At 41.4% G+C, this 124,815-nt stretch overlaps 7 protein-coding genes across 8 annotated transcripts in view; 5 read left to right on the top strand and 2 right to left on the bottom strand.

The window, feature by feature from the left end:
• Positions 1 to 7,152: 7,152 nt before the first annotated feature.
• CCDC127 (coiled-coil domain containing 127) lies at positions 7,153 to 11,881 on the bottom strand. The gene is made up of 2 exons (XM_082499352.1): positions 11,511 to 11,881; positions 7,153 to 10,860 (listed from the first exon to the last, which is right to left on the bottom strand). Exons 1-2 carry the CDS (start codon positions 11,629 to 11,631, stop codon positions 10,190 to 10,192), a joined length of 792 nt encoding a protein of 263 aa, XP_082355478.1. The 5' UTR covers positions 11,632 to 11,881; the 3' UTR covers positions 7,153 to 10,189.
• A 494-nt stretch (positions 11,882 to 12,375) lies between these two features.
• Positions 12,376 to 28,697, top strand: SDHA (succinate dehydrogenase complex flavoprotein subunit A). Its single transcript, XM_082498949.1, has 15 exons — positions 12,376 to 12,468; positions 15,731 to 15,817; positions 16,126 to 16,287; positions 16,683 to 16,826; positions 16,960 to 17,124; positions 18,320 to 18,468; positions 19,764 to 19,888; positions 21,141 to 21,309; positions 21,891 to 22,086; positions 22,860 to 23,031; positions 24,345 to 24,463; positions 24,849 to 24,960; positions 26,115 to 26,245; positions 26,766 to 26,879; positions 27,752 to 28,697. The coding sequence occupies exons 1-15, from the start codon at positions 12,403 to 12,405 to the stop codon at positions 27,836 to 27,838; spliced, it is 1,998 nt and encodes a 665-aa protein (XP_082355075.1). The 5' UTR covers positions 12,376 to 12,402; the 3' UTR covers positions 27,839 to 28,697.
• A 215-nt stretch (positions 28,698 to 28,912) lies between these two features.
• FH (fumarate hydratase) lies at positions 28,913 to 48,771 on the top strand. 2 transcript variants are annotated; one of them, XM_082479536.1, is made up of 10 exons: positions 28,913 to 29,077; positions 35,178 to 35,312; positions 36,068 to 36,178; positions 38,361 to 38,537; positions 39,483 to 39,665; positions 43,124 to 43,289; positions 45,113 to 45,316; positions 46,430 to 46,557; positions 47,836 to 47,989; positions 48,548 to 48,771. In XM_082479536.1, exons 1-10 carry the CDS (start codon positions 28,961 to 28,963, stop codon positions 48,688 to 48,690), a joined length of 1,518 nt encoding a protein of 505 aa, XP_082335662.1. In that variant the 5' UTR covers positions 28,913 to 28,960; the 3' UTR covers positions 48,691 to 48,771. The 2 variants fall into 2 exon arrangements, with proteins under 2 accessions (XP_082335662.1, XP_082335663.1); XM_082479537.1 differs by lacking the exon at positions 28,913 to 29,077 and adding an exon at positions 33,004 to 33,506.
• Positions 48,772 to 48,940: 169 nt separating this feature from the next.
• CHMP5 (charged multivesicular body protein 5) lies at positions 48,941 to 59,887 on the top strand. Its single transcript, XM_082479675.1, has 8 exons — positions 48,941 to 49,091; positions 54,284 to 54,388; positions 55,178 to 55,224; positions 56,801 to 56,894; positions 56,975 to 57,046; positions 58,191 to 58,299; positions 58,702 to 58,814; positions 59,297 to 59,887. The coding sequence occupies exons 1-8, from the start codon at positions 49,023 to 49,025 to the stop codon at positions 59,345 to 59,347; spliced, it is 660 nt and encodes a 219-aa protein (XP_082335801.1). The 5' UTR covers positions 48,941 to 49,022; the 3' UTR covers positions 59,348 to 59,887.
• A 249-nt stretch (positions 59,888 to 60,136) lies between these two features.
• Positions 60,137 to 80,782, top strand: BAG1 (BAG cochaperone 1). The gene is made up of 7 exons (XM_082499482.1): positions 60,137 to 60,194; positions 63,450 to 63,578; positions 63,729 to 63,811; positions 64,508 to 64,621; positions 65,130 to 65,237; positions 77,614 to 77,676; positions 80,098 to 80,782. The coding sequence occupies exons 1-7, from the start codon at positions 60,152 to 60,154 to the stop codon at positions 80,185 to 80,187; spliced, it is 630 nt and encodes a 209-aa protein (XP_082355608.1). The 5' UTR covers positions 60,137 to 60,151; the 3' UTR covers positions 80,188 to 80,782.
• Positions 80,783 to 84,231: 3,449 nt separating this feature from the next.
• ZNF830 (zinc finger protein 830) lies at positions 84,232 to 96,060 on the top strand (the record flags this gene model as incomplete). The annotated part of the gene is made up of 10 exons (XM_082498951.1): positions 84,232 to 84,353; positions 84,512 to 84,611; positions 85,730 to 85,850; positions 86,388 to 86,421; positions 87,792 to 88,027; positions 88,376 to 88,466; positions 89,108 to 89,171; positions 91,872 to 91,952; positions 93,321 to 93,397; positions 95,206 to 96,060. The coding sequence occupies 10 exons, from the start codon at positions 84,232 to 84,234 to the stop codon at positions 95,387 to 95,389; spliced, it is 1,110 nt and encodes a 369-aa protein (XP_082355077.1). The 3' UTR covers positions 95,390 to 96,060.
• Positions 96,061 to 105,215: 9,155 nt separating this feature from the next.
• LOC309686322 (poly(rC)-binding protein 3-like) overlaps positions 105,216 to 124,815 on the bottom strand; it is a gene marked incomplete at its 3' end in the record, with an annotated part of 136,880 nt that continues 117,280 nt past the window's right edge. Inside the window, exons 9-13 of the mRNA XM_082498950.1 lie at positions 123,623 to 123,664; positions 123,051 to 123,126; positions 121,189 to 121,241; positions 111,509 to 111,678; positions 105,216 to 105,564 (exon numbers count right to left, since the gene is read on the bottom strand). Of these exons, the coding sequence (XP_082355076.1) occupies positions 105,216 to 105,564; positions 111,509 to 111,678; positions 121,189 to 121,241; positions 123,051 to 123,126; positions 123,623 to 123,664 (690 nt within the window). The remainder of the gene's footprint in view (positions 105,565 to 111,508; positions 111,679 to 121,188; positions 121,242 to 123,050; positions 123,127 to 123,622; positions 123,665 to 124,815) is intronic.

Genomic DNA, 124,815 nt, shown 5'->3' with positions numbered 1-124,815 from the left:
GGTTGTTAAATATTTGCAGAAGCAAATATGCTGGTATAGCATCTAGCTCAAATTTCTTTATCAGTGTAATTGCACGGCTAATGATCTCGGGAGGCACAGCGCTTTTTGCTGAAGGACCTGCCGTAGCAATGACACCAGCTCCAACATGACCACAACTGGGCGGAGGGGTTGTCTACATTGCCACCCTGTGGACTCGAACAAACACGTTGGGGCTGCTCTGCGGTAGTCACAGTCACTTGCTTATTCGACAGAGCCCTTTTCTTTGCTCTAAGGTAAAATTCTCCTTCAATTAACACAAGGCTTAGGTTTGGCACGTCCCACGGGGGTTAGTTATGGCTAATAAACATCTAGGAACTCAATCCTTTCACCATATAGGCCGATAAACAAGATCTGTTTTGCAAATTGTTAATTATAAAGGCGGGAGTAAATGGGTCTTACATTTAGATTGGATTACTTGTGTTAAAACATTTCTAATGACATGTTTGTCTTTTTGTCTGCTACCCCCATATTTTTAATGTACCATTTTTTCAAAAGTATACAAAAATTAAGCCAACTTCTCTGTAAGTAACTCACAATTTTACAAAAACTTGAAATATCCGCTTTCTAAAAGTCATATATTTTACTGGAATATACACATATATACATTTGTGGAAGAATATAGGTGTACTCCTTTTATTAGATGAAAATGTCTTTCATCTCACAGAATGACGAAGATGTTAGGAAAGAGAAAGCATATGAGAGGGGGTAGCAGTAAAGAAAAGAAGTGGCAGTAGAAGGGTATCAGATGTGTAAATCAAGACAACAGCAAGGACAGCGCCACTTGTCTCCCTCTGCGAGGCGAGATCCGGGCATGGTGTGGTACCCGCCTGGGCAGAGGGGCTCCTGGCTATGGGCAGCCCCTGCTGTGTCTGCTGTAGCCTGGGCTCCACGAGGACTGCCCCTGGCTGGGAGACAAGCCCTCCACCCCTGAGGTGCAGGTGGGACCTGACACTCTCTCCCAGGCTGACCACCTAGCAGCTGCTCCTGCATATGACCTTGCAGTGGTCTCTTTCATGCTGGCATGGGTGCTTCTGGGCCAGTACAGCTCACTTGCCCTGCAGGAAGCCATGCCCACATGGAGAAGGACAGGCTCTTCTCTCCCGTGAATGAGTGGAGTTGACTGACTGAAGGACCTGGCTGAAGAACTCGTCTTCTTCTGCCCTCCATCATGGGCTGGAGGGGACTGCACTGGGGGTACCTCTTCTGGCTGGGTCCTGTGAAGGGGATAATGAGGAGCAACCAGCAAGACAGGGCTGGGGCCTGTTCTTTTAGAAACCGAATTCCTTTAATTTAAAGCAATTGAGAAAAGCAGAGAGTAGCGGCAATATATGTGGTTTGCATCCAGCCATAGGAATGAAATACAATATGGTCCTTTCCTTGTGTTCCCATTATCCCTGGTGTGACATGGGACAAGCCTGTAACTCAAAATAGTTTCAGAGTGACATTTACAGAGAGTTTCAACTAAAGGCAATTAATCATAAACACCTAGTTTTTCCTCTAATCTTGCTTTACAATATTCCATGCTATTAGTATTAGCTACATTATTTTCTGACCCTTTTTAGTACTGTAGCAGATACGGGTGTGAAACCTCTTACACTAGTGAAGCTGTAGCAATATCTCACCAGCATTAATCATATGTTTTTTCAGTCAGCTTCTACTTTGTAGTAAAAGCAACATACACAACAATCACAATTACTCTCAGTTGTGCGATGAGCCCAAAACAGGAAAAGATGGAAATGTAAAGAGAGTGGTAACTACACAGCTAAATGCCTAAAAACCACAGTATTCTCATTTGGAAGCAACAAGTGGTAAAGATATAATAAAAGTGAAGAAGAAGAAAATTCAGAGGTTAAATGAAATGCTCCCTCTGACAGCCTGTCCCTGGCAAATATCTGTTTGGATCATCTTTTAAAAAATGTGGAGAAAACACAAAATCCTTTTATGAGCTGCCAATGGCTAAGATCCTTAACCAGCCATACAAAGAAGGAGCACTGAAGCCTGGGTTCGGGAGGATACTCAAAATCCCCAGCCTAGGGGACACTAATGAACCTATTAGAACAGGAGATATGCAGGTAAAATGTTTCCAACTCACTTAGTTTTAAGGCTAATAATCAACAGCAGGTGGTTATGGAGTTTACCTTGCCAATAAATGTTCTGTAGATCTTTAACTTTATCCAAGTTTTATGCTCTGTTGTTCTCAAACTCTACCTGATAAGTAATTAAAAGACACAGCTCCTCAGCTGGCATGATTTGATTTCCCATGTGTGTGCTTCAAGGCTGCTGTCGTCAGCCCACAGCAGTTCAAGCAGGGATACCTTGAAGGCTTTGGGGAAGTCCAATAAGCTTTGGAGGATAAAATCTCTTTCCATGCGATTGTAAACTTCTCCAGATGGGAGAGAAGTCCTTTTGTGGCAGCAGGTATGACTGCAGAGGAGAAACTTCCACAAGCATCCTGTTCTTGAGTGTTCTTCTGGTGTTGGGGAATTTCCCTCAGCAATCTGACATGCCTAGAAATTGCCGGTCCATGTTTACTGTGGAAGTAGTGGTGTCCTTAGCCACAGAAGAATTAAAGAGAACAAGCTATGAACATCATGTCTCATGTAGTTCATCCAGAATCGAGCTGGCACTGATGCCCATGTGGCACTTTTCTCCTTATTATCTTCCAGAAATAGGCACGATCTTTATTTTTGTATATAGTGGTAGTTTGCAAAATACTGACTTCAGCTTTGTACATAAATATTTCACTGAAGTAATATCAGCTCCAGCAGCACCATCCTTCTTTGTTTTGTTCTTCTCGTTGACACCAGGGAGGGAGATGTGCCGTCCTTAGTGTTGCACTGCATACATTCAGAAGATCCCCAAAATATTGCTTTCATCTTTGAAGAATACATTTCACCTTTGGGATCTCTTTGGGGAAAACTAGGGGTAAGGTGGATAGGTGTAGAAATGCTTCTGTGGACAGCACCAAATTATCTGATCTCATGATGGCTAGCGTCACCCTAAATTTCTTAGCCAGTAAAGCGCTATTGCTTGGACCTTTCTCACCACATGCATCTCTAGCAGGCAGCAGAGTTTTTTGACAATTGTAGGTTGTTGCTTGCCGTGTTCATTAAGCAATGAACTGTGTACTTTAATCAAGGTTGTTACTGTTTTCTTTTCCGGTGCTGTAGTATACAATGAGATGCTAATTGGTTGCTGAACTACATCCAATCCCTGCGTGCCACCTATGCGTAGAGGTCTACTGCAATACCCACTTTAGTGGAGACAAGTTCGTTTTGTCTTGGCCACCAAACACCACGTTTTTTTCTCGTCTTTCTTGTTATTACGCTGCAGTCGTGTTTGGACCAGTGAGCTCTGACCTTGTAGCATGGGAGATGTGCTCCAGAGGGTGTCTCTGAGGCTGCTGGCTAGAAGAGCCATTAGCCACAAGGGGGAGGTAGTAGTTAATAATATGAAGCACCAACCACTTTAGCTGAGAATTTCGTTCTGATAGTGTAAATCGAGTTCAGAAGTGAAGTATCTCAGAAATACAAACCCGCAGAAGCAGTTATAAAGAGAAGGGTGAAGAGGTGTTTTTCCAGCAGCTGAATGGCTCAGGCTGGGATCAGCTTGGAGCACAGGGTTCTTGGGACAGCGAATGGCCATCACAGCAGCTCTCACAGTCCCTCTGCACTCTTCAAACTCTTTCCCAGACTCTGTTTCCAGCAGCACCATTTACTTTCAGTTGTTTGGTTCTTGCCATTAGTATTATACATAGTAGCTAGCACGTTCAGGGGTATTTTACTAATAATGTTTCATCTTTTTCACTTTCTCTGGTGACTATTCATAATGTGTAAACAGTCTTTTTGCACAACTCCTTCCACGGTAATTTCTCAGAGAGTGGTACCTTGTGAGCAGGATTATATGCTATGACTGCTCTTGTCCATTTGGAATAAAGTTTGCCACACAGGTGGCTTGTTGGCCACCACCCTTAGCACTGTTGTACAGTAGGAGATTACGTGTACAAGCTGGGAGGTGTGACCATTTTTTAACAGCCCTTCTGATGTTAAGCTCCAGACTTCGCATCCTTTGTGTCTGCGTGGTTCACCAATTATGGGAGTCTCGGTACTGTGTAGGTCTTCAAAGTTGTGAACTTTCTGTAAAGGTTTTGACAGAGCTTTTCCCATGTTAGAAAACCAAGAATCAAGTTTCAATATTCAGATTTAGATGTCCCTATCCAGAGGTGGATTTTCAACCCAGGGTATTTTTCAGAATCTCCTGGAGCAATTGTGTTTGGCTTATATTGAATACCTTCCAGTGGCTGCAGTCATCAGTCGTATGTGTCCTGGGTAGGTTTGATGAAAAAGCCATGACATTTGTCCCTCCTGGTTTTTTAGATCAATGCACTCACAGAAAGATTTCTACAAAGGAGACGTGTTTTGTATCTTCTCCCATGTGTTGCTTGGCAGGACCCAGACATCAGCAAAGGCCAAGATGCTAATCTGTTCTTGCCATATTGCAGCATCTGCTCTGGTGGAACCCATCGTCACCTTCTCCTAGGTTGCAGAGTAATGGATTGATTGGGTGACAGTGGATCCCCTTGTCTGACTCTGACCCTGATGGTAATTGGCTCAGCACAATCCTTTTTCAATTCCAGGTGAGTGGTGGCGCTTACAGACCAAATTTCCTCTGACCGCATGCTCAGATAGTTCTTTTTACTGCAGAACCAGAGGTTATAGTCACGTGTCACTGAGTAGGAGGCCTTGGCCAGTTCTGTGGATACTGCCCAGAAGGGTGATGTTTTTTCCTAGTATATTGAATGACAAGTTGGAGTGATAGTACACTCTCAGAGCTCCCAGGTTCAGCTATAAGTGCTCTTTGTCACCCATTAAGTGGCCAAGCTTTTTTCACTCTAGTTGTCAGAATCCATGGAAAGACTATTAAGATGGCTGATCAGACTGTGATAGGTCTCTCAGTTTTGCCACATAAGTTGAGTTCAGTATCAAAATAGTTATGTGTTCCTTGATGCTACCCAGCACATGTGCTGTCAGACAGTAGTTTGAGTTCTGCTGCTGCTGCCAATGTTGCAAACATCCCTCAATGTGTCATCAGCTAGATGGACTGAGACTCCCCAAACTGTTGTTCTGGTGAATTCTTACAATCCAGCCAGCCTGTGGACCTATGTGGCCACTACAGTGCATGCATGAACACCTTTTGTCGGTTATATGAAACCATAAGAAACACATTTTAACTACGAGCAAAAGACAGCCCCATGTACCCATTCTTGTGTAGGCAGGAACAATTTCTACTGCCTATAAAAATCATGGACTGTTTGGTCAATTCCTTACTTGACAAGAGGAACCACCTGGGGAAATCCCTGGTTGTGCCCTGCATCCTTCACCCCAGGTGGTTAAGCAATCTATCTAAACATACATCCAGCCTCTGTCAGCCTACACGCAGCAGGAGCTCCCTGGGGAAACCTCTGGCACGGCCCCAGCTGCTGGAAGAGCTCCTGCGGTGATGAGTTGTCATTTGGTTGCCAAGTGGCTGGCACATCAGTCGGTCTCCTCATTGCCAAGCTACCCTAAATTTCAGTGGGTTACTTCTTTGCAGGTCCGTCTGTTGCCACGGCTACACAGTCATTAGCTGGAAAGCTCCTGGACAATTAATGACTACGTGTCCTTGGCATGCACACAGGCAAAGCCTTCATATCCTGTACCACGACTGTAACTGTAATGTAAACTTGAATTTCATCCTTTAATCACAGCAATAACTTAAATTCCATTTATTTTGCCACAATACCTGAACCGTTGACCACTGTTTCTGCCTTGTAGAAGAAGAACTCTCACTGTTTTCTCACCCTCACGCAGGAGAGCTCGAAAGCATGAGCGAGAGGTAAAGGGGGGCTTGAACAGAGCTGTCACTTCCAGTGTGCAGCATCCCTTTGAGCAAGGCACCTCGTCGTGTCAGCGGTCTCCTGGCAGCTCCTATTTAGACAAAATGAGAGAGATGAGCAGGCCCTCTGGGCTGCTCCTCTGTACCCACTCCCCTCCTCTGGAGCATTTTCTAGGGAAGATTTCCCTTTTCTGGCACTCAGTCCAAGTTCCACGACGTCCGGAGTGCGTTTTGTGTTTCATGCACCCAGTAGAGCAGCTCTATCGCGCAACAGACACACCAAACAGAACATGTTTTTTGCTTTTATTGAAAGGACGAGATGTCTCAGGGCATTTTCTTGCCTGTGTCTAAATGGGGAAAGTCATATTAACACAGCTACTGCCCAGCAGGGTACGGACTGGGGACAATTAGCGGTGAAGCCCACATGCGTAGCTACTCTCAGTGTACACCCCACTAGGACACAGACAAGGCTGAAGACTTCCCTGAGGGACATTCCTTCTTGGACGCCGGTGAGGCAGACACCTGGAGCCCCATCCACCAAACCCAGCACCACTATCAGGACCTCCCAAGCACTGAGTTTTCTTCTGGAAAGGAACCCGCAGCCCTCTGTCCCATAGCAGCCCTGGGACGCTTCTTCCAACTTGCGTATTACTGACTTCCAGGAAAGGCTGTGACTCACAGATGCGTGACCCACCTGAACATTACACACATTAAAAAGATACCCCAAACTCCACGGCTTGAAGTGTGGCAATTTTAAACTGGAGTTATAATAACAAATCTAATACCAGCTTTTATTCTCAGTTTAATAACAAGCCTCTTTTCTTCGCTTCCAGTATTTCACAAGGATGGTGGACTCCATCTGAAGATGAGGAGTGGGTAAATTCAAAGGATTGTGTCAAATACAAAGAGATTAAGGATCTTTTAGGAAGGGAACAAGGACTCCCAGAGTGTCTGAACACTGTCCCAGAGCAGCTGGATTGTAGCTCTTCACAGAGAGCAGGAAAATAGGAAAACCCACACAGGGAAACGAAAAGGAGCTGATGTGCAGAATAAGACATGTGAGGGATTCTGAGGAAGGCAGAACACCCTACACAACAGACAGACAGAAGGAATTACCCCAGTTTTTCAGTGGGATGGTCACCTTTAATTGCTCATTAAAGCTGGTGCACTTATCTGTTTAACGATGCTGTTCTTTCCTAAGAAAGAAAAAAAAACCTTTCCAATATATTCTCTTCTCAGCACAAAGACCAAAACTTTTTACATGCCAACTTAAAAAATGGCCAATTTGTAAAGCCTTAAAATTGTGCCATTTGCTTAGAAAGTTGGAATCAAAAAGCAAATTCCATGCCTCTCACCCACCTTGCCCAAGTTACAAAACAATGCAGAAATATGTAAGGGTTTTTATTAATCGTTATTGATTGTTTAACAGGTGAGTGATCATTTTCATAACCAAAAAAAGTTCATTAAATATCTTGAAAACAAACGATTCTTGCATTCTACATATATATGGGCATTTCCAAACAAATAACCAACCCAGAACAACAGCTGTTGGGCAAGTTAAAGCTTACAGCAGGACTTTCAACATAACAACCTACAAAGGGGGAATGTTTCAAAAATACATAACACACCAACAAACATTGAGTTTTGGTAGAAACTAACAGGAACAGTGCTTCTAAACCAGTTACACACTTGTAAAAAGCCTCCTCCAATAACGCTTCAGTCTTAATATACTGATCTGCAAAGTGTCTATGAACAATAGTTCAACAATTAGTTGTACAAATAATTAGCACTTCTAAAGAAGTGAAAGCAAGTATCAAACATTACGTTGCATCCAACCCTGTACAATCGAGCATAAGATGCTTCAACTTACACATTTATACTGAAAAAAGTATTTTACCCTCTTAATTACATTTTCTTTAGTATTTTGAGTTATGTCAGTGACAAACTATGAAAAAAAAAAAAAAAAACAACCCGAAAAAGCGTAGGTGATAGGTGATCTTCTAATACCAAGAACTCCTGAATATGTACACAGTTAAGGCATGAGTCTGAAATACATTGGCATTGATTCACCAGCTACTGTTTGTCAGCTGAGTTGCTTAACTGCCTGTACATACATATGAAATGCGCCACAGCTGTGCGGTCAGACACCTTCCACATCCTGGAGGAATTACACAGAGGGTATTTAGATGTTCAAACTAATTTGTTCTACTGGGCAATTAGGGCATGTGTACATGGCCAGCTACAGCAGCTTGGCTCAGGCTGTCACACACGAGTCATAACTCAATTACATTCTCATCTCCCAACCTGCATACACTTGGCATCCAGATAAATTTTGGCCTTTCTGGTGGTATCTCTTTGTTTTTTTCAGGTCTGCCTGTCTACTACAATTTTATTTAAAAAAATAAAAAAGACACAATCAGTACGTAAGAGACTAATAAATCAATACAACAGTATAGTTAGCATCACCAAGGTGAGCAAAATCACAATTAGAAAACTGCGCAGTTGGGAAACATATATTCTGTTTAAGAATTTTCTTAGATATTTTTACTGAGTAACTGGATTAGGTTGCACACACTACTTCTGCTGTCTTCTGTGTCTAGACCGAAATGAAACCAGAAGGAAGTAACAAGAGAAAAAGCCACATCTGCTGGAATTCTCTGTTAAACTTGGATTGGCATTCATTTAGCTGGATTGCTTCTGAGTCATGCAGTAGCCAATTGCCTACAATAAACATGTTTGTCAAGTCTAGCCCTCAGTAAATAAAGAATTGTTAATTAAAGAACTGACAACCTACCAACACTAATCAAAGTCAAGTAACAGAGAAGACCAGATGTTATAAACAAAAGGGCAAACACTGCCCCTTTGAGGTCTAAGGCTGAATCAGAAAGGAGGAAGAAAGAAAGTTATTCTCCAAAATAAGTGGCACATTTGAAAAAGAAGGTGGTTCCTACTGCTACAAGGACCCAAAGAATACCGAAAGTTTTCAGGAACTTCAAGTATGGAAACGCACTGGGGTATTTTTTATTTTTTTAAAATATCTAAATCTGTTCATTTTACTGTACTAACTAAAGTAAAAAGCCCCTTTCTGACAAGTTTGCAAAGCTTGTATATCTGTAGGCTTTCATGGTCATGTGTATGTGGTGAACCACAAGCTCAAAATTTAAGAGCCGTGGAAAAGCATACTTCAGTTCTGGGAGAACTGAGACAGTCGAGGAGGGAGATAGCGGCTACCAGCTCAGGCTGCATTTAGGTTCCTATCTGTGAATAACAAACCGGTCCCATCCAAGGACCGGAGCCAGGTGCAATGGCTGTAACCCATGGAGGTTCCTGCAAGCTAACCAGGCAGTACGCTGGGATGCAGAGGCGGCAGCATGGTGACGTCTATAATGGAGGCACACTGTTGGGTTACAACGAAAACCCTGACTAAGGGAAAAACTTAAGTATTCTTAACATATCTCCAGTATGATGAGAATATAACTTTGAGTTCAAACACTCTCTGGTATTCAAACATGGATTCCTAGCTCCAATGAGACTTTCATCAATCTGCTTCTTTATGTTATTTTAATTAGCATCTTTTTGGATGTTTCCTTTATAAAGTACTATTCGTGTATTAAGCTGGAAGACAATGCAAGACCGATCAATTTGAAACACTATCATACTATCCCCCCCCTCGGAATACTAATACATATTTATACACATACACATTCACACATATATGTATTCATAGAAATGTACATAAATACATTTACTTGACATGCTCAAACACGGTCTCTTCCAAACATCTGCCTCAAAATCAGTCTTGCTTAAACAAACAAACAACGGAAGAAAAAAAGGAATAATAATTAAAAAGAGGATAGTGTTGAGACACTGTGTAAAACATCAGGGATAAGGAGCACAATGCGCTACCCCACTTAGGGGAGACAAATCACAGTTCTTGGTTGATGGACTATGACTGTCAACCAGATAACTCACTCTAAACGGAGTTCTGTTTTGCTGCTTCTGATACCTATGGAAGCTGGCATATCTCTATGCTACACTGCAGTCTGCAATACAAACACACTCACAGAGTTTAAGAGCATGCATAGCTCACTGGAGCATCTGTTGTTAGACAGTGAAAGGAAAAGTACCAACACTGCACATGTCCCATGCAAATACAAGTGCAACGAGGAGGAGAAATGGAAACACAGTAGGAGAATTTAACAGCTTCAGACTACAACTGTGATTGTCCCTACTATGCACGGTGGATCACGTGAAATCCTGCTAGTTCCCCTACTTATCATTTTCCTAACATGGCCTTTTCTGCCCTCTTGAACTTCTGTAGTTCAACAGCAAGTTCCCAATATCTCAGATACAGCCACATAAGTCTTCCATTTTGACTTTTGTTTCTGTTCAGCAGATTGCCACAGTAATTATCGTGTTTGAAAATATCTTTTAAGCCACTTTCCATGTGTAGAGCCATAGCAACAGGATCAGTTGCTGCTTTAACTAGCAGATTTTTCTCTATTTCTAGTCTCTGGCTTCTGGGTACAACAAGACTGCAGTAGATGTCCTGTCTTTCTTTAAGTCCCTCTTCAAATTCTTTTAGCAAAATATTGGCTCTTTTTTGCCACTCTTCTTCCTTTGCCAGACAACTTTGGTACAAGTTACCTGCTGCTCCTGAGTGCAAAAGGACTTGTTTTTCTCGCTCTAACTTCTCCTGTTCCTGTTCTAGGATCCTTCTTTCTTCTACTAGTTTGCGACTCTGGGACACGAGGGCTTCACGGTAACTCAGGGTTCTGTTGCGTTCCTTTTCCAGCTCCAACTCCAAGTGAGCAACCGTGCGACGATTTTCTGTGATTATATCTCGGTATTTGGCTTCCAGGTCTTTTTGTAAAGATGAATGTTTTTTGTAATATTCTTTTTTCTCTCTTTCTATTTCTTTTTGACATTCTCTGGTCCAGATCCAACCTATCATACACAAATGAGACTTCAGACATGAGTATAACACATATAACATCGATGGGTATGATTAATTAACTGTGTCTCCAAACAAGCTATCAGGTGGTAAAAAACTTTCTTTCCTGCCTCCCCAGTGATATTCACTCCTATCCACATGTCCCACAAAATCTAATTCTATGAGTCCACGTTTCACAGTAAGTTACTTTAAATGACATGTTTCCTTTGAAGTAAACCCTCCCCTAGTCTTTCATTGCTAATACATACATTTCTGTGATTAAAGAAGGAAAATAAAGTTATGGGGAAACAAACTGGTGGTTTCCAATGCAGGAACTGCACTGAGAAATTTTCAGGTCCAGTAAATAAATATACACCAGCAGCTCCTTGGGTTGTAACCTTTGGGCTCTCCAGCACATCGTACGTCCACTCTTCTGAGAGCGCTTTGCAAACTGGAGCTTAGTAAATATGGATTCAACTCCACGTGTGAAAAATGGCAGCTGCCTTGATGCTATAGGCAGTGTTTACCGTTTATAACATTATAAACGAGCAGACCAGAGGAAAACCCTAGTTGGGGCATCACTGCAGTGCTTCAGAGAGTCCCCTTTGGCTGGCGGGCCCGACGCCCGAGCGCAGCCACGCACTGTGGCCCCGGCACTACTTACGGAAGGCGGCCAAGCCCAGCATGGGGACCAGCAAGGCATAGTTCCATCTGCTGCCTTCATCCCCGGGCTCGCGCTGGTTTGGCAAGATGTTCCAGTTGGGAGGGTCATTTAAGTTATTCATGAAGGCACCTTAGACGTACAGGAGAGAAACCCGGCGTCACTTGCGTGGGAAGGGACCGGGCGGCTGCCACAGCCCCCTCTCACCCGCACCGCAGCGCGCCGCGGCACAGGTATCTCTGCCCCAGGCCCTCAAGCGGCGGCCCCGTCACTTGGGAACTACGCACGGACGCGCTCGGGCCCAGCGAGGGGCTCCCCGGCCTGGCTCCCTCACTGCCGGCCCGGGCGCGGCCGGGACCGCATCGCCGCAACGGCTCCCGGGCCTCGCCGCTGCCGCTGTCACCGCCCACCCCCTTCCCCGGGTCCGCGGCACGTTAGTTCGCATTGCCGCCTCCCCCAAGGCCTCCAGGTCCCTCCGCGCCGAAAGGCTCCGGCCCAACGCCGGTTCGGGGCCGTCACCCACCAGTCCGCAGCGCAGAGCCGCGACGGAGCGCTGTCGCTGTCACTTACCTGCCGGCCCCGCCCCCCTCGGGCAGGCCCATTAGCCTCTAGAAGGAGGGGGAGAGACCGGGAAACACACACGACAACAAACGGAGTCCCCGGAATCCTAAGAGCTCCCGGTCGTCTGGCTCCGTGTTACTCCTCTCAGATGGGAGGACGAGGAGGAGGTCGGGGGGGGGGGGAAACCTCGCATGCAAACACCTACGCACCCAGCCCGTAACTGCCCCCCCTCTTCCAGCAGAATTGGTCTCTCCCGCCGAGCCTTGCGGGTAGCGGCGCCGTTAGCGGTACTCTCGCGCATGCGCCCTCGTTCGCTGTCCGGGGTCCCTGTGAAATGGCGGCGACGGTAGCGGCTTCGCGGAGTTTGGCGAAGCGTTGGCTACGGCCGGTGGCGCGGGCAGTGAGTACCTGTTCTCGACCCGCTCTCCCCTGCCCTTCCGCCGGCGTGCCGGCGGAGGGGAAAGGCTCAGGCCGCCGGGCTGGGGCAGAGAGCCCCTTCGGGAGGGAGACGGGCCGGCAGGGCCCGAGGGCCCCGCGCGTCTCCCGCCCCCCCTCCCCGCAGCCACGGTGGGGGAGCGCGCCTGGCACCGGCTTGGCCCATCCTCACGGCCCGGTGCGCGGCAGCCTGCGGCGGCCCGTACTCGCTGTCTCCGCGGTGACCTTGGCGGGGGAGCGGCCGCCCCGGGGCGGGGAGCCGCGGCTGGGCTGCGGGAGCGGGGCAGGCAGGGCCGCGAGGGGCTGAGCGGCCCCTCGGCAGGCACGGTCCCTCCGGTTCTTTTTGCGGAGCGGGGCTGTCCTGATGGCTGGGCTGCTGGGGCGGGTTACTGGGAGGTAAGTGACGGTAGGCATGGCCGGGCCGAGCCGCTCCTCCCGGGCTGGGAAGCGAATGCCGTAGCCGTAGGCAGTGGGCACTTCCCTGAGGGAACAGAGGGAGGCAGTAGGTACGGGCTGTGCTGGGGAAAGGCTCTGAAGAGCCTGGCAGGTGTGCACCTTCTAGTCCCAGCACCCGGGTAGACAGCTTGCTGCTGGCTCCTTCATGGTCTGCATGGGTAGCTGGTGTTTATCTGTATGTTGTTTAATCTGTTTAAGTAGGTGTTTCCAGGGGGTGCTGCTTAAACACTCCACGGTTTTGTTTTTGCTGATCTGTAAGCAGTCCTGAGGGAAGGCTTGTTTTCCCTCTGTGGTGAAGTGGGAGTTTTTGGTTTCTTTCCGCTCTTCTCGCTCTGTGTGTCTATAACGAGCTTGGGATCACAAAGACAAATGCACAGAAGGACCCTGTAAATGCAGCTGTAGTTGTCCCTATCTTATAAAGCAGGTGCAGAAAAGTCAACTGCTGAGAAGGAGAAGAGCTTAAAGAGTGTCATTATGCTTTAGGTGGCAATGAACTGGCTCTGATTGGACCTTTAATTTCATAAGGGCCACAATGTTCGTGGTTGCATAACAATTCAGGATTCATGTGATCAGCGTTTCCTTCAAGTTTGGTGTAACATCATTTTCTGCTTTGTGGACTTCTGTTCAGACTCATTCTGAACAAAATTTAGCAGCAGCAGAAATTCTTATGTGTAGCTTTGACAAAAAACTGCGTGGATGAGAGTAGCAGTTCTGAAGACTGTTTTGCAGAAGCTTAGACATGAAAAGAAAAGCAATCTGCTAAACAGTTGTGTGGCTTTATTTTTTTATCACATATTTCTAGAGTCTTCTGATGCAAGATGTATTTGATAACTTCGTGGTGACTTCAGAAAATAAAAAAAAAATTTAAAAGGAAATTAGTTGCAAGGCATTGTGGCAGAATTCTGACTGGAGATTGGGGGAGGGTGGGGAAGGGGTCAATTTCTTTTGGGGCTTTAGGGTATAAACACAGTTTATATAAGCTCTTGGGGTTTTTTTTTTTGGTGTTGTTTTTTTCCTCTTGGTCATTTGTACTTTCTTTAAGCAATACGAAGTATGTACAAACCTGTTTGTTGTGTGTTGTCTTTACTTACAGGAAAGATTTTCTTTGAATTGCTTTATGCAATAACCAAATGTATTGTTTGCCTATGAGAAATAATTTATTGCAGTTAAAAGAGCTGTACTGTTGCTGGAACAGCATTTTGGAAACAAGCAGTAGTGGTATATGCTAGAGAATGCATGGCTGCCACGTTTGAAGTGTGCAGTGTAGCCTGCCATGTCAACTAGTGTTCTGCCAGTCTAACTTCAGTGGCACTCAGGCTTGTGAAAGCACTTTTGCTGCAGAGAGGATACCACATTTTAGCTTGAGCTGGGATTGTTGGGAGAGCCATTTTGGAGATAAATGACATCTAATACTTATGTTTCATCTGGCTGTCAGTGAACTAGTTGATCTGATTCTGTATGTGGAGTATTAATTAGGGTGATTAATACAGGAATTAAGATGGGCATGGAATTTCCCCAAAGCATGATAACACAAGCAGGGTGGAAGGGGGAGAGTAACTGCTTGGAGGAGGGTACTAGTAGAACTCCTTATGAATAGGTGTTAAGACTGATCTTATTTAAAGATGGCTGTAAAAAACAGAAGTGCGTTGGCAAATATGACACAGTAGATTCACTGTTACGCAAGAAGATAATTTGAAGAAACTGGTATAAGAGATGATAAAACTAGGTCGAGGAAAGTGTACTGTAGTTCACTTCAGGGATGGGGGAAGAGGTAGACATTTGGAAGTGGTAGGGAGAGAAGACCTGCTTGTTAGCATATTATAGGGTGATTGAACTATGACTATAACAGTTGCTGGAAAAGACAACTGTACCCTAAACACTTAAGATAAGTGCTGATGTCACTGCACAGGTCACTGGTATGGCATTTGTGTTGCAGTTCTCATCAATCATACATGCTGAGTTAAGGGTATTTTTCCAAATAGTGTAAAGAAGGAATACCAGGTTCCAAGAAATTGGAGATTTACACTGTGGAGATTAAAAATCTGATTGTTTTAACCTGTCAAAGTAAAGACTGGATAGTGGGTAGATTTGGGTGGTGGTGTTTTTGTTCTGTTTTTGAACGTGCCAGAGAGTAACATTACAGAAGGGGAAAACTGTGCCCTTGTGCTTCATTTAGCTATTAATAAATAGTTCTAAATTTGCCACTAATTAATAGAGAATGAGAACAAGAAAAAAATCTGTCTTTTGAAGCAATGATGAACTGGGATGGCTTTCCCTACCACCTGATTTTATCTTCATTGCTTTTGACCGCATGAAATCATTCAAATTCTGCGGGTTGCTTGACATGAGAGCTGTCTTCTGTTATTTCCCATAAAATTGTCTTCATCTTTGTTTACTTATGAAAAAGTGCAATAATACTACAGCATTAATTGCAAACATTCTTCTGTCAGTGCAGCCTCAGACAGGTCTGAGAGACTGGTTATTGTTACTGAAGTAAATAACGGATAAGTCTGTGACTCCCTGTTACTTGCAAGCTGTTCTCTCATCCAGTCAGAATTCTTTTCTTTTTTTTTTTTTTTTCTGGGTATGAATATAGGAAAGCCAGAACTTCATTGCATGTAGTTCTAAAATACATTGATACAATATTCTTGAATATGTGGCATAAGTGGTAAGTAAAGGTTTGTTATAAATGTAGGGTAGGCAAGAATGCTGAAAGTCTTCCTTGTGGAAACGTTTTTTTCCATAATAGTTGTTTTGACTTCTTTCCATAGTGGCCAGCAGCATGCCAGACTCTTGCACGCAACTTGCACTTCACAGTTTATGGAAAGAAGAATGCTTCTACAAAGGTTTCTGATTCGGTACGTTTGTATTTCTTTATGTCTTAAGTAACAGATTGGATAGTACACTTAATGCTTGAGAGACGTGAAACAACCAGATACTTGGCTTTTAGTGGAGTGTTGTGTTCAAGTACATAATGAGATTATGTTGCTGAAATGCATGGCTTTTTTAATGATAGTTTCTATCCAGTAGAGCATATAACAGATGTACCATTTGCTGCAAAAGTCTGTTAAGAACATTAAACCTATGCTGTTTATGTCTCCATAAAACTTAAGTTTGACCTGGCTTGAAATATTTGGGATCATAACAAACTGATTTGTTTTTCCAGATTTCTACACAATATCCAGTAGTGGACCATGAGTTCGATGCAGTTGTTGTGGGTGCAGGAGGAGCAGGGCTGCGGGCTGCATTTGGTTTGTCAGAAGCTGGATTTAATACAGCCTGTGTTACCAAGCTGTTTCCCACCAGGTCTCATACTGTTGCTGCACAGGTAAGAAACAAGGTAGAACAAATGTTTAAAAAAAGCCTGCTGTCAGAAAACTGATTTGGATGTGCACATGAACATCATGTTTTGAGGCCATGCTTCTTTTTATAAACATTGTGTATTTAGTTGAAACTATTTTGGAGGGTAATACATGTTTAGATTATATTCAGTGCTTTTTCACTGCATTCAATGTAACTTTGCAATTCATTATGTTACACAGAACAAGAGCCTTTGTAAAACTGAAATTGCATGTGTTTTTCACAGCCACGTTTAATCTGACTTCACTGTATTTCTTGTACACAGAGGCATAAGTGGTTTATGATTTTTAACAGAAATGATGAAAACCTACTAAAACTGTATTTCAGTAATATAATTCCAGGAAAATGGATTTTCATTTTCAGGGAGGGATCAATGCTGCTCTGGGAAACATGGAGGACGATAACTGGAGGTGGCATTTCTATGACACAGTGAAGGGGTCTGATTGGCTGGGTGACCAGGATGCCATACACTACATGACCGAGCAAGCCCCAGCTGCGGTGATAGAGGTGAGACTCAAGAGAGTTGATGTTAGCTCTAAGTATTTATAACACAGACTAACTCCTTACTAGGAACATAGTAAAATAACTTGTTTGATTGTTGTGCACACGAGTTTCTGATGCTTGTATTTGGGTTCAACAGCTGGAAAATTACGGTATGCCATTCAGCAGAACTGAAGAAGGAAAAATTTATCAGCGTGCATTTGGTGGACAGAGTCTTCAGTTTGGAAAAGGAGGACAGGCTCACAGATGCTGTTGTGTTGCGGACAGGACAGGACACTCACTCTTACATACTCTGTATGGCAGGGTAAGCAGCTGTGAAGTAAACTCGGTTTGGGGTTTTGTATTTCTGCAGTTAATGATTATTATTTTATCCTCCTCTGAGTTTGAAGAAAAGAAAAAACAAAACAAACAAAATGTGTAGCTGTTCACATACCAATAAGGAATCCAAGGGAATGACTGATAATAATTCTGGCTTTCTGTCTTTTCTGAGGCAATGTGGAAAGATGTAGCCTAGGGGATGCTTGTTTTTTGTCAGGAGTATACAGGAATAGAATAAATTAAAAGATCAAAATTATAATGACTGTCATGAAGACAACAGATGTTAATTAATGTACACTGTTAGCTCTGTCGTCTAGAGTAGTTCTTCACTGTTAATATTTCTGTGTCTGTTAACTAGACCCAAAGAGAATTTATGTAAACCTTCCTGAAAAACCTTTTTTCAAAAACTCTGACAAGCAGCATTGGGGAACTCTGAAAAAAGGTACAAGGCAGTGTTTTCTTTCACTCGTCTTCGAACAGGGAGCAGGGGGAAACAAGGTGTAAATGCATGAAGGCCTACTGTGCATTTTTGAGCTTGCTCTATGGCAAGTGTGTTCCAGCGTCTGTTCCTATCAATTGTACAAAACATAATTGAAGAAAGATTTGATTATTTTAAAAATGGTAGTAAGCGACTTGAAACCTGAAATTAAGTACCTAATAGCTAATGAGCTAATGTGTGTTTTTTTTTTATTTATTTACTTAGTAGCTAGCTAATTGCTCTCCTTCTGGGTAACACTATATATGCTGCTGCAATAGAAATACTCAGTGCTGCCAAACACTGGTCTGATCCTTGAGGGCATGAAAGAATGTTTGACTTGATGCCCGTGGCTTCTGCTGATATACTTGGCTCCCAGAAATGTATTCTGCTTCTCTGTGAGGGAAAGAAACGTGTGAGAGAGTAAAACGTGCTTGTACACGTATCAAGCACAACAGCTGACTGAAGCGTTGCCAAATATAGAGGGAAATAACAAGTCTTGCTGACTAGCAATGAATTCTCAAATTAAGTGGTTTGGTAACTATTTGTGTCTCTAAGCTAGAACAGATTCACTAGCAAATTTTATAAAAATTTGTGAGGAGACAGACTTCCTTCGGCGTTGGTGGGGTTGCATTGACCGTTTTGAAGAGAAGTTACTTTGGCTTCTGATTTTTCTTAAAGTTCCATTTTTTTTTATTTCCTCCAGTCTCTAAGATACGATACAAGCTACTTTGTTGAATATTTTGCTCTGGACCTACTTATGGAAAATGGAGAATGTCGTGGTGTTATTGCCCTTTGCATAGAAGATGGCACTATACATCGTTTTAGAGCAAAGAACACTGTCATTGCCACTGGGTAATGTAATGTTTATGATGGACAGCAACTTGAGAGTGCTACTAGTTGGAAGTCTGCATGTTTGTATGTGTATTTGAATCCACAGTGTGGAGATGACATGTTGACTTGAAAAACATAATTTATATGTTCATCTTCCCCCCACCACCACCTTGATCAAAAGCAATATAACTGAATTCAGTCATTTCATCTGAAAGAAGGCACATACTAATTTTGTGTCCAAGTATGAATTTAGGACGAGGTCTAACTTTGAATTCTACAACAATGACATAAATTGCGATGTGTGAGAAGCAGTGTGTGTGGTCCAAAAGGTCTTAAGTTTTTAAAACGTGCTGTTTAAAGCAGATGTTGTTGCAATGCTATCAGCATGTGTACATATATGTAGGGTTCTGAGTTTCCTATAGGAAACAGGTTTTTTCAAAATTCTGGAGAATCTATTACATTACGATATCAACATTGTAAGTCTAATTGTTGTAAGATGAAATGATCAGAAGGCGAGTGTAACTTAACATTACTTGGTTGCAAAAGTTTGTATATATTTATTAGAATACTATATGCATTAGCCTTGCTGCTTATGGCTGTCTCCTATCTGTTTCAGTATGCAAAATACTTATAAACGTGTCTGTCAAAGAAAAATATTTTGTTTGGTTGCCTACATAATTTGGCTTTAAATAAAGCTGGGGCTGTTTTCATATTGTGTGTACCTCAAAGTACACAAGTATGTAGATTAATGTTTCTTCTTACGGTTTGTCCTGAAATTGGGAGTACTGGCAGTTCTCAATAACATTGGAAGCTAATCTATTTGTCTTAGACATAAGAATTCATATTTCATGCCTAATTTTAGACAACTAAGTTTTGAAATGTAAGAATATAAACTCAGGGCCATATTGAGGATATAAACCATTGTTATATGCTTTTTTTGATAAAAGTGCTTGTAATAGTTTGAAGTCTAATGGTATTGGATTGAGAGAACTTTCTGAAATAACTTCTTTCTGGCAAAAAGGCTTCTGATACTAACCTGAATACCCTGCTTTGGAGTTGTTATTAATTTTCTTGGACCTTCTGTCTCTAGCTGTTTTTCAAATATGGTTGAGCATAACAGAGCAATACCAATTTTGTTTTCTTTCGGTTGAGCTTAGTACAGGACATGGCAAACTTCATGCATCTTGCTTGTTAACCCTCCGCTCTATTTCCACTATTATGCAAACAGCATAGTTGAGTAGTATGTTCTTAGTGATTTTTTTTTTTTTTTTTTTTTTTTCTCCCCTGCTAATTCTGTCAACTTTTGTGTTCTGTAGTGGGTATGGCCGCACTTACTTCAGTTGTACATCTGCTCATACTAGTACGGGTGATGGCACTGCTATGGTCACACGAGCTGGTCTTCCTTGCCAGGACTTAGAATTTGTACAGTTTCACCCTACAGGTACAGAATATGAAATAATACTTACAACATTATTTTTAATGAGGTAACAGATTTTGTTGTTGTTGTTCTAAATGTGCAAGTCAGTTTGCACTTTTCTGCAGCATTTCATTAGTTGCTCGTGACAGGTGTTCAGACTTGTCTGCAGCTGCTATTGAATATAAATCTGAGAGTAAGACTTATGAGAAAGGTCTCAGCTGGTCTAATTTAAAGACCAGTTTTAAATATTTGGAGGTGCTGTCTTTACAATACTAATAGGTTTTATGAATTCCAAGCTGAAACCACTTCACCTCTTAAACTTATGTTTCCTTTTGTCTTTAAAATATTAAAGGGTTTGGTATTAGATACAGGAGCAATGGGATAGATGCAAATGTTAGGGAATTGTATACTAGAATCTTTTGTGGAAGTGAGGTAGTTGAAGTAAAGGTAAATATTTAGGACTGCAGTTTTATAGCACGGGATCAGTATCTAGACTGTGGACAGCAATGGTCACAAACTAAAAAGTGGACATTTTTTTGTAGCTAATTAAATGCTTATTTTTAACTTGTGATAAGCGGTGAATTTTTTTAATTGTTCACTTAATTAATTTTACAATTTTATCATTGTTGTATCGTAGAGATCCAATGTCCGTTTTACTTAGCTGAGGTTTTTCTAGTCAAAGAAGCTTCATTGCTTGTGTGATAATTCTGTAGCTTTTAACATAGTTACCAAGTGCGTGAGTTGGTTAGCATTTTTGTTTTCTTATGACCAGTGCTGAAGGCTAACAGGTAAGCCTTCTTTCTCTAAAGGAAAACTGATTAAGCTTTGACATTCCGCATGATTTGAAGCCATCCTGTACTGCCTTAGCACAGGAGAACAGGGAACAAAGATGAGCAAACTGGCCTTGAGATATTTGACTGCTGGTTTACTTTAAAATCTTGAACAAAGTAATTGCTGAAGGTCTAAAAAATCTTTGTAAAATTCTCTTTACGTATTGATGGGTGCAGATCTCTTCCAGTTCTAATATTTTGGATACTGTGGGTGTTTCAAATCAACTTGCTTACTTTTTGGGAAGAGCATTTGAGAGAAGTAACAATACTTGATTCTAAGCTGTCTTGGGGGGCAGTTCCTAGGGGTATGATTAGGGTGGAATAAAATCTACCCCTGTGACTTATTTGCATTATTTTAAGACAATCTTGTTTAGTCAATCCTGGTCATCCTGATTATGAAGCTGTCTAGAGAATATATTTTTTAATGGTATTTACTTTTGTGACAGGTATCTATGGGGCTGGCTGCCTTATAACAGAAGGATGTCGTGGAGAGGGAGGTATTCTAATTAACAGTCAAGGTGAAAGATTTATGGAGAGATATGCACCTGTTGCTAAGGATCTGGCTTCCAGGGATGTCGTGTCTCGTTCTATGACCATAGAAATCCGCGAAGGAAGGTTAGTTAAATACTTCTAATGAAGCTGCAGAATAAATAGTTAATCATACTAGACTGTATACAGTACAATAGTTAATTTGATAAACACCTGATAATGCATGGGAGTGAGATTTAATAACTATTAGCCAAACACTACATGTAGGGCAGAAATTTTGTTTGTTAATTCCTAATGGTACTGAAAGGGAACTCAAGATGTTAGGAGTCTACCGTTTGAATTTGGTACATCTAGAGACAGTTGCTCAAACAAGTTTAATGTATATGCTGTTACTGCAAATGATGGAAATAATTTGGTGCTTTGTTCTCTTGACTAATTATCTTAAATTTTTACATATTTCTGTAGATATATTGTGGTTTAAAGTCTTAAATACTGTGAATTATGGTGAAAAGAAAGCTGGGAGGTGAAAAATACACTTAAATTCAGCCACGTTCAACAGTCTTTTCAAATATGCGAGAGATGAATTTTTGTCAGATAACCTTTGAAAAAAATTTTCACAAATGAAACAGATTAGATTGGAAATATTACTGGTGTTTGCAGAATTCCTGTTATGTGTTCCAGTGTTGACTCTTTTTTTTCTTTGGTAGGGGTTGTGGTCCTGAAAAAGACCATGTGTACTTGCAGTTGCACCACTTACCACCACAGCAGCTAGCAACCCGTCTCCCAGGAATTTCTGAAACAGCTATGATATTTGCTGGAGTTGATGTCACTAAAGAGCCTATTCCTGTTCTGCCTACGGTGCATTATAATATGGGAGGTATTCCTACTAACTACAAAGGACAGGTAATTAATATACATCACTTCTAGTAATTTTTTTTTTTTAGTCATAATGAAAGAAAACTACTTTCCAAATGTAAAAGCATTAACAATGTTTTTCATAAATGTAAGGATGATGAATAAAATTAATATAATAATAATGTCAGAGTACACAATCTGGTTTGGTTTTGTAAATAGACTGGAACATGGTTCTCAAGTTATCTGGAGATGGGAGTTCCAAGAAGCATCTAAAATGAAGTTACTGTCATGTTTGATAACAGTTTTCTGTTTATTGAGTTGATGATAATGTAGTTGAACAAAGATCAAACTAGGGATCTATTACAATCTATAACTCAAGTTAATATATATTAATTATCTGTACCTCATGTAATCTTTACACTAAAGCAGAATTCTCTAACTCCTACTAGCTAGAAGTCAATGTGGTGGTGGTTGCTGAATTTTTCTGTTTCAGTGTATTGTACTTGTTAATTTTTTGATGTAAAATTTTGCTGTAGAAATGTGCGCAGATCAGACTTTCTTCCTGTGCTTTTCTGACTTGCTGCAGAATTGTGATGAAACAGAGCCATGTACTCTTCATAAGCATAACTAAAGAAATCTTAGGTTTTAGTGCCATCTGTATTTACATAAGCATTGCTACTTACCCTTTAGAACTAAGGTATTTATGGATTTATTGGAGAAAACTTCAGATTGTTGTGTTTCATCCTTACATGCACATGGCCTTTGCAAATAAGGTGTTATAAACTGTTTAAGAAACGAGTATTAATTGTTTGAAATGACAGGTGATTACACATGTGAATGGCGAGGACAAAGTGGTACCTGGTTTATATGCATGTGGGGAAGCAGCCTCTGCATCTGTCCACGGCGCAAATCGACTTGGAGCAAACTCACTCCTGGATTTGGTAGTCTTTGGTCGTGCCTGTGCCCTTACTATTGCAGAGACATGCAAGCCTGGTAAGTCTTGCTTTTTTAGAGATGTTTGCCTTTATGATTTCATTTCTGCCCAACAAAGAGTTGTTGCTATCTAATTTAAATTCAGAATGCTAGATGTAGACTTTTGTTTGTTAGAAAAGGCAGAAATCAGTGTTTATGCTTTTTATAGGCATGTTCTTTGCTATGCAAATGTTTGACTAACACTTGCTCTGTGAGTTGGTCTAGAATTGGGTCAATGCTATTGACAAAAACAGTTGAGCCTTTTCATAAATTAGCAAAACAAAATACTGAATATGAAGACTGATTTCTCTACATCCTGCACTGCATCTTCAACATCAAAATTTAGTTTGTCTTACACTTGGCACTTTTGTACAATGGAATTTGCTGCCACCTTATTCATTTATAAAGTGTACAGGTCATGCAAGTGATAAGAGAATGGATACTAGAAGTTCTAAAATCTCATTCCCTATATGTGGATTATCACTGCTGAATATTGTTTTTAAATAATCTAGTTCAGCAACAGTTACTGAGCTGAGAAAACAAACAAACAAAAAACCCCAATAAAATACTGTAAGAAGCAGTTATATTGCCAAAGCAGCTGACGTCCAGTAGTTGTCATCTGTTTTCTTACTGAAATTAATAAGATGGTTTCTTTTTTTAGTCTGACTGCACAGTGATGGTTCCTGACTGAATCGGCTTAGATCTAGCGGTGCCTGTTGGCTCTGGCTTTGTGCAAATTTTTGTTTGGATCTTTCTGTTGCTCCTTTGAGTTTGAAGTTGCAGGAAGATTTTTATTAGTCTGAATGCAAAACTACACATGAGGTGAAGTGTGCTAGTAAGATGCTGTGTTTGGTTTGTTACCCAATAACATATGGGTTCCAGTATTAGAGGTAAGATGCAGAGCACAGCTCATGTGTAACTGCCAAGCTTACTGACTGCTCCCTGGTCCCTTACCAGGTCCAAAAGAGGGTGGGAGGTTTGGGCGTGAGAAGACAAGGAAAGTGTAGGAGAAGGTGGTAAGGAGCCACAAGCTTATTCCATAGTTTAGAAGAATTTGCATCAAGTGCTGTTTTTAAGGAATTAACAGCAGAATTTAGCCAAACCTATAAATGCCCTACTGTCACAGGAAATAATGTAATTCATATATTCCACTGAGAACTCTATTTTTAAAGTGTATGGATACTGTTGGTGGGAATTCAGGAAAGTTATAGTTAACCTGCACCTCAGAGAAAGAAAATGGATTGTGTTTTAGTCAAATCTGACTTTAGTGTATGAAACTGCCAGAAAGCAAAACCAAGCCCCACCTACTAAACTCACTGTAACTTTCTTATTAGGAGAGCCAGTTCCCTCCATTAAACCAAATGCTGGTGAAGAGTCAGTTGCTAATCTTGACAAATTAAGATTTGCTGACGGAACCATAAGAACTTCGGAAGTGAGACTTAACATGCAGAAGGTAAGCCTGGTGAAGCTGTCAAGTATAAGATGGGAGAAGCTGCAAGCAGCGGAGGTGGTTTGGTCACTTTGCAGAGTACACTTCAGGATTTGCTTTGCAGAAGTAAAAATCAGTGTGAGAAGATTGTGTGTGGGCAGCAAATGCTGTATCAGTTTTGCTGTTTTCTTCTTCCTTTCACAGTTATTCCTCTTGGATAGTTTGCCTACTATATAATAGAGTGGGGTTTCCCCTGTTTGGGGTGAACAGAAGAATGTTTTTTCTTCAGGCTGCAGACATGTTTGAAGTCAAAACAGCTCTGTAGCAAGTTCTGTTGGAACTAATAAACCTATGTGGGATGTTATGCGTATGCAGCATATGAAACTGAATTTGTTTTACTGTCTTGCAGACAATGCAAAACCATGCTGCTGTATTTCGTACTGGTTCTGTACTCCAAGAAGGCTGTGAAAAACTTAGCCGAATTTATAGCGATCTGGCTCATCTGAAAACATTTGACAGAGGTAATTGGCCAAGGTGTACTCTTTGCTGTCAAGAGTACTCTCTGGGAGAAGTGTGGTTTGTTTCATTTTTTTTTTCCCTTCTGCAAACCTTCATACGTCTTTCTTGAAACTTTGGCTAAAGACTTTGTTTTGAATCTTTCAAAATATTTTGTACAATTCTACTTGCTAAACATGGTGAATGGTAAAGTACTTGATCTTACTGGTCATTTTCCGCCTGCATACTCTTTCAAAGAAGCAGAGACTGTAATCAGCTTTAACTGTATAAGGTACCAATTGCTGTCCTCTCAGAACATGATGTGAAGTTGTTCAGACACCAAGATGAACTTTGGTATCTACTGAAAAGGCCAGGGAGTTGCACAAAGGTAGCAAGACTATGTATAGTCTTGCTTCAACACTCAGTTTTCATTCTTCAGCTGAGCAGATAGCGTTGCATACAGATACTGCCATGTCTTGCAGTATATCTTAGGAGAACTTGGTTAATTACACAGATCTGATGGTACACCTTTTGTCCACTCACACTGTGTATTTCTCTCCAACTACTGCTATTGGACGTGTATCCGAACACTGAAAGTAGAAATGGCTTTCTTGGACAGCTCTCACCAAGCATCAAGAAAAGGGTTATGATAGCTTAGAATGTAGGGATCAAAATGAAGTACATTCATGTAAGCGAACTTGGGTCCACCTTGGAGATACTTAAATGAAGGACCATGTTGTATAACTAGCAGGTTTGGGTTTTTTAACTCTCTCTGAGGGTAGGAAGGAAGGGAAAGCCCTGTTTGGATCTGCTAGGGATCTACTTAAAGAGCTACCATCTAGCCATGTCTTGTGATCCAAAATGAGGTATGGGGACTGAGTTGTAGGTATGATATAAAGCAAGCGAGAAGCTATGATGTAATCCTGTCTCAGTAGTACATTTGTAACAGGGACACGCGGTAGAATGACTGACTGAATTTTTCCAAGATTCATTATGATTGTTAGGGTGTAGGAATGATTACTGAGTTGCAGGCAATAGTGAGTAATTCAGTATTGCAGAGTACTGTGACTGCAGTAGATAGAGCGTTGGCTAGTTCAATCGTAAGTATCAGCAATAGGACAGAAGTAAATTGAGGAATAATTTGTAGAACATCTTCCATAGTATTTTAATATTTTACTAGGTATTGTGTGGAACACTGACTTGGTGGAGACCCTCGAACTGCAAAACCTGATGCTTTGTGCCCTACAAACAATTTATGGTGCTGAGGCTCGCAAAGAATCCCGTGGTGCTCACGCCAGAGAGGACTATAAGGTATAAATATTTTTTTGTGACCTGGAGGTGGGATTGAATTTCCTTGTTATGTGTCCTCAGGTGGATTATTTAAAAGTTGTACTGTCTTCAAAGTACAGTCTTCAGAGTCTTGAGTTAAGAATAGTGTAGTGTTTGAGGTCCCATCTGCTGTTTTATCTGTTCTTATTTTTATATATAAAATGACCAATACATGCAACAGTGGGTAATGATGCTGAGAGTTGTTCCATGTATGCATCTGAATGATTAGAGAGGTCTAAACCAGGACTATAGTAGTAATAACGTCATGAATGCATAAACAGGACTTCAAGCAGAATAACTGTCCTATGCAAGGAACGTTACCTTAAAGCCCTTGTTAAGCCTCAGTATTTAAAATTTGACACGGGCAGTGTTAAGATAAAGCTTGCTGGCTATTAAGAGACACATTGTGTTACAGCTGTAATTGGAATGCAGCTAATCATGTGGTTGTAAAGTGATTTGCAGATGTAGTTTCTGGTCTACACTAACCTAATTTTCTCCCTAGTTACGGATAGATGAGTTTGACTATTCTAAGCCACTCCAAGGCCAGCAGCGGAAGCCATTTGAAGAGCACTGGAGAAAGCACACCCTTTCGTACGTGGATGTCCCATCTGGGAAGGTATGTTGAGCCTCATGCTTGAGTGTCAGTCTCGCTGTCAACAGGTCGCTGCTGTCTTAGCTCTTGATATCGTAATACTGCAAATGCTGGTCACTGTCTGCGGTACCTGGGGGGGTACTGGGGGGGGTGGGAATTTAATATTTATTCTATTGTTGAATAGTAGGCGTAACTAGGAGAAGTTACTGTTAATCTTTGGGAAGTGACTTTGTGATTTGAGCTGGAATTGTTTTTCCTTTTGTATCAGGCTAGTTCAGAAGCTTTTTTCTTTTCCTCTGACGGTGACAAAACCTGTTGTTGTTTACCATAAAATTTTAATGGTATTTCAAAGAAAAAAACTGAAATCTGACCCTATAAAAATCTTCAGTGGTGTTTTTTGTATCCCATTCTCCAAATCCTCTTGGTTTTCTCTCCCCTAGTTCCAGCTTCCTTGAATCTAGTTTGAGGACACTTTACTTCCTGAATAGCTGCTGAGGATGGAAAGATAGAGTGACACAGTTCTGTCTCCTGACTGGTCCATTGGGTTCTCTATCTCCAAGACTTTCCTAGTTTAAAGAACTGGGAACTAGCAATCTTAGCCAAAACTTTACGTTTTGCTAAAAGGCCTTTTTTAAAGTAGTAATCTGATACCATTTCTGGTCAGGCTTTGTTTTTAAGGAATTCGGTCAGTGGTAACTTGATGGAACTTGAATAATCCTTGTAGGTTATTAACTGTTCATTTTCTATGGAAGCAAAAGAATAATGGAGAAATTAGCTTAACATCAATGAAGTCATTCAGTTACCTGTGTTATTTGGTCATTCCTGTTAGCTAGGCTGTCTTGTTTAAATACAAGAGGTTTGTCTGTCTTAAAGTTCTTTGTTCTCTTTTACTTTAGGTTACCTTGAAATACAGACCTGTGATTGACAGAACTTTGAATGAAGAAGACTGCTCAACTGTCCCGCCTGCTATTCGCTCATATTAGTAACTTACATTTAACTTGCAGTCTTCTCCTAGAGGGGGTTAGTGTACATAAGCATAGCACGAGCAAATCAAAATGGTATTGTCTCTATCAATTAATGGAAAATGCTAATTAAACTTTTCTCCAGCTTGTATTCTGCTGTGTCTTACTGTACAATTATGACAATGGAATGCAGGACAGCTTATGTTCTTCCACTCATCTGTCAAAACTGACAGGGAAAACACAAAATGTGTCTAAATAAAGTGATTACAAGTCTTGTATTTGTTTGAATATGCTGTTATGTATAAATTGCAATGCTTTTATTTTCTATGTATAGTGACTTCTATATTTTAAGAACAAGAAATACTTTTAGACAAGATTGAGATGCTGAATTTTATGATATAGGGAATGAAAATCAAGGAAAGAAAAGAAAATAATCAAAGTTGCAATTACTTTCTTTTTTTAGTTTTCCTAAAGCTAAAATTGTAAAAGTGGTCATACTGTTGTTTTGTTGAAGGAAACATGATACTTCTCCTCCAGTTACTTCCTCCAAAATATACCATGAACAGAATATAATCTTAATAGCTAATCTCTACTGTCGTTAGAACTTCTGAACCCATTTTTGTGGCATGCCCTATGTGTGTATTTCCTAGACTGTCTTTTTCTCTCAGAGGAGGGAAAAGCTTTAGCCACATTTCACTTGTGTACTATTTCTGTACCTTGCACTAGGTGCCGGAAGCACAGCCCTCGCCTGGGCAGGGAGGGAAAAGGCGACTGTATCTTGACTTGGCTTTTTTTAGAGAAAGAGCCTTTACTGTTGGAATAACGTTTCATATATCTTTAAAAAAATATTACAATAAAGCAGAATAAGCTAATACCTGCATCCCACCGTCTGGAAATCGCTGTTCCAGCGCCTTCCGCCCCCGTCCTGGCGGCTTTTACCTCAGAGTGGGTGGGGGCGGGCGCTGAGCCCGCCTTTGCGCAGGCGCTGCCCGACCGCCCCGCCCCGCCGCTGAGGCGGCGGAACCACCGCGGTGATGGACGCTCCTGCCACCCTGACGCTCGTCCGGGGCGGGCCCGTTCTCCTCTCCCCTCCCCTGCCCTGCCGGCGGCCGGCCCCCAACGGTGCTCCCCGCCGCCGTCACCATGCACCGCTCACTCCGCGCCTGCCGCCGCCTCGGCTGCTCCGCCGGACTCCTCGCGCACCCGCCGCCCCCGCGCGCCGCCGCCGCCTGCTGGGGCCCGCCGCCGCGCGCCACCATGGTGAGCAACCCCGGTGGGGGGGGGGGGGGAGGGACGGTGACGGCGGTGACCTCTAACTGCCACTGCCCGCCGTGACTCCTCCCACTGCGCCCGCCGGCGCTCGCGACCCCCCGTTGGCCGACCCCCCGCCCGTCACCGGCCCGGGAAGGGGAGCGGGCGCGCGCGCGCGCGCTGCCTGAAGGAACGGCGGTCAGCGGCGCTGCCGCGGCGGACACGGGGGGCTTCAATCCGGTGCGTTCCCCTGTGGGGAGGGCGCCGGCAACGGCACCGGGAAGACGTTGCCGGCCATCCCTGGCTAAACTTGCATCGGCCGTTTCCCTCTTCCGCCGGTGGAGGCTTGCGGGGCCTGTCCCCGCTCGGCGCCGGTGGGGCGCAGTGCCGGGGCCCGGCTTGGCTCGGCCCGGCCCCCGCTCGGCAGCGCGGGCGCAGCCGGGTTTGCGGCCCCGATTTGGGCGGGTGCGCTGGTCAAGGGGTGAGATTCACGGCGTGAGCGCGGCCGTTAGCTGGCTGAGCGTGGCCGGGGAGGGGGGGAGAGGGGCGGCATCAGCCCGGTAGCCAGGAACGGTGCGACTGCAGGACCTGCTGCGGCAGAGCTGTGGCGTGCGGCAGCCTCTTCCGCAGAAACGTCAGGGCCTTTCTTAGAGTTATGAGAGGTACTGTTATGGTTGGAAGAACCCACAATAATTTATTGTTGTTTAGGCAGTTATTGTCCCAACCGATGACATTCCCCACCCCCACCCCCCCACCCCCAACCTGGGAAAGGGAAACGGGGAAAAACAACGAAACCCAAGGGTTGAAGTGTAAACAGATTTACTAGAATAAGACTAAATAATTTACATTAATAACACCAAAGAACCAATATTGATGCCGATACCAATATAAAATACACAAGGGTTATACTCAGCCAATTCTGTCAGTAGGAAGCTGTGCGCTCCCAGCAGTGGACAGCAAATGTCAGACACTTCGAACGTTACGGCTTCAGTAGGAAGGGAAGGCCTCAGGTGTCCAGCACTGGGGCAAGAAGTTCTCAGGATCGCAGTCATAGAGGAGAGAAACTTCTCTGCAAACTTCCTGATTTATACTGAACGTGACATTTGTGTATTAAATAATCCTGTTGGTCAGCTTGGGTCAAGTGCCCAGGTCTCACTCCTCACTAACTTGAAAACACTGAGACCTTGAAACCCGCATACCATAGCTGGCTATAAAGTAAATATTTTCACAAATTCAGACACTAGAGTCTTCTAGAAATGCAGTTTTCCCTAGTGTTAGAAGAGACCTTACTGAAAAGTAAAATTACTGCAAGAGAAATTAATCCTGTGTCGCTCAAACCAGGACAGGTGCACATAAGAAAAAGCTGTACCCTCACAGAAATGGGGATACCTGGAAAATCTCTGAGGCTGCCTGAAAACTAGGGAGCTTTCAGCTGAGAACTGCCTGTGACCTCTAGCAGGCATCCCCCGTGATTGTTCAGGTGTAGTCAGTTGACTGTCAGGCTGAAACGTGAGCGGGACTTGTTTGTTGCACGCAGCTCAATGTAGAAATGAAAATGCTGTGGGGATAAGGAACTCTGAATCTCAGTATTAGCAGCTAGGGCATTGCATGGAAACCTTAGTCTCGGATACATCTCTCTAAGTTCTACTCCTTAAAACGAGCAGATAACTTGAGCATGTTGGAAGAATTCCAGCAGAAAGTGGTATATTTAGGATTTGATTCATTAATAAATTAATTTTATTACTTAGTTTACTAAAATAGTTAGTAAATCTGATTAGAGCATTAGTTCCTAGTCTGTGATATTTATTATGGTATGTAAAATAATGTTAATAAACAAGCTTCCAAATAAGTGAATTAACTGCATCGTGAATGAAATGTACCTGTATAAGAAAACCTGTGTCAGAGCAGACTGTAACTCATAAACCATTGGCCTGCCAGATGGTTCCCTTTTTTATTTTGCTGTTTGGCATAATTCAAGAAAAGCAGTATAGCTCATGGTCTTCATTTACTTGCTGAAGACCTGATATTTATGAAAAGCTGCAGTCTTACATTAAACATACATGTTTTGTTCTTTGCTGGTCAGAAATATGACCTGTCCTGTGAACAGACATTATTAATTGCTTGGGTTTAAATAACAGCAGAAGTTATAGCAAAATGCCCCTCAGCAAATTTGGGACTCAAGCAGCCCATGAATTCTTACAGAAAAGCTTTGTATGTTTTTATTTCCAAGAGGACCAACAAAAATATACCAACAAGTATTTAAATTAAAAAAACCCACATACGACTTCTTGATCTTTGCAGGGTTTTTTCATCAGCAAGAGTTGTCTTTTGGAACACCTTGTGTAGATAGAACCAAATGTGCATGTTGTTCTACAGTATGACTATTGTGTTGCCTTAACTTAGAGCTAAATTGCACAAGATATTTTAAATGGAATTGTGGTCATAATGTTCTTTCCTTCTTTGGCTGAAGTTGTAAAATATTTGGGTTTTGTTTCTGAAGAGTAAGTTTCAGAATTGGTGACTCGATATTATAAAGGAGAAATGACTCTTAAAAATAGAAACATTCATCTGCTAAAGCAGAGCAGTTGAGCACAAATTTCATTTCTTGCTGGCCTTTAAAGATTGGTTTTAATGTGCTAAAAATTGTGATTCTTTGAATTGAAATTCTTGCGTCCAAAAGTTGCTGCATACTTAAAATGTAATTTTCCATTGGAAACATTATTGCAGCACTTCTGCCATTTGAATATCTCCAGTGTGTTATCGTACAATCAATTCTAGCTGATTAGTTCCCTGCAAGAAGGCAAAGGTACAGTTATGTTTGCCTAACTGTGTAAGCTTTGGACTATGGGTTCTTAGGATTTTGGGGGCCTTGTCAGGCCTTTAAAAAGAAAAAAAAATTCTTTTGTAAAGGTGAGGAATAATAGTTTTGAACTGAGACTTGCTGTAGCTACGATAGAAGCTAAGTGAGCACAGGAGTTTGCTTTGGCTTGTGGCAGAGTTGCTAGGTCTCCTTTTGTCTTCTCCTGTGGCCCACTGGTGTGGGAGTAGAGGGCTGATACGAGTGAGCTACTGTTGCATCATTTTACAGCAGGTTCCCTAAATGCAAGGAGTGACTGCAGAAACTGCTTTAGATATGCGAACTGGGACATAAAGCCACTCAAGAGGGTGAATTCCATCTAAGGAGTGGGAGAAGCATGTTTTTTACCTTAAAATTCAGACAGTGCATTCTGCAGGTTGCTACATTAGTCTGAAGGTAGTGATGAAGTTACTTTAGTTACTTGAATATGTATGAAAAAAAATCACTTTGCTTTTTTTCCTAATGTTACTTTTTACTCTGTTAATCAGCAAATGACATTCAGCTTAAAGCTGTTGACCCTGTTAACTTCATTGGAGTTTGTGAATGTGTGTAACATGGAATTGGCTAGGGAAGTAATTTTTGCTAAAAGGTACTTGTACGAGGAGGTACTGATCCTATTTATCTTTGTTTCACCATTGTTGACATTGGAATTATGTAAGTTTGAGGAATCAGTTGTGCAACTGCTAGCTTTTTTGTCTAAAAGGTTACAAGTAGTTTAACTTTTTTTGTATTGTTTGAGCATGGATACTTTCAGTGATCAAACTACTGACAATATCAAGAGCTGGACTTGGAACTGAATTTGTTCTGCTTATCCAGCTCTAGGAAGAGCTTGACGTTGTCTGCTTATTCAAGGTGTCCAGGCAGCAAAAGCAGGGATTTCAGACACCATGCGTCAGTGATATCTACTGTTGGAATATTAGTGTGTGCACACGTACAGTAACACCCACAAGCATCCCCATTAAACATTTTTGGTAGTAAGATACTAAATAAGTGCTGACTATGTTCTGTTTCTTATTAGCATGTAAATGAATGCTAAGTGATTAAGACAGGATAAAGATGATTAAAGAACATAGGAATGTCATGATGGTTCACACTAAGCTTTGTATTCTTCTGGGGTCAGTGTCTGGGAGAGCATCAGGCAAAACACAAGGTGTGGGGAGCAGGACAGCTAGAGCTAACCCTTGCTTTTTGTGGGCTGGGCTGCAGTTTCTTTTGGTCACATGCATGACCTACTCTGCAAGAGTGCCCTAAGTGGGTGGGACTGGTGTCTCTGGTATGCACTGCTGGAATACCTGATGGCAGAGCATCTCCACCTGGCTGGGAAACGCTACTTAGGACAGTGAGAAGCTGGAACACCTCCTGACGCCACTACCGCCTGCAGCTTGCCATCCACGGTGGTGCCGACCTGGACAGGCTGCTGCAGAAAGTCAGTGTTGCTGGAGAGAGTGTTCTGCCCCATACCCAGCTGTGCTCCTGTCAAAGACGACTGAGACCCACAAGACCCATCAAGCAAGGAGCAAGTAAAACAGACCAAGGAAGGAGAGGAACAGTCTGACTTCAGAAGTGGACACCTAGGGAAGAGTAAGAACTGTGCAAACATATACAATGCTTCCCTCTTATTCTGACCCAGGCTCTTCATTTTTACATCAGAGGATTTCCTGAGTCTGTGGTTTGTATAATAACCCAGTTTAGATCTTCTGAGTGCTTATCTTGTTTTCCCTGAACTTGTGTAGACTTCTTGCATCCGTAGCATCAGCTGGCAAGGAGTTTCGTTGGTCTGCAACTTGTGTGAAGAGCTGCTTCCTTTTCCTGGCTCTGAACCTTACTCCTACTAACCTAACATTATGGCTCCCATTTCTTGTATTGGAGGAGACAGTGAGCAGCTAATGTCTATTGCCATTCTAGTAATGCTTTTGTTGTCCTCAGTTTTCCTTCAAATCCCAAGTTGTCTCTTTTCTGAATGAAAAAGTCAGTTGTCTTAAGAAAGTTGTTCCCTACCTTTCATCAGCCTTATTGCCTTTCTTTGAGCTGTTTCTAATTGTATGCTTTTTGGGATGAAAGAACCGAATCTGCACAAAGACTTCAGAGTCTAGACGAGCCATGGTGGCACAGAGGTGTTTCTTCTTGTATCCTCTGCTTTTCTTAATAGTTTCTAACATCTGCTTTTCATGTTTCACTGTGCTGCAACACTGACTTGATGCTCTGACAGAGCTACCCCAAGGACCCACACCTGCGGGTCACAGTTAGGTCAAAGCCCAGCATTGTATATAGCCTACAAATGGAGCTGGGATTGTTCTACTCTATCTATGATTAAGAATTAAAAAAGACTTCTCCTTCCTGAAGACTCTGCAAGAAGGTGATCTCCTCATCTGGGGAAGGATGAACACCTTTCTCACAGAAAATTGGGACTTTGCTAACCAAGGCATCTGGAGAGGAAGAGTAAACTGCTCTTGCTTCCTGTCCAGTCCCATAATCTTTATAGAGCTGCACGTGGATGTGATCACATCATCACAAATGAACGGGTTGTTTCACAAAAAGTAAAAAATTACTTTTTAGTTGGTGTATGTCAGCTAAAATTAATTTACCTCTGGCTGTGTTAGATAATAATGCATGCTAGATGTATACGTGATAAAGAAATACTGCCTTACATAAAAATTGCACAAAATATACCTAGATGCACATTGCACAGCTAAGGAAATTGTATTCCTGGTTTATTAGGCTTAAGAAGATAATTAATTGTCAGAAACTTGGTACTGGACTAATCAGTTCCTCCCTTCCAGTATTTTTCTTGTCCATGTGGATTTCAAATAGGGATTGTATTACATGTCTGTTGCCTGGGCGTATGCCACCTGAATTCTTAGTGTGCTAGTTCTTCTGTCTGGTTTTAACAAAACAGCAATTCTGTAAATTGTAAAACAAGTTACTAATTCTTCAAAAAGAAGAAACTTGAGTCTTTTGTGAGGATGACGTGTTTTGTACAGTGAGTAGTGGAGATCTTAAATCTTGCAGTGCTGCCTGTTACCAGTGGGCTTGCTAGGCTACACAAGGTTAGTAGTTTTGACTTTTAGTGAGATAGGTGTTCAAACTACAAAAATGTCTTAACTTGAAAGATATAATTAGAAAAATACCTATGATTAGCTGTGTGTCTTTGTTTTTTCCCCCTTTTTGCACGTTTTTTCTTAACTGTATCTGCTTTCAAAAAGTTTGTGCTGTTTACCAATGTTGGAAGTACCTTTTTTTCCTTTTCCATAGTCCACTCAAGAGGCTTTTAGGATAGAATATGATACCTTTGGTGAACTGAAGGTCCCAAGTGACAAATACTATGGTGCCCAGACTGTAAGATCTACAATGAACTTCAAGATTGGAGGTGTTTCAGAAAGAATGCCAGTAAGTAATTTAAAGCTGTGTTCATTTCTTCTCTTTAAGTTTGTTTTGGATGTGAGAGTGAATACCTTCTCAGGCTTTTGCTGGGAATATGAGCAACTTTGAATTTTAATTAAAGTTAGAAACTCTGTGGCAAGGTACTGTTCTGTGTTAGAAATATTTTTTGTTTCATTTAAATAAATTGAATGTTGCTTTTGAATAATTATTTTACTGTGTTGCTTAATTTTTTTAATAACCAGGATGAATAGAAATCCATCTTTCATTTTTCTGAAGATGAAAGACTGAACGGAATAGTTTGTTTGCTATAGCATTATGTAGTTTGTTATTGAAGATGTTTAGTGTAGCATGATATGAAGTTAACTTTTTCACGTGTAGTTGTGCATAGAGCATTAGTGTGCATACACTTTGTCATGCATTGGCTTTCCATGTACTGAAATGTGTGTTGGTTTTCCCTCAAAAAAGCTATTTTAGGAATAGAACCAGTTCTCTTCTCTCTGTATTTTATTGCATGTAATCTATTTCGATACACAAAGCATACCTGGACTTCCAAAGAAAGGATGAGCTGTGTACGGCTTTCTGGACTGCTTGGATAAATGTTACTGTTAATGGGAGCACAGGTCATGTGATCTGATTGCTCTTTGGTTTGGTTGATGGACTACTGCTGAACTTAAGCTCAGGAGGAGTTTGGTTTAGAACTAGGTTCCTAAAATGTCCTTTGGGGAAAAAATTACATATTTAAACTTACTCTTGTGTCTCAGGTTCAAGTTATAAGGGCTTTTGGCATCTTGAAGAGAGCGGCTGCTGAAGTAAATCAAGACTATGGTCTTGACCCAAAGATTGCTAATGCTATTGTAAAGGCGGCAAATGAGGTAGGAGCAAACTGTTCAAAATACCAGAACTGTCATTGTATTTTTGTTAAGCTTTTCACAGGAAGTTTGGAATTTTTAAGTATCATCTTTATAGCTAAAAAGGATATGATGTGACACACAGAGGCATCTCCTCTTTCTCAGGATAAATGCTACCCAACTACACAGAGTTGTGAATAACCATTATTTGAGGTAGAGTAATACCACGTGTGTTGCTTTGAATCAACAAGATGTTGCTTTGAATCAACAATCAACAGATATATTTATCTGGAAGCATTGTTTTACAGAGCTTTCCTGTTCTGACTAACTTCAAAGTATTTCAGTATTTGCAGAAGGCCTTATCCTCTTTCTACCAGCTGTAGCAGCATAAGTCCCAAGACCCAAGAGCTCTTGAGAACTCCACAATATGTCCAGTCTTTTCTTGTGGTTTCTTGAGTTCTCCTCGTTAAAGGTGGATCAGAAGTTTTCGTGGCTAAGTGCTGCTTAGTTTAGATTCATGGGTTCTGAAAATTGTTTGGGTTTGGGGTTTTTTTTGTTGTGTTTTAAAAACATCCCTGCAGTGCTATCCTTTCCCTGACCTCCAAAATAATTTTCTAATATAACTGAAAAATAAAGAGATACAGCAAGGAATCAAGTTACTCTTGGAGGTGGGAACTTTGCCCCTGCATAAGATGGGAAATACATAAGATCCTTTCCTGAAGAGCATGATTCCAGGAGGACTGATGCATCCTGATAATCTGGAGATAGTTATGTAGCCTCAGAGTTGTGACAACAGATCCTTTGCTTTGCATTCTTGACTTTGCTGAGGCTAATAGGCACGGGGGTGATATTTCTGAGCACAGATTTTGATACTATCACAAACACATTTTGAAAAACGTCTAAATGCATCTAAGGTTCAGCAGGCTCCAAAAAATGTAGATCAATCAGGAGAGTATTGGTACCTGTTGTTCTGTTTTGATTTTGGATGGTAGTTGTCATAGCCTGCCTACAGAAGATGTCAGTTAGTATAGCTATTTTTGGCTGATGAGGACCTTGTTCCCATAGGTAATCAGCAAGTTGATACATATGAATCTTTTTAAGTCCATGTGATTCTCTTACTTGCTTATATGTGTAACATATTCACTTACAGTTGAGGTAAAGACAGTCACAAGTCCTTTTTAGGCATCTCTTGATGTAAAGCCATGTAGGTCCAGTGCGTTATTAGGGAAAGCATGCCTTACAGGAAGAAGGTATTTGATACCAGCAACATCTGCCAGCTCATTTTGTTGATGTAAAATCTAATGTATACAGGTGTAAGAGGTCTGGAACTTCCCTGTATGAAATTTATTTCTGGAGAAATTTCAGAGTCCTATTATACAAATACCATGTACTGCATGTGTGTGACAGATAGTCTTTGGCAAAAACACCTCATCTGGGGGGCTATTTCCCATAAGGAATGGACTTCTGAATGCCTCTAATTCAAATTGTTGTATAGCTGTGATCAGTGTTCATGATGAAACTGTGCAGCTGTTGAGCTCGATTTCCTAGGAGAAAGTAGCGCGCCCATGCTGATGCGGAGTTTGTAAACAGATAAGCGCTGCCTGAAAAATGATGTTTCTGACACCCAAAGGATGGTCATGACCCAAGGAGACACACAACACTGAATCAGTACCCTGAAACACCTTATGTACTCTGATTGAGAAACTGCTTTATTTTCCTTCCCTGGGAGATCTTACTAAGCTGAGCAAATAACTGTGGGAGAACAGCACATACTACCTGTTGTCTTACCCAGGAAGATTAGAATCCAGATTGCTTTGAAATTTGAGAAGGGGGCCGGAGGGTGTTTTTGGACTTATAAAATCATCTGCATTGTTTGGGAAACACAAGATATAATCTGAAAGACCTTTTAAAAGTATTTTCTTTCTATGACTATAGAACATGAAATCAAATTTTTCTGTATTTCTCTGTGTTTCAGAATTCAGCATCTTCAAAAAGCATCGCAAAAGGTTTTTGCCCTTTTAATATCTGGTATTATATCAAACTCTCTTAATTATTCTGGTATAAATTCACAACTGTTATATGTAGATTTACAAATATAGTGGAGAACATTATTTGAATTATAGGCATAAAATTCTCAGGTTTATGCTTTTTGATTTTTTTTTTTTGTTCCAGTAGAACAACTTTTCTCTCTCTTTTTCCATTATAGGTAGCTGAAGGAAAATTAAATGATCACTTTCCATTGGTAGTGTGGCAGACTGGGTCTGGAACTCAAACCAATATGAATGTCAATGAAGTCATCAGCAATAGAGCCATTGAGATAATGGGGGGCAAACTGGGGAGCAAAAACCCAGTACATCCAAATGATCATGTTAACAAAAGCCAGGTCGTTACACTTGCTTTATAGTTCTTTTAATGTCAAAAGTTTTTTGTTTGTTTGTTTGGTTTTTTTAATTGTGAATTCTCTTATAGCCAGTGTTTTGATTAAAAAAAGAAAAGTTTTGTGTACAACTTTGGCAACAATTTTCCAGGCTTTTCAGTTTAAATAAACTTTAAAATGTTGGTCAGTGACAGTATGAGCTTCGCAGATTACAAATTTGGAACATGACAGATGAATTCACGCGTGATGTGATAGGCAGAGGTGGTCTGGTGACAACCACTGCTACTGAGACAGTCTTAAAGAAGTTAAATATAGATCCAATTTCTAAGGGTTGGATACTTAAAACTGTTATCTCCATAATACAGTACATAAAGCATGTAGAAAGAATATTAAAATGGCTAAAGTCCTGTAATGGGTAATTTTTCCCCAAGAATACTGGTAGGCCTTTTTATTACACATCACTCTTAATATTGCCTTCAGATTAACTGACTTTTAAGCCACTGACTTGGTTGTATCCCTTCTTGGTCTTTTGTGCTTATTCAATATCCTGGGAACTATGGATTTAACATTATCAAAGCAAGACATAGGTGTTTTTAAGTCACCTACAATTCCTTTAAAATCCTACATCCATTTGTTACCCATCTCTCATAACTACTATAGTAATTATTTTTCTTTTTTTTTTTTGTCCCAGTGTTGTTGTGAACAACCTACTCAAGTTAACTTTCTGTGGGTATAGTTACAAAAAGTTGATTTTAGCAATAAGGTACTGGACTGGAATTTAGAAGATTTAATTGTTCCTGCATATTGATTTGTGGGACATTCGTAAGTTGCCTACTCTTAGTTTAGTTTCTTCTTGTTTATAAAATAAAGAGAATAAAGCTATACATGTACATCTTACAGCAACAATGGTGAGAAAAGCTTGTAAATGAATTTCTTTAACTTCCTTCACAGAGTTCAAATGACACTTTCCCAACGGCAATGCATATTGCTGCTGCCCAGGAGGTTAATGAGGTGTTGTTACCTGGACTGAAGAAGCTACAGAATGCACTTGAAGCGAAATCCAAAGAGTTTTCCCAAATCATAAAAATAGGGCGCACTCATACACAAGATGCTGTTCCACTTACCCTTGGACAGGTAAAGAAAACCACAAAAATTATGCATTTGTTTGGAAAATTCTTGTAAATAAATTGGAGGAAACTGAGGCAAACTTGAGGAGGCCTAAATTAAGTTGATAGTTTAAGAGAAATTATAGGAAACTGGCTGAATCTCAGTCAGAATATTTTCATCTTTATTGGAGTTTGCTGGATGTGGTACTTTAATAATTGCATCGTAAATTTTCTCATTTTTTTTCCATGTGTGTTTTACTTCTAACAGTATTAAGATGTAAATAATTTTTAAAAGATGTTCCTTTATCAAATAACACAACGTGCTATTTCTGTTACACTGACATTGGAAGGAAGAAGGTAGTTAGTCTGTAATCTGTAAGTTTATATTAATGAGGTTTTGCCAACATATAAAACTACTGAGTATTTTGAATGAAAATCTTTTATATATGATCATAAATATATGATAGCAAATCTGTGTTATTATATTGACAAGAATGGCTTATATTACATTAATTTGGTAATGAATTAACTTAATTGGTAAAATCCATGTAACCCGGATTTTTTCCAAGAATGCACCAGTGGGGTTTTTACTAACTAAAATTAAGTGAACAAAGCCTAAGATCTGTTTCTCTAATTGTACCTTGAGAACATTGGTTTAACCTGAGAGCTGATTTATCTTGGATTCAGATCACAGTATCACAGTATCACAGTATGCTAGGGATTGGAAGGGACCTCAAAAGATCATCTAGTCCAATCCCCCTGTCGGAGCAGGAACACCTAGACGAGGTTGCACAGGAAGGTGTCCAGGCGAGTTTTGAATGTCTCCAGAGAAGGAGACTCCACAACCTCCCCGGGCAGCCTGTTCCAGTGCTCTGTCACCCTCACTGAGAAGAAGTTTCTTCTCAAATTTAAGTGGAACCTCTTGTGTTCCAGCTTGAATCCATTACCCCTTGTCCTATCACTGGTCGCCACTGAGAAGAGCCTGGCTCCATCCTCATGACATTCCCCCTTTATATATTTATAAACGCTAATAAGATCACCCCTCAGTCTCCTCTTCTCCAAACTAAAGAGACCCAGCTCCCTCAGTCTTTCCTCATAAGGGAGATGCTCCACTCCCTTAATCATCTTAGTTGCCCTACGCTGGACTCTCTCCCGCAGCTCTCTGTCCTTCTTGAACTGAGGGGCCCAGAACTGGACACAATATTCCAGATGCGGTCTCACCAGGGCAGAGTAGAGGGGAAGGAGGACCTCTCTCGATCTGCTAACCACCCCCCTTCTAATACAGCCCAGGATGCCATTGGCCTTCTTGGCCACAAGGGCACAGTGCTGGCTCATGGTCATCCTGCTGTCCACCAGGACCCCCAGGTCCCTTTCCTCTACACTGCTCTCTAACAGGTAGCTCCCCATCCTATACTGGAACCTGGGGTTGTTTCTGCCCAGATGTAGGACCCTACACTTTCCCTTGTTGTATTTCATTAAGTTATTCCCTGCCCAAATCTCCAGCCTGTCCAAGTCTCTCTGGATGGCAGCACAGCCCTCTGGCGTGTCAGCCACTCCTCCTAGCTTAGTGTCATCAGCAAACTTGCTGATAGTACACTCAATTCCCTCATCTAAATCATTAATGAATATATTGAATAATATGGGCCCCAGTACCGACCCTTGAGGCACTCCGCTGGTTACCGGCCTCCAACTGGACTCTGCCCCATTGACTACGACTCTCTGGCTTCTCTCCTTCAGCCAGTTCGCAGTCCACCTAATTATCCGGTCATCCAGTCCACACTTCCTCAGTTTAGCCATGAGGATGCTGTGGGAGACCGTGTCAAATGCTTTACTGAAGTCAAGGTAGACCACATCCACCGCTCTGCCATCATCCATCCACCTCGTTATTTCCTCATAAAAGGCTATGAGGTTGGTCAAGCATGACTTCCCCTTGGAAAAGCCATGCTGACTGCCCCTAATAACCCTCTTATCCTTGCTATGCCTTGAGAGGGCACCAAGGATAAGCTGCTCCATCAGTTTCCCAGGGATGGAGGTGAGGCTGATCGGTCTATAGTTACCCGGGTCCTCCTTCTTGCCCTTTTTGAAGACTGGAGTGACATTTGCTTTCCTCCAGTCCTCAGGCACCTCGCCCGTTTCCCAAGACTTGGTAAAGATGGTGGAGAGTGGTCCAGCAATGACTTCAGACAGCTCCTTCAGCACCCGCGGGTGCATCCCATCTGGACCCATGGATTTATGGATGTCCAGGTTGCTTAACTGGTCTCTGACCCAGTCCTCATCAACTAAGGCAAACCCATCCATTGACTTGACTTCATCTTCATCTGGGGTCTCAGCAGAACAGGACTCCTCAGGACAGCCCCCGACAGAGTAGACAGAGACAAAGAAGGCATTCAATAGTTCTGCCTTCTCTGTATCTTCTGTCACCAGGGCACCCACCCCATTCAGTAGTGGGCCTACATTGCCTCTGGTGTTAGTTTTATCTGCCATGTATTTGAAAAAGCTCTTCCTGTTGTCTTTGACCCCTCTTGCCAGGTTTAACTCTAAGGAGGCCTTAGCTTTCCTAGTTGCCTCTCTACATCCCCTGACAGCAGCCCTGTACTCCTCCCAAGTGGTCAGCCCCTCCTTCCATGATCTATAAACTCTCTTCTTACACTTGAGCTTGCCAAGCAGTTCCCTGTTTAGCCACACAGGTCTTCTGGCTCCCTTCCTTGACTTCCTACGTGTCGGGATGCTCTGATCTTGAGCTTGGTAGAAGCAGTCCCTGAATGCTGACCAGCTATCCTGGGCGCCTTTACCTTCAAACAGCTTTGTCCATGGGATTTCCCCTAGTAATTGTTTGAAAAGGCCAAAGTTTGCCCTGCTGAAGTCCAGGGTTGCAATTCTGCTTGCTATTCTGCTTCCACCAGCCGAGATCATGAACTCCACCATCTCATGGTCGCTGCAGCCAAGGCAGCCTTCAACCTTTACTCCTTGCACCAGACCCTCCTTGTTAGTGAGGACGAGATCCAGCAGTGCACCTCTCCTAGTCGGCTCCTCCACCATTTGCATCAGAAAGTTGTCATCAATGCATTGGAGGAACCTCCTAGACTGAGGCTGGCTGGCTGTGTAGTCCTTCCAGCAAACATCCGGAAAGTTAAAATCCCCCACGACAACCAGGGCCTGTGACTGTGAGGCCACTCTCAGCTGCCCATAGAAGGCCTCATCAACTTCCTGCCAAGTACGCAACTGAGATAAAAGGCAAGAGAAAGATGTATTGTGTCTACATTTTTATATATGTAGGTTGTCTTTATGTGTAATTGTTTGTAGTGTGAGAGCAGTCCTCTAATATATGTAACTTTTCCTCTTAATGAAAGGATGCATTTGGGTAAAGTTCAGTGCCCCCAGTTTTTAAAATAAATTAGTCTAATCATGTTAAAAATCTAGTAATTCTAGATGCTTATTCTTGGTTGTTGTCTTTGTTCCTCTATTTTGCCCTCCTTTCTTTCAAAGGAATTTAGTGGCTATGTGCAACAAATTAAATATGGTGTGGCTAGGATTGAGTCAACTATGCCAAGAGTGTATCAGCTGGCAGCTGGCGGAACTGCAGTTGGTACAGGATTAAACACCAGAATCGGTTTTGCTGAGAAAGTTGCTGCTAAAGTGGCTGAACTGACGGGTGAGGAATGGTATTTTGGACTTAACAGTAAAGCAGTATATGTAACATACAGTCAAATTCAAACTAAATCTTTCAGTTTCTATACTTCTCATAAGCTCAAACTGTATTTATATTTTAACATGAAATTTTCTGTTAATGCCGTATGTTATATGCCTTATACTTAGGATTTTTCATGCAATGTATTTTTATACTGAGTGCATTGAAAGTGACTGAAATTACCATGTTTTTCTGAGCAAGGCTTTATGGAGAGGGATACAGTTTCAGGCTTCTATTATTAGCCCAGCTATACTACTTCTCTCTTGATCTTTGCTCTTCTGGCTCTCTTAATCTGCAGTGACGTGGCACAAAAGAAGGGGAAGAAACCCTCCCAAAGCCACTACATTTTTTTCATGTGAAAGAGTAAAAGTTAGCTGTCTGATTTTTTTGATGCTTTCTCTATAGATCTTAAAACTTAATTTACAGACCCATTGAGTTTTTTGATCTGTAAACCAGATCTTCTGTGTGACAGTATCAGTTTTTATAAATGCCCCCAGAATGAATGCGTACATCTGTGACTTAAATTTGCTGTAAAATCTGAAACTGCTTATCAACAGTATTTTTGTTTTAATTGATCTATTATTCACTGTCTTGTAGAGGGTCAAGACTTTCTTGTACCTTGAGAGGGAAGAAGTAACTTGTCATAAGCAACAGCTGCTGAGAAGCAGTACAGGCCTTGTTTTGGTGCTTGAAGAAGCAGTCGGTGGTGTTAGGAAGCTCTCCCATCTTAAAGCTTGTTAGGTGTACCATATGGGCAGGTTGTACAAATTTAAAACAAGTAGGGCAGACTATTGAAGTTCAATGTGTTCTTACAGGGAAAGTTTACTGGGAAGGGCAAAAGGGAAAGTTTGGAATGATCTCTGCAATTGAGAAGGCAGCTATGCAGTTCAGAAGCCCATGCAAATTGGGTGGGATTTGGTGTTTGGCAGGAACTGCAGAACACTAGAAATTATGGGGGTTACGCTGCTCTTATTTGAACTGGTAATGTAAGCTCAGACCAGTAGTTTTGTGGGGCAGAAGTCCAGCCCACAGTCAGTCCTTAGTGATGTCCATTACCACTAATAAAAATCTGCTGAGACTTTTCTTCCAGCGCAAAGCCCTGAAGAAATGTTTTTCATTATGGAACCTCGCCTTAAATCTCAGGCATTTAATTAACATAAAGAGAGCTGTTGCTTCCATTGCTCCTGTGCTCTTGCTGTTGGCAGCAGTTTCAGGCATCCTCCTAAGTGTGAATCAGCTTTCACATGTTCAGTCTGGTTTGTTGTTCCCTCCCAGTGCTAATACTTGGGTGCATCTTTTTTCTTTAAGTAGCTGATTCCATTGTGATTACTTTTTATTTATCCTAATGTCTGCACTGTGCTGCAAAAACCTCTATTTTCGTAAATGGGAGAAAGCATCCCGGCAACTGACAATCTAAACAATCTAAATTGATTTAATGGAAGAAATACGTGTTTGGGCTAACTTGTAAGAAAATCTTGACATTCACAAAGTACTGTGGTGCAAAGCAATGCTTAGTATGAAACAACAGTATGAAAGCTTGAAATTTGTACCTTTGTTGGGGGTAGATGGGAAAATTTCACATTATTCCGTATTTTAGTGACTTATTGTCTTTTGTATTGAATTTAGTCTGTTTAAGAAACTTTTGTGAGGAAAGGCCTTGAGAAGGGAGATGATCTTGCAGTGTTATTAATTTTTTAAAGTTTTATTTGTTAAGCTAATTAGGTGTTTGATTATCTGGTCTGCAAGGAAGTTCCTCACTGGTTTACTATTTCCTGCCCTTCCTGTAGGTTTGCCTTTTGTCACTGCTCCAAATAAGTTTGAAGCTCTTGCGGCTCATGATGCTCTAGTTGAACTCAGTGGAGCTATGAACACAGTGGCATGTAGTCTGATGAAAATAGCTAACGATATTCGTTTCCTGGGTTCTGGACCACGTTCTGGACTAGGAGAACTCATCCTGCCTGAAAATGAACCAGGAAGCAGCATCATGCCAGGTACAGAGAAAACAGAGAAAACTTGCCTGTTTCTTTTGTTTTGGACCACTAACTCTTAACAGATATTTACCAAACAAACATCAATAAGTCCATGATTCAACACTTCTGTCAGTTTTTATCTTTTGCCATATTTTACCAAAATTTGTGTTCATAAAAATACTTAATTGCACAGCTGTTAGTTGGGAAGTATTTGGTGGAGAGTAGTATCTGTAAACATATAATATGACTTTATCAATACAAGCATACTTCTCAAAACTTTCTCTTAGAATTGCAAGATCTCAACAATTTTTGTGTAAAGACTTTTCTGAAACAAGCTTTAAATGATCTAATCTATGAATTGTAGCAATATTGTGATGTAAATTGACTTCTGTCTTTACTTCCTAGCATAATTAGTGTTATGTACTCACATATTCTCTTCTGCAATGATCCCAGTGTATGGGAGGATAAGAAAGGAAAGAATACTATTAGTAATCATTCCTTGCCTCTCTCCTAAAAAAAGTATGCATATGTGAGTATTGTACATCCAAAACTATTCTAAGCATGTTATTCCTGTATGATAAATTATAAAAGAAACAGGTTGTGAGCATATCTGGCTTTCAAAAGAAGCAGATAATGAATGTTCTTACTAGGATTATTTCTAGAAATGAAAGCAACCCTAAAATGTTCTTGTTAGGAGGCCACTTTAATTCATTTGGGTTTTTTTCTCCTGATGAAGTAAACAGAGTGTATTAATGATTGTATATTGATGTAATAATGATTTACCAGAAATGCCTACTTACACAAATAAAGACAAGTTATAATCTCTTGACTATTAAGAACTGTGGTAATTACAGTTTAGCTCACACACATTTTATCCAGCTCTCAAAGTCTTGGTAGATTGCTAAAGCAGCCATAGCTGCTTTAAAAATCCTAGCTGAATTACTGGAATAGTGCAGTGAATTTAATATAATGTATGGAAATTACTGATTTTCTGTGGTGCACAGATACAGATAAGTAAGACATTTTACCTCCTACAAAATATCTTCTGTTGAATGTGATTTGGTAAATGAGGGAAGTACTCATTTTTTTTTTTTTTCTTCGTTGGTAATCTTGTTCTCTCCCTTCCACAACCAGGAAAAGTGAACCCTACCCAGTGTGAAGCTGTAACCATGGTGGCAGCCCAAGTTATGGGAAACCATGTTGCTGTTACTGTAGGAGGGAGCAATGGACACTTTGAACTGAATGTTTTTAAGCCCATGATGGTAAGTTCATAAAGTTTTAAATATCTAGGACTTTTAAAAATAATCGTTTGTACTACCAGATAACTCAGGGGAAGAAAAAAACTCAGTGAGTGGTTGGTCAATACAAGCACCAGAGAAACTGATAACAATGTAAGAAGAAATTTTATTATTTTGTAGGGTAAGTCCTTGTTATTTTGACAGGGAAGTGGCAATGTTTTTTACATGAAACTATCTTATGCAGATAAGCTTTTATATTAAAAATGTAAGGTTATCATCAGTCTAAGGAAGCAGGGAGAGAGGAACACAGAGACAAAATTTTGTCCAAAGCCAAAGAGAATTTGGTATTTTAGCTAAAAATTAGGATTTTTTTCTTTAGCAACTGTCTGTTACTAATTTCTGTTACTGCTGAATACTAAAGGATTACATGCTTTTGGCAAGCGAGTTATGTAAAATTGTAAATGATTAGTCTTAGACTTCAGTATTGAAAATAATGTCTGCCTTCTACAGTGTGAGCAGGATACATCACTGTGTGTAAGATGTTGAAGGAATAGTACAGATGTTAGTGAAGGGATGATACTTTAAAAAGAAGGAAGGTGACTTATGGAAAAGATCCTAATATTCAATGCTTTTTTATTATGGTAGTAAGAAATGATTGAGAAAAAATGAAATCTGATAATAACATCAGTATTTGTCTCTTACCTTACTGTGTCTGTTTAGGGTACTGCTTTTTTTCCCCTCCCTCTGAATAAACTACTTCTAAGTATACAGCACCTGGTTTTGACAAAAGATCCTATTGAACAGCCAGTAGATGTACCTAGCAGCAGATAAATGTTGATAGAAAAAGACACCTCTCAAAAAAAAAAAAAAAGTGGCACTTTATAGATTGTCAAAGTAGAGGACTAATGCCAATTATTATTGTACTCTATATTTTTTGATGTCTTCTCTTGATTGGTACCTGAGGGGCGAAATGGCAATGAATTGCATGCCTTCGTGTATTTTTTTACTTGGTTATTTGTGAACTGTTACAACAAAATGGTATACATACTGCAGTCTTCTTAATGCAAGAGTTTCTTCTACTATTGGATACTCCTCACAAATTCCTTTAAATAGGGGTGGCTGAGGTTACCCTGCAGAGGGAGGAGGGCATGATGTTCGCTGCACTCTGTCTCTACCAACAGCCCATCAAAAAAGTGGATATTGTGGGGGTGGGAGGAAACGACACACTGGTTATGAACAACTGTGCCAGGCTGTATAGCTATTAACGTCTGAATGTCATTGTTGGTATTTCTTTTTTGTTAGATTAAAAATGTCTTAAACTCTGCAAGACTTCTTGGAGATGTTTGTGTTTCTTTCACTGACAACTGTGTAGTTGGAATCCAAGCCAATACGGACAGGATCAACAAACTAATGAGTGAATCCCTGATGTTGGTAACAGCACTTAACCCACATATAGGTAGGTTTAAGGCTCAGGAACTTCTCAAAACATTATATTGAAATATTCTGTGGGGACGTTCTTTTGCACTCATTATTTGTATTGTCGCAAGGTTTAGGAGACTAAGTCATGGCTTAGGCCAAAAGTTAATTTACTGTAATGTCACCAACTTATATTACTGGTGAAAAAGATGTGTCTTCCTTGCAGTGGCCGTACCATTATAAAAATAACCCTGATGAGAGTCAAAAAAAAAAAAAAAGAGAGATTGGGAGAATTTGTGTACCTGTCGTCATGATTTGACTACTAATAATGAAAAGTGAAAGATTATGAGATTTTTATTTTTTTTTTAAAGGAGAAAAAGTCACATAGAACTGTGATCTAAATGCATTAACACCAGAATAACAGCCTTTACCTGCAGGCTCGGTCGGGAGTTGGTGTAGGCACTGGGCGCCTCTGCTGCACAGGCAGTGCCGCACCAGTACCCCTATCTAGCAAAGCCACTCTCTGAGGGCCAGGTGTCCTGCCAGTTCCTCGCCTCGACCTGCATTTGGCTAACTTGTTCCTTCTGGTTTCTTACAGGCTATGACAAAGCAGCTAAGATTGCCAAAACGGCGCACAAAGAGGGGACGACGTTGAAAGAAGCTGCCATAAAGCTGGGATTCCTGACGTCGGACCAGTTTGATCAGTGGGTGAAGCCTAAAGACATGTTAGGTCCTCAGTAACTCTTGTACCAAAAAAAAAAAAAAGTGTTCTTAACATTAAAAAATAAATAAAATCAAACAAATACAGTACTCTCCGTCTCGCACCCGCCGCCGCAACGGGGCCGGGGCCCTTTAAATAGGTTCTGGGTAGCGCCCCCAGGTGGCCAATCATAACTCGCCGCTGTGGAGGGGAGGGCGGAAGAGCGAGGGCGTGGCGCTCGACAAATGCTTCCGCCTTCGCCGCGGCCCCGCCTTAGGGGCGGAGCTTGGCCGGGCCGGCGGTGGGTTTCCGGGTCGGTGGGGATCGCTGCCGCTGTTGACGAGACCGAGACCAAGGCAAAGGCACCGCCGCCATGAACCGCTTCTTCGGCAAAGCGAAGCCGAAGGCGCCTCCGCCCAGCCTCACCGACTGCATCGGGACGGTGAGTACCATCCCGGGGCGACCCGGCCCGCGCCCGGAGCCCCGCCAAGGGCCGGGGCCGACATTGCACTGCTCGGTCCGGCCGCCGCCTCGGGAGGGACAGGGGAGCGGGGGGGCGGCCGCGGAGGCGGCACAGCCAGCCCGGGCCGTGGGGCGGGCATGGCCGGGCGAGGCTCTCCGTCCCCGCTGGGGCCGGGGCCCGGGCCCGGGGTTGAGGGCGCGCCGGGGGCCGATCCTCCGCTCGGGTGGGTGCGGGTGTGGAGCTTCGTGCGTGAGTGAGTTAGTGCGTGTTCGTGGGCCTGCCCGTACGCGGAAGTGACCCGGAGGCACAGGGGGTGCGTGGCCCTGCGTTGGTTTGGAGGTGGCACAGGCTGTGAGTGTGCGGGGGGTGGTGGTGGTGGTGCGTGGCAGCGTGCGTCTGAGTGTGGAAACACAGCTCTGTGGGGGCACGCTGTCTGCCTGTGTGTGTTATGGTTTAACCCCAGGCGGCAGCTAGGACCAGGCAGCCGCTCGCTCACTGTTCACAGTTGGGGTGGGGGAGAGAATCGGAAGAGTAAAAGTGAGGAAAAAAACCCGGTGGGTTGAGATAAAGACAGTTTAATAAAAAATACCAGAGCTGGGCACGCAAAAAAAGCAAAACAAGGAATTAATTCACTGCTTCCTATGGGCAGGCAGGTGTTCAGCCATGTCCAGGAAAGCAGGGTTCCATCATGCGTAATCGTTACTTGGGAAGACAAATATCATAACACTGAATGTCCCCACTTCCTTCTTCTCCAAGGTTTATATACTAAGCATGATATCAGCATGATGTCACATGACATCACCAAGGGATGTGGAATATCCCTTTGGCCAGTTGGCGTCGGCTGTCCCAGCTGTGTCTCCTCCTAACCTCTTGTGCACTCCCAGCCTACTGGCTGGTGGGGCCGTGTGAGGAGCTGAAAAGGCCTTGGCTGCTTAGCAACGACCAAAAACATCAGTGCACTATCAACACCAATCCAAATTGTAGCCCCACACCAGCTGCTAGCAAGAAAGTTAACTCCATCCCAGCTGAAACCATGACATTCTCTCTCTATATAAATATATATAAATATATATATATACACATGCACACACTTGAATGTACATAGCTACATGCTTATGCGTTGGTACAGTGTGTTTGTATATATGCGCACATGTATTTTAGCGTGCACTCGTGCATCACCACAGCATGCACAGGAGTGTACTGGTACATAACATTTGTAAGTGTGTACACCCATGCCTACATTTGCTTCTTCCGCATAGAAGCACATCCCATAAATGGATGCACACAGCGTGCATGTAAGGCCTGGTTCTCCTTATGGCCTCATGCGTATTTTCAGTATTTCCATCTGAGGATGTCAGTGCTCTGATTGCAGTAGCTAACTCCTGCCATGCCAAGGTGTGGAAAGGCAGGGACAGGAGCAAGGGAACCAGCCCCTCTGTCCAGTACAGAAGGTGGGAGGGCAAATCCCACCTTCTGATGACGATTGCTCTGTCTGCTACAGACGAGCTTGCTGTAGGGTTGATGGCGGTGAGGTCTGTAGATGAACAGTTAAACAAGCCCAGACCATGAAAAAAATGCTGAGGAAGCACATGATAGAACACTTCACATCTGTTGTAAGGTTGGCCTGTCTGAAAAGAAGATCAAGGAAAAGTTTTAAGAAGGCTAATCTTATAATTTCATAGTCTTTTTTTTTTTTTTTTTTTTTTCTTTTAAGTTTGTGAAGAAAACCATGGTGTGTTTTTACAGCTCCTTCTGTTGTAAACTAATTTTAAAAAGTAAAGAAAGAACATAGAGGTCTTGTATGTTTGTCTCAGTGGTTAACAAAGTCAGGTGAAAGGTCAGTGATGGTTGTGGTATAAATGGAGGTTAACCAAGGCTAACTAAGCATTGTCACTGGAACTTGACAACAAAAAGTTTCTGGGGCAAATCACATTTTTTTCCTCCTAGAAGATTTATTTTGCTACACAGTGGAGAGACTCTCTAAGGTAAATACCTAGTATTTGTTGGTGCTACCTACACAAACCCATGCTCATCAGTCTTTTGCGTATGCCAGTGGCTGGGATCGCGAGACAAGTGGTCATAGTTAGTGGTTTTCCCAGAATGTTATTTTATTGGCAAAGAATCTGTATTGCTTTTTAGCAGTATTAAGCCCAAACATAGCTCCAAGTATGTTTAATTAGAACAGTAACTAAAGCATATGCTCAAAAATCAGGATTGTCTTTCCCATTGTTATAGTAAATGCTTCAGTGGATGGCTCCAAAATCCATCTGAGATACTATTATTAATATTTAAATTTTTCAGGGCTGATTTTGCCAGTTCCACAGTTCAATTTCTGTGGATGGAACTAAAATTTAAGACAGTTCTGTATATTAGTAAGCATGGGGAGAAACATATTTCCTTTTACAAGTTCAGAGTTCATGAATTAACTTTTTGTGCCGATTTACATGAAGTAATCTGAGTTGTGAAAGACTTGCTGTATTTTCAGTTCATTTTCACAATAGTGAAGTCTTTAGTATAGCTCCTGCTACAGGACTAGAGATATCATTAAGTTTTTTTCTTAAATTGCATGTAAAGTATTATTGAAGAAAGTTGTGTGAGTTATTAAAAAAAACTTGCACTGTTTCTTTACCATGTTAAATTCAACAGTTTGGAGACTCAGATAACGTCAATTCTGTGCTGTTTTCTATCTTAGACACATTTTGGTGTGCCTTTCGAAAGAGTCAAATCGCTTTGTAAAATTTCTTACCATATTACTTCAATGGTAATTAGCCATTAAATGGCAGTTAGGAACTATTGTATTTGATGAGCAATGATTAATGTTCATAGTTACAATTTGTTAAAAATGTAGACAACTCTGAGGCAGTAATTATGCCTGTGTTTTGCACGTTCTTTCCTGTGTATGCAGAAGTAGTATAACTGAACCCAACAAGATCAGCACGCAATACACTTTTTTTCTGTGGTAAGAGAACGAGCATCACCTTGGGATATCTAAACAATTCAAGACTTGTTTAATTTGAAGAGCTGGTTGTGTGGGATCTCTAATCTGAAGTGTTTGCAGAAACCCACGAAGCACTTCTCCCTACTTTTCTTCGATGGCTGGTTACTATCGAGTTTGCTGGCTGGCTGTGTGATGCCCTCCTGTCTCCCCACTTACTCCCCGTGGGTATGTTCCCACTCTCCCTTGCAGTTTCTGTTCGCTCTTTTGCTGCGCCTGCCGTGCTTGCCTCGGCATTGCACTAAGTGGCAGATTTTTTTTTTTTTTATCCTTGCTGGCTGAGCACAGTCAGATGACTCAAAGCTGTCATGAGGCCGGTAGGAGGAAGGTTGCATCAGGAGCTGTGGCATTTGTATTGCTTTTACTTTTTCTTCTTCGAAAAAACACTCCAAATTTATGTTTTTTCCTAGTAGTAAGTAGGAAACATAGAAACAAAAGGCTAATAGTTTACAAAAGGCTAATAGTGAGAACAATGTTAAAATTCAGTCTTGTATGTGATGTTCTTTTTTTTTTTATTTATTGAAAGAAGATGTGATTTTGCTTAATAGGGATTTGGAATACCACGATCACTTTCTTCTGTTTAGATTGGGGCCCTTCTGTAGCAATGAAATGTACCTCTGTATGCCTTATTTGTGAGTAATAGAAAGCAGCTCTTCAAGTTTTAATGCAGTCTAGTTTTCTTTTGGATAAATTAGATCTGTTCTCCCTACTTCTGTCCATTTTCATTTTTAAAAGCTGTGTCCTATGTAATGTGTGTGTGAAATTTTTATGTAGTTAATCAGTGTAGGAGGACCTGTCTCCGTTTCCTGCTAGCACTGCCTAAGAGAATCATTATATAAGTAAACCAAGTAATGAGTTTTCCCCTGTAAATGACGGTGATGAAGATCTTGACTGAGGTGCTACACTTTGAACCTACAAGAGTTAAAATCATAAATCTCTCTCTCTCACTATTAGTAAAATATTTGACATAATAGAAAGCTTAATGCATTTTTTTTTCAATGCCAGCTGTGCCCAGGCACTTTAATGTCTTGTGTGGAGTGTTCATATTAAACATTCTGCTCAAGATGCCTCTGGCGAATGCATGTTGCTGTCATAGAGCAGAGATTTAAAAGGATCACCGAGACACCAAAATGAAAATCTGCATAATTATACATGTTGAGCCACACTATTATCAAGTCAGAAGTGTAAATTTGCACTGATTGGTCTCATGCTATAATTGGAGTGTAATTATATTCTAATCCCTAGAGAGGCTCTTTGGAATAAGAAGGTAATAAGCTTTATTTTGTTGTTTCCAGAGAAATGCTGTGATAGTCAGTTCATGTTAAGGAGGCTTTCTTTGTTTTGTTTTGTTTTTTTATGAATTTGTGTATGCTGTTAGAACTATCCATACCCATGCTTGACTATGTAATTATCTTCTTTAACCCTCTTATGCAGTAGGGTTAAAATATTCCCATAATGACGTCTTTGATAAGCTTTGCACCAGTGCTGTTAGGATTGACTGATGGAGGTCTCTTACTGAGTTATGCAGCTGCTATTGGGATTTGGAATGAAAGTGCAGTAAGAATTCAGAGTAGCTGCCAGGTGGAACTGCTGTGTCCTGGCTCCCTTTGCAGGAATTGATGGGAAAAGTGTCTCTCTGACAAAGCAGTTGGGCACCCTTGTCAAAAACGGTTGTTAAGTTTGGCCTTCTTAAACGTAACCAGTAATCTATGCATCATTCTGAAGGATTAATGTTCTCTGCCTACCAAACATAAACCTCAGCCTTGCTGAACACATCCCTGTCCCTTTTGCATTGCTCCTTTATCTGCCAGGATCGTACCCCTATGTTTTTCTTTTTCCATTCCAGTTTAGTCCCTGGCACTGTACGTTTTCAGAAATTCCTGAATAGAGACCGTGACTTGAGTGTGTGTGCAAGGAGGCGTCTCAAAATGATGAGAACGTGTTACAATGGCAGAGCTTCCTGCAACCTCGGGATAGTCCTTGTGCTCCCTGTAGAAGGTGTTTCACTTGATTCTGGTTTTGGATTCTCTACAAACTTTCAGCTATTTATAGAACATACTGAGTGAAGACACAATTCAGTTAGAAGCATAATAAAACCGAGGCTGTTCTTTTTATTGTCCAGTACCTGAATAAAACTTAATGGTTTTTTGTTTGTTTTCCCCATCATGTATTAAAGGTGGATAGCAGAGCTGAGTCAATTGACAAGAAAATCGCTAGGCTTGATGCAGAACTTGTCAAATATAAGGATCAAATGAAGAAGATGAGAGAGGGGCCTGCAAAGGTAAGAATCTTCTGTGGGATTTAAGCATGAGAGGCTGTGGCTCACACTTCTTGTCATGTAGTGGAGTGATATAGTCAGTTCATCAGGTTCTTAGAATTGCATCTTGCCCTACTGATGGGTTATAAGACCCTGCAGGATTACTTTAATTCTGAAGCATCTCTTAGACATGCATCTTTGAACAGTCTTCATTGGTTTTTGTTTCTTCCAAAGTGTAATGTAATCGCCCAATCAGAAGTAATGTGCTTGCTTCCCTTCTTCCGTTACCTGAATTAAGCCTGGTAGAGAGGCGGTTTTGTTCACCCGCCAAAATAAAGAGGTCTTCACTGTGCAGAAAGGGAGTAGGAAAACCTATTTTTGAAAGGGGATGAACATATAATATAAAATGTATCTAACAATGAACATATCTAATTTTTATTTAATAGTAAACATATCTAGTATAAGCAGTATTGTTAAAGTACTTTTGGCAGTCTTATTTGATGCTGACCATTAAAACGTGTTCATGAAAGATGGTTCTGATGGACTAAGTCTGACTTTGTATTCTGCTTGTCAAAAAAAAATAATTCAAAAGCCAGAAACTTTGAAAGTATTTGCTTGTAGAAGCTTTACATACAAGCCTGTTTGGTGAATCGTTAATGCAGGACAAACGCTGAATGTGACTACTGTTAAACTCTTTGCATTAGTAACTGAGGAATCTTTTGGAAAACTTGAATGTGATACATTAGATTTAAGCAGTATAATCCAGAGTAAAGTCAAATACTTTTCCTAATATAATAATACTGTGTCTTTCAGAATACAGTAAAGCAGAAAGCATTGAGAGTGTTGAAGCAGAAGCGAATGTAAGTTTTAACCTCCATCAGTTCTGGGATTAATGAATCCGGTTTTCTTTGAAGGGAGTGGTACCCTTTAATGTCTCTTTCCAGTACTTTTGCTTCTGAGTGTTCTTAAAAGAAAAAAGCTGAACAGGCTAGCCAGCCTTTCAGAAGCATCTCTTTACAAATTGTGCATCAGCATGTTTGTGCCTTATTTGTATGTCAGTATATAAATTTGGACTGGGACAAGCTGACCTAAATCTACTCATTACTAAAGCTATGCTTGGCTCCTGACCTTTCTGAGAGAGTGCGCCTCATTTTATATGATTAATTGATTCCTATAAATTGTGCACTTCATGAGCTTGTTCTGGTTTACTGGAAATTTACCTGTTCTCTGTGGACACCCTTAGGAGTTGAACACATGTAGCACAGGTAATTGTGTCTATGCAGAAAACAAGAATGGATGTGATAGGTCTAGCCCAGTATGCTGTCTGGAAAAGTGTCCCTAGTATGCTGTCCTGAAAAGTGTCCAGCAACAAATACAAAGGAAAGAATGTCAGAATGTGGCACGTGTTCAGGGGTACTTCACTGGAATGTTTTACAGTCCCTGAACTGCACATTTCTCGGGTGCTGCCTGAGCCAAAGCTTCTGTCATCTTGCATTTCATATCCCTCAGAGGAATCGCACCTCTACAGACTTGCTCAATTACCTGTTAAGTATTTGTGAACACTTATAATCCAAAATATCTATGCAATAGTTTAGTTAGATGTTGTGAGAAGAACTGCTTTCTTTTGGGTTTTATTCTTTTCTTTTTTGTTTGTTTCTTTGTTTGTTTGTTTGTTTTCTGCTGCCTCCTAATCTTCTTTGATAGTTGTTCCCCTATTTACAGTCACTGGGCCCCTCATAACAGGCTATCATCCTATCCCTCAGTCATCTCTTTTCCATCTTGATAAACAGTAATATATTAATTCCTTGTCTAGAAGCTGTTTTGTATCTGAATCATACTTGTCTTGCAGACCTACTGCCTTGGATGTTTGAAGAAGGCATTATTGTTCATTTATGTGTTCAACCGGATGTATTTTACATTCAAATTTAGCTTTGAGGGTGTTGATTTCTTGAGTTCTAAAGTCTCCCTTTTCTTTTTGGTTAGCCATAACAGTTTCCTTTTTCTACCCTATCTCCTTCTCTCCCTGCCCTCCAAAGCTCCAGTGCAGAGCCACTATGGTTTGGGTAACCTGCATCTCTTCCATTCTGCTTACAGCATTAGTGAGCAGTGGCACGCATCTCTACCTTATAGTGATAAAAACCTTCGCTATATCCTTACCTACTGTGTAAGCCTATACAAATATGGTATCGCCATCAGTTAAAACAGAAGCTTAGTCCAGGCGTAGCTTTGTCAACTTCAAAGTCAAAGAAATGCATAATAGCCAGATTTTTATTAAGCTATTTATTCTCATGTGATTGTTCGTAATACATTAAAAAATATATTCTGTTCCTATCTTCAGACTACTGTTGCTGTTCTTTTCATTTTTTTTTAAATTAAGAATTTTTGTGGCAATAAACAGTGGTGTTTTAAAGCCATTATTTATGTTGTTTTTAACAGGTATGAACAACAGCGGGATAATCTATCACAGCAGTCTTTTAATATGGAACAAGCTAATTACACTATTCAGGCACTGAAGGATACAAAGACAACGGTACCAGTATATTAATCTCACATTTGTTTAATTTGTGTATGCTACATCAGATACAAGCATGTTGTTTGACTCTATTCTAGGTTGATGCAATGAAACTGGGGGTGAAAGAAATGAAGAAAGCTTACAAGCAAGTCAAAATTGATCAAATTGAGGTGAGCTTCTGTAGTTTAAATTATTAAAGAACAGAAACAATGTACTGAAATAGTGATGAGTGGACTATGTAACTTAAAGGTAAGCTGACTGTTTTAGTTCACGTGAGTTTCCCTGCCTTTTTTATGCGACCACCATCATAATTAATTCCTGATTTCTCTGGTACTGCACAATCAGTTGTTGGCCTTATTGCACTGATTGTTTCCTTGCTGGGCTAATCTTTAATCTCCCCCTTCCTTTCCTCAGCACTTAGGCATAAATGTGGGTGAACATTTCCTGCTGTGGCTTTTTTGTCCTCCTCCCCCTGGCCCTGTTGCTACTCTTGCATACAGACTAGTTCTTTCCTCCCCTAGTTCACAGTAGTGCCAGATTAAAAACAAACAAACAAAAACAAAACAAACAAACAAACAAAAAAAAAACACAAAAAAAACCCCCAAACCCCAAAACAAACAATCCAAACAAAAAAATTCATTTCAAGAGGCCTCCAAAGCCTGGCCCTGTCTTTACATATTGCAGTTTAAAAACATAAGATCTTTAAATATAATGTAAAGTATGTTGCACTTCAACTCTTATCAAATACCAGTGCTGAATCCCTTTAAGTTCTCTTTCCTATGCTGTTTTTATATATGGCTTGCATTGTAAACCTTTAGGCAAGTATTGTCTCCTCACGTATACCCGAGTACAGTGCCAATATTTATGCTAAAGTATCTTTAAGCTTCTGCTGTGGCACAACTCAGGCTACTGCTTGTTCTTCAGACAGTGGGTTTAATTTCTCTTGATTTCGTACTCCTCCTTTTCAAGGTAATGCTGAACTGTGGGTAATTTCTTAGAGGCTTTCAATTTACCCTGAAGAATAGTTAAAACAAAAAAAACCCAAGAGAGTTCTGCAGAGCTGTTGTGTCAGAGTTCCTTTTACATTTACATTCCTCATACATTTATTATAATTTTAATAGTAGTTAAGGCCATGCTATAGCACGGAATGCATGTGTCTTGACTTTTATTAATGCTGCTTCAAAAAAATGGTTTATGCATTAAAAAATTTGAGTGCTTTGTACGTTGGAAGTATTAAACAGAATTTGACAAAGCTCTGATAAATTTAACTAAAACTATTAAATATGGACCAGTTGAAATTGTTTCTTGCTCCAGGACATACAAGATCAGTTAGAGGATATGATGGAAGAAGCCAATGAAGTCCAGGAAGCACTGAGTCGTAGCTATGGAACGCCAGAAATTGATGAAGATGACTTGGAAGCAGGTTAGGAAAGCAGAGGATGATTTTACACTACTGAATGTAAAAATCATCAGACAGTGATTTTTAATTTCATTAGTCAAATACTTTAAGTGTGTTTAAAAAAAAAAAAAGTTTTAATGACTTTTTTTAAACATAGAAGCTGCCTTTAAGGGCAGTAACAGAGGTATGAGGCAAACATGAGAGAGACATTAATGGAATGCTAAAATGAAGGAAAAGTGGTTCTCTCTGTTTTGTGTGTGTGTGTGTGTGTGTGTGTGTGTGTGTATTCCTGACTGGTGACTAAGTAGTACTAAATGAGTATGAATGTTAGCATTCAGTATGAATCCTGTTTCTCTGTAAGAGCATCTTTTCTTTTGCCAAAGGAATTCCTTGCATAGTTTTTCAACCCACACAATTCAATTTCAGAACTGGATGCGTTAGGTGATGAGCTATTAGCCGATGAAGACAATTCCTACTTAGACGAAGCCGCATCTGCTCCAGCAATCCCAGAGGTCACTCCTACTGACACGAAAAACAAAGTGAGTCCTTTCCTCTCTAAAAGCAAAATACATATATTTTTGTTTGTTTTGGATTAATTACATTTGTGTTGGTTGCTTGATGTTTGGATCCTTAATATTTTGAATAAAAAAATGTGCTTAATGTTTTATGTAGTTTGGATGCTATGTATGAGAGAATACGGTGTACTGAATGCTCTTTATTATATTTTAAAGAGTTAAATGGTGTTTTTTAACTCCTATCTAACATTGTTGGGCTGCAAGTAGAATTTAAGCGTACCATTACAGCATAACATAGTTATTCTTAAAAACATCAGAAAGTCTTCCGTATGTTTGCATTTGGGGCTTCATAGTGAGGAAGCAAACTGATGCTCGTATTTTGATCCCAGCTGTCACACAGGGACAATTGCAGATGTATCGCTTTATAGAAAGCGTAAGGAAATGTTTGGGAAATGTTCTCGTTGGTGGGGAGTTGTTAACCCGTTGCTCCTTTTCCTTTCTTACAGGATGGCGTATTGGTGGATGAATTTGGATTGCCAAAGATCCCTGCAACATAAATGTTTCAAAAGCACAATGGATATAATGAACTCTACAAATCAAATTAAGATTTTCATTATTTTAAATCCTGGAGAACTTGTCCTTCCAGTGTAACCTTACTATCACTACATCCTAGAATGCAGTATGAATGGCTGGTGGTGTTCTTTCTTTGAAGAAAGTTGTTCTACTACTGACTTTTCTATTAATGGAAAATTCGGCGTGGTTCCCTTCAGTGGAAGCAGCCGTTCCCATAGGTTTTGGTTTCCCTGTCTTACGGACAAAGTCGTACGTGGAGAGTAGTGGTGGCCGTCGGTAGCTGAGGTTTATTTTGACTTTGTATTATGTTTCTCTTTCTCGGAGCTTAAGCCTTGCCGCTTACTCTGTGTACAACAGCTCCCCTGTCACCACGCTGCTTTGATAAAAGAACTGAAAGCGATTTTTAAACTACTGCAGTGCAGAGACTTCCGTGCTGTTGTACTTGTAACCTTCTTCAACGCTGTCATAAATCGGGTTACCGTCACCGTGATGTATTCTGTGGAGGCATAAAATCACGTAGATCAGATGATCCGTTTGTGTGGCGTTTCTGGTAATTAATTAGGCCGCGCCCCGACACCCCCCCCCCAGCCTGCCGGCGCTTCCTTGTTTCCTCTTGCTCATTGCCGCCCCGACGGCTGTCGCCCTGCCCATGACCCCGGAAGACGTCGGGCCTGTGGTGACCACCCATCCCTCCCCCGCCGGGGGGGGCGGGGCTTGGGGCGGAAGTGACGCGCTAACCCGGCGCCTTCGCAGGCGCCCGCAGAAGGGTTTCCGTGTGGCGGGGTGAGATGGCTGCGCCCGGAGCCCCGGTTACCGTTACCGTCACTTACAGTAAGAGTCGCCCGAGGGGGGGGAAGGGGGAAGGGGCACCTCCACCCGCTGCCGTCCCGAGCGCGGCCCGAGGCCTCTTCCCCCGGCGCCCCTCACCGCCGGGACGCTGAGGCCCGGGCCCCGGGGCCGCCCTTGCCTGCCGGCGCCGCTCGCCTCGCCTCGGCCGTTAACGGTAGCCCGGCACTGCGGGGCGGGCCCGCTTCTGCCCCTGGCGGCGGGGGTGAGGGGGAAAGGGCCGGGCCGCGGCGCTGGAAGAGCGGCCGGTGGCGGCCCGGGGCGTTGCGGGGAGGTGGGGGGTGTGTGGCTGCTTTTGGCGCCCGAGCGGCCGCGGCTGCAGCTCCGCAAAGCCTCGAGGAGGCGGAAAATGGCGGGGCTGCGGCTGTCAGATAGGTGGTGGCAGCGTCCCCCGCCTCGCTGGGCCAGCGGCCGGGCAAGTCTCGTCCCCGGGGGGGGACAAGGCTCACCCTCCACTTAGCTTGGCCTCGGTGCCTGCTGCCTTGCGGTTTTGCTCCTCTACTGGCCACGTCTTCCCACTGTCTCCCTCGAGTTGATCCAACAGAAAGGGGAAAAAATAGCCTTTTCCATATCACAAGATGATCAAACTTGCTGCACTGGGATAGATCTGCTGTAAGGGTGATGGTGGGAACAGGTGACAAGGCTGTCCTTGCCAGAGAGCACAGAGCAGAGATCCCTTTTTTGGTAGTCATCTTCATTTAGATGAAATCTATCACTGAAGTCAGCACTGTATGTTAAAAATAGGTGCTACCTGATGGGCCCTCATCTTGTTTGTTGGATAAGCCTGAATGTCATGGTTTCATCAGTGTTGACAGTCAGGTGCTGACCTGATGAAATGGGTTACTCAAAGGCCAGCTGGCATGATTGAAGTTTTTTTCCTTGGGAAGAGAAATCAGAAGGAGAAGAAGGTGGAAGGGAAGATGGGGTTAAGTTTGCAAATAAATATAATAAAGTTACTGCAAAGAGGTGAAAATATCCTGGACTGCATGGTTCTTAAGAATAAGATAGGAAGTACTGTGGTTAAATTTTGATGAGGTGGATCTAGGTGAGGCAGTGGGAGGAATGAGAAGGATAATAAGATATTAAATCAGCAAGGTATTCAACAGCTGATTGTTGTTAGCAGAACTGTGGGTTTTTTTAATTATTTTCTAATTACTGAATAATAAATACTGCTCCTGTTCCTTTTGTGTTATGTTGGTGATGTTCTTTCCACCTTTAGAGCTTATTTATTTTTGCTTGCTCATTTGTGTTTTCAAACTGTTACGTTATTTTGTGAAAATGTTTCCTTTTTCACCTGGCAGTTTTATCTAAGAGTCTTTGGTGACTAACTTTGTGGAGTAATCCATTTGAATCTTCATGATTCATGTGCTTATTGATGCCTTCAGAGAGCTCCATTTGATCTGAGGCATTTTCATTTACAAAGATGACAATAACAATGATATTGACATATTTATAATTCCAACATCTTGCTGTTTGCCAGCAGTCGTCATCTGAGAATGTTTTTATCTTTCCAGTTGTTGTATTTACTTTATCATTAATAAATAGCAAATAGAAGGCATCCTTCATCTTGAACTTCAGCTGTCTGATTTATACCTGTTGCTGTCAGGTGCTGATTTACTACTTAGCGCAAACATTTTTATTAAAGTTTTGCATGCATGAGTGGAAGTAAGGAAAGATGGAAATAAGGGTTAAGAAAGAGAATAGTAGTAGACCTGCATGTATCACTTAACAGTCTGCAAGATATTGAATTGACCTGTTTTTTAAATGTATTTGAACTTTAAAAAAAGACTTTGGAATCTTGCACTAGCGGTTACTTTAAATTAGTATTGTCATTTACTGAAGCAAACTGATAAGCTGTAATAGCAGTTCTGATCCATGAGGTATTCTTCATGGTGATTTCACTCTGCTGTGAATTTTGAGTAAAACTTTTGTTACAGTCTGCCTAAAGTGGTACTCATATTTTGTAATTAAAACTGTTTCTATTGCTAGGCAAACTTTAGCTGTTCTCTTCCCCATTTGCTGTCTGTTTGTTTGTGTGTTTTCTCCCAACTGCTGACAGCCCTTACACAAAGCAGTTGTATATATCAAATCAACCTTTTGAAATATATTGAGATTAGGACCTATGTTTTTGTTTTTTTGTTTTTGTTTGTTTGTTTGTTTGTTTGTTTGTTTTTCCCCAAAACAAGTTAGGAAGAAGGTCTGTTTATGGAAAATGCTTGGGGGAGAGTTTGTATAATGTGATTTTGAGCTTAAAGTCATTTTGGAATTAAGAAATATTGTTGGAGCTTGCAAGTTTTTGAGGCTGCAGTGTCACTTGTCATGTGACTCTGAGAGGCTCAAACATTTTAAAAGCAATGTTTCTAGCACTCTTCTTTGTAAGAGATACATGCACTTCAGATTAGTGTCATGGGAATAGTTTTCTTTCTGGTATTTGTTAAGGAGTTCTCTGTTCCTGCAAAGTAAAAAAATGCCTGTCTTCATTTCCCCTGCAGCCAGTGGTGGCTGATTCCTGTGGGTGCTTTCAGATTGGCAAGCCTTAAGTGTGTGGGAGTAGAGGGTTATAGAAAGGGCCTATTACAAAGCAGAGATTAACAGACATACTCCTTTTTTCAAAGAACTCCCTGCTGTTTGCATGCAAGTAATCTTAAGGAGTCTGAGTAGGATGCTCCATAAGTGGAAGGTGATATATAGGCCGAGACTTCTCAAAGTGATTAAGGCTGCATATCAGCAGTATGATGGGAAGAAATAATTTTTGGACTGTGAGAATTTTCTCAGGTGGCTGGTGGAGAGGAGACAGGGTAGACATTCATCACTTGCTTCTTGTGTGTGAGGAGTAGGGAGCAAAGGAAGTGATAAATTGTCTCAGATTCCCCAAGACTTATGCCATTAAAAGTTCCTACAAATAGGGAATGAAATGCATCAGGAAGGTGTGGGCTTTCATGCTTCAGCTTGTGGGATGTCTGTATACCATCTGCTGCACTCTTAAAAAGAGGTGAGGAGTAATATTTAGTAGGAGCGTTATGCCTTATTGAACTCTTCAGGTTATTAGAATGTAAAACAAAATTTTTAGCTGAGGTAAGTCACTCCAAGAGGAAGGAAATGCTATAGAATCCTTTGAAAATTATCATTGTATGTGAGAATCAGTGATTTGAGAACTTTCTGTGTTAATGTAAATAAATATTAGAAACCAATTCCTTATAATATTTTCTAGGTAACAATAAATACTCTGCTTTTGATTAGGTAATGAAAAACACAGTATTCAGGTTGCTTCTCAACAAGAAGATGGTGAACCTACACTACAAGACATGGCTGTACTTATTGAACAAGTCACTGGAGTTCCAGTTCCTTTTCAGAAACTTATATACAAAGGTAACTTATACATCTGTTGATGTCTCTTCTAGATGATACCTTTCATTGTAGTCACTTTCAGGTGTCCGTGGTTTGAACATCTTCAAAAAGACATTCTTATGCCACTAACTATATTTTAACTGTCTTTTTCCTCTTTTGTTTTCCATTTAGGAAAGTCTCTGAAAGAATTGGAACAACCATTGTCGGCACTTGGTGTTAAAAATGGTTGCAAAGTCATGTTGATTGGGAAAAGGGTAAGTGTTGCCTTTGGACCTTTTTTTATTTTGCTGTCTGTGGTTCAGATGCTGCACACAGAAGCAGGCTACAGCATAAACCTAATCTTGTATGCCTACCCTCAAAGTTGAGTTCAATCTCACATTGTTCTGTAAATAACTCGCAGTTTGTACATTTCTAAAATTACATCATTAACTGACTTCTGCCTTATGTTATTGACAAACTTCTGCCTAATCTGTTGCTTGTCAGTGCTTATGAACCTTCTTTGCACTGATAACCTTATCTGCTCATCTTATTTTTCTGGTTTAAAAAAAAAATATGGCTGTACCTACTGAGTCTGCTGGGTTATTTTTAGTGAAATGACTTGTTGCTGTCTTTGCCAAGTAGAGGGAAAGGGTAATATCTCGTGATATAAATGCTACCTGTACTTTAAAGATGCTAAGCTAACAAAAAAAGAAGTTTGCACTTTTCCTTTTTTCCTTCAAATTCATCTCATTTAATGCGTTTATATAGATTGACACTTTCACTGTATTTGTAATTAAGCTTTGGAAGAAGCTTATTAAATAAGTATTTAAACATGGGAAGAATAACCAGTGTAGTATATATTTTAAATCAGCAGAAGCCTTTATGTCTGTATCACCACTGTTGCTGCTTTTTAGCTGCATAGTTTCTCTATTTATTCTGTAGTTGTGAATGTTGTACTTTTGAATACACAGAATAGTCCAGAAGAGGAGGCTGAATTAAAGAAGTTAAAAGATTTGGAGAAGTCAGTGGAGCAAATAGCTAATAAGTTAGAGGAAGTTAATAAAGAGTTCACAAGTATCCAGAAGGTATGCCAGTTTTGTGTCATTTTATATCTTTACAAAACAGTTTTGTAGGTGTACGTATTTAAAAAAATACTGTTTAAAGGTTTTGAATAGTCATTAATAGGCTGCCCCTCCTAACTGTCCAAGGACCCTGTAGAATTCTTACAGAATTTCAAATGCTATTTATGAGTTTCCAAAATAGAGACATGGAGCCTTTTGGAAAAAGGTAAATATTGTTGCCTATTGGATAAATTATATTCTTTAGATCTGGAAAAACATGAAGAGTTTTCTCAAAGTCCAAAGAAGAATATCTGTTACTTGTTTATTCTTTCAAGTAAACCTAGCAGATCTTGCATTTAGCATTTCAAGGATTGGTAGAATGCAGATTGAGATTGGAGTCCCTATCATACTCGAAACTACAGAAATAGTAAAAGAAGTTTTCTGCTGTTATGGATTGACGGATTTTTCTAAGCTGAGTATTCAGTAGGATATGGAATGATTTTGTCTTTACTTCCCTCTTTTTCCTCCTCAGGGATTTTTAGCAAAGGATCTCCAAGCAGAAGCGCTAAAACAGCTGGACAAGAGGATAAAAGGAACTGCAGAGCAGTTCATGAAGATCCTGGAACAGATTGATGCCATTGTAAGTAAATAACCACAGAAGAGGGTCAAATCCCAACAGAAACTTACTGTTAAGAATATATCTTTCTTGTAATTTACTTGATTTTTTTAAAATACTAAAAAAATATTTTGGCTTTGAAAATTAGTTAATTGGTTTGCTCATTTTTTCTTTAATATCCAGCTCTTGCCCCTGTATGTCTCCAAAAGACTACTTGGCAGCCTCTATTTCTAAATGGTGACATTAATGCCTATGTATGCATCCCCCTTCTACAGACGAGCTTCATTTGAGGCAGCAGCCTATTAAGACTACATGAAATGGGTATCCTTTACTCAAGTTTTACCCTTTTAGTTTGTCTTGGCAAACTTTAGTGTTAAACTTCATGGTCATGGGGGGGAGGGGGGAATGAATACGCTTTGTATTCTATATCTCATAGGAACAAGGAGATCCTGAAGACGGAAGAATTTTCTGGTCAGTCGTATGTGGACTGACGGTAATTTTATTTGAGATTAATTATGTTGCATATCCTTGTAAAATCCATATGTTGTAATGTCCTGCTCTGAAGGAAAAATGCTGCTTTTCTGTGGTAGTGATCTCTTTGGGTCTCCTCCTTTGTATGGTGACCCTTTATGGGATTGTTTCAGAAAGATGCCATGCAAATGCTAATAATTGGTGAACCAAATGTAGTTTAATTGATGGACACTTTTTGGAAAAGTTCAGCAACAGACTAAATCAAAGGGTAATAATTTGAATTGGCCATTATCAAATACTGTAAAATATGGATGTGTTCCTAGGAATGGTGGGGAGCTCATTATCTTACTTCCTCCTTTCATATTTTGCACCTTTAATGGTAAACTAGCCTTTGCCGTTTGTTATAGCCAACAGTTCTTAAATACTTTTTAAAATTGTATTATGCTAAGTATTGTAAAGTCTTAAAATTTCTCTTTCCTTTTTGCCTCATATAGAGGAAAATATTTTGCTGACAGTTCTTGAATGCTGTTGGACTTACAGACTTTGTATAACTGATTCCTTCTTTGAAGTGGCAGATTTACTATGTGTTATCGTGAAAATAGCAATAAGGTGACAACTGTTTCAATTGGATGGGATTAAAGCTTATTTCTGATCCCTTAAATTTCTGATACTAAGTCCTATTTAGAAAAAAATTAGTACTTGTAAGCTGGTGTATAGTTCTGGAACCCAGCAAGCAGCCTTTTAAAACCTTTTCACTGCTTCCTAATTAATCCAAACTGAATTTCCCAAGTTTACTTTTGATTCTGGTACTGTTTGTATGGCTTAAACAGAAAGCATGCTATTATCTATCTCCTTGTCTGAAATACTTTAAATAGTACTGGACAAGGGACTCTCAGGTTTAATGTAAGATTTTAGAAGATTTAAAATCTGATGACTTCATGTTTAGATTTAGGAAATAATGGAGACTCTGTGCCTCAGTTTTGTCTCTTGTGAAAGTGGAGCAGCCAGAGCTAAAACTAATTATAATTAGTATCTCTTAATATTTGTAATAGTTGTTTGTTACGTTGTTGCGTAAGAGCCTATGACATTGACAAGCCTCTTTTTTAAAGTAAGAAAGTGAGAATTTTTATTGCCAGTGATTAAAGTTTTTACGTATACCAAAGTCCATATGTATGTATTTTAATATACAAAGGTGGGTGTGGCTTTTGTCATGAAAACTGAACTTCTGTGAAGTCTTCAGATGCGAAGGGTGTAGCTGGGTGGAATCTTTACATAAAATGTAGCTTTTCTGTGTACTGGTATTACACCAGGTTAGATAAACAGGCCACCAACTTCCCGAGGTATTACTTAGCTGTATGGTAGTTGTGCAACGTACAGAGGTAGCAACACAGAATGGTAATGAGGTATGTATATGAACGATAAATGGGTTCCACTGAAGTAAAAAGTGGTAAATAGAAATGTAAAGCAGAAAAGCATAAAGCTTCCAGAAAGTATTTTATCTGTATCTCAGAATTGTTTTATACAGTATTTAGTATTCTTTTTGTTAGACAAGTAAAAAGCAGGTTCTGACAAATCTCTCGAATGCTATTGACCATATAGATGTACTGTTGATTCAATCAACAGCATGTTAGAAAAAGATAAGGGAAAAAAAAGAAGTGTCTGAGTGAACTGTTTTCTAAGCTAAGACAGAAGAATGGATGCATTGTAGAAGTGAAACATACAGTAAGTTCACACTACAAATGTTCCAGTTTGTTTCTTTGGCAGAATTGTTGTGAAAGCTCTTCAAAGTGTCTTGGCTGTCATACATTATTTGGATCAATCAAAACCATCTAGCCTGATACAGCTTGGTGCATCTAGCTTGAGCCAAGTAGGGAAAGTGCCCTTCTGGACCTGTTGTTTGTGGACAGAGAAGGACTTACGGGTGATGTGACAGAGGCCGTCTTGGGCATAGTGATCACAAAATGATAGAGTTTTCGATTTTTGGAGAAGTAGTGGGATCAGCAGAACTACCACTTTGGACTTCCAGAGGGCAGACTTTGGCCTGTTTAGGAGACTGGTTGACAGAGCCCTTTGGGATGCAGTCCTGAAGGTCAAAGGAGTCCAGGAAGGGTGGACATTCTTCAAGAAGGAAATCCTAAAGGCACAGGAGAAGGCCCTCCCCATGTGCTGAAAGACGAGTTGGTGGGGAAGAAGACTGGACTGGCTGAACAGAGCTTTGACTGGAACTTGGGGGGGGGCGGGGGAAGAGAGTTTATGACCTTTAGAAGAAGGGGCAGGTCACTCAGGAGGGCTACAAGGATGTTGTGAGGTTATGCAGGGAGAAAATTAGAAGGGCCAAGCCCAACTAGAACTTAATGTGACTACTGCCATAAAAGACAATAAAAAATCTTTATGTAAATACATTAGCAACAAAAGGAGGGCTAAGGAGAATCTCCATCCTCTCTTGGATGTGTGAGGAAACACAGCGACCAAGGATGAGGAAAAGGGTGAGGTACTTAATGCTTTCTTTGCCTCAGTCTTTAACAGTAAGACCAGTTGTTCTCTGGGTACCCAGCCCCCTGAGCTAAAAGACAGACAGGGAGCAGAACGAAGCCCCTGTAATCCAAGTGGAAATGGTGTGTGACCTGCTACAGGACTTAGACACACAAAAGTCTATGGGGCCGGATAGGATCCACCCAAGGGTACTGAGGGAACTGGTGGAAGTGCTCACCAAGCCACTTTCCATCATGTATCAGCAGTCCTGGATAACCAGGCAGGTCCCAGTTGACTGGAGGTTAGCAAATGTGACGCCCATCTACAGGAAGGGCAGGAAGGAGGATCTGGGTAACTACAGGCCTGTTAGGTGCCAGGGAATGTTATGGAACAGATAATCTTGAGTGCCATCACATGGCATGTACAGGCCAACCAGGCAATCAGGCCCAGTCAGCATGGGTTTATGAAAGGGATGTCCTGCTTGACTAACCTGATCTCCTTCTATGACAAGGTGACCTGGTTAGTGCATGTTGTTTACCTGGACTTTAGTAAAGCCTATGACACTGTTTCCCACAGCATTCTCCTGGAGGAACTGTCTGCTTATGGCTTGGATGGGCGTACTCTTTGCTGGGTCCAAAGAGTTGCAGTGAATGGAGTTAAATCCAGTTGGTGCTTGGTCACAAGTGGTGTTCCCCAGAGCTGAGTATTGGGACCAGTTCTGTTTAACATTTTTATCAATGATCTGGATGAGGAGATTGAATGCACCCTCAGTAAGTTTGCAGAAGACACCAAGTTGGGTGAGAGTGTTGATCTGCTTGAGGATAGGGTGGCTCTATAGAGGGATCTGGACAGGCTGGATTAATGGGCAAGGCCAATGGTATGAGGTTCAACAAGGCGAAGTGCCGGGTCCTGCACTTGTGTCACAACAACCCCATGCAGTGCTATAGGCTTGGAGAGGGGTGACTGGAAAGCTGCCTGGCAGAAAAGGACCTGGGATTATTGGTCAACAACTGGCTGAATATGAACCAGCTGTGTTCCCAGGTGGCCAAAAAGGCCAACAGCATTCTGGCCTGTATCAGGAATAGTGTGGCCAGCAGGACTAGGGAGGTGATTGTTCCCCTATACTTGTACTGGTGAGGCCGTGCCTCGAATACTGTGTTCAGTGTTGGGCCCCTCACTAAAGACAGACGTTGTGGTGCTGGAGCATGTCCAGAGAAGGGCAATGAGGGGTCTGGAGGACAAGTCTTATGAGGAGCAGCTGAGGGAACTGGGCTTGTTTAGCCTGGAGAAAAGGAGGCTGAGGGGAGACCTTGTTACTCTCTACAACTCCTTGAAAGGAGGCTGTAGCAAGGTGAGGGTCAATCTCTTCTCCCAAGTAACAAGCAATAGGACAAGAGGAAACAGCCTCAAGTTGTGCCAGGGGAAGTTTAGATTGGCTATTAGGAAAAATTTTTCACTGAAAAGGTTGTTAACCGTTGGAACAGGCTGCCCAGGGAAGTGGTTGAGTCACCATCCCTGGAGGTATTTAAAAGATGTCTAGATGTGGTGCTTAGGGACATGGTTTAGTGGTGGACTTGGCAGTGCTAGGTTAACAGACTCAATGATCTTAAAGGTCTTTTCGAATGTAAACGGTTCTATGATTCTATACAAAATGAGATTTGTATGGTTATAGAAAGCTGAGGGTGAGGACGCCTGCATATTGTTTTCTATCTATTCTAGGGATGTCACCCTCTTACTGTTAGCAGACAAGCTCATTAATTAGAGGAGCTGAGTTTGGAACTAATGTTCCTTTTTACTAGACTCCATGTGTTCAACAGCTATGAATTTAAAAGAAGTGATTTTGGAAGTGGAGGAGTAGGTTGGTAGTCATACAGTATTGGGGTGGGAGAAAAAAACCAGTGTTGTCACTGCCACAGGTGTGAAAGGAAAGTCTTCCTTTCACAGCAGGACGGGTGGAGGGATCTTCTGAGTATCTTACAAATTTTTGATTGCTGTGACAGTGTCAGACATTCCTGTAAGCCATAGATCTTTTGAAGTTTTCTTCAGGAGAAATACAAATTGAGTCACATTCAACAGCTGAAGAGTAGTGGGTGTGCGTCACCAGAAATGTCATTTATTTCAGCAGTTAAAACATTTCGTCCAGAAGTAAAAGTCAAAGTACACTACTTATTACAAATCTGAGTGAGTAGAACACAGAAAATCCTTGGCTTGATCAGGTGGCACAGATTTTTTAAATAATAGAAAGGCTTTTTCAAGAAAAAAAAAGGAAAACTTTTCTGAGATCAGTAGGAAAATTTAAATCCACAGTCATGACACTATGTACTTCTTGAGAACCTGCTCTAATTTACATGAAGTTTGTCCATGATACTGCAGAGAGATTACTTTGTTCTCTTGATGATTTCTTATTAAATGGCAGATTTGTAATCTAGAGAACAGATTGTTCTAACAACCGAAAAAAAGCTTTCTCTTCTGAAATACCAGTCACTGATTTTGTTTACATAAATTGTCAACAAAATCATCTGTCAAATAGCATGTATCAGTATTGAGGACATTGATAAAATTACTGACTCATAATTATGTTCTGGTAGCCCATCCTCCTTTCTTGAGGATTTTTTTAGGTTATAATTCCTCTGCAAAACTTAATTAAATTATTGTACTGTTCTGATGAAGCTTTTTTCACTGTCTCCTTGTCTCTGCTATACTTGTCATTTGGTAAGTCAATACCAAATTAACATATCAAGGATTAAAAGCAAGAAGTATTCTGAAACAAACATCATTGTGCCTGTAACAAACATTTCCCAGACTTCTGGGAAGTTTTGCTACTTACAGTGAGATGAGAAATTATTACTAAACCTTTAAATTTATCTGGATAAGTAAACATTTGATAAACATTTCCTATTACAATTCTTCAGTCTCTTAGCATGAATCATAAAGAAAATCAAAGCTTTGGGGGAAAATTTTTCTGAAGCACAAGGAGCATGAAAATACTATCATCCCTCAGTGAGGGTAGAGCGCTTAGTTACCACTTCTGCATTCAGAAAACCCATTGACAAAAGCTGCCATTTAATAGCTGCTTTTAAAGAAGGTGCTCAGATGTCTACTTAGATGAAAAAAATTCAGTGTCAACATAATGTGCTTACCCAATTTACCAATTTATTTAACAGTAAGTTTAAAAAAGTACAGGGCTGGTAGTCAATAAAAATGAGACACTGAAATACTATATATTAGTTTGGATAAAAAAAAAAAAAAAACGAACGGAAAAAGCTTCTTGTTAGATGGATGGGGTGTCAGCAAAAAAACCTTGTTTGCAACTGATTAGCATTGGTGCCTTGCATAGCAGGGTGATTTTTATTTTTTTAAGCAATTTGATAACAAAAAATGTTTCTAGCTATTATTGCTAGTGTAGGAGATTGCTTATTTTAAGAATGGTGTCCCTTTGGCTCTGATAAGATAGTCATAAATAATAAATTTTACTAGCATTTGTTTTGTTTATTAGCTGACTACAGTGCTATAGAGTGGATTCAGGCATCAGGTATTACCTACTGGGATCTATGGTTTGGGAAATAAGAAGTAACCAAAGAGGAGAACAAAGGTGTGGTGGTAATACGAAGCTTAAAAATCATTATTGGAAGCACTTCCAAAACAAATGGAACTTGAGCAAAGCTGTAGGTGATGTTCTGTGGCAAAAGGAGGTGATTTTATTAAGAGATTAGTTGGGAAAGGGGAAAGAAATTATAAGAGAGTCTGTATTTTGTAAGAAGCTGTGCTCAGGAGAGAGAACACTGGGTTCATAGTTAAAAGAATGTTCAAGAATAGAGAGGATGAAGAGGCAGGAAAATGCAGATGCATGAATTTATTACTGTGTAAAAGGTGATTGGTTTTAAGGCTTTCTTGTATGAAGCGTGAGTCGTGTATACAAAAGATGAGTCTTTGAGGATGTAGTGTGGGTGTCTGCACTGCATCTTGTCAGTGTATCTGTGGGGTGAGAACTCTCTTGAAGAGATGTGGTTGAGCAACTGTGAATTTGGGGGTGTGGGGTGAGAGATAGCCACTGGTATCAGGGAGACTCGGGGTCTCTTTGTGGATGGATGGGGGGAGGGTAAAGAACCTGTGCTCAGGAGTTCTGCAGAAGTTGCTGGGGCGAAGCCAGTGCTGCATCACTTGTGAAAGTTTAAGACCATACAGACCAATGACTGTGAGACTTGAGCAGGGTTTTCTCACAGAGAAAGTGCAATGCAAAGAGGAGACCTGCTATAAAAGTAAGAATATGCTGTGCAGTGGAAAGCCAAATACTAATCCAAACTACCACTCTGCAAGCAATGCTTGCACCAAAACGTAGATTTGGCAAGAGTTTTGCATAAGCACTGCTTAGGCTTAAGCTACTCATTCTTTAATTAAATTTGGTTTTAATTAAATATTGAAATGTTATTGTGACTTAAGGTTTAATGCCAGCTTCACCTGTTAAACCCTGAATAGTTGGACAACGTATTCCTGGAGAGGAGACGTAAGCTGACTAAGGTAAAACAGACAGACTGTGAGACTTCATTTGATGTTAAGATTTGTAAAGTTTACTAATTTGATTGCAAAATACCTTTTGAGCAGCTTGATAAGTTAGTACATTTAGGCCTTCCAATTCCATGTCTCTGCCAGGGGGATTACAAGGTGTGATTTAAAAACAAACGAAAATTGGCTATGAAGGTATGCAAGCAAACATAGGCTTTTGCATGCAGAGATGTAATTAAAAAGAGCAGTTTTGAAAAATGTTGTCAAAAATAGAAATAGTCTGAATGTCTTCTCTACAGTCAGATTTCAAAGTTTCCTCCAGTTAACAATATCAGTTTTAGAAACAGACTTTGTGTGGTAAGCTCAGCTGGAGTTCCCTGTCTGTTGTTGAAAGTTAACTTAGGCCTGTTTGCTGTTTCAGATTGGTAGGAATACTTTGCATAGGCCAGAATCTCTTTCAGAAAGTACAGCCTGAAATAAGTACTCAGCAAAGGGAGACGGGCAGTGTGACCGAGCTAGTACATAATTTCATTTTTAATTTGATTATTAAGAAATTCCAAGTCATGGAAAACTTCAAGGCTTAAAAGGATTTCTGTGATAATGAGATAACACCTTCATTTTCTGGTAAGAATCAGCCATTAATAGTTAGGCCTAACCCATCTTTGTTCTTTTAGGCTATTATATACATAGAGTCAAAGTAGTATGCATCAAATACTGTGTTAAATGTTTCTTGTTATATTTTGTTGGTTTCAAAAAGTGAGTTGTGTTGTTGAAAACGAAGGGAAAGTTAGGAATCACAGAATGTTCAGAGTTGGAAGGGGCCTGTAGAGATCATCTAGTCCAACTCCCCTGCTAAAGCAGGATTGCCCAGAGCACATTACTCAGGACTGCATCCAGGCGGGTCTTGAAAATCTCCAGGGAAGGGGACTCCACAACCTCCCTGGGCAGCCTGTGCCAGTGCTCTGTCACCCTCACCATAAAGAAGTTTTTCCGTGTATTTGAACGGAACTTCCTGTGTTCTAACTTGTGCCCATTACCCCTCGTTCTGTCACTTGGAACCATTGAAAAGAGCCTGGCTCCATCCTCCCTCAACCCATCCTTTAGATACTTGTAAGCATTAATAAGGTCTCCCCTCAGCCTTCTCTTCTCCAGGCTAAAGAGTCCCAGCTCTCTCAGACTTTCCTCATAAGGGAGATGCTCCAATCCATTAATCATCTTAGTTGCCCTTCGCTGGACTCGCTCCAGCAGTTCCCTGTCCCTCTTGAACTGGGGAGCCCAAAACTCAACACAGTATTCCAGTTGTGGCCTCACCAGTGCAGAGTAGAGGGTGAGAATGACCTCCTTCGACCTACTGGCCACACTCTTCCCTATGCAGCCCAGGATTCCATTGGCCTTTTTGGCAACAAAGGCACATTGCTGGGCCATGGATAATTTACTGTCTACCACAACCCCCAGATCCTTCTCCTCCGAGCTACTTCCCAGCAGGTCTGCCCCTAACCTATGCTGGTGCCTAGCATTCTTCCTCCCCAGGTGCAGGACCTTGCACTTGGTTTTGTTGAACCTCATTAGGTTCTTCTCTGCCCAGCTCTCCAGCCCGTCCAGGTCACGCTGGATGGCAGCACGGCCCTCTGGGGTGTCAGCCACCCCACCCAGTTTGGTATCATCAGCAAACTTGCTGAGGATACACTCTGTCCCCTCATCCAGGGCCTTAATGAATATATTAAAATTGGACCGAGTATTGACCCCTGGGGGACACCACTGGTTACAGGCCTTCAGCTAGACTCTGTGCCGCTGATCACAACCCTCTGAGTTCTGTCCTGCAGCCAACTCTCAATCCACCTCACTGTCACCTCATCTAGCCCATACTTCCTCAGCTTCCTAATGAGGATGTCATGGGAGACAGTGTCAAAAGCCTTACTAAAGTCAAGGTAGATGACATCCACGACTTTCCCCTCATCCAGCCAACCAGTTATAACATCATAGAAAGCTATCAGATTGGTCAAGCACGATCTACCCTTGGTAAATCCATGTTGACCGCTTCCAATAACTTCCTGTTCCTCAACGTGTTTGGAGATGACATCCAGAATGAGTCGCTCCATTACCTTCCCAGGGACAGAGGTGAGACTAACTGGTCTGTAGTTCCCTGGGTCATCCTCCTTGCCTTTTTTGAAGATCGGAGTGATGTCAGCTTTCCTTCAGTCCTCGGGCACCTCTCCTGTTCTCCATGACTGTTCAAAGACGATGGAGAGTCGTCTAGCAATAACATCTGCCAGCTCTCTCTGCACTCGCAGATGCATGCCATCAGGGCCCATGGACTTATGAATGTCCAGCTTGGCCAAGTGGTCTCTGACACGGTCCTCCTCAACTGAGGGAAAATCTTCCTCTCTCCAGACCTTCCCCTTTGCCTTCAGAGTATGGGATTCATGAGGGACAGCTTTAGCAGTGAAGACTGCTAATGTTTTAGCAGGAATGTTTTCTTGTGTCATTGCAGGGTCCTATGTCTAAGATCCCTTGGAATACTTCATATAACTTTGTAGTTTTTTTTTTTTTAACTTTTTTTCCATGTGACAACTATAAATACTCCGAAGGCAGTCCTTTTTATTTGTGAACTAGAACTTGTGTTTGAAGATAATTCACCCGCAGCTTTAAACTAACTTCTCAATTATTTTCTAATTTATTTGGAGCATTCAGTTTCTGAAAGAAAAACATGTATTACAGTCTTTTCACAGTGTCCTGCTTGTTGGGAGGAGACATGGGTTTAGTATGCTACAGTGAGCAAGGGCTTATTGCAATACGCTATACTAGAAAGTACACTTTTTAATGAGCAAAGTAGTTTCCAAAATGAACAACTGAAAAAGCTATGCTTTGGAAAATGGACATGTGCCGCTTGTAAAAAGGAGTTTTCATTTTAGGTAGACCATTGTTGAAAATTTAATAACAGCTTCTGAACCTATCCTGTGCTGTAAGTCTAAGGATGTAAGGCGACATTACATAAATTAAGAAAGTGACCAGCATAGAACAGGCTCTTGTAGGAGGATTGACATTGTGCATGACAGATTCCTGGATTTAACCTGGTAACTTTCAAAGCTACTTCTCTTTCTCACAAAATCAGAGGAGTTGGAAAGGATAGATAGGTGATGGAATGCATCTTAGGACAAACTGAAGAGCATTTTTGGTATTAAGAAGATTAACATAAATTTAAAAAAACAAAACAGACAAACAAAAAACCAACGTAGCTTTTAGTTTCTAGATATTTCTGTCCGTGTTTGTAAGATGACACTGCACCAATTTGCATTTGGAAGGGTATCTCCCTTAATCCACTTATTCTTGTGCCTCTGATCCTGATGGTCATTTTTCCACCTGAAAGAAATATGTCCAGTTTCTGGTTCTGTTTCAGGAGATGCAGTCTGACAAAAGCTCTCAGTAACAGAGATACCTTTTCCGATCTTGAAGGGAAGTGTTAAAAGTTAAAAGGAGTTTTATACAGCTTAACAGTGCTGCTGTTTAGGAAAACTGGTACTGGAATAACAGAAATGGAAGCTGGAGTGAACAGAAGATTCTTTCTTATTCATCTTCCAAAAGCAAATTAACAAAATAAAACAAAAAAACTGATCCTGGGAGTTAGTATAGTAGTAACAGTTACTCCCACATTCAACTTTCATACTTTCCTAGGAGTCATGAAGCAGCATTATGCAGTCCTTCCAGCTGAGTGTAGAAAGAGTGAGAAGTATTTTAAACCAGAAGTTTATGTAGAGGTAAAATGTAAGAATGTGTCCCAGCTTGCTTTGTTGCATACCCATTTTCTCCTCACCCACAGTGCTGAGGATGCCTGTTAAGCCTGGTGATTATTATTTCTTTGTCTGATATCACTTACGCTGTGCTAATCACTGCACAAATACTGGAGCAGTGTGATCCCTGAACTTTCTGGAATCTTCCTGGAATCCTGGATGCCTGTAGTTTCACTTCCCATAATGAACTGTTTTTTAGTGTGAAGTCTTGTGGATTTTTAACTCCTATATTTAAGACCATGTATGTTTGGCTGGACACTAAAAGAAAACTTTTTTTTTTGGATTGTTATCAAAGATTATGTATCTAACCCTCCCAATGGGGCTTGCATTTTAACTGAAACAAGAGAGTAATATAAAGAAACCTCTATTCTTGATATGGAGTTAGTAAAGTAAAAAGGTGTACTAATGAGAAACTGCAAGATTTTATTTTCAACAGTGAGAGCATAATGTTTCTAAGAATGTTCACATAAACTTTATATGATGATAATTATCTGGTTTACCTTTTTCAAAAAAACATCATAAACTTGAGCACCATTCCCCACCAACACCCCAATTTCACACTGCTCCAAAAGGACAAAGCATATAACATTTGCTAAGTTGACATACACAAATATATTGGCTGGTAGGAGTATGGAAAATTATCCAGATTGAATTAAATTAAAAGCTGTCAAGATGTAACACTTTACATCTGTTCCCTTCCACAAGTAGATTGCGGAGAAGATCAGATGTACAGCTTAAACAGACTGGCAATGCCTGCATTACTGATGATATGTTCTAATGGTGGCGAGTGATTGTGTTAGTGTGTTTGTAAGAAATGAATTCATCATGCAGTCTCAAAAAATCTGAAGTTGAAGCTCAGCAGAACAGTTAACATATGCCACAGTAGACAACAGCAGTATATGCAGTTACTGCTCTATGTTACCTAAAGAAACATGGTAATGTAAACATGCTAGCTCAATTCTTTGTAATTAACATGCTATAGCCCAGATTGATTGAACTTACAACTTTTTCTTTTAAATTCTTTCTTGTGTAATCATCCTTACTGAGCAGGCATGGCATTTTCAGGATGCCTGTTAAGAGCATTCTTTGATACATTCAGTTTTTGCTGTAAGTTTAGTATGTGAATTTCAAGATTAAGCTGCATCAACTTGTCTATTTTACTGCAGAATCTGCCAGAGAATTTCAGTGATTGCAAACTGAAAAAGAAGGGGTTGGTGAAAAGGGTTCAGGTGAGTTGTTTGTTTTTTTTTTTCCCATTAATGCTGGGTACTCATATTCCAAGAGTTTGAAAATGAGAGCTGTTTAGAGTTTTAGATTTTTTTCAGTGTTTGTTCTTACATTGGTATTTCTTAGGACCTCCTTTAAGAGGTATTCAATAGCTTTATAAAACATTATACAAAAATACAGGTTTTCATAGTTCATTATGTTTTCAGATAATGTTTGTAATTTACGTTAGTCGTTGGCCTTATGGCTACCTGATGATGTAAAGTAATTTTGATAACTTGTAAGGAAAATGGGATGATTCCTCCTTTCCCATGTCTTGGTGGGCTGGAGTAATGAATAAGGTCTGAGCACAAAGATGCAGTCAACTGTAACTCCTGCTGGACCTTCTTAGAGTTGTTCTTTGGAAAATTTAGTTTCTATTGTTGTACCAACTTTCTATGGAGATTCTCTAAAGTAAAATCTGTACAGAAGAAAAGCTTTGCTTGGGGTGGCTTTTTTAATTGCTTTCACATTGTATGATGCTTAAAAATTCCGAGGTGGTGTTTTCTTAGAGACCTTGAACTGAAGATTTGTTACTAAATACTGGAATTTATCCCTCTGTCCTCTTCCCCCAAAAGCCAAACTTCCATAAATGAGTGGTAATGCTACTCAAATTACTGCTCTTATTTGTGTTGTGCTATATGTAGTATGCTTCAGTCACAGGTCAGACTCCTGACAATTATTTGTGAAAATACCTTGCATTCATATATGGAGTTTAAATATTTTTTCTTTTACTGTAACCTTATTAAATGCTTCCTATAAATGTTTCCCAAACCTTTTAAAATAGCCATCTATTTTAGAGGAAGCCTTGTCAAGAAATACCTCATAGTAGGAATGTTTTTTGTTATAACTTTAGGGACAAAGCCCTTTGTATTCTGTTACAGAGGTAAGTTCAGATAATGCAAATTGAAATGAAGATCATTGTTGGGGTAGCAATGTTGTGTGGGGCTCTGAACATGCTCTTGGTTCCGTGTGCCTAACCAAAGCAGCAAAAGTTTGTAATAGAGATATAGCTATAACCCTCATGGCAAGCTACTAGAGCTCCACTCTTGGGTGAAGTTATTGCAGAAATAAGTGGGGCTTTGTGAAAGAACTACTATTAAAGCATAAAACGGGCTCTGTTGAGCAGAGATCAGAATTATTGTTGTGCTTTTATAGGCGCAATGTTCTGCAACTGTAAGTTGTAGACCATTTGAGGACTGCAGAAGAATCCAAGGGATTTCAGACCAGAGCAGTCAACAACAATTTGTTTTTCCAGAGCAAGAAAACAATGGCAAGTTATGCTCTTATTAAGTATTCATGAAAGCGAGTGGGGGCAGGTGTTAACTGTCTTCTGTTGGTGGCAATCGCACATCTTCCAGAATGGAGAGGCAGGTATAAAACACTTGCAGCCAGCAACTGCAGTTGTTACCACCATTACTTTTTCATCCCTCAAGTGCTTGCAGAAATGGGTTGATGCTGGCTCAAGTGATTGGTTGAAGACAAATGGTTCAAAACAGTGTAATGGTTGAGAAACACTCACCTGGCGCAACAGTTTGCTGCCCTAGAGGGAAGGAAGTTTCTTAATTTCATTTTAATGTAAATAACGTAAAATATCTGGTTTGACTGTTAAAGTCTAGTGCAGACATAACAACACTGAGTGCAAGACCTGTATAGATAGTGGGAGACTTTTCTCAGAAACTACAGTATACTCACATACATTGGAATTGGCCTAAAAGAATTTATTGGCTTAAAGCGCTGGCATTTTGTGCTGTGTACATCACAAGCAAAATGATGAGTAGCTGCTGGCTCTTAGTTGCTGTGTGGGCGTAGCTATACTTGTAAGAACTTGTGGGCAGGTTCTAAGAAAGCTTAAGGTGCTGTAGACTGCCCTTTTTGGAAAGGAGCCTTCTGTCTTTTGAGGCATACCAGCTACTTACTGATAAAGATGGGGTTCATGTTGACGTGCAGTCCTGAGAAAAAGAAGAGGCCTTGGTTTAGTAAAGCTTGTTTTAGATTTCACTGAGTGGGTTTGTTGCTCCCACCCTCAGCTACAGAAGTATGTGTTTTAGAGAGGAGTTTAAAAGTCACGTTCCAGACTGAAGCACTGACTGGTCTGGACTTTGATCCTTATTGTTGTTTATGAACTTTGGATTCAACTCAGAGTACTTCAGTGGCAGGACTTGTGAGGATGGGCATCCACATTGTTGCCTTATCAAATACTATGCTTCTGTTGGATTCTGGGTAAACAAAATTGTGAATAAGCTATTGTTAAAGCTGAACTGGAAGGTCGTTGTTGAATTGACTTCTTCAAATTCATGATTGAAACTGCAGTTTCTGTTCTTAAGAAGGCTCTACAGTTGCTATAATTGCATCCCCAATAACACGTGTGTGTTTCTTGTTCTCAGGTTTTTCTTGCCCAGTGTGATACCATTGAAGGAAATATTGGTCAAGAAATGGACAAGCTACAGTCAAAGAATTTGGCACTGGCAGAATGAGGCATTGCCCTATGTAGTTAGGAAACATAATTGCTCTATGAGCAAGAAGAAAAGTTTGCTCTTTGTTTTGGAGCACGTATTCAGCTTTTTTTTTTTTCAAGCCCAGTCTGTTAGACTGATACTAGTCAATCATTTCTTGCTGGTTGTCTTGTTTGCCGCTTGGTTAGATGTATTATTTTGAAAAGAAAATCCTTCCTGAAGAATTGCAGAAATAATCTTTGTGGTGAATTGTTATATTTCACATATATCTTATGGACGAATGTTTAGTTCACTAAATTACAAAGTTTGCAGTGATGGGCAATTTTGTCTGATATGTCTTTGCATTTATTTACAGCTCAAATCAAAGAAGGTCTATAATCATGTAAGTGCCATAAGTTGCAATTGTAGGACTTCAGCTTGATTGAAAAAGGCAAACTGAGATGACATCTGGCAAAGTCGAACATTGTAGTAGATGGTTCAGAGCAATAAAAAAAAACCCTACGCATTTGTATCTACTTAATGTTTGTATGCATTTATAAATATAAGAAAGCTTAAATATAAGGGAGTCGTACCTATTTTAGCCTTAAATTGTCATAATAAATGGCATGTACTGTAACATGTATGGTACTTAATTTTGAGTGGTGCTTTAAGTTGTTACTGAGCTCCTTGATACAGACATATGTTTTTTACATAGATTTCTGATGTACTGTGGTTTTTATAGATTATTCTTATTTTTATTGTTTGTGTTCTGTCTTGAGTTACAGTGGGAAATGAAATGAGATTACTCATGCTGCTCATATGCCAAGGGTTCCGTTTAAGCAAGGTATAAATAAGGAGCTATTTTCAAAGATTTTTTTTTTTTATGCTTTTTTCCCCGATTTCACTGAATTCATGACACTATATTTAGTGGAAAATGGCAGTGATTATTTCTAGTCTGTTAATATAATCAATGAGTTTTTATAACAAAGTGACACAACTTTATTTTAGCAATGCTATGCGACTAAGGATTATGACTGGTTCTTGCAGTCAGATATGTGCGATGCTTAGCCTTCTCTGTTAGGTGAAAAATAAGCTTTTGCAGGAGATAGTAACTGTCGGCAGGCGCAGCCGACTTTGCAGTTGTTGGTCAGAGCCTGTAGCTAATGTACCTATAGTGGGAGTTGCTTTTTCACTGATGCTTCTGGTCGGTAGATCAGTCATATATGCAGTGGCTGGTGAAGTAGTGACTGGTAAGAAGCCTGTTTCTGTGGGGGAAGAAAAGCTCTTCGTTTCAAGTGAGTCAGACTGAGGACTTTTAGAAATGGACTGTAGCTAGTCAATCTTTATCTATATGTGATAGTTTTAAGATTAGCTGTCCTTTCAAGATAAAATAGGAAATCTGTATAAAAAAAAAAGTTAACTTGTCATAAATTATAATAATACTTTAGGTATTATTTAAGGTTTATTAAAGTATTATGTTTGATATTTGTAATTGGAGGAGCATTGCCATTGGACAAATTAAGTGATAGCCCTGCATTAGAAAGTGTCACTTTTATTCTAAAAATGCCTTTTGACCATACCAAGATTGGACTTGCCCTATATTTTACCGTTAACGAGTTTCTTAAAGGTTGTATTTTTTCCATATGTAACTCTGTTAGCATCTGTGGAGGATTTTAAGGTTTAAACTCCTAGGAAGCTTGCCTGTCATATTAGGAAATTATATGTTTGGTAGGACTGTGGATATTTTTTCCTTGGCTGCTAAGTCTGGTCATGCTGCATTTTCCCAGCACTTTAAGGTTAGGAGGAAAAAGAGTTGGTTGTAGCCATTTTTGTGAAGCCCTACCTTGCCTGGTGCTGCTTCTGGACCAGATTCAGCTCAAGCCAGGACACTCTTAAACCACCAGCAACACTGTTGCCTAATTCAGGGGATGCAAAAGTATCCACTTGCTTGTGGTGGAAAGGATCCTCACCCTCTCAAGTGTAAGTCCTCTAATGCATTGAACTTATACGGGTGCGTGTATAGTAAGCAAAGTGTCCTCTTGGCCATGAGAACTGGGAGCTGTGGTCGTGGCTAAGACTGACCGTTTCTGCTGCTTCTTCCTATTGTTCTCTCTTGGGTGAGAAAACTAAGGCTATAGGCAGACATCATCTTCCCAGCACTTGTTCCCAGAAACTGCTGCTTCTTAAGGTGTGCTTGTTGTGAGTACATCCTCAGCCTGTCTCAAAGCCAGATGGATTAACTTTAAGATGTTCCATAGTAGATCTTTTGATAATCTGGTGCTTGGAGACAAAGAGAGTGATGATGAACCTCTCCCACCAGCACATCTGGATTCAGCAAGGGGTGGTTGTCCTAGGCTGAAGTTACCTTACAGTGTAACTCCTGGCATCAGTGTGTTTGGTTTCTAGGACGAAAGTATGTGTATGAAGACAAACTTTAGCAGTAAAAAAATTTCTTGTCTTCCAAATATAAAAATGAATCGAATCGTTGTGGAAAATGGATGGTTGTATTTAGAGTTGTCTAAGACCCCCTAGAGTGGATTGACTTTTATACTTGGTTTTGAAAGAGGAGCCCTGCACTTCATTTTTTTTATAATAGCCTTAAACTTCAGTAAAAGCAAACTTCTGTGCTTTGGAAAAATGTGGCGGACTACAATTGTGTGAGGAAGGGGAAGGAAGAGGAGATTTTAAATATACTTCAAAATTCGTAAAGGCAAACGTAGATCTCAGTCAAGCTGATACATTCGATGTACTCAGTCAAGAGAGATTCTCACTGATTCTGTAGTCTAGGTGTACTGTGATACCTGTCGTGCTACTGAATCATTTCCCCACCCCGTCATCCCCCATCATGTCAAAAGAGAAGTGACTCCCTTTTGCCTTTGTTGCTCTCATCCCATCACATTCCTCTGGTTGCTGTGTCGCTCTGGCTGCGTTTACGCACCTGGGATTTGCCATCCGGGCAAAATGTCTTACCACAAAGTTTGTCTTTTATGAAAATGGAATGACACACTTTCCTGCCCCCTTTTCTCCCCCACCTCCCTATGAGCTGCTGAGCGTGACGAACCAAGCCTGATGTTGAGGGAGTCACAGAGCCTGGAGCGGCGGGACGGCTTGTTTTCTGGGAAAAGCGTGAAATAAGCTGCATGCAGCGACGTCCTCTGTGACCAAATCCTCCTGAAGGTAATGTTGCCGTCAACCTGGAGAAGCGCTTTCTTGACTTTTTAATGTTTGCTCATGGTTTGTAGTGGAGTGCTTGGCACCGTGGAACTTGGGGCTAGGTTGGTTTGGTTTTTTTTTTTAGTTAACTTATTTTATTGTACTATCATAAATGAAATGGTAAAAATAAAGTATGGAACGTTCTCTGCTCTTCTTGGTCATGGTGTGGTTAATAAATGCTGTAGGTGGGCTGTATTTTTGTGGGGAGAATGTGTGCTGTTCCCCGTGTTTGCGGTGTGGGCTGTGCGTGGGAGTGGGATGTGTTTGGAACTGCGGCCGCCAGCTGGGCCGGGCCAGGCCGGGTCCCCCCCTTCCCCCCCCCCCCCTCCATGGGCTGCAGGGCCAGAAACATCACCGACATTGGCAATGAGCTCAGGCAGAAGGAAAAGTTGGGTGTTTGCTGTTTTGTTATTTTTTTTTTTAAGAGCACTTTTCACTGTTGTGTTGCACCCTGAGGGTTTCTGGATCGGGCTATGGGATGTACTGGGTTTTATGATTTTTTTTTTTTTTTTTTTTACTTGCTTGGGAGCACTTTTTTAGGGAATTTATTCAGAGACGTGGCCTACAGCTGGGTTATGTTGCCTCTAGCTCTGATGGTGCTCCAAAGGCTTAACTACTGAAAAAAAAATGATCAAAGCGGAGAATTTAATTCTGCCTCATGCCGAGATAATTTTAGTTCTGCTCCCTCCGCGCTGCTGCCGCCCTGCTGCGGGGGCGGGGCCGGCCCTGCTGACCCCGCCTGCAGGCGAAGCCCCGCCCCGCGCACCGGCCGCCAGGCTGGGGCGGGGCTTGCTGGTATCCCCGCCCACCCGGCGTAGCCTCGCTCTGGCCACCGGCCCCGCCCCGCGCCTGCGCTCTGCTCTCCGGGAGAAGATGGCGGCTGCCGGGGTGGGCTCGGGGCGGAAGCAGGTGCGGCAGGAGGAGCTGCGGCGCCTCATGCGGGAGAAGCAGCGGCAGAACGCGGGGAAGAAGCGGATAGACTCGCCCTTCGCCAAATATCCTCAGCAGCGGGGCTCCCTAGGCCTCGCCTCGGGAGCCGGCCCGGCGCGGCGGTGGGGCGGGGTGGCGGTGAGGGGCGGCCGTGGCGGGGCAGTGATGTGAGGGGCGGGGGCCCGCGCCGCAGCGGACTGTTTCCCTTAACGGCGGCCGCCACGTACAACAGCCTGGGACACCTGAGCTGCACGCTGTGCAACGCCCCGGTGAAGAGCGAGCTGCTGTGGCAGACCCATGCGTTGGGCAAGCAGCACCGTGAGGTGAGCGGCCGCCGGCATTCCCGCCCCGCCTGGCGGGGGCGGCGGGGGCGGGGGCTGGTGCCGGCGCTCCGGTGGCCCCGGCTGTCCGGGGGTAGGGGTGTCGGCCGGCCTCAGCTCCGCGCTGGCTGGGCTTCTGTTCGAAGGTAACCGGGCAGGAGGTGAGGAGGGGGGAGGAGGGACTGTTGCTGCTTTCTGAGGTGTACTCGAATAGGTAACGGCTGAGCATCTGCTAGGAGAGAGTAGCGTAAAAACAAGCCTCATTGTTTTGTCTTGTTTTGTTTTCTTAAAACCGATGTACCCATTGAAAGGACAGCGCTTAGGAGAATCGTCCCGTGTCTTTCAAGGGACCTACTCTTAAGATGACGCTGTTCCCGCGTTAGCGACAGCTTTTTACTGTCGCTTTTCTGCAGCTTGGACTTGGAAACCCTCCTTGGGATTGCTTTGTTACCTCTATGTTATCAACTGACATCTTGCGCGTGGTTAAGAAAATATGCTTTTTTTTTCTTTATAATTTAGCGGTAAAGATAAAGAATTTGTGAAACAGTTTCAGGGAGCTTGCAACTTGGATGCAACCTTAAATCTGACTTTTAATCCTTTTAAATTCTGCTGCTGCTTAGCAGAAACTGAGAGACGGCATTTAATTTTACAAGTACTGAGAAAGAGACCAAAAGAACTGAGGGGTTCCTAGTTCATTGGCTGCGTTCTGAGTAGATCATTGTGGTAGGGCACAATAACATGTCTTTAATACTACTGCTGTGTTTTAATTTTAAAACACTTAATATTCCAGGACCTTAGTATGAGTCCAGCCTTCCTGCTCTTTTCTCTAGTCTTTTACAGCTGTAAATGTCACTGATCTCAACCTTTCCTTTCTCACTTGTACAGCCTCCTTTTTGTGAATTCCTCTCCTCTCATGTCACATCATTCAAGAGGCTGACAGAAACATTGGTCTTGGTTTCAGTATAATTGATGTCTGTTTCAGTATATTTGATGTCTGTTTCAGTGATCTTGTTCTAGAAAGATATTAGCTTGTGTTAATAAACTGTTCTAAAAGCTCTGTGCTTTAAGCTGTGATCCAGAAGTTCCTGCTAGGAGAGCTTCCTGAATTTTGTACTTTACAGAGAGTTGCAGAATTAAAAGGCACAAAGCAGACAGCAACGTGTTCAGCTGCTAGCACACCATCTCATCCTGTCAAGAGAAAAACTATTGACACAGAAAATACAGACTTAAAGAGAGTAAAAGGTAAGGAGAGTAAAATACTTATCAAGCACTCGCCAGAATCTAGCCATTTTATCTTGAATGTTTTTGTTGTGTGGTTTTTGTTTGGTTTTTTTTTTTTTTTCCTGTGGAAGTGCGTGTTGAGTTAATGTCAGCCTGTTGCTGCTGGAAAGGGAAGAAGCCTGTCTTGCACTTTCTCTGGGATTTCACTGATCGGGAGAAAACTGCACTTTTGGTAGTTCACCTAGTTTTCTTCTGGGATTTTGGGTTAAATTAGATCATGGAACTGTGGGCTTGGTCCAAACAGAACCAGAAACAGTGTAAGTTAAACAGTAGAAAAACTTGTGCTGAAGTGGTGTTATTCCTTTTCAATTGGATCAAGCCACTGGTTTACTTCAAACCATGCATGAAAGTTCATGCTAAAGGATAGGGTATTTTTTCCCCTTGGTGCTATTGAACGTGTAGATGTGCATTTGTGAACTTGCTGCTGTAGTAGAAATCTGTTTGAGGGATATATCTTTTAAAGGCATGTATTGTAAGTGATTCTTGGCTGTTATACAGGTGAAGATGAAAAGCCACATACCTCTACATCTGGGTAAGTAGATCTTATTATGTATGAGTTTTTTGTAACTGTTCCAACTGCTGCATTCTCACCCCATTCTTCCTTGTCTCTTCTTCCTAGCCAAGGGTAAAGATTCAGAGATCAGCAGATCCCTGCTTCTGCTCATTTTCTAATGTTGGTGTATATTCCTGAACGTGGCAGCATCTTCCCTAGTGTAGATGGGGAAAATCATGGTATTAACTCGCGAGTCTCTGACAAAACAGGAATTCTTTTACTGTCACTATCAGACTTTTAAGGATTAATATGTGGTGGTATTATGCACTTTGCTGGAATGAAAATCACTAGATTGTTGCATGCACTCTAATGCTAGCATACTGCAGAAGAGATGGCAGTCTGAGATTAAGACAAATTTTAAATGTTTATTTAAATGTACACTGAAATTGTATTTATTCACAAAAATACTAAAAAAGTCATCAACAGATCTTTATTAAGATGTTTTTTGTCACTTAAAATTTATGTAGATGCATATCTTGCAGTTGAACTCTCACAAATACAGGAGTGTATTTGACTTCAAGGGATTGGATTAAGCATTTTACTGCCACTAAAGATATCTGATGCTATTTGGACATCCTTGTGGTGTTGGTAGATGTCACACGAGGCCTGCAGGTCTCCTGTACACTTCTTCACAGGTTAAATTATTATTGTCTTGCAGAGATGTCATGTTCTGTTATCTTGATACTAGAAGACACTTACCTTGTAGAAATTTTGAGTGTGTGTGCAAAAAAGTAACAGTTGAGAGGTTTGTTCATTATTAAACTGATCGGTATGATTATTTTAAAATATAACCTGGGAAAATGTTTGGCTTGGAAGCCTGCAGCTATCCTAAGCGTATCTGGGTGTTCTCACTGCTGAGCCTGTGTGGCTCTTCTAAGCTGCAGTTCTGAGCAGCAGTAGGTATCCAAAATAAGTAGTTGTGTCATATGTGAAGGTTATCAAGGTTTACGTGGCATTAGTATGACCGGTGAGTTATGAATTTTGTATGTAATGTGTTCATAGCAGATATATTGATTCAAATAACTCTGAACGTGGAAATGGAATTACCTAAGCTGCCATTCCTCCAAATGCACTTTTTTATGGGATATTTTTGTTAATGTTTCTGATACTGAATATTCAAATACAAAACTGGAACTGAAATGCAATTTCAGAATTAAGCCAAGCATTTATGGGGAACTTCAACTGAAAGTAATGAGTATGTGCTGTCTTCAGACAGTGGTTACATTGGTAGTTTAGGGAATTGCACAGTATATAAAAGACTTTATCTGAAGCCTGAATAAGCTTCAGATACTAAACTGTAAATGATTTCTGTGAAGTTTGAGATAGTAATGTTGTGTGTTCTTTAATAGGCTACCAGCAGATTTTTTTGATGAAACAGAGCAAGATAGTGCAAATGAACAGCTTTCAAAGGGTCCAGGTCCCAGTTTATTGTCAGGAAATTACGATGATGATGATGATGATGATGATGATGATGATGATGATGATAAAGAAGAGGTACCAGATGAATCAAACAAATCTTCTGCTATGCATAAAACTGAAATTCCACCTCCAACTCCAGAAGCAATAGCTGATTCTCTGCCTGCAGGTAATGCTGACTAAAATAGGAAGTGATTCAATAAGGAGAAGCTGTGTTTTAACTGATGATGGAAGGGTTTTAATTTTTTTTTTCTAATTACTCCTATTAGCTGGTTAGGGTGTGTAATATCAGAAGTAGAGAAAGGAGATTCTTTGCTAGTTTGTTATTGTGTGGTGTTTCTCAGCATGCTTATTGATTTTATGTTCTAATTGTTTGAGGCTGTCAAGTGAAATAACGTCTGGCTGTTCTTCCCTTGGTTCAGAAAGGCATTAATTGAAATTCCTATCTAGTCAGAATTTTATAAAGAAGCTTGAACAGTTGTTCTTTTTGTTCATAGGCTTCTGTACTTTCTTATAGACTTCTTTGACAGCAAAACTACAGCTGCTCCTATAGTTTCCCATTCAGGATCCATACAGAAAGCAGAGATACAAGAGAAGATAGTGGAAAGGTAAGCAGTCAAATATTGATAAATTTGAGAATCATAACAGACTGTGATCACTTAGAAATCTGTCATAATTTTAACTTGTATTCAGAATAGTTTGTATGTATGTCAGCCTCTAGCATTGTTTCAGACAGGAATTTCACACCCTAGGGGCAGGATAAGAGATGGAGCAGTGCCATACAGTGTAGTGCCTGTTAGACATCTCTAATTGCAAATTTTAACACGGGATACTTTTGAAGCTTAGTGTCAACAGCTGCTTTTAACTGTTTAAAGAAAACCATTTGCTTATTCTGTAGTCATGGTTCAGCTCACTTGGGTACTTCTTTAGACAGTGGTTTAGGCTTTAAAAAGTGGAGACTGTGCTGTTAAAATGTTTGAGTGCTCAGCACACTGGAAAGAACAGTTTAAGAAGCCTAAGCTCTTGTTTGGACAGCAAGGTTTAAACCTGTCTGTGCACTTCCTTGTGAGTTAGGTAAGACCAAACTAAAACAAGTTTTGATGTTTGTAGGTAAAACTCAGGAAATAAAACAAACGTGCTTCATTTCCTTTTATAAAAATTTATGGATTTTATTCTTGACTATTTTTAACTCTACAATAAAGCAGGTTGTTAAGTGTTAACTCAGGATAATAGTAATCAAACATTTCAGGAAAGAAAACACTGCTGAAGCTTTGCCAGAAGGTTTCTTTGATGATCCTGAAGTGGATGCAAAAGTAAGTAATCTGCTCTCTTTATGATGCTGGATTTATTTCTGCCAGTTGTAATGATTTTCTGAGTAGTAAGGATGCTTTTCCAGGTAATTAGTCATACCAGAATATAAGGACATGACTGAACTATTTCATTCTGTATTAATTAGAAGACATGAAAAGGGACAGAGGCAGGCAGGAAGAGCTTGTTAATTCGTCACTCAGAATGTATTTTAAATTGTGGTTCCTTTGTTGCTCTTAAAGAAAACGTAAGAAATGTTATAAAATGCTGGACTGAGATTTGGCCAAGCCACCTGTTACTTTTATTTCTTTGAGTCATCCCAGGAGAAACATTTCACCTGATTTGTATATCCAATTCTGCTTCGGAATTGAGGATATAAAAATAGTTCTCTAATGTCCTTTGAGAGATCCTTTTGAAAAGTGTTAAGAGTTACTATGTGACTGATGCTGTACATCCTGTTAGAATGAAAATAGCTAGATTATGGTATACACTGTAATCTCTAGTACTGCCATACTAAACAGTGAACTCTTGTCTTTTACCACTATGAGTTTTATTGATTCTCAGAAAAGAAATGCGGGCATTCAACGTGTTTCTTAAAAAAAACCCCACAACTAAAGATCTTGGAATTTTGATAAAAGTAATTCATACTTCCTTCAACTTGCACAGTACCAAATATTGATGAAAATAAACACTGATATTTGCGATACAAACTTTTTTTTTATGTACCACAGATTTGATGGCTTTCTTGTTTTCTTTCTTTATTGAAATAATAGTGTTGTAGGCTCAAAAGCTCTTTTATTTTCCTTAAGTATATTTTCCTATTGTTCACACTGTAGAAGGCTGCTGGTGTATTTAAATTGGACTGTGAGGTCAAGCCGTGACTTCTGATTTGGAGATCTTCAAAATAATGCTGCTTTATGTTTAGTTAGTTCCACTGTCCCAATTACAAGCTTAGGTGTCTCTTATTTGCTCTGGCAAGATTCTTGCCCACATGTTGGCATATGTGAATAGTTTTGAATAATGACATTTTGAACATTGAAATTTGTAGCTGAAAAAGCCACACTTTTTTTTTTTTTTTTTTGCATATGACTGTTAAATTTTTCAAATACATAGTTTCATCATGAGTTGAGAAGCTTGTACAAAGTGGGAATGCTGAGCAGGCAAAGGAGAATCTGCTTGTATCTGAGGCCGCTGGTTGGTGATCTTTGTTCTGGTTGTTGCCTCAGTTGATAAAATTTACAAGTGGATACGTGTTCCAATAAGCTCTTCCCTGAATCGCTTGCAGGTGCTCTTCTTTTTAATGAACCCTTTCTAAGTTTAGTTAATATGCAGGGGAAGGAAAATGTTTGTGACATTGCTTATATTGAGATGGCTGTGTGTAATTGGAATTATACACAAAATCATTATTTTCAGAATTAACAGTGAGCGTTTAGCAGGGAGATTGTGGGCTCGAAAAATGTTGGTTCTTTACATCAGGAATTATTAAAGCATATAAATTCTGGATTAGATAAATATTTCAAAGAAAAATAATATCTTTAGTGTTTAAATTTATTGTAAGAAATACAAATAATTATGAATTACAAAAGACAACCACAAAGCATAATAACACAGTACATACACATATGATAGAAATAATCACAGAACAGAAAAATGAAATGATGACTATTACTTCCCAGTACGTAGTTTTCTTGGAAGCTTCTAATTTATTCTATAAACTTAATTCATACTACTGGATTTTGTATAATCATTCAGGAACAAAAAGTACCAAACTGTTGTCTTTACCATGATGGTGACGGATGTGTTACCAAAAGAGGAATGAATAAAGGAATAATAAAATTAATGCAAAAAGATGAAAGATGGTGTCATGAATTATTCTGTTCAAACTTCTTAGTTCTCCTAGCTATATAATTTCCACCCAGTCCAGAGCCAAGCATAATCTGTCATCTAACGTATTTTATATGCCACATCTTCCAGTCATGAACTGTGGAAGTTTTGTTTACACAGGTAGATTATCTTGTTTATTTGCTTGTATTAAAAGCACAAGCTGATTTTGATTACCTTAGTTGTATATCTTAAATGCGTTCTTACAGCTACTACGTTTTCAGTCTTGTCTTAGTAATCAATGCAGTCTAGCACAGAAGAAAAAGCTTTGCATGTCGTTAAAAATGGTATGTAGCTGTACTATTTCTTCTGTTAGCCAAAAAAAATAGACTAGATTTGAAATGTAGTCAGACTATCTAACACCAGTCAGACTAGTGACTGAATCATTTGATATTTTATGCCAAAGAAATAATTCACTGCTTTTTGGCTTGTGAGATAGCTACTATGTACAATTGAACAGGCATCTTTCAGAAGACTTTAAAAGTTATCACCTGACATAGTGAAATTACAGACCATCAAATTAACAGACTTAGTCGCTTTTTTTAATCCAAACATTCCACACCATCCGTTCTTAGTCAATTATTCTTTAATGATACAGTCAAGGGTGTTGTTTTAATCCAGGAGTAGAGTCCGATTCTTTTTCCTCCAAAACCACTGTGCAAGCTGCACTCTCTTATTCATATACATTACTTACACTGAAGTATGTTGACCAGACTTTTCTGAGAACACAGCATAATTTATACTAAGTCTCCAGCTGTTTTACAGTGCCCCACAGAGTCACTCAACATAAATTGTTAATAAGCCTGGTTTTTCATGTTCCTTAGGTGCGAAAAGTTGATGCTCCAAAGGATCAGATGGACAAAGAATGGGATGAATTTCAAAAGGCAATGCGACAGGTCAACACAGTAAGTAATGGAATCTATTTTTATTGATTCTAAATACTATACACAATAAGGAAAACAACAGTTTCATGCAGCTCTGCAGAGTTACTGACATCTGCATTTGTCAGCTGTTTGTTGCAATGCAGTGTGTGGTTAAATGCACTTTATAAATGAGCAAAGGGTTCCTTATATTTTCCACTTAAGGGAAATTAAGTTGAAAAAACATTTGATCAGGATCCAGTCATCAGTATATATCTAGTTACATTTGTTAAATTGTATTTAAATAAGGTAGCATATACCTCAGATCAGTGTCCTGTATCCAAACAGGACATAATTATGGGCTCTTCTTTAGATGAGATATATTCATATTTATACCTTGAAAAAAACAGAACTAAACATAATCACCCGTTTGCCTGTCTTGTTCAAAAAGAATCTATAAAGTGTAGGTAACCTGGGTTTTATGGTTACTTTAAATGTATTGGAAAGGAACCCCAAAATTTGGGAAAGTGACAAAAGATTTTGTGTGTGAGAAACATAAGTTGGCCACAATTTTTCTGTACTTCCATTTTTTACTGTTTAGCATTGCTTGGAAAGTCTTCCCGGAACAGGTTTTTATCTGTCCTTTTGTACAATATAAAACTACCACTAAAGATACCTGGTGTTCTCAATCTTCCTCTAGAGTATTTGCTAGTATTTTTTTTTTTATTTTAATTGTAAATGATAGCTCATAGGTCAACTGCTAAGAAAAGTGGTGCAAAAAATTTATCATTGCTCATTTTAAAGTGGTCAGCGCTATAAACAGAGCGAATGTTCATACAAAAGCAGTGGTGGATACATTTTGCTAGCATTAGCCATTCAGATAATTCTTCAGCTTAGAAGGAATCTTCTCAGTTATGCGTGGACCATTGATTGCATAGCATCTCCCAGACATTCAGATTTGAGAAAGTATATGCTGAAAAAAATAACAGGTTAGAAACACTTCGGGATCTAGTGTGAATATTTAACCAATACTTTCAATAATCTTGTGTAATTAAGTCCCGAGCATTGGGATATAGCTCCTATTTCAGCCTCAGACTTTGGATGCTGGTAGTTTGTTTATGCTCAGTTTCAAATAGTAGTGTATTGAAAAATCCAAAAGGTTAACCCCAAAGCAGCCAAACTACTTTTAACTTTCAGTTTTAAGGAAAAAAAAAAATAATTTCTATTTCAAATTAAACCAGATCAGTTTTTTCTGTATTTGCCTCCAGAGTCTTTTGAGAAGGTGGGAGTATACGCATAGGAGATTGACACTGACTTGAGGTGTAGGGGAGGAAGGGAAGACACAGACATCAAAAAGGAACAACAGTGGAATTCAGGATGAAGGTGAATTTTCTTAGCGCTTTTCTGGTTTAGATTTCAGAAGCAATAGTGGCAGAAGAGGATGAGGAGGGACGACTAGATCGTCAGATTGGAGAAATTGACGAGCAGATGTAAGTAGATCAATTTTTCCTCAAACTTTCTGTTCTCCAGCAGTAATGGATCGCTATTTGACTAAAGTGATAAAAACATTTTTAATTTTAATTTTCTTTCATTAATCGCCTAAATATTTGAAGGAGAAAGACAGACTCCCTCAAATTGCAGAATAACACCTAATAAAAACATGACTTTTGGTGCAAAGTTATGTAATTATTTGCAAAGAGAGAATAGAATCACTGAAAATACAGCAAGCAGGCATGGGCAAAATAAAGCAATAGAAGGCAGATTCTTTGAACTAACTGTCTCTGACAAATGTCCTAAATGGAATTCTAATTGATGTAGAATTAATGGGAATGTTTTTTAAAAAAACAAGGTCTGATAATTCTGCACTGCAATTGAAATTTCAATAACGAGATTTGTGTTTTGACTATCCATTTGCTGCACTGAAAATGCCCTGTTCTGTGACTAACTCACCTTGTTTCTAATAAAAGTTTACTTGAAGGTTTTGTTGAATGATGCACTTCATTACATGAAGTGGGGTTTTTTGTTTAGTTTTGTTGAAGTGGTAGGTATTGTGGTTGGATAAGCATTGATTTAAACTCTGTAAGTAACCTGAAATACAGCTTAGTGGAACAGATTGTTACCATTATCATGTAGCTTAACACGTTGATTAACAATTCTTATGGCAATGGTAGCGACTGAAAAGAAAAAGATGAGTTCCAATTTTAATGAACCTTGCAACAAAAAGAAGACAATAAAAATTAAAGCAACACTTGAGCCATCTGGCCAGATTTACATGCTACTGATCATGAGCGTATAGTAACAATAGCATTGGGTTCGAACTGAGTTTGATAGTACAGGAGTGTCTTTTAACAATGTTCATGTAATTCTGGAGAGGGCTTGAGCTAAACCTGGCTGTCTTTTAGTATTCATTTTTATCAGTAGCTTAGGATGCTATAGTATGTAGAACCAAATTTGGAAATTTGTAGAGAATTTCCAAGTTTGTTACCATAATTTTTTTTCCCCAAAATAAAAGTTTCAAATAGATTTTTAAAGACACTTTTTGTAGCTTTGTCTTCTGAGTGCATTTAAATGCAGGCTATTTCTAATTAAATTAAAAATCAAATTCATTCCAGTTACATTCACATTTTCTTTAGCCTTCAAATCTTCAGCTGTGACTGTAAGTAATCCTACTGCAGATATGCAAGGGGAAACAGGATGTGGATAATCTTTCCTTGTTCACTCTTCCTAGCAAATAGCAATGAAAGAAGCAAACATCAGCCTGATTTATTTAAAGATACTACTTGGCATTTTCAACAAAATACCCTGTTAAAATGGCTAGTTATAAAACATATTTCAAGGACAGAGCTTTTTAAGTAAATTAAGTAAAGTAAATTGTTTACTTAAAATGTTCTGTTATAGCACATAGTAAGTAGATAAAGGATCTGAACGCTTGTGCTGCCTTTTTATTTTCAGAGATGCCATCACTAAGTTATAAAAATTGATAGCCAGTTGATAGCTCACCTTTCTACCATAAATGAAAATGATAAGTGGAGCAAAGAATAACGTCTGTTCTTGTGTGGAAGTGGATATTGGTCTGTGGTGGTATTGCATTTGTTAGATATTTGGATTAGATCTCCTTGCTAGAGAATTGACCACACACCTCTCCTCTCCCCTGGCCTCTTTCCACTTGATTAATACAGGGAAGGTGCACTACCATATTTGAGCTTTTTTTTAATCCAAAGTTGGAGAAGCAAAATCCAGCACAGTAGAAAAAACAGTTAATGTGGAAAGTGTTAATGGGTGGTTTACTTTTCAACAGTGAATGTTACCGCCGTGTTGAGCTTTTGCGTAACCGCCAGGATCTGATGAAGGAGAAGTTAAAGGAAGCCATGAGATTAAGAGCAGCACAAGAGAAAGAGGATGAGGCTATTGGTAGCGAAGATGAAGAAGAATTGCAGGATTTGCTGTCTCAAGACTGGCGGGTGAAAGGGACTTTGTTGTAGCATTTCTGCAACGTGGTTGATATACTTGTTATCTGTGATGTTACTTCCATTCTTAGAAGTGAGACGCTTTTGTTAAATATTTATTTAAAGAGGATCGTGAGATGGTAAAGAGCCAAATGTATTAAAAAAATAATCTTTGTCGATCTACAATGGTGTATTACTTGCTGTAAAAACTGTATATTGCAAATGTTTTACAATATTGAATGTACCTTTCCTATTAAAATTATTAGTTTCCTACCAGAGGTATTTTAATGAGATTAATAAGTCGCTGCATAATCTCTACAGTTTTGGAAGCATTAGAGATATATATCTAGTAATTTTGAGACTTGGGTCATTGTGTATAGAAGTAAAGGACTTGCAAAAGTGATAGTGTATGGAGTTTTCCCAGCTTGGGGGTTTAGGGAACGGAAAATATTAAGCGTTTATGTTATCTTAAAATTTGTAAGTGCTCTTCTGTCCATTGCCCCAGCTCCCAATAAAATATGTACATTTTTTGCGGGATCCGTTACAGTTTCTCTATGTATGTAAGGACCAAGCTCAGAAATGTTGAGCTACAGCTTCTCCACAGTTTATACTCCCATGATGCGCCATAGGTAGTGCTGAATATTTTTCTTTGTAGTATGTCATTTTGCTTAGTGCAGCCACAGAGTAGCATACCTCACATTTCTTGAACCAGAGGGATGAAAACATGATGGTTACGTATTTGCGTAACTAAATGAAGGGATGACAGAATGCCAGAGGGGAAGGTACTGCACTGGAAACTGATGAGGTAAAATCGTTTATCTAGCTAAATACCGGATACTTAATCTTTAAATGCTATTTTGGGCACAGAGAGCATCCGAAATTGATTTCTGTTCGGATAAGCACAGATGAAGTAAGATCAGGTACCAACAAACTTGACAGGACTGGGACATAAAAAGCAGAACTACCTTGAGCTTCGGTAAGTGTGTCTTTTTTTTTTTTTTTTTTTTTAAATGAGGCATACTTTTTCACTTTTGCAAATTTTAAAACATTTCAGATTTGCCGAGGACTTTTGAAAAAAACAGGAGAAACGTGTGGTTTAATTTTTAGCAAATAGTAAAATTGTGAAGGAACAGCTTAACATTCGCCTTTTTAAAAAAGATTCTAGTTTTAAAACAAGTTAGCAAGATTTTAAAGGGAGAAAACAAGCTTTGTTCTTATGAGAGCATTCCAGGTGCTTGCCTCAAAGATGTTTATTAACCAAGCAATAAAGAGGAAAACTAAAGCTAGAGGTTTGATTTTGGGAAAAAGACTTGATGTGGTGGGAGCCCTTTCCTTATTGTGAGATGTTTTTTTACCACTCCTGGTTCCCCTGATCCTTGGATTCGGCTCAGTCAAAGTTCAAGCAATGGTCCCTTAGCAGTTTGGTGCATCCTTTTATTTCTGCTCCCATATGCTGACTTACAGTCATTGTTTTTTTTGTTATTTAATAACTGTAAGCGTAAGTAGCTGTTACTGCTAAAATGTTTGACACAACGCTGCAGCCTTGCATGAACTAGTACTGCTGTTGAGATAGCAATGTCTGTGACTTAATACCAGAAACATTCAGAGAGTCGTGAAACAAATAATGTTTTGGTGAGCTGGAGAAAACTTACTTAGGCCAAAACTGAAATAGAATTTCCTTCTACCATGTGAAACATTTGAACATCAATGTATAAGCTGCCTATCATGAAAGTGAGAAGACCTCTAGATGATTTGTATTTCACTATAAAGAGAACTTACAGCGAAGAGGGTGATACAGTTTCAAAACATAACAAAAGACACTCCCCCAGTTTCACTCTCAGGAGAGTGAAGTTTCTAATTGTTCTGCTTATCTTTGCTTTTCACTGACCTCACTCGGCAAAGCATACTAGCTTCTTAACACTGAACTTTAGAACCACTCTCTGCATTTGGCTTAACGTCAGAGAAACAGATGCGACTAAAGTCAGGTTACACTGATGGTCATGGACGTACATGTTTTTACGGTATAAAAATGTTAATCTCTGAGTTTATGACTAACAGGTACGCGTACAAAATGGAAGTGTAAGTTTACTTTGATTTTCGTACATGAATCTGCGAATTATGGTTTCAAGTACAGGTAAAAAGGGAAGGAGCTGAGCAGTAAAAGAGTTCAGCTGTTCTAGTTCAGTTGCCCTCCCCTTTAGAGATATCTAGCAGTAAGAAGCTCGAGGCAGTTTTCAGTCTGTCGAATTGGGTGTTGTATTTTCTCTCCTGTTTAAGAGAGTCATTTTTCATTCTGTGAGTTTAGTTCCAGCGGAGGGAGTTGTTTGTACATTCATGTAATAATTGCTAGGAATAGATGGCAGGAATAAACACCAGATCACTCGTCACTCTACTCGTTCCTCGCATCACTTCTGTGAAAAGAGTAAAGGCGATGGACCAGCCAGTGGGCGTATGTGTTGCTGAGGACATAACCAACAGCACTGCTCCCTCTTGTTGTTGCTTCCTTAAGAGTTGGTGCTTTTTTTCCTTGGAGGAATCTCATAGATCTACAAATAGTGTTGTATTCTAGTTTTATACAGCTTGTTGTGTACAACTGTACATTGCTTCACCATTGGAAATAAATCTTAGAAAGCTTCGTGAAGAAGATGGGAGTGACTTTGCTAGCTGTGCCCTACGTGACCGTGATTGTACGTGTGCTGTTGTGTCAAGAAAGCAAGAAAACATCCTGCTTTTTAGCAAAGTAGCATGGCTGTAGGGGAGAAAAGGGAACTATCCCAACCTTACTGAATAGTCAAGCTCATTTATCAAGGTAAAGATCTCCTGTGTCTTAGAAAAACATAGGCATCGTTAATTTAGATTATAAGTCTGTCCTCAGTTTTAGAAAACACTTTTAGGAACTTCTGAAGAGCTGTTCAGCTAGGTGATTACCCAGAGCAAATAACTGTTTTTAAAAAAATATGCACTTCCTTAATTTCTTTCTAATTTCTCAACTTTCTTGAATTCTATTTTTAAACAATAAAGACAAAAGTAGTCCTAATAACGAGCTCCGTCCATAGCCACTATTAACAACAAAGTTGTAATCTCCGGCACAGTGGAACTCAGAAAACTACTTTAATTCTCTGATCTCCAGAACGTCCAGAAAACTGAAGAATCAGAATCACGGGGGAAGACTTAGTATTTGTAGTCCTTATTTATTGATATAATAATAATAGAGACTGTTGCCCAAATTTAAAAGAACCATGGAACTCCATGCTACTAAAAACCAGTTGTGATTCCCCAACTCAGTGGCTTTGAAACTCGTGACTTCCAGGGCCAAAATGTGAGCGTGTGCGTGCATACACTCGTTTGGAGTTCCAAGGAGCACTTCTGCAGGGAGCAGATAATCACGGCTGCTCTTGACCAGTTGGTGGTGGTTAACTGTTCTCTGGCAAGCGCAATCAATCACGAATGGTAACCTGTGTGCTAACTTCTCTCCTGCTGTGGAAGAAATAAGCTGCTGCTGTCATGACTTAGAAGGAGATGCAGAAAAAGGGCTGTATTTGGTACACAGGAGCCCAAAAGTGACTGCGCAAAACGAACCAAGCCAACAACCACCACCAAAGCAATCTTCTCATTTGCTGACATGATTGTCATTCCTCCACTGAAGCATATAATTTTAAAATTTGCTTCAGAAGCACAAATACTGGTTAAAAAGAACATTAACATTAGCTTTAGTCAGGCCCCCTGCCAATAAATTCAATTTGAGGAGAGACAAATTCTGCTTATTACATGCCACTGTAATTAAACTCTCTGCATTTTATCATCTTAAAAACACTGCGCTAGAAATAGCTCTAATGAGAAAAGTCACATTATTCAAATATTTTCAGGACTTAAAAATACTTTCATTTCTCTTATAATCAAGAAAGCTCGCTGTAGGAAATGAGACGTTCACCCAATAGGAATCACGCTGTAGCTCTCATTAGAAACCGTAACGTGAGTATATCACGTTTCAGAAATTCCCTTTTCTCGGGTAACATCAGACGAATTTGACACTTCTCTTGCATTTCAGTTAATGTCTTGAGACATATGCCAGTCTCTAGAGTGACGGGACACACGCATTGGCGCAGAAACTGATTTACTCAACATTACGGCGTTCCTTCCTGGAGCCTCCCTCTCTATGCTGTCCTTTGAACCCACAGTTCCTCAGATCCAGCTGAGCAGCCTAACAACAACTGTGGTCTTCCCTGTAGAAACTGCACCACTGTGAAATGATTGAATTAGTGGGCACGTGCCACTTGCCTGATTGATAATCATGGCACTCGCCTGAGGAAGGGGTAGGTCCTGTTCTAAGTACGTAAATAGCGCCAAAATACATTCAGCTGAGATTGAGGCGACGGAAGAAACTGGGTTTGGATCTCCTCCATCTCACAGAAGCGCTCTTGTTTTCATGCTGTTGGGTATTTAAAAACAAAAAAAAAAAACAGGGACACTGCTGTTTCTGCCTAGTTCGGGGTGGGGAAGGTTCGGCACGTGCTTTAAGACTGTCTTGTGGAACCTCACGGGAACACCTTGTCCCTGCAGCCCGGTGGGGCTGAGGCACTTCCCAGGTGCCTCCTTTCATGGGCACCAGCGAGATTTACGCTGTTAGCTTCCTAGGGGCCTCGGCTGGCACATACATGCGCCTGGGGCGGGGGCCATAGATGCCTTCTGGCCATGTCTGAGAACAGAAAGCATTCTGCCAATTAGCAAGGGACTGCGTCATGTGGCTGAACATCTCCAACTTTCTCTATTTGTTTTCTTTCTGGTTGACTATTCCAGCCAGCATTCGCACGTTCTATTTTTTTTTTTTTCCACTAGCGAAACACAACAGAGCTGCTTGAATTCGTTAAGAGATGTTTGCCAGAACTCTGCTACTGATTTGATGATATGTGAAAGCTGCAGAACTTGTGTTATCTTTCATCTGGAAGCTCACAGGTGTGTGGGCAGTGACCTTTTCATAGCGGGTGCACGCTTCCTCTTATCTACCTTTGGGCAGGAGTGGGTTAGTTTTCTATCTATCTTGCATAGTATTATTTTTTACTTTTTTTTTTTCCTCCAGATGTACTTTCTTACATTTTGTTTGCCTGTTTTGTATATTAAAGCTATCCAGGAACAGTTTTTTGCCATTCAGAAATCTTTTCTAACTAAAATAATTGAAATGAGTCCTCAGTTAGCCTAGATTTTACCGCACTTCTGCCTGCATTTTTTTGCAAAAGCCCTCTCAAAAGACTTTATCCACGTGTCTTTATTTTACCTCTCCTCATTCCACACACAAGCCTGTCCCTGCACTAGTTCGTTTAAATCTCAGTCTTTTCTAGACAATTCTGCAAAGCATGTGGGAATTATTTATGTGAAAGATGCTCCACACAACAGAGCTGCTGCCACCCTTTCCCTAGCAGCTTTACTGGAAGAGCAAAGCTTTGACCTACTTAGTGTTGAGCAGCAATAATGTTGTTTGTTTTTTTCCTTTTTTTTGTCATTTGCACTAGCCAGGCTAGCCAGAGAAATAGCTTTTGCTGTTGAGGAAATGAAGAGTATGCATTTAGGAAATGAAGAGTATGGAGGTCTCTGCCGTGAAATCAGCTTCAGCTCTCCTTTCAAGAGTAAGCAGTTAAATATATTTTAAGTAATATAAATAAATTTTAAGTAGTAATAACACAGAATTTTATCAAGGTTAGTACTACAGCCTATAGTTCTTCCAACCTAAGGGCTGCTAATTCAACATCGGGTAAGGCTTCCTGGGTGCTGGCATACAAGGAGGCACTCGCTAATCTTCCTCTCTGTCAAGAGTTGCTCTGTGGCTGCATCTGTATTGAAAAAGCTGTTGACTTCTACAAGTTTCCATGTCCGTATCCCCATCTTGGTCATACCATAGTTCCAGGCTCAGACTCGAGACCCAGACAGGTGGGAGCTCTCTGTACCCTACAGTCCATGAAAAATAGTAGTGATACGCCCCACAAGCGCTCAGCCGGGGCAGCGAGGGGAAGCTAAATACCCAAAGACAAGTCTAGACCTCAGCAGAGCAGGGATGGAGGTTGTAGAACTACTCGCACGTCACCGAGGAACGCTACCGGCTTGCACTGCCAAAAACTCTGCTTTCTCATGAGTAGATGTGGCAGTATCGCCCGTGCCCTAAGAGGAGAGGTGGCCAGGGCGCAGCCAGCAGCGCTGGGCGCAGCAGCACCTGGGGGCCAGCCCCTCGCTGTCACGCTCTTCGTGGGAAGAGAGAACTGGAGGCTGTGACTGCAGTGCTTGAGCAGATCCAAAGGAGGGGCTGGATGGCTCAAGCGGGGCGGCAGGGCAAGGATGAGACACTTCCCTGGGCCAGCTCGACATTCCGCCTTTTCAATGCAAATTGCCACGCTCCTCCCAGCCGCGGGACTAGTTTCCTGGCCGGGTGGAAGGCGCTGTCTAGAAGCCCCGTCACTGAACAGTGCTGCTGGGAATGGGAAAATATAAAGGGTCTCACCAATAATGTACTCGGTACCCAAGTTTGGTCTTGTTTTATTTTTCCCAGTACCTGTTCTTAAAATCGGTGTGGGAAAACACGAGAGACACAAACCACATTCTGCCTTTTCTATGCAGTGTGAGAAGTTCTCTGAGATCAACTTCGTTAAAAACCAAATAAGGTTTTGCAGAAATACTGCTTACTCTACTGATTACACGCTCTGGCTCCAGCTGATCATGAACAGACTCATCGTCCCTGACAATGAGCTAATGTACTTTCTAACGTTGCCAGTATTGCACAGTTGTTTTACACTCTTTCCCAATGAGCACTGGGACCTTAAGCGTGATGATAGGAAACCTTTAATCATTAATGAAAACAAGCAATTTGTCTATGATCTTAGTTTGACAATCCATAAAATAGTGTTTCTCAAATGACAAATTAGCAACTCGGTTACAAAGAACAAAGTTTAAACAACACAACAGTTGTATGCACAAAGCTACCACGTCTTTTTTTTTTTTTTTATATCAGGAAAAAAATTTATTTATAAAAATGTCTCATTTAATTTACTGTCGAGTCTCTAGCTGAATACAGTGGTTTAGAACACTACCGGCCCATGCTTTTATACAGATTAGCCAAAGCATGAACATCAATGAAAATTAACCCCCGAAAATAACTTTTCTTTGCGTTATGTTATGAGCCACAACAGTGTTAAAACTGGAACAGTAATGAAAGCAACACAAGGGTTAGGAAGCACAGTTGCTTAAAGAGTAAAGGAAGTATTCTCTTTTGATGTCTCAGAATAATAAGAAAGTTAGAAATGGCAGAAACTCCTCTGTAGATTAGTCCATAGAAAGCATTGTCTCATGGGGCTTTGGAAAAGTCCTGTCTGGTGGCTAATGCACTAGGGCATGATGAGATACATTACAGAGCCCCCAGGCCAGTAACTTCTGAAGACAGCCTAAAATGTAGGAACAAAAATGAGGAAAAGAAAAGGAAAAAAAAAAAAAGGCAAAAAAAAAAGAAAAAAATCTTCTCACTATTAAAAAAATAACACTTGAGTACAACCAGCATAGAACAGTATTTCAATGCAGGCAAGTTTTCTCACACAGAGATTGGTGGTTTGTGGTGTTTTGTTTTTTTTTTTTTTTTTTTTTAAATGTCAGTTACTGAAACAGTTACAATAGTCCAGAACAATTTTACAGCAGTTTTTCTAGAGCTGTTAAATAGCTGAGGTACCTTGACATTATTTCCAGTTTTTCCTTCATTATATACAAACAAACAAAAAAAAGCCCCAAACAAAACAAAACAAAAAAAACCCTAAAAACCAAACAACAAAACCAACCAAAAACCCCGTTTGGATAAGTGCAAACTGTAACAATGGCAGGTCTACAAATGGTTACAGTGACAAAACTTAGTGCAAAGGTACTAAGGTGAAGAGAAGCCCACAGAATACAGAAATGACACAAAATACTGAGAATAGTACTTAGCCCTATACAATAATAATAACACACTTTGAAATACCATGTTTTAAAAAGTATTGCATTTGCATTGTGTTTTTAGTTTATATTAAAATGCACTGGATACAGTTCAATCGTTAAAGCTTTGTGTCCAAGGAGTGCAAAGTGGATGGACATGGCGGGCGGGCTAATGGGATTCTGGATGCGGAAGTGGTGAGGAAAACAATATTGCATTACTGAGTTATGCAACAGAAATTAAAAAGAAGGTGGATGGACAAACAGAAAATGCAGTTAAAAACTAGTTCCAACAGCTAGCAACCAGCCATCACATCACCCAGCTCTCTTCGCTTTGGCTGCAGTTAAGCGTCTGGTTTTAGTTAATCTGAACATTGTTAGGTTCTTGTTAGAGGTGCGTTATCTGTCTGGGCAGCAACCTTTGAATGTCCTTTGATAAGCTCTAGATTTTATTCGTAATTGCAATACCACCCCGTTGCACCAGTAGCGGTGAGTTGAATAGGGGTGTATTCTGTACAAAAAACGAACAAAAAAACGGTCATTTTGCCTGAACAAAACGTATGCTGGAGGGAGGGGTACCGGAATTGCAGCTGTGCACATCTGATTTGTACCTACTATTCGGCACTTAAAGGAATAAGTACTTTGTGGGAATATATAGGAGTAAAACATGGGAGTGCAGAAGGAGGAGCCTGCTCTCCCGAGTTCTTAAAGTTACATTTTTCCAAACCAGAGAAAAATGGTTGTGCCTTTTAAAAGAATAAAGTGGAAAGGTACAGGTGCCTGGTTATTTTTTCCTTGTTGTTTTCCTCTCATTTTAATTTAGCTTTTTTTTTCTCAGCTTCAGCTGTCGTACGCAGGAGTACCGGAGGTGTGGTACTTCACAGCCCCCCCCCGTCTCCCGCTGGCAGCAGGGCTCAAGGTGGGCGAGACGGGAGTCTTCAGGCCCATTGAGAGCAGCAGAATGACCGAGGGGGGGGGGCAGCACTTCACGTGGGATTTCAGGGGCACCAGCAACCATCAGAAGTGCCAGATTTGCCATAGAAATCTCTAGCAATAGAAAAAAAATTAATCAGAGGTGCACATCTGCCACAGAAAATTGTTGGGCTGTTGGAGGGATCCCTTCCAAGGGATGTCTGTGCATTGATACGCCAGGCAGTACTGCAGGAGCAGGACCTGGCTGTCAAATTTTTGGCCTCATTTCTGTTTTTGTTCTTTCTCCCAAGGTCTCTCCTTGCTGGGTTGGGGGCAAACCCTGCTGGGCTGCCAGAGGGCCAGCCCTGCCAGTGGCCCTGACTTTGGGACGGGGAGGAGAGCCCCCAGGATGGTGGAGAAGGCCCCTAGGCTGTCAGGGAAAGCCCATGGGGTGGTGGAGAAAGCCTCGGGGCTGGTGGAGAAAGTCCCCGGGCTTGTGTAGAAAGCCCATGGGCTGGTGGAGAAAGCCTCTGGGCTGGTGGAGAAAGTCCCCGGGCTTGTGTAGAAAGCCCATGGGCTGGTGGAGAAAGCCTCTGGGCTGGTGGAGAAAGTCCCCGGGCTTGTGGAGAAAGCCCATGGGCTGGTGGAGAAAGCCCATGGGCTGGTGGAGAAAGCCTCTGGGCTGGTGGAGAAAGTCCCCGGGCTTGTGTAGAAAGCCCATGGGCTGGTGGGGAAAGCCTCTGGGCTGGTGGAGAAAGCCTCTGGGCTGGTGGAGAAGGCCCCTGGGGTGTCGGGGAAAGCCCCCGGGCTGGCGCCTGCCCACTGTTGGAACTAGTTGTTAGGTGGTGCCCGGGTGTTAGTCGTTATGGAGAGCGGAAGACGACTTGCGTCGGCAACAGTTAACACTAGCAATTTAACAGAAAATAAAAGATGCCGTATTGTTTCCTTGACAACTAGGATCTACCACAGACTCTTGGTAGAGCTGGCAAAGCTTGCATTGTGTCTCATCCCTTCAATATGGAGCAAACTTCTGGCGGTCAGATTTCTTAACCCCGCTCGTCGAAGGAATTTTGGCAGTGTAAGCGGACAAACTCCCCGTGGCCCCCGCGGCGGCCGCGGCATTTAGTGCCAGGAGTGGGACAGTTTTCATGCCAAGCAGACTGGAGACAGGAACGGCATAGTGGGTGGTTGGCAGAGTTGGTAGGGGAGGGGGGGTACTGACGGCAACGGCGGAGGCGGCCGCCAGCACGGCCATGGAGGTGGGGGTGGAGGTAGGGGTGGCAGACTGAGAGAGGTTCATGTTGAGGTCAACAGGGGTCGTGACGGAAGCGGTCTGGGTGCTGACTTTAGCCATCTCTAAGCTGCAAACGAAGAGAGGAAGAGGAACAAACAGGTTGGGAGGGTCCAGCCAGGGTGGTGGGACCGGGAGGAGGAGGAGGAGGAGGAGGAAGGGACGGAGGGAAGACGGGAGGGACAGCGACCACGAAAGGGCAGGATTAGATCGGTGGACGAGGGGGACAGACGAGAGGGAGGGAGAGGGGGAAGGGGGGAGAGAGAGAAAAAAAGGGAAAATGAGGGTCAAAGGAGGAACATGTTATGTGTTAAAGAAGAGAAATAACAAAAGGGTTTCTCATGATTCGATGGGGAAAACATTACTGAGACTCTAAAGTTCTTTCCAAAGGAAAAAAAAAAACAACAAAAAAGAGGTTGGGAGTGGGGGGTTCGCTAGTTCATTTTACATATGGAAAAAGAAATCTAAGGAATGCAGGTAATGGCAAAAAGATGGAAAAAAACGAAACTTAAAAGAAAACTTAAAATAACTATGAAGTTTACTCCCCAGCACTGACATGGTGAATTTTGCTTTCCAAAATTACGGTATTTTTGAAAGGGGGACGCGGGGGGTTTTTGGTAATTTTTTTCAAATTGTCAATTTTGTGACAAATAGTACCCTTCGTCATTTTGCTAGGATGAGAGGAGACTGAGCAATGATTTGCTGCTTCCATCTAAGGCATAAAGTTTTGGTTTGGTGCTTTTGGTTTTTTTTAGAAAGTTAGTTTTTCATTTCATTCACTGTGAGGTCAATGTGCATTTTTCATATAAAACAAACCTGATTAGCCAGTGTGTTTGCTTTGATTTGTACCTTCCCCAGACTTTTTTTTTAATCTTTTTTTTTTTTTTTTTAATCTCAACAAAATACTTATGCAATCTAATTATAAGGAAATTAGTAAAAAAAGAAGACTGAAAAACACCCCGGCTTCCACAGCAGTGGTATCCTTTCTGAGCTTGTGGCAGTGGTTACAGTGAACATAAAAGATCTTACCAGCTGACAGACAAGGTACTACATGGATACAACATACACATTGTCAGACGGACCCCGCCAGCACGAGGACGTTCAGCTTGACCCAACCTCCGAGCCCAAGGCAGTGATGGGCTCTTTGGAGAACGTAGGTATCAAACCACCTTCACTTTAGGCTAACTCAGCCAGGCGAGATGAGTACTTAGGCTTTTCTGTACATTTTTAGACATTAAAGTACAGTAATTCCAAGAACACATTGTTTTTTTCTCACATGAAAAAATGTTTGCCTAGATAAATCCTCCATTTGCCTTTTGTTGCAGTGTGTGCACTGGCTTTTGGGTCAGCAAACAACCTAAATAGTAATTTCAGGATGCATTTGGCATGTGACCAGTTGGGAGGTTGTCCTGGTTTGAGGTAAAACAGGACCAATTTTGTTCAGTAACAGCCTAATGTATAAGTTGGACTATGGGTTAGAAATCTTTGCTCGCTACAGTCATACATGTATTAATTCCACATTTGGGTTTTGTTTCGGGGTTGTGTTTTGGTTCCCCCCCCTCCCCCAAGTAATTACTAACTTGTCAGGCTCCTGAGCTTTCTCCTGAGGTGAGCTGAGGAGCTGCGGCAGCTTCTCCCTCCCATAGTGAAGTGCCAGCGAGCGACCGGGCCTGTGGGGAGGACCCGCTGCTTTCTTACCAAATCCCCTCAGGCCCAGGGAAGTTTCCCAGTGCGGGGCTTGCGCGGGTCCCTGTTGGCACCGGGTGGGCAGGCTGCAGCCAGGCTACAGGGTGGGAGGGGAGGGTGGTCACCCTACTCAGGGCTGGGAAGAGCCTCGCTTTTCCTCACCTTAGGCTTACACACAGTTTTGAGAGTAAGCCCCATGTCTGTTCACGGCCAGAGAAAGGCAATGACCAGATGACCTGCCCACTTTGAGCAAGGGCAAGGATGCAAGCGACCAGCCGGCGCTAAATAGGGGATGGGGATGTTGGACTGATGCTTCCCAAAGCACTGCTGCTGAGGGTGATCCTACGGAATACCCGGAGCGGGTCCAAGCTGGGGAGAGGTGCGTGGAGGGAGAGAAGGAAACACTTGAGGACTGAGCTCCTCTCCTCCCTGCAAAAATAAAGAGGGCTCTTGGAGTATTAACTCCACATTGGGTTTTGCCGGGAAGTTGGAAGGCGCACGGCTTCTCCGAGGGGCTGGGAGGGGAGGAGGGCGAGTGCGTAAAATGCAGACATGTTTGTGGGAGGTAAAGCTTTGGTTTTCCTGCCCTGTTGTGTTTATCTGTCCCCGCGGACGAGCAGCTCAGAATTTTTCTAACCCTTGCAGCAGAGTTGGTCTTTGCAGGTAGCAAAGCATCCTCGTGCTGTTAGCCATGCTACTTGTAATCTACTCACACAGCAGGATTTACATCAAGAATACTGAACCAGTGAATCCAACTCCAGTGTACATCCTTGACTTGGGGTGTAGGAGTTACATGGTGACATTTCAGTAAGTTTCGAAAAACTCAGTTTATAGAGTTGGATTTTTTTTTATATTTCTAACTCAGTATTGTTCTGGGAGGGAGGCATATAGAAAGACAACGCGGGACTGTGTTTCAGTTGCTCCAAATTTGCCTACCTTGCATTTAACAAAAACAAAACAATCCTTAACTGATTTGGGGTGGGTATTTGAGCCTGAGCTTTTTCCTGCACCAGCAGGGACGCTAGATCCCACAGGCTAAAGGCCCGTGTTGGTAGCAGCCACTCTACCTCCCCGGCCCCGGTATACTCGCACAGCTACGAGTAAAGCAATAATTTGCAATGCTTCACATTCATTACTGGTGGTAACGCTTAAGGTGAAAGCACATCAGGTTAGCTATCGGCTGCCCTGTGACAGCGGCCGTTTCCCAAATCAATTGTAGATGCAAGAAAACTGAACGTGAAAGCGGATGAAGCATCTTTCACACAGGATTTCATGGTGCCAATTTTACACTGTCCCTTTGAAGAACTACACTTTATGAATATATACACCAAAGGCCACATCCTGCATTACCCAAAACTGGTGAAAGGAATAAAGCTCGAGTGTGGCTTTGGTGGTCCTGTTGGTTCTGTGAATTAACCTTTCATCAAAACGGTGGTAAAAAATTTCTTCAGGAAACTGCTCTTTAACAAGGAGAAAGTGCTGCTGGCTACAATTCATTTGTAGTCCAAAGTCAAATATTAGACAGGAATCCTAAACTCTGGTTCATTCTTAATAAAAGCTGGAAGACGGAAATGGATAATGAAAATCCAGTTACTACAGCGGAGACCAATTAAGAGACAGAAGATTTTACAGGAAAAAAAGACATTTCTACTGCAAACAAGCAAGGACACGTTCTACTCATACAGAGGTCAGCGCTCGGGTAATCAATACAGAATCAAAACAATACTTCAGAAAGACTTAAATCTCTGTCGATACTGTATCAATGTATTTATACAGCTATAATTTAGAGTATATTATCTACATATTCAACACCAGATTGCAATAAAAGTCTTAAAACAAACAACTTGATAAATTATTCTATAGATGGCAACTTTGGTTGGAGGATAGTTTAAAGATACACACAGTTCTTTTCAGGAATACAGCGGATAGGTTGGGGTTTTTTTTTTGACTTATATCCTATGCTGCTGTGGGACACTGACTTATGCAGAAATACTGGCCCTGGAAACCAAATCCACAAGAATGACACGTATCGTGGGGGAGAGAAGAAAAGAGTCCACCTTACCCTGAATGCTTATATGGCTTTTATTTATTTATTTATTATTATCATTATTATTATTTTGACATACCAGCCTACATCTGGGGCAGCCTGGGTACTGTACTCAGCTCTTCCCCAACGCTGTTCATTTCATGCCAACCTCTTTAAAAGAGAGGGCAGTACTTGTGGCAGGTTTGGGACTGACAAACACTGAAACGGGCTCCCAGAGGGCACAGGCAGCGGCAGCCAAGATCTGCCTCTCAGAAACCTGCCTGAGCACCTAAACCCCAGCTACAGCAGAGCTCCCTCTTGCCTGAAAGTTTCTCAGGTCTTTCTCCGGTGCGCCTGCGAATTCGCACTGCTGCTGTGGTGGCACCTAACTGGACAGGAATTTCTCTTGTGAAAGGAGAAATCTGGAAGAGCGTCACTTTTTAAAATGAAAAAGCCACCTTAATGTCCTACGTTACCTTAGAGCTTAATTTATTATACATTACTTTAAGAGTCTTCATTTACAAATGAAGCCACTTGATCTAAATACAGTTTCAACACATGGTACATAATAATATATGATGGTTTATTGTAGATGATGGTAACAAATGACTTCTATCTAGAGATTCAACAGGAAGAAAATATTTTGTTTCTGGTTTCACAGGGTATAGATAGAGTATCCATGGTATATGACTGCTGAGAAGTTTTCTTCTTTGCAACAGTACGTTAAAAGACCTCATATATATCCCATTCCATCAAAAGAATCATTAAACAGTAATAAACAGAAGTGTGAGAGTTCACAGGCTTTTCTAAAGTGAGTCAAACAGAGGTTTGTTCACTAGAGTTTCTGTCTCTGGTGAGCAGCTCACTGCAACTCCATTAATAAGTGCATTATTTTATTTGCATGCTTTAGCTGTCTTGAAGATCTTAAACTGTTATCTTCTGAGATCCGGATGCATGCCATATGGTGTTTGTGCAACTAAAAATGAAGGGGTCTATTCTCGTCTCGATGTGTGGGGAATCCCTGAACACCAAGAGAAGAACATATCCTTAAGGGTTAAAGGAGGGAACACATTTTTATTTGATTACAGGGCTTACGGAATTGACTTATATTTGCTACAAAGAATATAAATCAAAAGAGCTGTAGGTTGTTATAGGATTCTGGAAACAGCTTATCGCAGGCTTCACGACGCCACCCCTCAATACATCTTTCCCTAGGAAACTACTTTCAAACTGAATTATAAAAAGCAATATTTTTGTTTGCTGTAACGCAGAGCTGCAGAAACATCCTTTTCCTCCATTAAGACATTTACAGCGGCTTGCAGTGGTGCACTGCAGACTCGGGCTGGAGAGGAGGTTGGACCATAGGAGACTGTAGACCTGCTATGACTACAGCTCCTCCCCCCTCCCCCCCATGCAAATCACATACTTTCTACTACCTTAACAGCAAACATAATTAAACACAAAGCTTGATTCGTATCACAGTATTCGGGGGTTAAAAAAGAAAGGGAAAAAAAAAAGGCAATAAAATACATAGATACTCTCCCCCATCCCCGCAATATATTGCCTCCGTCCACCATTTACAAGCAGATCTGTGAGACAGCACTATCTCCACTGCACTTTCTTCTCAGCATAATTGCAAATAAAGGTGGTATCAAGTTTAATATTTTTCTAAATAATCATATCAAAACTGATAGAGACTTAAGCCTTCGCAATGGCTTAGCTAAACAGCCACTGCTTTCATTAATCCTGGCACCGAGAAGTGGAGAGGCAGACAGCTTCACCCTGCCTCGTTAGGGAATGCTTTTTACAAATTTGTGAAGCTGCCTCTGAAAAAATAAATCCCATGCCTCTTTAGCAACCAAATGTCAGTTTAATATCAACTCGGAGTGGCAATTTCCAGTTAGGAAATTAAATCTGTTTTGCAATCTATTTCATTATATTTGCCATTTAGGACAGTAAAATGGGTCTGTGAAAAGTGTTTTCTTCTAAAGAATTCATGATTGTCATTTCATTTAATTTATCCACCTGTATTTTAGGTGGATGCCAATGTGAGTATACAGATTTTTCAGCTTTTGTCATTCAACGTGTACCTGGAATTGCACCACATTAAGCTCCTTTCCATATAAACCAACAGCAAACACAGGTTCTAATGATACAGGCTTTACAAATCATGAGGAATTGAATACTACTATGCAAAACGGACACTGCGAAGCAACTTTCTGGATCTATCCAGGACAGACATTTGCTGGAGAGCAGACAGAGCAATCTTGCAGAAGCATTATCACTTACAAAGCAAACTTACCTTGCATTAATGAGGTACTGTGCTAAGCTGATGTTTGCAGGGGATCCTGTGATTGTAACTTGTCGTTCTGCGGAGCCTTCTGTGGCATTAGCAATCTTGATCTGCGCTCCTGACATCTGCCTGATTTCATTTATCTTACTGCCTTGTCTGCCAATAATGCAGCCTATTAACTGGAGCGGGACAAAGACTGAGATTAGTGCCACAGACACAAGCAAAAACCACTTAACTGCAATTTGTAGTGTTGCTAAAAACACGGTTTATGAAAAGCTCAGTATCAAAACCAAAGATTTTTGCTGTGCTGTTTGGAAGGAATAGCTAGCGCAGCCTATTGGCTCTATGGTCATATGTCTCTAAATCAAGTTTCGCTGCTACGTGCTTATCATCAACTCAATATCGGATTATTTAGCCGCCTTCCGTGGCAGAAAATGACAGCGTGCCGAGGTGCTGATGAATACAAAACCCAGCCCAGCCTGACTTGCCAGTGGCGGCAGCAAGCCAAGAACAGCAGCTGGTAGTCAGGCTGACCCTCCAAAACTGCTGCCGCGCGGCTTTGCACCGGCCCGGTGCCTTTGCTAGTCCTAGACCTCCCTGGGCACATGTAGTCATCTCTTAGCCAGGTCCTGCGCTATTAAAGTCAGTGGGATTTACAGCTCTGTAACTGCAGGCAGAAGCAGGCGTAGGAAGAGATTGAAATCTGTCTGCGTTCCTTTACAGAAACTCACCAAAACTTCTATTTCGTTAATAAAACTGAGCCTGAGGGGGGTATGTGTGTGTGTGTGTCCATCCCTAGACGCCCTCAATTTTTTTTTGGTAAAATCACATTGGTGTTATCTTCAGCTAGCAGTGTTTTAAAGGTTGTTTAAATGCTCTTGGTGGAGTCACGAGCTTTTGGAAGCTGTGTGCAAGACCTCGACAAAGCGTTTAGCAGCACAGGTGGCTGCTGCAGTTGGGGTAAGGGAGTGCAATAGCTGTGCCGGGGTGTTGCTCCTCTGGCACAGGGAGCCCCCCAAGAGCAAGTGGGCACCAAAGCCCGCAGCTGAGGCTGAGATGTTTTGGCTTCTGTAAGGGTGAGGAGGGGGATTCCTGTTTTGTGTTAAGGAAGGATGGGTGCTGAGAAGCTCAGCGATGGCCAGAAGGGGTAGAAAATGGAAACTTTGCTCTACAGGCCTGTTGACACTGGGATGATGTTGTCACTTCCGCAGAAGGGCATCCCAAGATGCAGGGACTGCCTTCCCCTCCCACCCTTCCCGCTGCCTCAGGCCCCGATGTGTCACCCTTTATGGTACTGTAGTACTTGGCATATCTTGCCAGACACAGATTCACATTGTCCAGACATTTTATCAAAAGAAGAACTGCCCCGCCCTCCCCCAACATAATCCTTGCTTCATGCTCAGGGACAAGGAGAAAGCCAAAGAGGGTATCCAGGTAGCCGAAACAGATACCAAGCACAAGAGCAGCACCCACAAGGGGGAAAAATGGCGTTTCAGGAAATGCAGGTGGGGTTTCCTGTCCCGTTCCAACAAGAGGGCCTCGCTGAGCTCCCTGTCCTTATCCCAAGGACCTGCCTTAGTGTGTGACTGCACGTGGCAGTGCAGAGGACCTATGTGAGCTTCACTGTGAGGCCTTTAACCTGTCTCTGTGCACAAAAATGTGCCTGCATACACCAGCTGTTAGCTGCGCAGGGATCCTGAAGCGTCCACTTCCTACGCCTCGGTCTCCCTGGCCTCCACGGTCCACAGGTAGTAATGGTCAAGCAGGAGAGAAGAGCACCCAGAGCACAGTGGCAGCACCAGAGGCAGCCAGTGGCAGGGTTTGGTTTTCATCAGAGTATGCAATCAGTGTGAGGAAAGCAAAGGCAGTCCTACCAGCACTGTACAGCAAAGCTGGCAGCACTAGATCCACTCTCATCTGTTAAAACCTGGTGACAGAATTCCATTCTTTTGTTCCTGTGAATCATTTGCATGCTATACTGTAGCTATAATTTACCCAAATAGGGTCCGAACTGTTCACTACTGCAGAAGCAGAATGGAGCACAGAGCAGGGAAAAACCTTGGGTTGTCTTTACTTGACTGCGAGCCAGAGCTGTTCCTTCAGACAGTGGAGTGGCTTGAAATGGCCAACAGGAGTGGAGGCTGTCAGTATTTCCTTCTGCCACAATCTAATCATTTTTGTGATGATGATCTTGAAGTGACTGGTCAAGAATCCATCTGTTGATAATGATCTTATGAAGCAGTGACCGGGATTTAGGCTCCGTGAAGCAGCTGTTATGGTGCCCGTCATGTCTTCAGATTCCTCCGATATTTCTCACCTGATGTGCAGACCTGAATATGCTTCGGGTTGCTACAATTATTATGTCCAAAGTGTCAACAGGAAAATGTAGAATGCACGTGTTCCCTCAGTCTGTCCAAAGAAGAAGAGGAAATCTGATAAAATTATTTGGGGTAAAAAACATACCGAAATAGACAAAAATATGTTATTTAGAAGAATTTCAAGCAGTCCAGTTCACAGGCATGGTTGTCATTGTGGCATTCAAAGCAGAGGAACAGCGTGGGACTGCTGGTTTTTCAGGCACGTTGTGAGAGTCTTCCATGTCTGGTTCACCACCTCTGAGAAGGCACTTGCTGGGTCACCCAGGAGGCTGCCACTTGTATGTGCAGGGGCTCCTCCAACAAGGTTTGTAACCCAGGTGGGTCGGTACAAAGAATTTGCCATCTCCTAGCCGATTTTGAGTTAGGTAGCAAGGATTCAGTCCAAACCAGTCAAGGCTATTGGTGATGCAAGCATCTGGAAGAGAGGTTCGGTAGCCTTGGGGCTGAAGCTCTCCAAAGTCATCCTTTGTTGCTGTGGCAATGGGCTGCTTGAACATGCTCTTCAAGCCGTGCGTGGCACGACCTGCAGCTCGTGTGGAATACACTTCTCTGTTTGCCATGCAGGGAGGACAGCAGCACCGGGGTGCTTGGGCTCTCTCTGGGGTGCCTTTCCCATTACGTATTACTTATGCTGAAATTTGTGCAGTATGTGAATATTCAAGAGGTTCTGGAAGAAGTTCAAGGGACCGGTTTTCATCTACAAAGCTTTGATCGATCCGGCTATGGACATTTGCTTTTACATCAAAACACCTGCCCTGCCTTTGCTTTGAGATGAGGCCATGACAAATGGCATCCAAACACCTATCCCTTTTCAAGGTGGACCTTTCTACTGCTGTCAGCTGCCCCCCTGTCATTCTGTAGCTGGCCATTGCACGTGATTTGGCAGGCTACGTGTCAGTCACTCCCACAAAAGTCCCTCGCCACAAAAGGAAGCTTCCCCGTACTTTCAAAGTTGCTACCTTGCGTGCGATACTGCCTGTTTCATGGACATGGGTTCACTGCTTTTCTGAGCTCAGTAGTAGGTGGAGTTAGGGAATGTGGAGGGCAGTGAACAGACAGCTGTTTTCAAGGACTTCAGGTGCTGCATGATTTCTGATGCTCACCTGCTTGCTCAACATACAGTGAGCCTTACTCTTACTTACAGAATAAACCAAGAAGAAATTCTCCAGAAAACAAGTGATAAAGCTGGCCCATGTGAGAGAGGAGCCAAACCTACTATAGACTATACCAAGCCCACTATGCACTGTAGTATAATACATATAGTATAAATGTCTATATGTATAATATATAATATATACATACGAACACGCATACATAATACGTGTATGTATATGCACATATATTGTAACTCTCTCCAGACTTGAGCAGAACAGCTCAGATCACACATACACCTAGCCCAGCAGCCTGTCTCTGTGGCAGAAGCACACATTTACCAAAAAAAGGATAAAAACAGTTTCCACTGGTATCCCAGATTTCCACCTAAGGCTTACAGACTACCTGAGCAGCAGTTGGTATCTCTGCCTTTATCATAGACTCATAGAATGGTTTAGATTGGAAGGGATCTTGAAGACCATCTAGTTCCAACCCCCCTGCCATGGGCAGGGACAACTCCCCCTAGACCAGGTTGCTCAAAGCCCCATCCAGACTGGCCTTGAACACCTCCAGGTACGGGGCATCCACAACTTCCCTGGGCAATTTGTTCCAGTGTCTCGCCACCTTCATAGTGAAAAATTTCTTCCTAATATCTAGTCTAAATGCTCAATAGTCCATGTGTCTGACAATTTCTTTTTGAACTCATTTCTCCTGCTGCTGCCCACAAAGGGCCGTAGCAGTGACTTGCGGAGCTTGCTGGTGTGTTGTGTGTAAGTATCATCATCTGTCCGTACACCTCAACATTTCAGCTGACGTCCCCTCCTTCTTGGACTGTGAGCACCAGGAAAAACCTGTTCCCTTTACACTTTCTCTACACGGCTTCCGGTCTGTCTTTCCCTACCTCAGTGTACCTCATTTCTCCTCATGCCAAAAAAAAAACCCGGCCAAGCCAATCCTAAAACATGGACTCTGCCTTTTGCCTTTTTCTAGTTTTACTCGGTCCTTCAGTAAAGTGCTGCTGGTACCAGTGTAAACAGGACTCTCAGAGGGTGGGACTGGAAGGTCTACTGTGATTCCTCCCACCCCAAACTCTTGACGCTGATAGTTTCTCCCAATATGCTATGCCATCTCTGGTTCAGGTCCCTCTCTTCCATTTTTTTTCTTCCTCATAATGCTAAATATATATATATTTTTACCCCATAATGCTAAAGTCAGTGACAGAGCCTAATAAAACAGCTTTCTGATGGGTGTTTCCTACAGGTTTGTTCCTCTGTGTCCCTCACACTGCATTACTTCTGTGCAGCACCGGCAGTGATCAGACTTTTAGTTTTTGCTTTATTATCCGAGTCCAATACTGCAGAGTACTGCTTGTCACCAAAAGTGGCACGGAGCTCACTTTCTTTTTAAATACTGGTAAACAAATCGGATTCCTTTCTTACAATGAATGTAAGTAAGTTCTGGTAAAAAGGGCCAAGGAAGCAGCCTCTGCAACTTGCTATCTGCTGTCCGGAGCAGAGGGGTTGGTCGTCCCTGTCCGCATGTACACACGGTTCTCCTTGGTTGCCTACAGCCAACCCATAGCAAGTCCATTGGCTTTGGCAAAGCCTCTGGACTAGTTGAGCAAGCAGACACTCATCACGAAGGAGACTATTTAATTGCTTTGTGTAAAGATACGGGCTTTCTTAGTTCCGTGTCTGGTTTGGTTTTTTTTTCAGTTAGAAATGCTGGGGCAGAGTACTCTGTAGGGAGAAATAATCTCCTGAGGTATGATTACAGTTCTTTACAGACTTACTGCAGGGCCTGGAAAGAGATGCTTAACTTAAAAACCAATAATAATTAACTTCACTTTTCTTGCCAGGATAATGGGAAATCTGGACTATAATGATTTCATAGGCTCTGCAAGAAGGCATACAGAAAACTGAGAAAATATTTTCAGAAATGAGCCTTCTTATTACTTGTTTTGTAACCCAAATGACTGCAGATCTGTGTGTGTTTCAATTTACTGAGGGTGCAACATCAGTTCCCATCTTATTCCCTAAAATGAGCAGTGGGTGGTTCTGGGGGAAATAACTTCATGTTCAAAAGTACCTTGTTCCACCAAAGGCCTCACTTTGCTTCTGATGGATATTAAGATTGTGAAATCTTTCTACTGATCCTTGACCTCATCTGGTCAGGTCTACTTGAGGAATCAATTGCCACGTTCTTTGATTAAGGAGAGACAAAAATCAGGTCATGTTCAAACATACCAAAAGTGTTAAAAATTGCTTTTTTGATAACACACCTCCTTAAACATGTCCAGTTCACAGAATCTGGTTAATTCTGTATTTTTGCTTTGGGCATTACTTCTCTATTACATGTGAGGCTCTCAGCAGAAAGGTAAATTTATTGAAGTTGAACCCACAGGTCCCTTGCCTTCAGTAGAAGTGCTTTGACTTACACTACTGCAGGACCTTTCCCAGCACGTCTTGTGTGGACTATTAAGTCTTCACCTCACCATTGCTTTTAAACCAGTCTCATACAACCAGAAAGTTTTCTGAGCCAGGGATGGACTTAGCCAGCAGCTTAGTTTTAGAAGAACATGGCATATGTTCTCAGGGCTTTTCTGGAAGAGGGCTGTAGGGAGGGCAAGGTGCACTTTTCCTGTCACCTGTAGGTGGCGGGTGGCCCTGCTGCAAGTCACAGCTAGGGTCAGATGCTGCCCTTATCTTCTCCTTAAGGGCTTGTGCCCATTCCCCCCCCACATGCAGATGACAGATTGGGGATCTGCAAAGATGAGAGTTCAGACCCCTCAGTGACCGCTGGAAGAGGCACTGCCACGCAGACCTCCTTGGAGCATCACGTGGAGCCGACAATGGATCTCACTGTGGGTATCTCCGAGAGCATTTTCCACTTGTGGGTCCCTCTCCGTTGTTTGCAGGGAAGTACTTCTGGCTCCATGGGGAAATAGAGGTAGCTCTTCACTATGTCATTTCCAACTTGGTTGGATTTTCTATGGAGTGTTGACCGGGTTTATAGCTTTCTTAAAATGTTCTGGTGTTTTCTGAGGGGTAAGTTTTTTTCCTGTTAGTTGCCTCTGCCTCTCTCTCCCAAATATATGCAAAATATACATAATTTTTAATAAGACAGATTTTTTGTATTATTGGTTTGTTCATTTAGTCTCAGTGGCCATTTTGGGGGATTGGATCACAAAATCCTAAGACATGTTATCTGTGCCAAACCAGCTACATCCAGGGATATCGTTCCTTCTGTTCCCTTCCCAATCTGCCATAGCTACGCCACCCTATTCTGGGATTTGTGTGAAACATATTGTGTAACTCAGGCAGGAGCAGGAAGCCAGACAAGGTCCCACCAAGAAAAAAAAGGCAAACAAATGCCCCTATAGGAGATTTTGATGAAGAAAAGGAGACACTAGGTAAGGATTAAAGTGACTTCTGAGAGTCACCTGGAGAAATGTGCCCTCTGTACTCTTTCTGAGGATACCCAGAAGTTATAAGAAAACCTAGAAAGGCAAATCTTCTGAATTTACCATTTGGAGAGGAAGCTTGGGCTTTTTACATATGGAAAATAGCTTTCTGTAAAATGCATTTCTTTGTTCTCTGGTATGTTTCTCATTGAACAACAGGTTAGTTGCAATTATCAGCATACTGTATAAAGAAAGCAGCATGTTGTTGCTACACTAATTATTAATAACAGAAAAAAAAATCTGTTACTGCCTTAATGCCAGAGGGAGTGAGGAAAATTTATTTTAATATGAAGCTATGCAAATTGTAAATGGCTATTGATATCTACTTTCTGTAGACGCGGCTCAAGTCTGAGCTCCTTATCCTTTTTATATCTGATTTTGCTCCGTCAGATTCTTATTGAGGCTTTGGCTTTTTGTGCTTATCATTATCTTTTTTTTTAAAACCGTGTAACACACATGCAGACATAGAATCATAGAATGGTTTAGGTTGGAAGGGACCTTGAAAATCATCATATTCCAAACCCCCTGCCATAGACAGGCACTGACTTCTCTGGTAGCTGCAGAGCACGTAGATATGTGCGAGTCTCATGTTCTTCTCATGCGTGCTGGACTTTTGCACACATAAGCATATACGACGAGAAAGCCGCAGGACTCACGCGGCGCAGGGATCCCTGGAGTCGGGGCAGGCAGGGGACTGGCCACGTGCAGCCTTGGGCTGTGCCACAGCCCTGTGCCAGGTCCTACAGCATCCATCGCCTTCAACCAGATATGTAATCACCGTGCCGCACTGACTGCCAGTCTATCAAAGCCGGGACTGGGAGATGCTTACCGGGAAAACGAAGTCAAATTACCAACGCAGGGTTTGCTGCACAACTGCTGTTGCCACTCCTGCTCCGACCTCCCTCTGCACGCAGCATCCGACTGACGGGACGCACACGAAACACGGGCGCTGGTGCCTCTTCTCCCGGCTCCCTCTCCGCCCCGTGTCCCTCCATCTCCCTTCGCCTCCTCATTTCTAGCCAGGAGCGAGCGGCGATGGGGCCGCTGCAGCCCGAGGGCAGCCTGGCGGGGCACAGCCCGGGACACAGGCAGAGCAAACGCCTCCAGGAGACGCACGGGGAAATAGTTTTCCCCCTTGCAAAAGTCCCAAGCCACCCCTGATGCCCGACGGGACACGAGAGCCCTTCCTCCCCTCTGCGCCGGCACTGCAGCACCAGGTCCACACACGCACACATGCACGCAGCACACAGGGGCAGCACTAAGGGCTTTCGGTCCTTTAACGCACACCTTGACACCGTACGAACAACAGAACTCCCTTGCACCGTCTGTGAACGGGCTTTTGCTAAGCCTGACCCCATTTTGGCTTTAGCAACAGCAGCGAGACATGCGCTGCGTAGCCAGATAAAACCTTCTGCTGGAAACAGCGCACGGATGTCAGAGGGTAATGCTGAGCCAGGGCATTTCACACCTCCTAGATGAGAAAGTGATGGTTTTTTTTTAATTTTCTGTTGCGCTACGGGACACAAGGCCAACTCTCTCCCTCTCTTTCTCTGCTATGGACCCTGAAAGGAGTGAAGTCAGAAGAGTGACCTTGGATTTTTATCACTGAGGGCAAGAACATCATCTGCCTGAAAGTGAGATTAAAATACTTGCACTGTAAGGATAAACATGGTGCTCCCATAAAATCCTCCACATACAATAAATTGGGTTATAAAGCAGGTACTGACAAATCAGCAGGACATCTTTTAAGCAACAGAAAGCTTATGAAATCACAGCACTCATAAAAGATTTACCTTCGCTTCTTTGTTATTCTGTATTTTTTTCTTACTGTAAATCATTGCCACTGAGTTTAATAGGGTTTACACAATATTGTAAGTATCTCTTAAGTAATATAATTGCTATTTGTGATGCCACTCATGCTTGAAAGCTTTTTTTTTTACTGGAGGGGAAATCTTCCATTTTCCGAGCGACTCATTTGTAATGAAAAATAAAAAAAAACAAACATTTGCAATGGAAGTGAATAAAACAGGAAGGCATTTTTATATGACACGCAGCATATCAGTTGGGCATTTTGAGTAGCTGTTTTAAGATTCAGCACCATATTGCTCATGGAGACTGGGTCTGTCAATCACAGCCAGTCCAGAGTTCCTGGAGCAGGAATGTTTTTAGCCCTCGTTTTTCAAATAAACCCTTACATTGCACTTTTACATAACTGAAGTAGCTTTTGTGCTCGGAAAAAAATGCAGTCTTGGATAAGTATGGGTGCAGCGGAGACCAGCAAGGCACCAGCCGTTGCAGTGCAGGTTCTCCACCCTCATGGCAGGGAGGACGCCAGCCCAACACACAGCAGATGGGGCTGCATGCTTCCCTCCCCCTTTAACCCTTCTGCTGAGACCACCCCTGCTAGTGCCACCCGAGAGACGAATCTCAATTACTCATCTAAGTCCACTGTAAGCAGCAGGCACCCAGGCTTTAACGAAGCCGGTGAAGCACCGCGGCACCGGCGTGCAACTAAGCCAGCAACGCTGGAGATCTGACATGAGAGGGGACAGTCACTTCTGCTGCTTCTGCCCAGCATTTCAAGAGCCCCTAATCAGCATTTCAAGAGCCCCTAATACCCCCTCCCCACCAGACTCAATGTCGTACAGTTTATTCTGGGGACGAGTGTTTACAAATCAGCCAAAGATGAGAGGTTTCCCCTCCGGTGGCAGAGGAGCGAGAGAAGAGAAAGTGATACTGACTATTGGTCCACTTACATCATTGGGAATAGTAAGTTCATGGGAACTGGTTGGAGTAGTGGCATCCAGTCCTATTCAGGGGACAGAGGGAAAATGTTACGCCAGTTGTTTGCAAGAAGGGCAAGACATAACAAATGATATTTTAAAGAAGGAAACATACAGAAAGAAGGAAAGAAAAGAAAAAAGAAGAGAGGAGCAAAGGAAAACAGAGAACCGCTAGCGAAACAGAAAAGAAAGCAAGAGATGCAAAACTCAGAGGGCTGGACTAGTTTTAAATGAGTCTTATTTTAATTAACCTTTAACCCACCAAAGCAACAAATGTCACATGAGATTCCACAAGGTCATAAAAAGCTTCTAGAAAATGAAGGGTTTCCCCTAAAAATAGTCTCTGAAGTTTGTTCTAAACACATCAATTGAGGAGTTAACAGATGGCTGAAATTTGACCTGTCTACCAAGAGTTCTAGAATACAGAAAACGAAAGTGGAATTCAAACGAACAATTAGCAGAATAAAATACATAGATATGAAAAAGAAAAATTAATAAATTAAAATAAGGATGAGGAAATTAACCTAGGAAAATTTGGAAATTATATGTGGGATTAGTTGCTGAAGATGCGTTGGGAAGGGTAATTTTTGAAGGGAAATGTACAAAATACTCTAAGCTGCATACATTTGTTTGTAAATTGGGTGGACAAAAGGAAAATGCTCAGGAAAAATGGAATTACTGCTCTAACACACAGTAACATTACAGAAACGTACATCTCAAATATAACTGGGAAAAGATTAAGGAGCAGCATGTTAATGACAAGAATAAGGAAAATATAAAGCTAGGAAAGGCAATTTAGTATTACTTGTAGATATTTTATCAGATACATCATGAAGAAACAAAAGTATATTTTGGATGTATTTTCTCTTCCTCTCCTTTTCTCTTTTTTGGATGTTTATTATTATCTGTAGGCATTCCAAAAATACTCATTTCCAGCTAGAAAAGATGGAAAAGAAATACTCTTACAAAAAAGTGACTCACCTACATTTTACATTCAATTAAGAGTTGCATATGCTTATTTTACATTGAATATAAAATAATCAAGTTGCTCACTGAATTTGATGTATGTGATAAAATGTTATTTGCCATACAAAGCATGTACCAGTACACATGTACTTCTGTTTCGTGACGTTTTTAGATGCCAAGCACGTATGTAGTGAAGTACAGTAAAAATGATTTATTGCAGGGTTAACTGACTTCTCACTCGTGAATCAAGAATTCAGCTTTAATACATATGGATCAAATTTGCAGTCCTTAATTTAACTAAATTTCCATTGCATTTTGTAGCTATAGCTGCGTAGCCAGTAGGAAGAGAGGCACTTGTCCCAGCAGTGATGATTGCAGATGCTCTTAAGGCATTTGGCTCTAACAGGGATTTGAGTTTCAGCGTGCCGTAATTTCTTTAATCGGTATTTCTGTACCACAATTATATACTGTTTTTCCTATGTTTGCTTCTTTCTGAACCATGTTACCAAACTGGAAATTTGACAAGATGCACGCCCAAGTACCTCACTTGGGACCAACTGTTACATACTGTATGGTCCATAATAACTTTACAAGGACTGAACAAAAGAAACTCAGGGCTTTTAGCCAACGGCACAAATGAAGCAGTTTTGACTAAATAAATGTAACAAACAAAGCACGTTTTAGTAACGATGAAAGGAACTGTAACAGAGGCGTGGGGTGGGGGAGGGAAGGGGGAAGAACAGAGATTAATGTGTAAAAACAAAAGGATCGCTGGTCATTGACCACATTTATTATTAAAATGATGTAATGACCACGGGAAACAAAGCTGTTAAGAAGAAGGACATCCCCAGGGGGTCATGGGTACGTACCAGGGAAACCAGGGGTGGTCTGCCCAAGGGGAGTAAAGGGGGGATGCTGCATAGCCAACTGGTGAAGCTTGGTCAACTGCAGGGCAGGATGGGAAATTAGAACTAACCAATCAAATGGAATTATTTCAGAGCAGAGAAACCATCTTACATGTTCTAAAACTGGATTAATTAAAATTATACTGAAAAAAAAAGGCTAATCATTCATTCTAATCTACCATAGAGAAAAAAAAAACAAACCAAACTGGTTATAAATGACATCTCTACTGTTATTACGTGTAATGGCTATTGTTAATATTAACTAATTACTGTAGAATTACATATTAAAAGAACTCAAATATATCACATGCAAAAAAAAGACCAAGATAAGAGTCATTTGTTCCTGGGCCACTGTACTTTCCAGCAATTATTACACAAGAGATGCAACTGAGCTAACACTTGGCTCTACAGTGTGTTGTTCAGGAAAGGTGTCCTTAGGCCACGTCTTTATTGCTAACTGTAGAAAGCAAATGTTGCCCAGAACAAATAAGCGGGAGAGGAAGAAAAAGGGAGTAATTTACATGCGCAGGACTCACGTCTGGATGAGGGATGGCGTACTGCCCCTGAATCGTGAACGCCTGAAAACAAGAAGCAGAGTTAAGACACGGGTCAGTCAGGTGGGACAAGCAGCGTTCCTGTTCTCACCAGAAAAGTTCCTCCTGGCTCCCCAAGCGAATGCCATCCCCATCACACTTTCAACACTGAGCAAAGCTTAATTGTCTTGTGCTGCTTGATAATGCTTGGCATGGGACAGGAAGATCTTCGTCGGGCTGCACGTGCACCCCTTGCAAGCAGAGAATGCCAACTGCCACTGCCTGAGCTTTGGTGACCCTGGTCCTTAGGACCTCTCTGCAGCCCAGCTCTGCCTGCTGGGAGCAGAGCTGGAGACACCACGGGGGTTGAGGAGCATGGGGGGTGGCTCCTTCCCCTCCCTGCTGCTCCATCCACCCAGTGCCATCGATGCACGCAGGGAGATGCTGATGCTGGGGGCAGCAAGGATGAGACATACCTGCCTGGGGGGTGTCCTGCCCTGACATCCATCTCCTGACTGCCATGTGCAGCTCTTCCGGCTACTGACAGTCACAGATGCTAACTGCCAGAAAACGTGTGCCCTGGTCCACCCCACGGGGCTCGTGCCGCAGGCTGCTGTGCCAGCGGGTACGCAAGCACGTGTGCTGGGTTGGCAACCTGTCCTGCAGTGCCTGGGCATGGGGCCAGGATGCCAGTCTGGAGACAGCAGCACGAGGGAGATCCTCAGCATGGCAGTCTTGTCTTCCACAAAGGGTCAAATATCCCCTCCCAAAATCCAGCCTCTCTGCACCACAAGAGCAGTGGAAGGAGGGATATGGTGGCAGGCCTGGCACCAGTTAGCACAGCCCTTCGTCTCTCCTGCCGGCCCTATTCAACTCTCCATAGTGGCCTACAAAGAAAAAACTATAGAGAGTTTATAATTTTCTATTATATCCTGTGGGCTTTTTCTGAAAGGAATGGCATGTCAGAAAAATTTTAATGTGCTTGTGCTTAGACAGGCAGGAAAGCAGACGGACAAATTACAACATATAAATATTTGTAGTGGGAGAATTATAAACAGGAACAGAGCTAATGAGCTTAGTTTGCAAAATGCTTATTTGACAAAAGGCCTCTTAGAAAGTAGTGAATCCCCTGCAAACGATGAAACAATTCATTTAATGGAGTTTGGATATTAAAACCTTTAATGCCTCAACTGCTT

Source organism: Vanellus vanellus (genome assembly GCF_965231255.1).
Source record: "Vanellus vanellus genome assembly, chromosome: 2".
Classification (NCBI taxonomy): Eukaryota; Metazoa; Chordata; class Aves; order Charadriiformes; family Charadriidae; genus Vanellus; species Vanellus vanellus.
The sequence above is the reverse complement of the archived record's forward strand: the minus strand, read 5'-3'. Positions and strand labels throughout refer to the sequence as shown.

Excerpts from the sequence above, each read along its gene's own strand:
- SDHA (XM_082498949.1), top strand. The coding sequence starts at position 12,403 with ATGGCGGCGACGGTAGCGGCTTCGCGGAGTTTGGCGAAGCGTTGGCTA. Across the intron at positions 22,087-22,859 it reads CTACTAACTACAAAGGACAG|GTGATTACACATGTGAATGG; the intron begins GTAATTAATATA and ends TTGAAATGACAG. Across the intron at positions 24,464-24,848 it reads TGAGACTTAACATGCAGAAG|ACAATGCAAAACCATGCTGC; the intron begins GTAAGCCTGGTG and ends ACTGTCTTGCAG.
- FH (XM_082479536.1), top strand. The coding sequence starts at position 28,961 with ATGCACCGCTCACTCCGCGCCTGCCGCCGCCTCGGCTGCTCCGCCGGA. Across the intron at positions 29,078-35,177 it reads CGCCGCCGCGCGCCACCATG|TCCACTCAAGAGGCTTTTAG; the intron begins GTGAGCAACCCC and ends CCTTTTCCATAG. Across the intron at positions 45,317-46,429 it reads AGGAAGCAGCATCATGCCAG|GAAAAGTGAACCCTACCCAG; the intron begins GTACAGAGAAAA and ends TTCCACAACCAG.
- CCDC127 (XM_082499352.1), bottom strand. The coding sequence starts at position 11,631 with ATGAATAACTTAAATGACCCTCCCAACTGGAACATCTTGCCAAACCAG. Across the intron at positions 10,861-11,510 it reads GCTGGGCTTGGCCGCCTTCC|GTTGGATCTGGACCAGAGAA; the intron begins GTAAGTAGTGCC and ends TGTGTATGATAG.
- CHMP5 (XM_082479675.1), top strand. The coding sequence starts at position 49,023 with ATGAACCGCTTCTTCGGCAAAGCGAAGCCGAAGGCGCCTCCGCCCAGC. Across the intron at positions 57,047-58,190 it reads TCAAAATTGATCAAATTGAG|GACATACAAGATCAGTTAGA; the intron begins GTGAGCTTCTGT and ends TTCTTGCTCCAG. Across the intron at positions 58,815-59,296 it reads CTACTGACACGAAAAACAAA|GATGGCGTATTGGTGGATGA; the intron begins GTGAGTCCTTTC and ends CCTTTCTTACAG.
- BAG1 (XM_082499482.1), top strand. The coding sequence starts at position 60,152 with ATGGCTGCGCCCGGAGCCCCGGTTACCGTTACCGTCACTTACA. Across the intron at positions 64,622-65,129 it reads AGTTCACAAGTATCCAGAAG|GGATTTTTAGCAAAGGATCT; the intron begins GTATGCCAGTTT and ends TTTCCTCCTCAG. Across the intron at positions 77,677-80,097 it reads GGTTGGTGAAAAGGGTTCAG|GTTTTTCTTGCCCAGTGTGA; the intron begins GTGAGTTGTTTG and ends TCTTGTTCTCAG.